We start from the raw sequence: 144,179 nt of genomic DNA, 5'->3' as shown, positions 1-144,179 counted from the left end.
AGTGGGAGCAGGCATGCCTGGGTTTCATCCGGGGACATGGCTGTCTTTCAGGTGTGCCTGCTGTCCCAGGGAGCTTGCTGGACCTGAAGTCGATGATTGAGAAGGTGACTGGAAAGCCCGCCCTGAAGTACTATGGCTTCTACGGCTGTTACTGTGGCTGGGGGGGTCATGGCACCCCCATGGATGGGACTGATTGGTGAGCCAATTGTCATAACTTCCCTTTAGGCTCCAGGCTCTGTTCCCACATGATCTCATTTAATTCAATATCAATTCTGAAATATGAGCATTTAAGCACCATTTTATAGATAAGAAAACGGGGTCTTAAAGAGGTTAACTGACTTGCCCAAGATGTATCCAGTAACTTCCAGAATCTCAGTGGCTAATGTATCAGTTGACTTACCACTACATAAAAAAAAGACCCCCAAATGTAGTCGCTTAAAACAATGACAACCATTTATTTGGCTAAGGTTCTGCCACTTGGGCAAGGCTTGGTGGGATGACTTGTCTCTGCTCCACCTGGCTTCAGCTTGGGCAGCCCCGCTGAGGCGGGGTGATCCAGTTTCTAGAAGGTTCACTCCTAAGGCTGGCAAGTTGTTGCTGCCTACTGGCTGGGAACTTAGTTGAGACTATGGGCCAGGGGCCTCAGTTCCTCTCCCTTAAGCCTCTCTAAGGCTGTATGGACTTCCCCACAGCCCGGTGACTCTTGGGTTCCCAGGGGGAGTGGTCTGGAGCTGCATGACCAGAGAGCATGGCATTTTTATGATTCAGCCTCTGAGACGCTATTGCATCACTTCTGCTGCTCTCTTGGTCTAGGCAGTCACAACGGCTTTAAGATGGAGACGGCCGAGTTTCCACTTCTTGATTGGGAAGTGGCAGTGTTCTAGAAGAACATGTGAGGTGGGAGAGATTGCTCTTTGCAAAATATAACCTGCAGGGTTACCAATTCTTATACAGCTAAACATGTATAATGAGATGGGATGTTTCCACAAGTGAAGGGCACATGGAGTGGGAGTTTACAGACCAGACAAGCAGTGACAGGAAGCTAGAATGTTCTATGCGATTATGGATTAGAGTTGAGACTTCAGTAGAAACTCCTGGCTAGCTTAGTACAGGAGCTTCCCCGGTGGCTCAACAGTAAAAGAATTCACCTGCAATGCAGGAGATGTGGGTTCAACTCCTGGGTTGGGAAGATCGCTGGAGGAGGAAATGGCAACTTACCCCAGCATTCTTGCCTGGGAAATCCCATGGCCAGAGAAGCCTGGCAGGCTACATTCCATGGAGTCTCAAAAGAGTTGGACATGACTTAGCAACTAAACATAAAATTTAATATAGATGCAGATGATTACATGTAGAAATATGTAAATATATGTGTGTATCCATGGGTCAGTACACACACACATGTGTTTTGCTCTGTCAGCTGAAAGGCCCTAAAAGAAACAATGCTCCAGAAGCAGCAAGCAACGCCCAGCGCCCACACCTGGTTCCCAAACTTTTCTCCAAGAGAGGAGCCCGGGCTTCTTGGATGGATGACCGATCCAAGGAGTTGGGCAGGAAGTATGCAAGATGGACCAGAGCTTTTTGTAGTGCCCCAAAGTAAGGAACTGCTAAGTCACTTCAGTCGTGTCCGACTCCGTGCGACCCCATAGACGGCAGCCCACCAGGCTCCCCCGTCCCCGGGATCCTCCAGGCAAGAACACTGGAGTGGGCTGCCATTTCCTTCTCCAATGCATGAAAGTGAAAAGTAAAAAGGACGTTGCTCAGTCATGTCCGACCCTCAGCCACCCCATGGACTGCAGCCTACCAGGCTCCTCCGTCCATGGGATTTTCCAGGCAGAAGTACTGGAGTGGGGTGCCATTGCCTTCTCCGAAAGTAAGGAAAGCCTTGAACAAAATAAACCTAAACCAAACCCCACATTGATGAGAGTATGTCAAAGAGCATAGGAACCAAACAAGGGCGCTCCCAGTGGCCAAAACGGGGGCAACATAGGCTGCAAAATACACCCATAACCCGTCTTGAGAAAAGCATCAGCAAAGTCCCAGTAGGAGAGCACCCTACAAAAGACTTGACTGCCATTCCTCCAAACTGTCAAGGTCATCAAAAACAAGGAAGGTGTGACAAAAATGCCATGACCAGGAGGAGCCTAAAGAGGCAGGACAACCGCGTGTGATACGGTGTCTGTACCTGATACCGGAATGCAAAAGGACATTTGGGTAAACACTGAGGAAATAAAAAAAACAAAAAACAAAACTATGGACTTCAACAATTAAGGACCCAACAGTGATACGTTATTATTTAGTTAATGCTTATTTAATCATTTGTCAATATTGGTTTGTTGGGCTTCCCTGGTGGCTCAGTAGAAAAGAGTCCGCCTGCTAACGCAGGGAACGCAGGTTCGATTCCTGGGTCGGGAAGATCCCCTGGATAAGGAAAGGGCAACCCACTCCAGTATTCTTGCCTGAGAAATCCCTCAGGCAGAGGAGCTTAGTGCTACTGTCCATGGGGTCGCAAAAGAGTTGGGTATGACTTAGTGACTAAACAACAACCAGCAAATTCATTTGTTCGCTGTAACAAATGTATTATACTCATGAAAGATGTTGATAATAGGGGAAACTAGTGTGGGGTAGAAGGGGGCATTTGGTATAATCTTCTCAATTTTTCTGTAAATCTAAAAAAACATACAGTTGTCCATGCCTATCATCCTTGAAGTTTAGTTTTTGCTCACTTAACTATGTGAATCACGTATCAATTCCAGGACCCAGGTTTCTCCTGTCTTGTGGCTCTCCCTATGGCCTCAGAGCCCTTAGCTGGGACATTTCCTTCCTGCTGAGATGGAGAGAGAGAGTGGAGGACCACAGAGTGGGAGGTTTCTATGGGTAGGTCTAGAAGTTCTGTGCATTTCCCTGGCCGACAGGCTGTCTAGTCATGTGACCACACATACCTGCAAAGGAGGCTGGGAAATGTAGTCTCCCCATGGGCCCAGGAGGAGAGAGCCAGCCTGTGAACTGGTACAAGTGTGGGGCAACCCTAATGGAAGGACTTAGCCACTATGAGATTCTTTCTTGATCAGACCTTAACCAACATGGTGGCTTCTGCTCAAGGCACAGATGCCCTTTGCTTGGGATCTGAGGCTCTTGCATCGACAGGTGCTGTTGGAAGCATGACCACTGCTACGCCCAGATGGAGACACAAGACTGTGACGTCTTGACACAGGCCTACAGATACAGGGTTGCGTGGGGCTTCATCATCTGCGGTAAGGCTGGGGCCTCCATTCGGGTCACCCGAAGAGCCTGGGTTCCTGCTGTCTCTGAGGTCAGCTGTCCCGAGAGCTCAGCCAGTCTATATCTGGGTGGGCAGAGATGGGGGCAAGAGAGGCAGGATTATTGCAGCTGTGTCTGACCTCCAAGGACAGGTTGAAGGGTCTTAGGCTCAACATGCTGTAGGAGTCAAGCGCTCTGCATATGTCCTTTTGCTTGCTGTGGGTGGGTTTAATGTCCCCATTTTACAGATGAGGAAACAGACTCAAAAAGGATTGCCAAGCACACACAGCTAGAGTTGGGATTCAAGCTCAGGTCCATCTGAGTTCAAAGTTAAATCTGGGGATGGCCTCTCCTCTCTGAGAACTGGAGTTTCTCCAGAGCCAGAGCTGTCTCCACCATCACACTGGGAACTCTGGAGGGTATCTGTGTTCTCCATCAGACTGGAGACTCCCTGAGGGCAGGAGCTGGGTCTCCCTGGGCTCAAACCTCACCCTGGGCTGCTAGTGGCTGTGCCCCTTCCATCCGATGATGCACCCTCAGCATAGAAGCTGGGATCCCTCCTCAGGCTGAGAGTAGGAAGGAGACTGGGGTGTCCACTCAGGCTAGCAGGAAATCTTGCTCCAGGGCCAGCCTGGAGTCAGTGTCACAGAGCGTCTGTTTGCTTTCTCATCCTGCATTTGGCATCCTGTTTGCAGAACACGGGTCCCGCTGCCAGCAGCAGCTCTGCGCATGCGATCAGAAATTCGTCTACTGCCTGAAAAGAAACATGAGGAGCTACAACCCTCTTTATCAATACTTTCCCAACTTCCTCTGCACCTAGTCGCCCTCAGAGAGCTCCTCCTGGGCCAGGAAGCTTGCTCCCCTCACTACAGCATGGAGCTCACCTGCTCTGTTGGGCTTCCCAGGGAGCTTCCAGGTCTGGAGTCTCAATGGTCCCACTGGGCTTGGAGGACCCCCACACCCACACTTCAGCCACCAGCGAGTCCCAGGAGAGTGACTCATGTCACTAGATCAAGAAGGCCAAGGCCTTCTTGCAAGAATACCTGCTCTGGTGCTGAAAGCTCACCCTTGACTCCAGGCCGGCCATGTGTCTCCTCATCCCTGAAGATCAGTCTCATTTCCCCAGGAGGGTGGCTTTCCTGGGATGTGTTAACTTTTCAGTTCCACAGTCACTGCCAACTTGCAGAGAATTTTTACTCAAGTAGAATCAAAAGTGACTCCCATAATTCTGCTACAGAGATATTAAATAAAATTCCTTTTCAAGACTAACAATAACCACAGATATTTCCCCCACCGTGGGGGATTGCCTGCATCTCTTTCTTGGCTGTTGGGGGCAATAGACTCAGTGTTAACCATGCTGTCCCAGAGGATAAAGGTGCAGATTAGTAACTAGAAGGCTTCCTGGGATGGGAAGGATTGGAATGAGTGCCAATCCTTCTCTGGGGTTCATATTAAGCCTCGGGGATCCTCTCGAGCCAAGCACTGGACCTCATTCTTCCTCTGGTGGGTGGGGAGAAGGTGACTGACAACCGTGCCATGGTGGGCTTCCAGCCAGAGAGCGCCTCATTTGAATGCCAGCTTGGCTTCTCCAGCTGTGTGGTTTCAGGCTCATTACTCAACCTCTCTGATTTCTGGTCTTTTTTAAAAGAAATTGTAATGTTTCTTATGATGTAAATTGGGAACCCCAAAGCTATCTTGATGCACCTGGGAATGCTGAGGTTTTCCCAGAATGCTGGAAATGCTGGGATTTCCCAGAACAAGACATTGAAAAATTAGAGTTTTTTAAAAATTTATTGTGGGTTTGACCTTTGTTGGCAAAGTGATGTCTCTGCTTTTTAATATGCTGTCTAGGTTAGTCATAGCTTTGGCAACTAGACACTGGATTCTAGTCTGACTTTGCATATATCCTGGGTGCCCTTGGGCAGGCCTCTTGACCTTCCTGATCTCAGCTTTCCAAGTGCAGGTCTGAGAGATCATTTTAATCATGGCCCCCTCCATTGGTGGGTGGTGACATGCGTTTAGACGGTTGCATCTGGCGTGTGCATGTGTGCACAGGCTTGTGCATGCGTGTGTGTGCATGCTCGTGTCAATAAAGCACAAGTCATAAAGTGCTGGTCCAGCACTTTGTGTTTCTATCCTGGGCGTGTACATGTGGGCGGACTGGGTCCAGGTGTCAGTTTTATAACACTGTACGGTTGCCGTCAAAACCATCTGAGAAACCCTTGTTCACGTGACCGCTCAGGACCCGCCTGGCTCTGAAGCTGCAGATGTCTAAGTGGCTTCCATGTCTTAGCCTTAATTATATGAAACCTCATAAACGCTTCTCCCGTGGGGCTTGATACCTGACTCCCTCATCTTCTCTTCAAATATTAGATCAGGACCAAGCTTCTTTTTTAGTACTAAACTTTCATTTTGTATTGAGGTATAGCCGATTAACAATGTGTGACAGTTTCAGGTGGACAGTGAAGGGACTCGGCTGCACATATACATGTATCCACTCTCCCCCACTGTGCGATGCAGCAGGTCCTTTTGTCTGTGGATCGCCAAGCCTGTGCTGGGATCAGTCTCTGAATGTTCAGTAACTACTCAACAAAGGAACAGGACACAAACACAGGTGTGGCACGGGGCTGGAAAACAGAAATCCAAGCCCCTGAGTTTCAGTCACGGGGAGCTAGCGTGTAAGGGCTTTGGATCAGACAGGGATGCATAGAGCAGCTTGGTGTGTTTCCTCGCCATGAGCCTTCTGAGCTATGATTTCATTCTCTAAGCCTCGGTTCTCTCAGCTGTCAAATAGCTTATAACACCTTCTCACTAGGTTGTTTTGATATCATATTTGAGGATATGATGCACTTAAATTACCTACTGCAGAGGCTGGCACTCAATCAATGGCATGTGGCATGGGAGAGGACCACTAAACCCAAGCCTAAAAGTTTTGACTCCAAACACAAGCCCTGCGGGCGGAGGTCAGTGTCTAGGGCAGAAGGTGGCCCTCTCCTCATCTTCCCAGGCTGCCTGGTGAAGCTTTTACCACAATGGATGTAGCGATCGGCAATGCTGCTGCTGTGGTGGTCCCATCTGGGGTAGCACCAGCGAGCTCTCTGGAAGGAGTAGCCACAGCTGTGGGAGAGGCAACATCCACGTGGAGCCCCGAACAAGCGGGCCCTGCAGCCCATCCAGGGGCTGTGCGTTCCTGCATGCCCAGCCTTTGACTGGGCTGTGATCTGAGCCTGGAGCACCTGTCCCCACACCCCTCCCACCCTCCAAAGTGAAACTGTTAGTCGCTCAGTCATGTCCAGCTCTGCAATCCCAGGGACTGTAGCCCACCAGGCTCCTCTGCTCATGGGATTCTCCAGTCAAGAATGCTGGAGTGGGTTGCCCTCTCCTTCTCTAGGGGATCTTCCTGACCCAGGGATCAAACCCTGGTCTTCTGCATTGCAGGCGGATTCTTTACCTTCTGAGCCACCAGGGAAGGCCTCCCATCCACCAAGGTCCAGCTCACACGCTGACTCCAAGTGACAGCTGTCCCCGCTTCCCCAGCAGAGGGCATCGTTCCTCTTCGGGGTCCCCATAGAGAACCAGTCATTTGTCTTCTTAAACATGGGTCATTAGTTCTTCAATGCATACTCATGGAGCTCCTGTTTGTGCTGGGCATGGCTGGGCCCAGGGGACACAGAGATACAACAACAACAACAACAACAAAAGCATACAAATCTCTTTCACAAGAAGCTAGGTCTAGGGAAAGAGACAAACATACAACGGAGAAACACTCCCCGTGAAGGGGTTAAACCAGGACACATCTAAGCAGGAAGGTGGTGGGCTAAGGCTTCAGGCCAGCCCCCTCCCAACAAGATTCTACTCCATCTTCACCAGGGCAAACAGAGTACGGACCCTGGACATAAAGGACCCAGACCTCGATGAGGTCACTCAGTCCACCTGCCAATACAGGGGGCCTTGTGACTCTGGCTCAGAGACCACAATTTCACACAACTGCTTCAGGGTAGGAAGGGTTAAGCATTTCATCCCAGTGGGAGAAAGCTCTGCACAGGTGAATCCCACGTCTTCTAAGGCTCCCCTAGGGACTGACAGATAGAAGGGCTGCCTCAGAATCACCTCTGGTTAAAAACACAAATCCCCAAGCTGAATCAGCACTTCTGGTCTGGGAACCAGAAATCTGTATTTATAAATCTCCTCCAGGGTGAAGCATATAGTGGTCAGGTGTGGAGACACTAGGAAGTTGTACAGGTCACAAAAGTTGAGCAAATTCTTACTTGACATACTCACATGTTATCTATGAGAATAGCTGATGTCAGCCACAGAGGCTGGGACAAGCTGTGGTCCTGATTTTATATATTTCTAAATTTGTGACAGGGCCCCCAGGTATGAAGGTATGTTCTAATGAGAACAGAATTGTGAATCACTGCCTTTGTGCCCCGAACACATGTATATCTTGTAACTCTCTCTTTTAATTTAAAAGTTTATTAATTTTTTTCGTATTTTATGGTAGGGGAGTCTCTTCCAAAGTGTTACTCACCTCTCTGCCTTTTAAACGTGTTACTTCGTTACTGGCAGAGATTCTCTCTGCCCAAGCTTTATCAGGCTCCTCTAAGTCCTTTACTGATGGGATGCTGTCCTTGGACTTTGTCCTCCAGAAGAAGAATCATAAGGCAGTTGAGTGAGAATCCCCGACCCTGGATATCTGATCAGATTTCCCATCCCCAGGTGATGTCTGATTATCCTGGGCTGCCTTCAGCAAGAATCCACGCCCCCACATCTTCCCCATGGTGTCGCCTCTTAGTCACTTTCCATCCGTTGACCCCCTCCTCTCCTTGGCCATCAGTCCCCACTTGTCCATGCTGTATTTGGACTTGACTCCAATTCTGTTCCATATATATACTCTTTTTTCCTCTACTGAAATCATTCTTGATTAAAAATCTGCTTTTCCTGCTTTGACTGCTGGCCAGCTCTGGTTTTCTTTAACAGTTATGGCCTTGAGACTCAAATAGAATCAGATTCATCGAGGAACTCCGCCCCCCCCCCCCCGCCCCCCGCAACAGACCTTTCACCTAAGACCACAGGGGGCATCTTTGAAGACTTTGTCTTCACTCCTGACTCACTGATTGGGGATCCAATCATGAGTCTGACTCCTGAGCCAGTGCTTCAGAAATACATCCACTGAAGCCCAGTAAGGACAAATTTTGGTTCCTAAGGTCCTGAGTAAGTTCCAGAAGCTTCACTGGAGCTCCGGGCACAAGGACGCTGTGTTGGAGCCTTAGGTATCTCTGTTCTTAAGTCTACAGGCATTGGTATTAACAGCATAGGAGCTTCTCAGTTGACCGAAAGCTCCCTTTTCAAACCCCTACCGATTATATGCTCTATGAATTTGGCTGTGAGTTTATTGATTGTTTACAATTTATTGAGTGTTTACAGGGAGCTGAAGCGACTGCCACTGCCCAGCATCACGAGAGAGCATCATACTATTTATACGTCGTTAGTCCAGGAAAAGATCAAAATATGGTTTCTGTTGAATGCATGTGGCATTCGCAGTACTGTGAAATAAAAAGATTATAAGTTGAACAATTGTGTGTTGGGAACCACGTGTAAAGAAACATGTCTCTAGAAGTTGTGATGTGTATTTGTAAAATGGACTAGCCTGCTGCAGCATGCGAGTATATGACAGGTCACAATTCTCCACTTTTTATAGTTTTCTCTGTAAAAGACAGGTGGCTAAAAATTGTAATAAAAAAATGACAATAAGGGGCTTCCTGGTGGCTCCGTGGTGAAGAATCTGCCTGCTGGCGCAGGAGACACAGGTTCCACCCCTGATGCAGGAGGACTTCACATTCCGAGGAGCAACTAACCCCATGCACCACAACTACTGAGCCCATGCTCTAGAGCCCAGGAGCCGCAACTACTGACCCTGCAGGCTGCACCTGCGGAAACCTGTGAGTTTACTGATTGTTTGTTCTCTCGCACCTTGCAGAGAGAAGCCCCCACTTGCCACTGCTAGAGAAAAGCTCACTCAGCAATGAAGACCTAGCACAGCCAAAAGTAAATAAATAAACAAAATTATAAAAATATGACAATAAAACTACTAAAAATAATAAGGGGAACAATGTATGCAAGGAATTAGGATATGTTTTGATAAGGAAAAATATAGAAGGTATGAAGAATGTGTTTTTCTTAAGAAAAAAAGAAAGAATAGTTTTGTCCTAAAGTAAGTCGACAAGTTGTTCCAGAATGAGAAAGAGAGAGAAAAAGAAAGGACAAAACCTAAATGGATGTAGAAAGTTGTGGGTTTGCAAAACATAGATTTTATACATGATCAAGTGAGTAAACTGAATTGATTTACTTATAGTGTTTTTTTAAACTTTGATATCAAAAGTACACTGATACAAAATTAGACTTTGGTTTTCTCTGTGTTAAAAATGACAAAGATTTCTTGGAAGAGAAGAGTGGTTTGCTCTTAATAAAAGATTGCAAAAGGTAATCTGCCTAGGAACCAATATTTTGTCTTATCAGAATAATTTCCTATAGTTTATGTTAACTTTATTATTATGTCCTAGATTATTTAAGAGACTTGGGCTTCTCATTTTAAAAAAAAGAGCTAAAGCTTTGTACATTGTTGACATCCTAGCCTTCTCAAAACCAAATACTAAATGAAATCTTCTTGTTCTCTATCTGAACTTGAGGTTTCCAAGAGGACTCTTGAAAATTCTCAAATGATTTGATCAGTCACCTTGTAAAAAGAGAAATGTTGAACATAATTTAGTTTATGTACCGTGCTAAATTTCATGGAGAGCATTGTCAAACAAGAAGGAATACTTAACCTTCCTGAGTTTATATTTGTATGGGTAAAACATTATTTCATAAGTTGTATGAAATTCCTAGAAATTTCTCAATGTCCTGACTGTGCATGATATGTTCTGATTAAATGTTATCAGTCATGATTTCAATTATTTTAAATGTTAGGTGCCACAGAAATAATAAAATTTCCTTGTCAAATAAATTTATCAACTTTTAAACAATGGCCATTTGAAGCCTCCCCCCCCCCCCCGCCTTTTTTTGGTAGTCATTTTTTTTTTATTTACTTTACAATATTGTATTGAAGCCTTTTTTAATTCTTGTTTTACTCTGATTCTTTGAAAATATTTGCAATCAGCCACAGGTCTGAATGCTTCATGATGGCATTATTTAAATAACTGAGCCCATGCAGTTGGACTAGGTCGCATAAAACTGCCAACCCAAGGTCAAGCAGAAGAATAATTAATTCAGTTCAGTTCAGTTCAGTCGGTCAGTCATGTCCAACTCTTTGCGACCCCACAGACTGCAGCATGCCAGGCTTCCCTGTCCACCACCAACTCCCAGAACTTACTCAAACTTGTGTCTATCAAGTTGGTGATGCCACCCAACCATCTCATCCTCTATCATTCCCTTCTCCTCCTGCCCTCAATCTTTCCCAGCATCAGGGTCTTTTCAAATGAGTCAGTTCTCATCAGGTGGCCAAAGTAGTGTAGTTTCAGCTTCAGCATCAGTCCTTCCAATGAACACCCAGGACTGATCTCCTATAGGATGGACTGGTTGGATCTCCTTGCAGTCCAAGGGACTCTCAAGGGTCTTCTCCAACACCACAGTTCAAAAATTATTAATTACATGGGCCTCCCATCACTTCATGGGAAATAGATGGGGAAACAGTGGAAACAGTGTCAGACTTTATTTTGGGGGGCTCCAAAATCACTGCAGATGGTGACTGCAGCCATGGAATTAAAAGATGCTTACTCTTTGGAAGAAAAGCTATGACCAACCTAGATAGCATATTGAAAAGCAGAGACATTACTTTGCCAACAAAGGTCCGTCTAATCAAGGCTATGGTTTTTCCAGTGGTCATGTATGGATGCGAGAGTTGGACTGTGAAGAAAGCTGAGCGCCGAAGAATTGATGCTTTTGAACTGTGGTGTTGGAGAAGACTCTTGAGAGTCCCTTGGACTGCAAGGAGATCCAACCAGTCCATTCTGAAGGAGATCAGCCCTGGGATTTCTTTGGAAGGAATGATGCTAAAGCTGAAACTGCAGTATTTTGGCCACCTCATGTAAAGAGTTGACTCATTGGAGAAAACTCATGCTGGAGGGATTGGGGGCAGGAGGAGAAGGGGACGACAGAGGATGAGATGGCTGGATGGCATCACTGACTCAATGGACATGAGTTTGAGTGAACTCCGGGAGCTGGTGATGGACAGGGAGGCCTGGCGTGTTGCGATTCACGGGGTCGCAAAGAGTCGGACACGACTGAGACTAAACTGAACTGAACTGAATGAACTGATGAAGGACGATTATGTTTTTTTTGTTTGGAACATTGCTAGTTCTTTAATGTTCTACTGTCCAGACATAAGAAACATTTCCCCTTGTCTCTTAAGTTATCTGTGTTTGTAACATTTTGGTAGATGATTCTTTTGTACATATGATGTTTACTTCTTATCTGAACCCTCAAAAATTCAGAAACTTCTATTGAGCATTCTTATTTCCATGGCAACATTATTTGCATACGTTCAGTAAAAATCTGTTCTCCTTGCAATAGGAAATTATTGGAAACATTGATTATATTTTCAAGACTTTGGCTGGAATGTCATATTTGGCAAGATAGGTGTAAAATCAAGGTATGATTGGACAATTTTAAGGACCTAAGGTTGATTTCATGGAAACAATGCTTACAGCATTTTCTTGCAAAAACTGTCCTGGTACTTGGCTTACAGGACTTCCAACTTTACAGATGGGTGGGAAGGTCACCTCCTGGCAGGCCCAGGAAGCTTAGGGCATCTTGGGAACATCAAGAGGAGAGAAGTTTACTCAAATCTATCGGTATTGCAAGAAAAATCTGGTGGTCCAGTTCTTGGCTTGGGAGGCTTTTAAATGTCTAAAAGTCTTACAAAAGATTCCAGCAAAACAAGCTCAAAAAGATCTGTGTGATCAATTACCATTCTTGCTGCTCTTATGTAAGCAATCATACCAAATATAATGAGACAGGACTTACTTTGTAAACAGGAATAACCTTACTGCGGTGATCTTTGATGAAAAGGGGGATGGATGCTAAAGCTGAAACTCCAGTCCTTTGGCCACCTCATGCGAAGAGTTGACTCATTGGAAAAGACTCTGATGCTGGGAGGGATTGGGGGCAGGAGGAGAAGGGGACAACAGAGGATGAGATGGCTGGATGACATCACTGACTCGATGGACGTGAGTCTGAGTGAACTCTGGCAGTTGGTGTTGGACAGGGAGGCCTGGCATGCTGCGATTCATGGGGTGGCAAAGAGTCAGATACGGCTGAGCGACTGATCTCTCTCTCTCTCTCTCTCTCTCTCTCTCTCTCTCTCTCTCTCTCTCTAATGAGGGAAAGGTAACCAAAAAGAAATGGATTTGTATTTTTCAGAGGAAAGAATATCTCATCTTTCCTTGAACAAGGCAGAGAATTGACAAAGATTTTCCATGACCAAACTTTAGTCAAGCTTCCCTGAAAACTTTTTTTGACTAGACTTCATCCTCAAAAGCAAGAATCCTTTCAAGTAGGTTTAACCAGGACCCCTCCCCTCAATATCTGATCACCCTTGAGACCTAATCAAATTCCTCATCCTCCATCATTCTTCACGTGATATCTGATCATCCTGGCCTGCCTTCAGCAGGAATCTTGTTGAGTCCATTTAGCAATCCCCCCACTTTAATTCTGATATTTTTAGTAGTTACCCATCCACACAGACACCTACCCTGCTCCCTGACTATAAATCCCCGCTTGTCCATGCTACATTCTAAACTGATTCCAGCTCTATAGGTGGCTTGTTTTACACTATTGCAATTGTTTCTGGTTAGAACCTGCTTTTTCTGCTTTAACTACTGTCCAATTCTGGTTATTCTTTAACCTTATCCTTTTCTGGAAGATTCCTGGTTATTGTGTGGATTCCTCCACACTGACCTTCTCACCATATTCAGCTGCCCTATTCCTCTTTCAGCATTACTGGTCAGGGCATAGACGTGGATTACCATGGTATTGAATGGTTTGCCTTAGAAATGAACAGAGATCATTCTGTCATTTTGGAGACTGCATCCAAGTACTGCATTTCAGACTCTTTTGTTGACTATGATGGCTACTCTATTTCTTCTAAGGGATTCTTGCCTATAGTAGATACAATGGTCATCTGAGTTAAATTCATCCATTCTAGTCCATTTTAGTTCGCTGACTCCTAAAGTGTCGAGATTCACTCTTGCCATCTCCTGTTTGACCACATCCAGTTTGCCTTGATGCCCGGACCTAACATTCCAGGTTCCTACGCAATATTGCTCTTTACAGCATTGGACCTTGCTTCCATCACCAGTCACATCCACAACTGGATATTGGTTTTGCTTTGGCTCCATCTCTTCATTCTTTCTGGAATTATTTCTCCACTGATCTCCAGTAGCATATTGGGCACCTACCGACCTGGGGAGTTCATCTTTCAATGTCCTATCTTCTTGCCTTTTCATACTGTTCATGGGGTTCTCAAGGCAGGAATACTGAAGTGGTTTGCCATTCCCTTCTCCAGTGGACGACATTTTGTCAGAACTCTCCACCATGACCCATCCATCTTGGGTGGCCCTACACAGCATGGCTCATAGTTTCATTGAGTCAGACAAGGCTATGGTCCATGTGATTAGACTGGTTCATTTTCTGTGATGGTGTCCTTTTCATTATAGAGGACTGGAATGTAAAAGTAGGATGTCAAGAAAAACCTGGAGTAACAGGCAAATTTACCCTTGGAGTACAGAATGAAGCAGGGCAAAGGCTAATAAAGTTCTGCCAAGAGAATGCACTGGTAATAGCAAACACCTTCTTCCAACAAAACAAGGGAAGACACTTGGACAGATGGTCCACCAGATGGTCAACACTGAAATCAGATTGATTATATTCTTTGCAGCCAAAGATGGAGAAGCTCTATACAGCCAGCAAAAACAAGACCTGGAGCTGACTATGGCTCATATCATGAACTCTTTATTGCCAAATTCAGACTAAAATTGAAGAAAGTAGGGAAAACCACTAGACCATTCAGGTATGACCTAAATCAAATCCCTAACGATTATACAGTAGAAGTGAGAAATACATTTAAGTGAGTAGATCTGATAGACAGAGTGCCTGATGAACTATGGATAGAGGTTCGTGACATTGTACAGGAGACAGGGAGCAAGATCATACCCAAGAAAAAGAAATGAAAAAAGCAAAATGGATGTCTGAGGAGGTCTTACAAACAGCTGTGAAAAGAAGAGAAGCGAAAAGCAAAGGAGAAAAGGAAAGATATACCCATTTGAATGCAGAGTTCCAAAGAACAGCAAGGAGAGCTAAGAAAGACTTCCTCAGTGATCAGTGCAAAGAGGAAAACAATAGAGTAGGAAAGACAAGAGATCTCTTCAAGAAAATTAGAGATACCAAGGGAACATTTCATGCAAAGATGGGCTCGATAAAGGACAGAAATGATATGGACCTAACAGTAGCAGAAGATATTAAGAAGAGGTGGCAAGAATACAGAGAATAATTGTACAAAAAAAAAAAAAAAAAAAGACTTTCACAACCCAGATAATCATGATGGTTGATCACTTACCTAGAGCCAGACATCCTGGAACGTGAAGTCAAGTGAGCCTTAGGAAGTATCACTACGGACAAAGCTAGTGAAGGTGATGGAATTCCAGTTGAGCTATTTCAAATCCTGGAAGATGATGCTGTGAAAGTGCTGCACTCAATATGCCAGCAAATTTGGAAAACTCAGCAGTGGCCCCAGGACTGGAAAAAGTAAGTTTTCATTCCAATCCGTCAGAAAGGCAATGCCAAAGAATGCATTACTACACAATTGCACTCATCTCACAGGCTAGTAAAGTAATGCTCAAAATTCTCCAAGCCAGGCTTCAGCAATACGTGAACCATGAGCTTCCAGATGTTCAATCTGGTTTTAGAAAAGGCAGAGGAACCAGAGATCAAATTGCCAACATCCACTGGATCATTGACAAAGCAAGAGAGTTCCAGAAAAATATCTATTTCTGCTTTATTGACTATGCCAAAGCCTTTGTGTGGATCACAATAAACTGTAGAAAATTCTTAAAGAGATGGGAATACCAGACCACTTGACCTGCCTCTTTAGAAACCTGTATACAGGTCAGGAAGCAATAGTTAGAACTGAACATGGAAAAACAGACTGGTTCCAAATAGGAAAAGAAGTACGTCAAGGCTGTATATTGTCACCCTGCTTATTTAGCTTATACACAGAGTACATCATGAGAAATGCTGGGCAGGATGAAGCACAAGCTGGAATCAAGATTGCCAGGAGAAATATCAATCACCTCAGATATGCAGATGACACCACTCTTATGGCAGAAAGAGAAGAAGAACTAAAGAGCTTCTTGATGAAAGTGAAAGAGGAGAGTGAAAAAGTTGGCCTAAAGCTCAACATTCAGAACACTAAGATCATTGCATCTGGTCCCATCACTTCATGGCAAATAGATGGAGAAACAGTGGAAATAGTGGCAGACTTTATTTTCTTGTCTCCAAAATCACTGCAGATGGTGACTGCAGCCATGAAATAAAAAGATGTTTACTTATTGGAAGAAAAGTTATGACCAACCTAGACAACATATTACAAAGCAGCGACATTACTTTGCCAACAAAGGTCATCTAGTCAAGGCTATGGTTTTTCTAGCAGTCTTGTATGGATGGGAGTTGGACTATAAAGAAAGCTGAGCACCGAAGAATTGATGCTTTTGTACTGTGGTGTTGGAGAAGACTCTTGAGAGTCCCTTGGACTGCAAGGAGATCCAACCAGTCCATCCTAAAGGAGATCAGTCCTGAATGTTCATTGGAAGGACTGATGTTGCAGCTGAAACTCCAATACTTTGGCCACCTGATACAAAGAACTGACTCACTGGAAAAGACCCTGATGGTGGGAAAAATTGAAAGCAGGAGGAGAAGGGGAGGACAGAGGATGAGATGGTTGGGTGGCATCACGACTCAATGGACATGAGTTTGAGTAAACTCCGGGAGTTGCTGATGGACAGGGAGGCCTGGCGTGCTGCAGTCCATGGGGTCACAAAGAGTTGGACGCGACTGAGTGACAGAACTGAACTGATTCCTCTTTCAGCAAGGAGTTTGGGAGAATGTCAGATGAATATTGTAGAAAGAAAAGTCTCATCTCAAATTCATTATTTCCAAAACAACAGATTCTGGGAATTGACAAACAACCCCTTTACCAACTCTAAGAACACCTGATTTAGAGAATCAGAAAATTGTCTGGTCCTCATGTTTAAAACTCTTCAAGTCATCATTCTAAACAGCCAATTTAATACATCTGGAATGTTGCATAATTGGTTTCCTACAAATTAAAGTGAGCTAGCTGACAGACGCTACAATTACTCAGGTTTCAAACAAACATGTTGGTTGTAAACCTTGAACCTGTTATTATCTTCCCTCAGTTCAGTTCAGTTCAGTTGCTCAGTCGTGTCCAACTCTTTGTGACCCCATGAATTGCAGCACACCAGGCCTCCCTGTCCATCACCAGCTCCCAGAGTTCACTCAGACTCATGTCCATCGAGTCAGTGATGCCATCCAGCCATCTCATCTTCTGTCCTCCCCTTTTCCTCCTGCCCCAAATCCCTCCCAGCATCAGAGTCTTTTCCAATGAGTCAACTCTTCTCATGAGGTGGCCAAAGTACTGGAGTTTCAGCTTTATCATCATTCCTTCCAAAGAAATCCCAGGGCTGATCTCCTTCAGAATGGACTGGTTGGATCTCCTTGCAGTCCAAGGGACTCTCAAGAGTCTTCTCCAACACCACAGTTCAAAAGCATCAATTCTTCGGCGCTCAGCCTTCTTCACAGTCCAACTCTCACATCCATACATGACCACAGGTAAAACCATAGCCTTGACTAGACGGGCCTTTGTTGGCAAAGTAGTGTCTCTGCTTTTGAATATGCTATCTAGGTTTCTCTTTATCTAGAGACTGTGGCACTGTCGCACTGAACAGCCAAAGTTCTGACACGTTTCAGCTTTCAGATTCCCTTTTTTTTTTTTTAATTATAATTTCTTTAAAAGACTTTTATTCTATAATGAAGTATAGTTGATTTACAACGTTGTATTAGTTTCAAGTATGCAAAGTGACTCGGTTTACATATACATATATCGATTCCTTTTCAGATTCTTTCCCCACATAGGTCATTACAGATTACTGAGTAGAGCTCCACATACTGCACAGTAGTTCCTTGTTGACCATCTGTTTTATATACAGCAGTGTGTATATACTCATCCCAAACTCCTAATTTATCTCTCTTCCCCACCTTTCCCCTTTGGTAACCATAATTTTGTTTTCTCTGTTTATGGATCTATTTCTGTTTTGTAAATAATTTCATTTATATCATTTGTTAAAGATTCCACACATAAATGATATATGATATTTGTCTTTGTCTGACATACTTCACTTAGTATGATAATCTCTAGGTTCATCCATGGTGTTGCAAATGGCATTATTCCATTCTTTTTTATGGCTGAATAATGTTCCATTGTATATATATATACCACTTCTTCTTTATCCATTCATTCTGTCTATGGGCATTTAGCCTGCTTCCATGTCTTGGCTCTTGTAAATAGTGTGAAGACTCTCTTTCTATGTAGAACATTCCAGAACCTTTTAAAAAATTGGAGTGTAATTGATTCACAATGTTGTGTTAGTTTCAGGTGTACAACAAAGTGGTTTGGTTTTATATGTGTGTGTGTGTGTGTGTGTGTACATACATATATTTTTGATTCTTTTCTAATGTAAGAAAAGAGATTGAATACAGCTCCTTGTGCTATACAGAGCATCCTTGTTGTTCCCTTTTATATACAGCAGCCTGTATCTGTTAATTCCAAAGTCCTAATTTATCCCTCCCCCGTTTGATGATGATAAGTTTGTTTTCTATATCTACAAGTCTGCTTCTGTTTTGTTATTAAGCTCATTTGTACTATATTTAAGATTCAACATGTAAGTGATATCACATAGCATTTGTCTTCCTCTGCACCCCAGACTTTTTAATATTTTATGCTTCTCAACGTGTTTTCAGATCCATGATTCAATATAGTCTCAACACATCCCATTTTACAGGGTGGGAAACTGAGAGACAGAGGGAACAGTGTCTTGCTTAAGTTAGCGGTTTCAGTGTCAACCTGCTGTCATAGGAGTGGAGAGTTACCCACTGGTGTCATCCACACACAGGCCCTGGTCCCCCAAGCCACAGTGACAACTGTCAACTGGAAAAAGAAAAAAAGCAGAACGTGAAAGTGGAGAGCTATGTTTCATTCAGTGGCCATTCAAGGACTTCAAGCCCCCAAGGCATCATCTCAAGTACCCTTGAGAAAGCAGCTCCGAGGAGGCAAGGAGGGAGCCAGGATATAAAGAGCAGGTAGTTAATACTATGACTTATTATTATTATTACTACTACTATTTATTAACAGATACTGTAATAAAACTAGATACCTCAAGTTAAGGAATCTAATCCTTTTCTTTATTTCTTCAGGCTGCACTGCATGACATGCAGGATCTTAGTGCCCTGACCAGGAATCAAACCTGAACTCCTTGCTGCAGAAGCACAGAGTCTTAACCACGGAACTGCCAGGGAATTTCCTAGCCTTTTTCTGTGTATGGGAAGATGCGAGAGCCTGGGCTTACTGAAATCATTCCTTGGATAAGCACCTCAGCCACCTGGGGCCAGTCCCCTGTGCTTTCACACCCTGAGTTTCCTCAAACTGCACCTTTGGGGGCGGGTGTAGTCTGCTGACTGCGAGATGGTAGGTGTTTTTGTTTCTTTCCTGAGTTCCCTCAGGGTCACCATCAGGGGTGGCTGCGATTGTTGATTGCTGGACATCCTTTGTTTACTGCTATGGCAGGCATCATTTTTAGTCCACACAGCCGTAAGTGAGGCATCTGAGGACAGGCCATTTCCCCATGGCCTGCTTGATCTCACCATAGGGCTCTAAGAAACTGGCCTCAGGGAGGACAAACCCTGCAGGGGAGGAAGGAAACAAGGAAATATTGAAAAAGGTGGTGCTGTTGCTGCACAACCATGACCATCACAACAGCAGCTGCTCTGTGTTTCCCAGGCCAGTCTCTGCAGGCCAGACAGGGTGCCCAGTGACTCCTGGAGGCCTCTCATTCATCCTTCACTGCTGCTGCTGCTAAGTCACTTCAGTAGTGTCCAACTCTGCGACCCCATAGACAGCAGCCCACCAGGCTCCCCCATCCCTGGGATTCTCCAGGCAAGAACACTGGAGTGGGTTGCCATTTCCTTCTCTAATGCATGAAAGTGAAAAGTGAAAAGTGAAAGTGAAGTCGCTCAGTCGCGTTTGACTCTTAGCGACCCCATGGACTGCAGCCCACCAGGCTCCTCCGTCCATGGGATTTTCCAGGCAAGAGTACTGGAGTGGGGTGCCAGTGCCTTCTTCACAGCACCTCGTAAAGACCATAATGTAACTCCCACTTTATAGGTAAAGAAACTGAATCTCAGAAGGGTTTAATGACGAAATCCCATGTCCAGGAGTCAGGAGACCCCCAGGACTGTCAACCCTTGTGTGTGGAACTGATGCTGAAGATTTGGCCTCTATGCACCAGCCTTGATTTTGAATCTCAGAGGCAGAGTTTTGGGTGACATAGAAAAGAATAGCTTTATTGCTTTGCCCCGCAAAAGGGGACACAGTAGTCTTCTGCCCTTGAAAACTGTTGTCCCAGCCTGCTCAGTTTCAGGGACCTGAGCCCACACTCTTGACTGATATGTTAGAGCATTTCTCCTGCCAACCTTTCACGTGGCACATTTTCTCTGTACAGTCAAGATGGATATACTGTTGTTCACCTTTTAAATTTTATTTTTCCATTTCTTTCTCACTTTTGTCACTTTGGTGTCAGTGGAGAATTGCAAACCAGTGTCAGTGAAGAAAAGTTTTTCCTCTGCCCTCTTAGGTTTAGTGTGTGTGTGTGTGTGTGTGTGTGTGAGCACGCACGTGCACGTGTGTACTAAGTCACTTCAGTCATGTCCGACTTTGCAACCCTATAGACTATAGCCCACAAGTCTCCTCTGTCCGTGGGATTCTCTAGGCAAGAATACTGGAGGGGGTTGCCATTCTGTTCTCCATGGGATCTTCTCAGCTACTGAGTCCAAGTTTGCTCTGCTTGCTGCATGATAGGCCAATGAATCCGAGAGATGAGGTGTCAAGGCAAGCAAGAGACTTTAACTGGGGAGCCAGCAGACCAAGAAGACGGCAGGCTAGGACTTCAAAATAACCATCTTATTGAGGTCTGGATGCCAGATTCTTTTCTATATCAGAGAGAAAGAAGTGGTGAGGAACTAAAGTCAAAAGGCAGAATAGAGAGGGAGATGCAGTGGGGAAGTAAAGTGAAAGTGTCTTCAGTCCTGTAAAACATCTCCAAGGGAATGTCCAGCCTTAAGAAGGGATGTGTTCATCTCTTCTATTCACAGGTAGGAAGGGACAAACTATCTCTCCCACAGCTGAACAAGGGCATTTTAGTTTATAGTCAAGCAGAGGGTCAGGGTCTTCCAGGCAAGCCATTGAGTATGATTATAATAATAAAAGCAAGTCAGAGAAACAGTTTTCAACATGGAGTCAGAATTGACTTCCTCCCAGCAGCAATTTCCCACTGTCAAAGTCCATTCCACAGTCTTGTGGGAAAAGGGAGTGATGACATTTCTGCTTAGTCAGATGGATCTTTCTGGAAGTGTCTGCCATCTTTGCCAGTGTTTCAAACGTTGAGATTTGTCTTCTTTTTTGTTCCTCTTTTGATAAGTGTCTATTTTACACCTTTAGACTTAGAAATATTGAACTTCAAATCCATGAGACAAGATCTCAAGTTAAGAAATTCAGTACATGTGGGAAGATGTGTTGGGGGAGGGTATAATTTCCTTGGTTCTGTCTTGCCACAGCAAAAATTTGAAGCGATGGACAGACCAGTGTTACAGCTCTGTGTTACAGCTCAATTTTATTTGGTAAGGAAAGGAAAATACATCCTTGAGGCGTGAGGGCGGGCTGACCCAAAAGGCATGAAAAGAAGCCTCCAGCTCAATTTTGGCTCTTCTTTTTATGTTTTTTTCACCTCCCTCTGAGCCTGCCCTATGTAAATTGGGCTAGCCAGGAGGGCTGTTTGTTTTACTTGAGGTCCTCACTCTGGTCCTCAGATCTTCCTTTGTTCTATTTTCAAGGGCTTTCCCTTTCTTTGTCTTTTATCCATTGCCATTCTGGACTCATTTTTCCTATTCTAACTACCTAACTTTCCCCCCTCAAGAGATGGGAGGCCTAATTCTTTGGGAATATGGATGTCAAGGTCTTTCTGGCTACTTCCTGCTGATCTGGGACAGTCAGGGGCACTGGGACTCCCCCTCTTGCTAGTCTCAAGCCTCAGAGTCCTTATAGTGGTGTCCATCTAAGGGTGAGTGATATTTTCCATGGTCACATGTAGTTTTATATATCCTTGTTGAATTGGCACTGCATGTTGTAGCTTGTTGACCTATGCAGAGACACAATGGGTTAGACAATTGATAATACATGGAGTAATCATAAGCAGCATCAATATGGTGATAACAAGGATTTGTAGGAGCATTAGCCAACTCAAAATTTCCTCTTGCCAGGAGATGGATCCCCCAAAGAGAGATTGTGGCCACCCAGAGAACTCTCCAGCTTGTTCTTTAAGGTACTGTAGAATCTGAATGTTTTTCTTGAGGACTGTGAGAGTTTTTTTTAACTTGGCTGGAGGTATTTGCCCAGAAACAACATGTCTTATTCAAGATGGCTCAAGTCCCTCTTTGTTCAGGGATCAGGAGATCTATCTCCTGCTTATTTTGGAGTACAATCCCTGCCAAGCTATGTTGGCTCTTTAGAGCTATCCTGAGAAAATTTATCCCCAGAAACTTGATTTTGGGAGTGTTCATTAGTATGGCACTCATTTGTGGTCCTGAATAGGTATCTGAGATCTCCCAGGGGCTCACAGGTGTATTGAGTGTCCTCTTCTGTTTTCTTCCATGCTTGACTCATGAGTAGTGAATCCAGGAGTCGTGTCCTGTACCTTGACTGCTGTGGGGGTAGAAAGTGTTACAGGGTAGGGGCCTTCTGTGTGGGCTGGAGTTGAGCCTTTGGGGACCCATCTTTCTAGACTTTAATTAGGACTTGAGTCCCTGGAGCATATAATGGTGGCTCTTTAGAATCTTCTGGGTCCTGGTTGACACCCCACAAGCATATATCTTGTTAGAATTTCCCAATGGCCATGGTATAAGGCCAGAGGGTCTGAGCTTCTGGATCTAGGAAGAGGTCATTGACATAAACAAAAGGTCTCCCATATAGCATCTCATAAGGGCTAAGACCAACCTGTTCTCAGGGGCAATATGGGTTCAGAGGAGAGCTATTGGTAAAGCCTCCTTCCATCCCAGGGAGGTCTCCTGGGTTATCTTTTTTATCACTGATTTTAAGAATTGGTTGGCTCTTTCTACTTTTCCTAAAGACTGAGGCTTCCAGGCACAATGGAGATAATAAGTAATGGCCAGTGCTGTAGAGACCCCTTGAGTGACTTTAAAAGTAAATGATGTCCCATTGTCACTTTGTAAAGACCTGGGCAGACCAAATTTTGGAATGATTTCATGGAACAGTTTTTGTTTTGTTTTTTTTTAAAATCACCTCCTCAGCCTTTTCAGTCTGGGTGGGAAAGCCTTCAATCTGTCCTGTGAATGTATCTATCAAAACTGGCATCTGGGTGAAGTCCATCTGCCAGTCCTCCCCTGGATAGGTCCCACATCGTTGGACAGGCTGGGCCAGCTGGGGTCTTCGAGCTCCTTGGGGGTTGTTTAATTGGCAAGTGGGACAAATTGAGACCACTTGCCTTATAGTCATTTGGAGGCCTATTCCTCTAAAGGACATTTCTAGTAATCTTTGGAGGGCCTTCTCCCCTAAATGAGTAATGGCATGTAAGGAGTTAACCAACTTCCATTGGCGGTCCCAGGCAGAAAAAGGAGTCCCTCCTTTTGGAACCACCCCATATGATTTTCTTGAAAGCCCTCACTCTTAACTTTAAGTCTCACCTTCAGTATATGAAGGAGTTTCTGGCAAATTAGTCTGTGGAACTAAGGTAGCAACCCCTATGAGATCATTGTTCTGTAATGCTGCCCTCTTAGCTGCCTGATTGGTTGCTTGGTTCCCTCGTGCCACTTCTGTGCTCCCTTTCTGGTGTCCTTTACAATAGGAGACTGAAACCTCAGCGGGCAGATGAACTGCCTCCAAGAGCCTAAGGATTTGATCACTATATTTGGTTGGAAACCCTCGGGTGGTCAAGTGGCCTCTTTCTTTCCAAATAGCAGCATGTGCATGTAGCACCAGAAAGGCATACTTGGAGTCAGTGTAAATGGCTACTCTTCTTTCTTTTCCCAGCTCTAAAGCTCAAGTCAGGGCTATGTGCTCAGTTAATTGGGCTGAAGTATCTAGTGGCAAAGATTTAGCCTCTATGGTCTCAAAATTGGAGACTACTGCATATCCGGCTCTTCTTTTTCCATTCAAGACAAAGCTGCTTCCATCAGTGTACCAGATTTCCTCAGGATTGGTCAGAGGATCTTCTGATAATCCTTATCTAGGTTTTGTCCAATGGTCCAAAGTTTCTAGGCAAGAGTGAAAGGGAAGAGAGTCCTCAGGGGTAGGCAAGAGAGTGGTAGGGTTAAGAACTTCACAATACTGACTGAATACTGAAAATCCAGGCCTGACTATACTCACAGGGGTATAGTCTGTCAGCACTACTTGATATCTGTGGATCCTTTGATCAGACATCCATAAATGGCCTCTCCCGTTCAGGAATTGTTTCACTTGGTGCTTGGTAAGAACAGTTTGCCCCCAAAAGAGAGTTTTAAAGCATCTTCTGTCTGGACTGCAATAGCTGCAAAATTTTGAAGGCAGGGAGGCCAGCCTTGGACAGGTGAAGCAAGCCTCTTGGATAAGTAAGCTACAAGCTGGGGCTCAGGTCCCAGCCTTTGAGTTAACACTCCCAAGGCTATTACTTCCTTTTCATGGACATATAGTTGGAGTGCTTTTCCTGGATCTGGCAATCTCAAGGTGGGTGCATTCTGTAGCACCCAAAATGGTACAGGTTTAGGAGGAGAAGGCTCTGGAGTAGGAGGTCAGGACAGAGTAAGTAGCCCCTGTGTCAACCAAAATATTCTTGGACCTACCTGCCACTTCCAGTTACACCCTTGGCTCCAGCCCCATGATGGTTATCTATGTCAGGTGGCCTGGCTGGAGTGGGCCACTTCAGTCTTATTGAACCATTGTGAAGAAAGGCTTGGAGCTTTTACCTTGAGGCTCTTGGGTCCCAAGGGCAGAGTGCCACCCAGTGTCCCAAATGATGGCATTTGTAGCAAGTGGTTTTAGGAGACTTGCCACAGTTTGGACACTCTTTGGCCCAATGTCCCACTGACTACAGATTAGGCATTTGCCTCATGTCTTGTTCTTCAAGGACTCGTGGTTTGCCATAGGGCTTCCCTGGAGAGTGGCCAGCATCTGGGCATGACTTGTCTCTTTCCTTCTCTCCCTTTCCTGGGCCTTGGCCTCCCTCTTCTGTTCTCTATTATAAAAGGTATTGGTGGATGTCTGGACCATCTCATCTAAAGAGGCAGCAGGGTCCTGCTGCTGTAGCTGTTGTAACTTTATCTTGATGTCTGGTGCACATTGGGGCAGGAATTTGTCCTTTAAAATCACCTGTCCCTTGTTAGAGTCTAAGTCCAGATTGGTAAACTTTTGGAGGGCCTCTTTTAGTATTTCCATAAAGGCAATGGTATTTTCACTGGACTCCTGAGTTATTGCTGAGACCAGGCACAGTCCCACAAATAATACACTTCCTTCTCTTTCCATGGGAGGACTTCCTTAGGGGTGAGTTTTTCTGAAGGCTATCCTACCCAGTACAGTTGCAACCTGAGAGCCAGGCATCCCTGGGTCAGGGTGCAGATCCCCAGGCAGGCTGAGGCATGACAGCCTCTTGGAGATCAAATCCCTGGGCAGGTCTGCCTCCCAAGAACTGAGTCCCTGGGCAGGTTGAGGCATGTTGACCTCTTGGGACCCCTGGACTGGCAGATCCCCAAGCAGGTTGAGGCATGACAACCTTGTAAGGACCAGATCCTTAGGCAGGTTGAAGCAGGTCAACCTCCTGGGACCCACAGGCTAGATTTGGTCGTCCCCAAGGTCTCCAGCTTTACCAGTGCTGGGTAGGATTAAAGGGTTGTAATCTTAATTCATTGCTGGTTTGTCCACCGTGGATGGGAATAGATGTCATGATGTAAAGCAATCCAAGTCTGTGCTCTGAGGCTGGGAACCTGGGGAAATAGCCATAAGCCTTATCCTCTTATTGCTCTGAGGGAATGTAAGCCACTGATTTCCTCCCCTAGTCCTCCATAAGAGCAGTTTAGGGTGTTTCCAATGGTAAACATCTCATTGTCATAGACCCACTTTAAGCAATAACAGAAGTAAGGACAAAAGAGCAGGTTATCTGGTCCTGTTAGGGGCATTAGGAGTATTTTAATATTATTATTATTATTATTTTATTAATATAATATTATAATATTAATATAATAATAAGTGGGATGGAGAGATGTTGCCTACATGGGGGCAGGGTCCTGGTTGCAGGAGTTAATAAGTGGCTTAAGAGCAAATTGATAAGAGGCAACAGACCAGATGTTCCATAAAAGTGGAGTGGAGATTTGATCCAGGGGTATGTTTATAACTTTAGGAGAAGGGTGGCAAGGGTTTGGGCCCGAACAGCCTGCAGGGCTAACTCCCAAAGTGGCCAACATTATCCCTGGAAGCCCAAATTGCCCTTGAAGGGATGCCACCAACAGATGGACTTCCAGCAGGCACTGCGTGCCTGTCACCCTAGTGGGTTCACTGAGAGGTGCTGTTGTTGCACGTGTTGTGGGAAACACGGAAGATGAAGGCCTGAATATCTAGAGGGATTGGATATTGTACAGAATTTCTATCCCGAAGGCCAGCTATTTTGTGGTTGTCCCTCCAGAAGATTGTAGAGGCAACATTGTGGGCCTGGACGGGGCTCAGGAAAAGAACATGAAACAGGAGGGAAGGGGGCAAGCACAACTTTTGAAAAAATTACATAGCCCGTGGGGATAACATAAACCGATTAAAATGAAGTGGGTCCAAGATGACAAGTCAAATTCATCTAAACCGTGATCCTCAATCTTCAAGCTAAATGACACACCCAGAGGTGCCAGGACAGTCCCAAGGGGCTGTCAAAAGACGGAGCAGTGGGTGGTTCCCCAATCGTTGGAATGATCCTCCCACCAGGGGAACCTTAATGATCCTCCCACTCATTAGTAAATAAAATCACCCAGCTCAGGAAAACTAACCACACCACATTCCATGGCCCCTGCACTCACCTTCTGCAATGGCCTACACCCTATGGAGTGTGTGTCTCTCTGAATCCAAACACATCTATCTCTTACTATTGCTGTGTCTCTCACTGAATTTTTTGCAATAAGACAGCAAGAGCCTGAGCTTCATTAGGTCCTAAAACCAGGCACCATGGGTTTTGACTGGGCTCAAGTCCCAGTCAGGCATGACTGAGTGACTAAGCATAGCACAGAGTCCCTGCCACCTGGGACTCAAATCTTAGGTAAGATCTAAGGTAAATCTTAGGTAAGATTTGAGTCCCAATCTTAGGTAAATGGTTTCAAACACAACTTTCAGAAATGGAAAGATGATGATCTGCCTAATCAAACAGTGGTACAGATGGTGAGAGGAGCTGAAGGACGGGAGGAGAAAGCAATGGGAAAAATATAGCTACCAAGGAATCCCCTTCATAACTTACCAGAAAATCTGCTAAGTACCTGACCTGTGCTCACAGTTTTCATTGGCCTGATCCTTGGCACAAAGAAGATTAAGGACAGAAGAACCCCCATCCACTTGGGCAACAGCTACTAGGGCACAGGAGATAGTAAAGCCTTCAAGACATCCTGGGGCACCCACTGCTGCTCGCCTGTTCACGGGGTGTTCAAGGAAACAAGGAACAAGAGGTTGCCAAGGAATTAAGATTTTGTTAGCCATATGTCATAGGGGCAAGGAGCTCCTACCCCAGTTGGAGGTCTTTTGGAATCTGAAACTGAGCCACGTGAGCTTTCTGCTGAGCTTGTTTTTGCTGCCCAGTTCCCAGCAGGCTGGGCTTCTTGTCACTTCCCCTGTACTGGTTTTTCTCCACGTTCAGCTTCCCCCACGGGCGCTTTCGCCAAGCTGGGCTTCTGCTGTGTTTGGCTTTTGCCTTGTGGGGGCCGAGCCGAGATTGTTTCAGCCAGGTTAAATCCGAGTCACGGCACCATATATGTCAGGGGAGGGTGTAATTTCCTTGGTTCTGTCTCACTGCAGCAAAAATTTGAAGCGACGGACGGGCCAGTGTTACAGCCTCCTGTAATTTCCTTGGTCACAACAAAAATTTGAAGCAATGGACGGACCAGTGTTACAGCTCAGTTTTATTTGGCAAGCAAAGGAAAATACACCCTTGCGGCGTGAGAGCGGACCGACCCAAAAGACACGAAGAGAAGCCCCAGGCTCAATGTTGGCTCCTCTTTTTCTGTGTTTTTCCTCCTCCCCCCGAGCCTGCCCTATGTAAACTGGGCTAGCCAGGAGGGCTGTGTGCTCCACCTGAGGTCTTCACTCCGATCCTCGGACCTTCCTTTGTTCTATTTTCAAGGGCTTTCCCCTTCTTTGTCTTTTATCCGCTGCCATCCTGGACTCCTTTACCCTATTCTAACTACCTAAGAGTGCAAGAGTCAGAGCTCACTAAAATGATTTCCCAATGTCTCCTGCTTTGGCAGGTATGTTCTTTACCACTAGAGCCACCTGGGAAGCCCTACGGTTGGTGTGGGTGCAGGTGTGCTATGGGAGACTACAAATTAAAACCAAGAAAGACAGATTAATAGGAGAAAAGGCACAAGCTATTTACTAGTATTTACATGCACGGAAGTTCACAGAAAAGATGTGAGGCTCAAGAGAAGTGGTTAGACTCAAGGGTACATCTATCTTTTTTGCAATGAAAAGAAGGTTTAGATTTCGAGGGACAGTAAATTATGGCAAAATGACTAGGAAATATATGAAGGAACTAATGGAAGATAAGAGCTATTTTAGTGAAGTGTGCTTATGCAGATTCATTCCAGTGCTGACGCCCCATCTTTAATGATAAGAGTTGCTTTTCTCTCCGTAGTACAAGGACGATGGGTGAAGGACACATTCCTCAAAGGGAAATTTATGTCCTACTTTTAGGCAGATAAAGGGAGGACAAAGAACTCTTCATGCATCTGTCAAGTCTCAATTGCCTTTAGCTCAAAATAACTCATGCCAAAGTGGCATATTTTGGGATGGAGTATTCTGATCCCTTTCAAGGCCACGGAGCAGGGAAGTGACAGAAGCAGCCTTCACGTTGGAGTCTCCTGGCCCCTAGCCCAGTACCTCTTCACTGCTTTCTTTTCTTGCAGTGTTTGGGTTTTTCAGGAGCAGACCCATGTTCCTCACCCTTCGTTTCCAGGACCTTCTACAGCATCACCTGGCCTGGCATTTCCTCAGGCATGGGGCTTCCTGGAGAAGAGGGTGAATAGCACTGGCTCACAGGGTGCCTGAGTCATTCCCTTTCGGTTCCTTCCCAATCCTTCAGATAACATCAAAGCCGAGGCCGTGTCAGCTTAGAGCCCGGGTGTTTTCAGCCTCCTTTAAAGTCTTGCTGTTTTGCTCAACAGCTATTGATTATGCCTCTTCTCTAACAAGAGTTTCCAGCGTATTTTTTTTTAATATATATATACTCATGTATTTATTTTTGGCTGCACCGGCTCTTTTTTGCTGCACACAGGCTTCTCTAGTTGTGGCAAGCAGGGGCTGCTCTCCAGCTGTGGTGTGAGAGCTTCTCACTGGGGTGGCTTCTCTTGTTGTGGTGTGCAGGCTCCAGGCATGTGGGCTTCAGTAGTTGCTGCCCTTGGGGTCCAGAGCACAGGCTCAGTGGTTGAGGCGCTTGGGCTTTGTTGCTGCTCTGTGGCATGTGAGGTCTTCCCCGACCAGGGACTGAGCCTGTGTCCTTTGCATCTCAAGGCAGATCCATAATTACTAGACAACTAGGGAAGCCCCACTGCCTTTATTTTTATGGTCACCTTCTGTTTATGGCACAAGATGCTCCTTTCCATTTGCCTAAGTGATGTCAGTTTCCTTCTTGAATAAATTTATTTAGATTTTTTTTTAAAAGCTTTTTTTTTTTTTTTTTACAACAAAAAGTACAGTAGGGAGTTCCCTGCTGCCCCAGTGGTTAGGACTCCACACTTTGACTGCTGAGGGCCTGGCTTCAATCCCTGGTCAGGGGACTAAGATCCCACAAGCCACATGGTGTGGCCCAAAACCTGAAAAAAATAGAGTAAAAGTGGAATATTAAACCAAACATTGGGAAGGGGATGTGTGAAAGGCTGGGGTTTGGGAAGTGTAATCCCACCCACTCCTGTCTGATGGCTGGGGCAGTGGAGGCCCATAGAACAGGGCTTAGATGGAGTTGGAGCTGGAATGCGAGTCTCCCATTTTATAGACCAGCCAGCTGTGCGAGCACAGGAGGAACACCCTTGGTATCAGTGAGCTGGTCAGCCCTGGGGTTGGCCTTGGGATAGACGCTGCCTGCTCGGGGTGTGAGGCACAGGGAATGTAGGAGGGACAGGGGACCACTGGCAGAGGAGAGGTGGAGGGGGTTCTTGGCACATGATCAGAATCTCCAGAAGCACTTGTTTTAAAAAATGCAGGTTCCTGGGCCCCGCCCCACACCTACAAAATCAGACCCTCTGAGCATGGGGCCGAGGAACCAGCATTTTAAGCAAACCTCACTTCTGCCCCCCCCCCCCCCAGGGATTCTTGTTCATCATAATGCCTTAGAACCATACTGCCTTAAGGAATGTGCCATCTGGGCTGCAGAAGGTGGCGTCAGAGTGGCTTTACTTCCCACACCCAGCCTCTGCCACTTCCTGCTGAGTGACTTGCCTCAGGCGAATTATTTAACTTATCCGAGTCTGTTTCCTCCTCTATACAATAAGGTCAAAAGAACCACCTGGCAGGGCCATGTGTAATCAGGTATAAAGGAGAAAATGTACATACAGTTCTTAGCACAAGGAAATCCAGAAAACAGCTTTTTCTCATCTCCCTTTTGGGAAGCCAGAGGATACTACAACTGATATTTTCTTCTGCTCTGTGGTTCCCAGACCTGGGATGTTTGGGGGCTGGGAGGGGCACTCTGCCATCAGCAGAGCCAGGAGCAGCGGTGGCTGCATCTCGAGGGGCAGGGACAGCCTCAGCTTCTGCTGGCCCCAGCCCAGCCCAGCCTCTGGGAGGGCTGCAAAGCCACCCACCTGGAGAATGACCTTTGACTGCACGTCCATGGCCTCTTGGGAATAATGGAGTGTTCTTGGCAGAGGATGGACAGCTGATTTCTGCAGGGAGGTGATAAACATGCCTCCTCTCTGAAAGCGTTAATCACTCAGTCAAGTCTGACTCTTTGTGACCCCATGCGCTGTAGCCCGCCAGGCTCCTCTGTCCATGGGATTCTCCAGGCAAGAATACTGGAGTGGGTAACCATTCCCTTCGCCAGGGGATCTTCCCAAAGCAGGGATTGAACCCTGGTTTCCTGCACTGCAGGCAGATTCTTTACCATCTGAGCTACCAAGGAGGCCTGCCCCATTTTCTGGGGACCCTAGAAATCTGGACACCCCATCCCTTTCACTCTGTCCCAGCCTTCTCACCAACCAGACATGCTATTCATCAGGAAAGAGATGAAAGTTTGGTTTTAAAAAAATTTCTTTTCATAGAAATCATGAACAGTCTTAAGAGGTAGGTGTTGTCACCCCGATCTGACTGATCACAAATTGAGGATCAGAGAAGTAAAACCCCTGGTCCGAGCTCACACAGCTGGGAAGTAGCCCAGTTTAGAGAAAGAAGGTGAGCTTCCCTCTCACTCCTCATTCATTCAACAGATATTTCCCATCCCCTGGCATGGTTCTGGTTGCTGGGGAAGTTGTGGTCCCTCCCTGAGTTTGTAGTGTTTATATGCTCGTGAAGCTCTGGGGTAATGCAGACTAGTGGATGAATGAGTAAGTAACGAGGAAAACTGTCAGAGAGTGTGAAGCAGAGAATGAAAATAAGGCAGGAGACAGGGAGTAAGCCAGGGTAGGGAGGTGGAGGCTTTAGGTTGGGAGAGCAGGGGTGTTTTCTCTGAGGCAGTGACTGTCAGCTGAGCTCCAGATAAGAGAAGGGGCCACTTTTGCAAAGAGCTCAAGGAAGGGCCCGCCAGGAGAAGCCCCAAGGACTTCCTGACTCTGGATGGTCCAGCTGGCCTGGGGTCTGGTCGGCTCTCAGGCTGACTTCAGCAAGGACGTCAAGGACCCCAAGTGTGAACACTACACCTCCCCTCTCAAGGGGGAGTGGCGGGGACAGGGGCCCCAGCCCCACCTGCACATCCCAATGAAAAAGAAGGAGCAAGACCCAGCTAGAAAAACAGGCAGAGACATGGGGAAGTCACCCGCCCGTCACTGCCCTGGGCCAGGCGCCCACCCCACGGAAGTAGAGTGCTACATCCAGATGCGGATTGATCCAGGTGAGGACTGGATCAGCCAACGGTGGGAAGGAGATTTGTGCAGGATAAAGTGCTCCCAATGTGGGGGCTCAAGCTGAGCACAACTCTTATTGTCAGTGTGATTATTACTCACTATACCTTCCCCCCAGGATCCTGTCTTGCTGTACCCCACCCTTCCTTCCTCATCTCTGGGTGTAGCTGTCCACCCCCCCACACCCCACCCCGAGGTACCAGGGCTGAGTCAACAACTGTTCCAGTAAAAAGTGTGGGAAGTAGGGTGAGACATGGCCCTGGAGCCTGGGTTCGAGTCCCAGCGCTGCCACTTATCAGCAAGTGACTCAGTGTCAAGTTTCAGTTTCTGCAGCTGGAAAACGCAGGTGATAACTCCAGTGTTCTGGAGGAGGTAAGAGCAGCGGGCGGTGGGCACCCCAGGTGTTCATTGTCCACCCCGCTCCACCTCTGCTGTTTCCAAGCCTGAGCCTGGAGGAAAGAGGAAGCACTGGAAGTGTCCTTCCATCCACCTCCTTCATCCTGGGGGTGGAGGACAGAAGCTGCCCATGAATCTCTCCTTTCTTTGAGTCTTTTATCCAACTCCAGTGGCTGGAAACGGACCAAGAATGAGAACTCATCGAGCAGGAAGTTCTCCTCTTACTTTGGGTACTCAGTCCTGGCTTTCCTGAGATCCCACCTACGCATCCCAAGACTTGTTCCAAAGTCCTATGTCATTACCAACCTGGGATTCATTCATTCATCCATGTGTTCATTCATTCAACAATCTATTGATAACCTACTCTGTGATCACCAGGCACCAAGACTAGGTGCTTGGCTCACAGAGGGTGCTCCAGGTAGAGTCCTCCTTCTGACCCAGCCCTAAACTAGCCCACCCAACACCATCCTATGAACAACCCCAACAGCCTTGGTTCTGGCAACTCCCACAGGGACATTGACCCTATCCCTTCTCAGTTCAGTTCAGTCGCTCAGTCGTGTCCGACTCTTTGCCACCCCATGAATCACAGCACGCCAGGCCTCCCTGTCCATCACCAGCTCCCGAGTTCACTCAGACTCACGTCCATCGAGTCAGTGATGTCATCCAGCCATCTCATCCTCTGTCGTCCCCTTCTCCTCCTGCCCCCAATCCCTCCCAGCATCAGAGTCTTTTCCAATGAGACAACTCTTCGCATGAGGTGGCCAAAGTACTGGAGTTTCAGCTTTAGCATCAGTCCTTCCAAAAAAATCCCAGGGCTGTTCTACTTCAGAATGGACTGGTTGGGTCTCCTTGCAGTCCAAGGGACTCTCAAGAGTCTTCTCCAACACCACAGTTCAAAAGCATCAATTCTTCGGCACTCAGCTTTCTTCACAGTCTAACTCTCACATCCACACATGACCACTGGAAAAATCATAGCCTGGACTAGATGAACCTTTGTTGGCAAAGTAATGTCTCTGCTTTTCAATATGCTATCTAGGTTGGTCATAACTTTCCTTCCAAGGAGTAAGCGTCTTTTAATTTCATGGCTGCAGTCACCATCTGCAGTGATTTTGGAGCCCAGAAAAATAAAGTCTGACACTGTTTCCACTGTTTCCCCATCTATTTCCCATGAAGTGATGGGACCAGATGTCATGATCTTGGTTTTCTGAATGTTGAGCTTTAAGCCAACTTTTTCACTCTCCACTTTCACTTTCATCAAGAGGCTTTTTAGTTCCTCTTCACTTTCTGCCATAAGGGTGGTGTCATCTGCATATTTGAGACTATTGATATTTCTCCCAGCAATCTTGATTCCAGCTTGTGCTTCTTCCAGTCCAGCATTTCTCATGATGTATTCTGCATAGAAGTTAAATAAGCAGGGTGACAATATACAGCCTTGACGTACTCCTTTGCCTATTTGGAACCAGTCTGTTGTCCCATGTTCAGTTCTAACTGTTGCTTCCTGACCTGCATATTGCCGGGGTCCTGCCCCGGCTGATCCAGGGTATTCGAAGCGGGGACGGTGTCAGCGACCTATTTATTTAAATATTTTATCAAAGATATACAGAGTAATAGGATGAGGATAGCTCAGTAGGAAAATTCAGTGGAGAAAAGAGGCTGAGTAGCTTGGTTTACGCGGGAGACCAATAAAACTTCAAGACAAGAAGTTTGCACCACTTACGTAGGCCGCAGGCGTCCTTCTGTTCTCCCGAGGGAGAGGAGACACTGAGGCCTCCCCAGTCGGATCTTAGAAGCCCAGGCATAATTAGTAAGCATGGCGGGTTCCGCGCTCCAGATGGAGACTCAACCAGAGTGAGAGAGAGAGCGACATGGGGAGACCAGTATTTCGAGAAACTGATCCCAATTCTTTATTTTCCATGGTCTACTTTTATACACTGAGATGTTATGCAAAAGTCACGCGGGGTCAGCAGTCCTGACTTTTATCAAAGTCAGGTGCTTCATACAAATGTATACAGAGGTCTTAGGGGTGTCACATCATCTTCTGGCCAGGGGGTCCTGCTGACAATTTATGACCCTCTCCTTGTGACAACAGTCAGTCAACCAGGACACTTATTTCTCCAGGGGCGATTATTCTTAAAACAGACACCACCCAAATAAAGTTACATTCCTATAGGGTGACGGTGTAGTGGGTTTTAGTTAAGGAAAGAATTTACTTAGCCTAAGGTCTAACGTGATTAATATCAAAGGTTAATACTTATTTCTTCTACATATTCATTAATGTGTGTAAGGGCAGGGGATGTGGAGACGTAGCAACAAACATTGGCTCAACAAATGAAAAACCCTTCACCAACACAATTTCTAATCAGCCCACTATACTTATACTTATAGTTTTCTAACTTCTCTAAAGAACCTGTTTTTAGAGGGTTTAAAGCATCTCGTGCCTCTCACAGTTGGGAGGCTGTGAGCAATCACATGTGGCCGGACGAGCCTGTCAGGCAGGCTAGAGAACCTTCAGAGGAGTTTGTAGGTTAAAACACTCTTATCACGCCCAGGAATTATTATTAACTGGAGCTCTAGGTTAACTCCTTCTCCGAAAGAGGTGGTGGGGGACAGCCCCCTGTAAAGTCAGAGATGTAGGTGAGAGCACAAAGTAGTAAAGTAGGCAGGCTCTGGTTATGGGGGTAGAAGCTCGAGGAGTTCCAGGGGGACTCCTGAGGCTCGATCCCGCCTTTGTGTATGTCGAGCCTCCTTCCTCATGACCTTTGTCATGGGCGGAGTACCTCATTCTGGCCCCCAACAGCATATAGGTTTCTCAAGAAGCAGGTCAGGTGGTCTGGTATTCCCATCTCTTTCAGAATTTTCCACGGTTTCTTGTGATCCACACAGTCAAAGGCTTTGACACAGTCAATAAAGCAGAAATAGATGTTTTTGTGGCATTCTCTTGCTTTTTTGATGATCCAGCGGATGTTGGCAATTTGATCTCTGGTTCCTCTGCCTTTTCTAAAACCAGCTTGAACATCTGGAAGTTCACGGTTCACATATTGCTGAAGCCTGGCTTGGAGAATTTTGAGCATTACTTTACTAGCATGTGAGATGAGTGCAATTGTGTGGTAGTTTGAGCATTCTTTGGCATTGCCTTTCTTTGGGATTGGAATGAAAACTGACCTTTTCCAGTCCTGTGGCCACTGCTGAGTTTTCCAAATTTGCTGGCATATTGAGTGCAGCACTTTCACAGCATCATCTTTCAGGATTTGAAATAGCTCAACTGCAATTCCATCACCTCCACTAGCTTTGTTCATAGTGATGCTTTCTAAGACCCACTTGACTTCACATTCCAGGATGTCTGGCTCTAGGTGAGTGATCACACCATCGTGATTATCTGGGTCGTGAAGATCTTTTTTGTACAGTTCTTCTGTGTATTCTTGCCACCTCTTCTTAATATCTTCTGCTTCTGTTAGGTCCATACCATTTCTGTCCTCTATCAAGCCCATCTTTGCATAAAATTTTCCCTTGGTATCTCTAATTTATTTGAAGAAATCTCTAGTCTTTCCCATTCTGTTGTTTTCCTCTATTTCTTTGCATTGATTGCTGAAGAAGGCTTTCTTATCTCTTCTTGCTATTCTTTGGAACCCTGCATTCAGATGCTTATATCTTTCCTTTTCTCCTTTGCTTTTCGCTTCTCTTCTTTTCACAGCTATTTGTAAGGCCTCCCCAGACAGCCATTTTGCTTTTTTGCATTTCTTTTCCATGGGGATGGTCTTGATCCCTGTCTCCTATACAATGTCACGAACCTCATTCCATAGTTCATCAGGACTCTATCTATCAGATCTAGGCCCTTAAATCTATTTCTCACTTCCACTGTATAATCATAAGGGATTTTATTTAGGTCATACCTGAATGGTCTAGTGGTTTTCTCCACTTTCTTCAATTTCAGTATGAATTTGGCAATAAGGAGTTCATGATCTGAGCCACAGTCAGCTCCTGGTCTTGTTTTGCTGACTGTATAGAGCTTCTCCATCTTTGGCTGCAAAGAATATAATCAATCTGATTTCAGTGTTGACCATCTGGTGATGTCCATGTGTAGAGTCTTCTCTTGTGTTGTTGGAAGAGGGCGTTTGCTATGACCAGTGCATTTTCTTGGCAAAACTCTATTAGTCTTTGCCCTGCTTCATTCCGTATTCCAAGGCCAAATTTGCCTGTTACTCCAGGTGTTTCTTGACTTCTTACTTTTGCATTCCAGTCCCCTATAATGAAAAGGACATCTTTTTTGGGTTAATTCTAAAAGATCTTGTATGTCTTCATAGAACCGTTCAACTTCAGCTTCTTATGCATTACTGGTTGGGGCATAGACTTGGATTACTGTGATATTGAATGGTTTGCCTTGGAAACGAACAGAGATCATTCTGTCATTTTTGAGATTGCATCCAAGTACTGCATTTCAGACTCTTTTGTTGACCATTATGGCTACTCCATTTCTTCTGAGGGATTCCTGCCCGCAGTAGTAGATATAATGGTCATCTAAGTTAAATTCACCCATTCCAGTCCATTTTAGTTCGCTAATTCCTAGAATGTCGACATTCACTCTTGCTATCTCTTTTTTGACCACTTCCAGTTTGCCTTGATTCATGGATCTGACATTCTAGGTTCCTATGCAATATTGCTCTTTATAGCATCGGACCTTGCTTCTATCACCAGTCACATCCACAGCTGGGTATTCTTTTTGCTTTGACTCCATCCCTTCATTCTTTCTGGAGTTATTTCTCCACTGATCTCCAGTAGTATGTCCCTTCTCAGGGGTAAATAAATCCTGAGGAATCTAAAGAAATCAGGGTAATCCCATCGTCTGGGGCCACCATGGTTTAGGTCTTGAGCAGGAGATCTGCTGGATGGTGGTTGTGGTAGGGCATATTAAAGAGACAAGGAACAGACAGCGTCTTCTCTGCTGGAGGTCTGGCTTAAGGTCTGGACAACAGCTGCTATCTTAGAGGTAGGAGGCAAGCCGCCCAGAGGGCAAAGACAGCCCAGGGAGGATGGCCAGGAAAGAAACCAGAGCTGATGACATCATCAAGTCACTAAAGGGCCACCTTCCTCCTAGACATCTTGTCACTCGTTGCTGAAACTCACTGAGTCACAGTTTGGGGCTGGAAAGCTTCCTGACTGGCGTGAATGGGAGGGGGTGCCAGGGAGCAGAGCAGGAAGAATTGCAGTGGAAGTAGCATCCTGACTCTGGGTTCTGTTGGTTGAGGGCTCTCTGGAGGTTCCTGTTCCCATTCTCAGCCTCAGGGGGCTCCATTGTAAAATGGGGATAATAACATCCTTATCTGCCAACACTGGTACTGTCACAAGGCCACAGAGTTTGCGAGCTCTGATGAGTCAGTGAAGGTACCAGCTCTTGACAATGTGTCTTGAATAGACCTCATGTGTCACAATCTAACATATACAGGTTCCATGCAGAAAGGAGAGAAGAAGTGGGTGGAAAGAGGGGGTTTCAGGTTTCAGGTTTGGTCTCTGTATAAGACCACCACCCAGGTGCCTTAGCGGTAAAGAATCTGCCTGCCAGTGCAGGAGACCCGGGTTCCATCCCTGGGTTGGGACATTCCCCTGGAGAAAAGAAATGGTAACTGACTCCAGTATGCTTGCCTGGGAAAATCCATGGACAGAGGAGCCTGGTGGGCTGCAGTCCAAGGGGTCACAAACAGTCAGACAGGACTTAGTGACTCAACAACAAGTACCAGTTAATTTCAAAAGAGAAATTACTATGTGTCAGGCATTGTGCTAAGAGCTTAACATGCATTAACCTTATTTAGTACAGTGGCCTCAACTTATTTTCTTATTTCCATATAACTTCACACACAAGGAAATCTAGCTTTTTCATATAAGCTCATAAGGCTGATCAGTAGTATAATGACATTTTTTTCTTTTGGCTGCACTTCCGTTATGACTAACCTAGACAGCATATTAAAAAGCAGAGACATTACTTTGCCAACAAAGGTCCATTTCATCAAGGCTATGGTTTTTCCAGTACTCATGTATGGATATGAGAGTTGGACTGTAAAGAAAGCTGAGTGCCGAAGAACTGATGCTTTTGAACTGTGGTGTTGGAGTAGACTCTTGAGAGTCCCTTGAACTGCAAGGAGATCCAACCAGTCCATCCTAAAGGAAATCAATGCTGAATATTCTTAGAATGACTGATGTTCAAGCTGAAACTCCAATAATTTGGCCATCTCATGTGAAGAGCTGACTCGTTGGAAAAGACCCTGATGCTGGGAAAGATTGAAGGTTGGGGAAAAAGGGGATGACAGAAGATGAGATGGTTGGATGGCATCACTGACTCAATGGACATGAGTTTGAGTAAGCTCTGGAAGTTGGTGATGGACAGGGAAGCCTGGCATGCTGCCATCCATGGGGTCGCAAAGAGTCGGACACAACTGAGCAAATCAACTGGACTGAACTGCACAGCTTTTGGGATCTTAGTTCCCCAAACAGGGATCGAACCTGGGCCCTTGGCAGTAAAGGTGCAGAGTTCTAGCCACTGGACTGCCAATAAAGACCTTGGAATCTGAACCTAGCACCCATAGTTCTTAGCCTCTACTATGCTCTCTGGCATGAGCCTCTGAGCTTCATGCAGATGGAAAACCACTCCGTCAGCTCTTTCACCGAAGTGTGTCACAGCCCAGATGGTGTGGGTGGTCCAGGTGCCCCGGCCATGTAGCTAATCCTTTATGAATGACAGGTGGGACTTCTTGTAAGAATATATTCACCATCTATCCATTCATCCAATGAAGGCAGATTCCCTAACTGCCAAGCCTGGGACGAGAATTCTTGGGCAAGGGAATGATTTATTGAGGAGAAACCTGTAGGAGAAAGAGGAAAAAAGGGCAGGCCAGGGCACAGATCCAGACATCTAGGCTGAGCCCAGGAGGAGCCCTGGGGCACGCCGTGTACGACCCAGATGGCCTTGCATCAGGCGGGGAGAGGGCGGTTATGCCCTCCACAGTGTCATTCTCCCAATGCACTGGTTAGAGGTGGGCGAGGAGAGGTGGGTGATGGGTAGGGTGGCACCCAGCAGCCTGGGGGCAATCCTCAAGAGAAGGAGGCCGAAGTGCGCACTTGGCAGCTGACCCCTGGGTTGGGGACCTGGGCCAAGAGGGGATCTGGGTGGGGCCTGAACACCACCTGCCCCCACCTCCATCTCTTCTCTGGGGGCTCTTTGATTCCAAAGCATTGACTGCACACCTATCACCTGGGGGAGCAGAGGAAGCAGAGATGAGAGTGAAGCGAACTCCACCCTCCCGGAGCTCCAGTCTGCTCAGAGCGGCCCAGACAATCACACACCACTCAAGCGGGAGCTCGACAAGGTGAAGACCCGTAAAGTGCTGAGGGAACTTGAGGGTGGGACTGAGCCCTTGGAACTGGAGAGGAATCGGCCAGAGAAGACTTCTGTAGGAAGGGGTCCTTGGACCCTGAGGAGCCTCGGGTGGGCTTAGCTACCTGGGGGACAGCAGGCCAGCGGAGCATCGCTGCAGAAGTCCAGGTTGAGCAAATGCCTGGCAGTCAGAGAGGAAAGAGTGCCCAGAAGCCCCATGGCCTGCAGACCTGGAGTCCAGGGAGCTTGGTCTAGTCCTTGCCTCAAAAAGTATTTACTGAACCCCTCTGGGTTCGGGGTACTGCTTTGGGCACCAGAGTCCAAGACAAGCATTAGCCAAGTCTGCGAGGGTCCCCAAGGCTCCAAGGGAGAGGGACACAGTGCCAGGTAGTAACGGGTCCCAGACACCCTGCCTGCAGCCCCCTGCCCCGTCCTGGATGTGCAGAGCCTTGGGGTTGTGGGTTTTATTTTTTTTTTATTTCTTTATAATTGGAGGATAATTGTTTTATAATATTGTGTTGGTTTCTGCCACACATCAGCATGAATCAGCCATAAGTACACATGTGTCCTGTGATGACTGGAGGGGTGGGATGGAGTGGGAAGCAGGACTCGGGGCCTTGGGGTTTGAAGAAGCAGAGTCCCATGGACAGAAAGATCCATATCACCCTTTACAGAGGCCACTCTGGCAGCTGCTTGGATGGTGTTTTAGGGGCAGGGGGAACCTGGAGGGGCCTGGTGAGTGGTCATGAAGGGAGAACCTGCTTGCCCCGCCCCTAGACCCTTCCCCCAGTACCCACCGCTTTGCCCCAAACACACACACCCCCTGTCGGCTCCCTGGCCTTGGTTTTTCCTAAGATCTCAATCCACCCTCGGAACAGACAGCCTGGGAGATTCAGAAGGTCCAAGAGGCAAGTGGTAGCTAGGGGTGAGGCCAAGCCCCTTCCTCTTCCAGGAGTGCTTTAAAGGCTCCAGGCGGGAGTCGGGGCTGTGGCCAGTGGTCCTGGGGGGCCTTCCCCAGAGCTCAAGATGCAGGGGGACAGGCTAGAGTCTCGCCCTCGCATCTGGACAGACGACGCAGGTGATTCTTGTAGGTGTTCAGGTTCTGCTGCAGGCAGAAGGCCAACGTCTTGTCACAGGCGCACAGCTGCTGCTCACACCAGCTCCCCTTGGTGGCTGCGAGGGAGTGAAGGAGGGCACTTAAGCGGTCTGCCCCTTCCCGTGGTAGGGTGGGTTGTCACCCCTGGAGGGGAGCTGCTGAAGGCAGCTCAGCCCTCATCCACCCTTTGGTGCCCTTCCCGGGTCCTTGGACTCTGGCTCTGTGACCTTGGGCATGGGGTGTGACCTCCCTTTGTGCCATTGGTCCTTCATTCATTCATCCGTTCAGTAAGCAACTGAGCACCTGTCCTTCGGGAGTCTTAGGAGGGAGAGGAGAACAGAATGGACACCTGAGTTCACACTCCCCTGGGGCGGGGCGGGGGTGGGCAAATGTCAGAGAAGCGTGTGGTCGTTGTTGTTCAGTGGCTCAGTCCTGTCTGACTCTTTGTGACCCCACGGATGGCAGCATGCCAGGCCTCCCTGCCCTTCACAGAAGTGAGTGCAACTGTGCTTACCCGGAAGTAAGGAACAAGGCAGGGGCTCTGAGCTGGTGACTGATGGGACTGACTGAGTGTCAAAAGCCATTTGAGCTGAGATCAGAAGAGTGAGCTGTTGCTCCTACTCTGGAAAGCCAGGGTGGAGGAGACGGATTGTTCCTGGCAGAAGGAACAGCATGTGCAAAGACTCTGAGGAAAGACAGACCATGGTGCTTCAGTTTCACCATCTGTCAAATGGGGATAAGAGAGCCGGACCTACTGCTTAGCGTGGGGACCTCTGCTCAGTATTTTGTAATAATCTATAAGGGATAAGAATCTGAAAAAGAATATGTATACACACACACACACACACATATTCAGATTAAAACAAGAAGGCAAAGCCTTTAGCACATAGTAAGTGGTCAATAAATGTTGGCCATTTCAGTTGTTGCCACTAAGTTCTCAGTTGACAGGGACAGCTGGTGATCCCATTCAGCTTCCAGCCCCGGGACTTGCTGCCTTTCTCCGTGCGTGGACCCTGCAGCTTGGTGACCTGGGTTACAGCTCAGGCTTTCTCATTTGTAGCTGTGTGACCCTGAGCAAACAGTGCACTCTAGTTTCAGTTTTCTTGTCAGTAAAATGGAGATCAGGGCTTCCCAGGTGGCTCAGAATTTGCCTGCCAAGCAGGACACATGGGTTCAAGTACTGGGTCAGGAAAATCCTCTGAGGAAGGAAATGGCAACACACTCCAGTATTTTTGCCTGGCAATTCCCATGGACAGAGGAGATGGGCTGGTCACACTTCATGGGGTTGCGAAGAGTAAGATGTGACTTAGTGACCAACAACAACAAGAAAATGATCACCAGAGTGGTGCTGCCTTCTCTCTGGGCTACTCTAAGAGCCCCGGAAGATGAAAAAATGAGCAGTAACCTCAGTAATTCAATGAAACTAAGCCATGCCGTGTGGGGCCACCCAAGATGGACAGGTCACAGTGGAGAGGTCTGACAGAATGTGGTCCCTGGAGAAGGAAATGGAAAACCACTTCAGTATTCTTGCCTTGAGAACCCCATGAACAGTATAAAAAGGCAAAAAGATAGGACACTGAAAGATGAACTCCCCAGGTCAGTAGGTGCCCAATATGCTACTGGAGATCAATGGAGAAATAACTCCAGAAAGAATGAAGGGATGGAGTCAAAGCAAAAACAACACCCATTTGTGGATGGGACTGGTGATAGAAGCAAGATTTGATGCTGTAAAGAGCAATATTGCACAGGAACCTGGAATGTTAGGTCCATGAATCAAGGCAAATTGGAAGTGGTCAAACAGGAGATGGCAAGAGTGAATGTCGACATTCTAGGAATTAGTGAACTAAAATGGACTGGAATGGGTGAATTTAACTCAGATGACAATTATGTCTACTACTGTGGGCCGGAATCCTTAGAAGAAATGGAGTAGCCATCATGGTCAACAAAAGAGTCTGAAATGCAGTACTTGGATGCAATCTCAAAAATGACAGAATGATCTCTCTTCGTTTCTAAGGGAAACCATTCAGTATCACGGTAATCCAAGTCTATGCCCCAACCAGTAAAAATGAAGAAGCTGAAGTTGAACGGTTCTATGAAGACCTATAAGACCTTCTAGAACTAACACTGAAAAAAGGTGTCCTTTTCATTAAAGGGATTGGAACACAAAAGTAGGAAGTCAAGAAACACCTGGAGTAACAGGCAAATTTGGCCTTGGAATACAGAATGAAGCAGGGCAAAGGCTAATAGAGTTCTGCCAAGAGAACACACTGGTCACAGCAAAACCCTCTTCCAACAACACAAGAGAAGACTTTACACATGGACATCACCAGATGGTCAACACTGAAATCAGATTGATTATATTCTTTGCAGCCAAAGATGGAGAAGCTCTATACAGTCAGCAAAAACAAGACTGGGAGCTGACTGTGGCTCAGATCATGAACTCCTTATTGACAAATTCAGACTGAAATTGAAGAAAGTGGAGAAAACCACTAGACCATTCAGGTATGACCTTAATCAAATCCCTTATGGCTGTACAGTGGAAGTGAGAAATAGATTTAAGGGACTAGATCTGATAGACAAAGTGCCTGATGAACTATGGATGGAGATTCGTGACACTGTACAGGAGGCAGGAATCAAGACCCATTCCCAAGAAAAAGAAATGCAAAAAAAAAGCAAAATGGCTGTCTGAGGAGCCCTTACAAATAGCTATGAAAAGAAGGGAAGCAAAAAGCAAAGGAGAAAATGCCAGGAGCCAGCACGGGAGTCCCCACCCATGATAAAGTCATGCGGGAGAGCTTTGATGGGCAAAGCGAGTCAGAGCTCAAGGCCAACCCCGACCCCCCCCTACCATCTGCCTGAGCGTCTATCCCCAAACCAGAATCTGTCTGTTTTACTATTTCACGACCTTCACCAATTCTTCTGACATTAATGGGGGGCTATCCCCAACCACCTTTCTCTGAGGAAAATTAACTTAGAACTCTAGTTAATAATTCTCCTGGGCATAATAGGAGTGTTTCAATTCAAACCCCTCTGATGACTTTCTAGCTTGCCTGACAGGTTTGTTCGGACTCCTGCAGCTTCACATGTGATTATTCACAGCCTCCCAACCACGAGAGGCATGGGAAGCTTAAGATAGTCTAAGAATGCAGAGCTTCTCAGAGAGTTAAGATTGTTAGAATAAAACTAGTAGAGGATTTCTTTGTTGAGCTAATGCTTGCTGCCAAGTTTCCCTATCCCTTACCTACTGTGTCCCTGGGAGTGTATTGATTAATATAGTTGGTGTATAGAAATGTAAGTAGTAGTTTTAATGTTTGTAACCTTGGACCCTTGAGTTAATTCTTTTCTTGTTATAGCCCACCACACTTTTGCCCTATAGGAATGCAACTTTATCTAATGCTTTCAGAGGGTGGCGCCTGACTTTAGAATAATCACCTTTAGAGAAAAAAAAGTTTTCTGAAGAAAGGGTCATAAAATGTTAACAGGCCTCCTGGCCAGAAGATGATGTAAATCACCTAAAGCTTTTGCATATAATAAGTTTTCAGAAAGAAAGCCTGGCTTCAATAAGGATCAAGGACTGCTGACCTTGCAAGACTCTACCCACCATCCCCCCTCCCTCCCCCGCCATTATCCTCTATGCACAACTTAAGGTATAAAAACTACTTTGGAAAATAAAGTGTGGGCCTTGCTCACCGAAGCTTGGTCTCCCCGTGTCATTCATTCTCTTTCCTTTTCCTTTTCAGGCTGATATTCCTTGGAGCGCAGGGGCCCTCTGCATTTATTTTCCTGACTGAGCTTCTAAGACCCACTTGAGAAGGTGCCTAAGGTGGGGCACCCTCTGCGATTCGAGAGGGTGCCTGCAGCCTACGTGAACAGAGCAAGTCCCGTGCTGGGGCTTTATTGGCTTTCTGTGTAAACCAAGGCATATCAGCCTCTTTTCTCTCCTCTATTTTCTTAACTGCAAAATTCTTTCCTTATCTCTTTCTCTACTTCTATCCTTTTCGCCAACGCCGTCCTCCCGAGGGAATCCCTGGATCCAGCCTGGGCTGGACCCCGGCAAGAAAAGGAAAGATATACCCATTTGAATGCAGAGTTCCAAAGAACAGCAAGAAGAGATAAGAAAGCCTTCCTCAGCAATCAACACAAAGAAATAGAGGAAAACAATAGAATGAGAAAGACTAGAGATCTCTTCAAGAAAATTAGAGATACCAAGGGAACCTTTCATGCAAAGATGGGCTCAATAAAGGACAGAAATGGTAGGGACCTAACAGAAGCAGAAGATATTAAGAAGAGGTGGCAAGAATACACAGAAGAACTGTACAAAAAAGATGTTCACCACCCAGATAATCACGATGGTGTGATCACTCACCCAGAGCCACACATCCGGGAATGTGAAGTCAAACGGGCCTTAGGAAGCATCACTATGAACAAAGCTAGTGGAGGTAATGGAAATAGAGTTGAGCTATTTCAAATTCTGAAAGATGATGCTGTGAAAGTGCTCCCCTCAATATACCAGCAAATTTGGGAAACACAGCAGTGGCCCCAGGACTGGAAAAGGTCACTTTTCATTCCAATTCCAAACAAAGGCAATGTTAATGAATGCTCAAACTACCTCACAATTGCACTCATCTCACATGCTAGTAAAGTAATGCTCAAAATTCTCCAAGCCAGGCTTCAGCAATACATGAACTGTGAACTTCTAGATGTTCAAGCTGGTTTTCGAAAAGGCAGAGGAACCAGCGATCAAATTGCCAACATCTGCTGGATCATCAAAAAAGCAAGAGAATGCCACAAAAACATCTACTTCTGCTTTATAGACTATGACAAAGACTTTGATTGCATGGATCATAATAAACTGTGGAAATTCTGAAAGAGATGGGAATGCCACGCCACCTGACCTGCCTCTTGAGAAACCTATATGCAGGTCAGGAAGCAAGAGTTAGAACTGGACATGAACAATAGACTGGTTCCAAATAGGAAAAGGAGTATGTCAAGGCTGTATATTGTCAACCTGCTTATTTAACTTCTATGCAGAGTACATCATGAGAAACGCTGGACGGCAGGAAGCACAAGCTGGAATCAAGATTGCCGGGAGAATTATCAATAACCTCAGATATGCAGATGGTACCACCCTTATGGCAGAAAGTGAAGGAGAACTAAAGAGCCTCTTGATGAAGGTGAAAGAGGAGAGTGAAAAAGTTGGCTTAAAGCTCAGCTATGAGAAAACTAAAATCATGGCATCCAGTCCCATCACTTCATGGGAAATAGATGGGGAAACAGTGGAAACAGTGGCTGACTTAATTTTTCTGGGCTCCCAAATCACTGCAGATGGTGATTGCAGCCATGAAATTAAAAGATGCTTACTCCTTGGAATAAAAGTTATGACCAACCTAGACAACATATTGAAAACCAGAGACATTACTTTGCCAACAAAGGTCCATCTAGTCAAGGCTGCGGTTTTTCCAGTGGTCATGTATGGATGTGAGAGTTGGACTATAAAGAAAGCTGAGCACAGAAGACTTGATGCTTTTGAACTGTGGTGTTGGAGAAGACTCTTGAGAGTCACTTGGACTGCAAGGAGATCCAACCAGTCCATCCTAAAGGAAATCAGTCCTGAATATTCATTGGAAGGACTGATGCTGAAGCTGAAACTCCAAACCGTGGCCACCTGATATGTAGAACTGACTCATTGAAAAGACCCTGATGCTGGGAAAGATTGAAGGCAGGAGGAGAAGGGGACGACAGAGGATGAGATGGTTGGATGGCATCACCCACTCAATGGACTTGAGTTTGAGTAAACTCCAGAAGTTGGTGATGGACAGTGAGGCCAGGTGTGCTGCGGTTCATAGGGTCACAAAGAGTCACACATGACTGAGTGACTGAACTGAACTGAACCTTTGTAGCCTGAGTGATTATTCAAGCATGCATCTGCAAGGCACCTTATGTCTCCTATTTTAGTTTTTGAATTAACTTTATGGAGCAGAATGCTGTTATCCTGAGTTTCCAGAGGAGGATCCTGAGGTTCAGAGAAGTTAAGCAAAGTGTTCAAGGTCACACAGCTGGTCGGTGGTGGGTCTGGGATCTAAGCTGAGGTCTGGCAGCCTTCCAGATCCTAAAGGGGTCAAAGTCCCTATGGGACCTCTCCGTACTTCTACCCCTATTGCTGCCTCTCCTTCACAGCCCAGATATTGAACTGGATATATGAGAAAAACAGAGAGGCTGAGCAGCTTGTGCTTTGTCACACAGCATACGAAAGCAATGCGTGCGATAACTCCTTTGCTCAGCCTCCTACTCCAACCCTGAGGCCCAGGCACTCACAACACTGGACTTTCCCCTGGAAAAAGGTGTAGTCGTAGTGGTCGTAGAGGTAGTCACAGTTGTGGGGTGTCAGGTAACCGTAGCAGCAGTCGTGGTCGTAGCAGCACCTGGCAGGAGAGGACAGGAGGTAGGTGAGTCCTTGGCTGACTTGAGTCTCATGTTGCCCCTGCCCCAGAGCAGAAGCTGCGTGTCCACCTCAGAAGTCAAGGCCTGCAGGGTCTAGTCTTCTTTCTAGCTAAAACTTCTCGAGTGCTTCCTGTGTACCAGGTGGAGGTTTAGTCTCTAAGGAGTGTCTGACTCTTGTGACCCCATGGACTGTAGCCCGCCAGGCTCCTCTGTCCATATGATTCTCTAGGCAAGAATACTGGAGTCGGTGGCCATTTCCTTCTCCAGGGGCTCTTCCTGAACCAGGAATCGAACCCGGGTCTCCAGCATTGCAGGAAGATTGTTTACCATCTGAACTATGAGAAAGATTCCCTCCTGTGTACCAGGCACCTGCTCTACCTAGGAATTCTCTCTTAATCCTTTTGGCCGCTCTGGGATAGAGGTACTAGCATTATTCCCATTGAACAAATGAGGAAACTGAGGCTCTGGGTGGTCAGGCCACATGCCCAGGATCATACAGCCTGTATGTGGTGGGTGAGGGTGCTGGCCTCGGGCCTGGCTGGCTCTCATCCCTCCTCTGGCAGATCCCTGGGTTGCTGTGAAAACCAATGAGATCATGGCAAAATGAAGTGGGACTTTTTCAAAAACAATGTTCAACGGCAATGGGAAGTGTTTGTGGCTCTTCTAACTAGTTTGGGGTTGAGGGTGCAAGGCAGACTTCAGAAAGTCTAGGGAACCCTCCAGAAGGGCTGGGGCTGGATCGGAGCTCAGCAGAGTTCCTAGCAGGGAAAAACATGAGAACATTCAGGTAGGACCTAAATCAAATCCCTTGTGATTATACAGTGGAGGTGATTAATAGATTCAAGGGATTAGATCTGATAGACAGAGTGTCTTGAAGAACAGCTATGGACTGAGGTTTGGAACATTATACAGGAGGTGGTAACCAAAATCATCCCAAAGAAAAAAATATGTAAGAAAGTAAAATAGTTGTCTGAGGATACCTTAGGAATAGCTGAGAAAAGCAGAAAAGCGAAAGGCAAAAGACAAAGGGAAAGATATTTCCAAATCAATGCAGAGTTCCAGAGAAGAGCACGGAGAGATAAGAAAGCCTTCCTTAGTGATCAGTGCAAAGAAATAGAGGAAAAGAGTACAATGGGAAGGACTAGAGATCTTGCCAACAAAATTGGAGACACCATGGGAATATTTCATGCAAAGATGGGCACAATAAAGGACAGAAATGGTATGGACCTAACAGAAGTGAAAGAGATTAAGAAGACGTGGCAAGAATACACAGAAGAACTATACAAAAAAGGACTTAATAACCTGGATAACCACCACAGTGTGATCACTGACCTACAGCCGGACATCCTGTTGTGTGACGTCAAGTAGGCCTTAGGAAGCTTTACTAGAAACAAAGCTATTGGAAGTGATGGAATTCCAGGTAAGCTCTTTCAAACCCTAAAAGATGATGCTGTAAAAGTACTACACTCAATAAGCCAGGGAAATTTGGAAAACAGCAGTAGCCACAGGACTGAAAAAGTTAGGTTTCATTCTGATCCCAAGGAAAGGCAATGCCAAAGAATGTTCAAACTACTGCACAATTGTGCTCGCTTCACATGCTAGCAAGGTAATGCTCAAACTCCTTCAGGCTAGGCTTCAACAGCACATGGCACCAGATGAATAAAAGGATGGAGAAGAAGCAGGAGGGGAAAAGGGAGGGGCACTGGGGAGAGGCAGAGCACGATTGGGAGGCATTACCTGTCTGTGGCATCTCTGGGTAGGCCTTGGCCACCACTTCTGCAGTAACAGCCATAGGATGAATAGAAGAAGATGGGGATCTTCCCCGTCACTTGTCTGATCATCTCGTTCAGGTCCAGTATGTCGGCCTCGGCTGGAGCCACACCTGCCAAGGAGCCCAGCCACAAGGAGAGGACGTGAGTCTCAGGGGAGTCCAGGGGGCTGCAGGCCTGGCACCTCTGCTCTGCCTGGGCCAAAGCAATGACCTTGGATAATAAAGTAACAACAAACACTACGGCTATTGGAAATATAATGACAGTTGGTAACTGATTACCAGGGATCTTTTCATGTGAAGACCTACTGACTCCTTCCTTTCCATGAGAGACTCTTTTTTTTTTTTAATCCTTTTATTTTGGTTAATTCTTGATGTAGAGAAAAGTTGCCAAGATCATATAAAGAGATCTCATACACCTCCCCATTCAGTTTCCTCTCATCATGGTATATGTATGAAAACTAAGAAGCCAGTATTGGAACCATAAATGCTGTTTTTAATGTCCATTTTAGGGATGAACACACTGAGGCTCAGTACCTTGTTCCAGGTCATGGTAGCTGGTAAACAGAGGAGCAGGATTAAAGCCCAGGGCAGTCTGGTTCTGCTCTGTCTCTGGGTCACAGTCTATAGTTGGAAGACACTCCCCCCCCCCCACCCCCGACTCCCACCACAGCCCACAGGGAATCCACACATTAAACAGTATGTGTGGGGGCTTCCCTGATGGCTCAGTGGCAAAGAATCCGCCTGCCAGTGCAGGAGACACGGGTTCAATCCCTGGTCCAGGAAGAGCCCACGTGCCGAGGAGCAGCTAAGCCCGTGCGCCACAGCTGTCGTGCCTGGGAGCCACAACTACAGAGCCCACGTGCTGCAGTTACTGAAACCTACGCCCCCAGCACCTTCCTTCCACAACAAGAGAACCCCCCGTGCTGAGAAGCCCACACACCGCTACTAGAGAGAAACCTCACCCAGCAACAGAGACCCATCACTCCCAGAAATAAATTAAATTAAATAAAATCATTTTTTAAAAAAAGCCTCTTGAAAAAACTATGCACGGCTCTTCTGGGAAGCAGCGTGATTTAGAAATCAGTTTTTCATGAATATTTTTCACTTCAGTCATAATATCTGCTGGTGAGAATTGATCATAAAGGAAATTCATTTTATTGGGAGAGAGGAATGCATTATATTGAGTTAGGAGAAATAAAATATATTAAGCCAGTGAGTTCAGGGAAGAATTTGGGAGAAACAGATGAGATGCGAAAGGGACTGGAATGTACCTGTGTGCAACCTCAGGAGATGACCAAGAACACAGATGGAGCCCAGAGTCTCAGACAGACTGGGCTGGGGAGGCCCCTTCGGGTGACCCTAGTTTTGGAAGCTCACCCCCCACCCTCAAGTAAATGGTGTTATAATGAAGCTCTCAAATAAAGTGAGTAATAAGCAGGGGAGAGCCCTAAACTAGGGAAAGCTGGGGCTGGGATGAACTCATGCAGTGGGCCAGGGGTGCCATCAGAAGCAGGGTGCTTGCCTTGTGAAGAAAGTGATAGTTACTCAGTGGTGCCCGACTCTTTGCAACCCATGGACTGTAGCCTGCTAGGCTCCTCTGTCCATGGGATGCTCCAGGAAAGAATACTGGAGTGGATAGCATTCTGTTCTCCAGGGGATCTTCCCGACCCCGGGATCGGATCTGGGTCCATTTCAGGCAGATGCTTTACTGTCTGAGCCACCAGGGCTGAAGCTAAATGTTGACTGGTAGATCTGGGACTCGCAGGTGGGTCGTGTCCCAGTGTGTGGAAGTCCACATTGCCCCTCTCGTCTGCCATGTTGGCTCTAGCTGTACAGATGTTAAAGAGAAACCTTACTAATTTTGACTGTGCTGAGGAATGGCCCCAGGCCCCTTGGAACCCCAGATTTGGTGATAAGGCCCCAGAAACAGCCCACGGCCAAGAGAGTTAATGTGCACCCAATAGGCCAGCCAGGGATCTGAATTCAGAATCTCACCTTTTTGCTGAGCCTCCATCCCCTTGTGCACCCCAAGTTTAGACCTTTCTATTCCAGCTTAGAAGTAGCCACACTAATTCACACCTGAATTCTGCAGCTGTTCCTCACCTAGCAAACAAATTCAGCTTTGATTCAGGGTGCTTTCAGTGGTCTTATTTCTTACAGTTTTACAGTGAGGTCAACCCAGTCCTTGGGAATCGAGGAGCTCAAATTGTGGTCAAGAGGGCTTCAGGACACTGACTTAGCTTAACAGTGATTCCTGCCTTGGTTGCTTTTTCCATCCTCAGCTGTTGCTTAGGAGGATGGAGCCCCTTCTCCCAAGGGTTAGTGACAGTGGCAGGGGCCATGTCACTACTAACTCATGCATGCACTTTGTGTGAAGTTACTTCTCGCTAACTGTTACTTACACTTGCTAAGGTTTTGTGTATATTTCATTAGACTCCTTCTAACAACCCAATGAAGAGGTGTTATTGTACCCACTTTACAGATGAGGATATAGAGGGGTAGGGGGACTTGGCCAAGGTCATACCACCGGAAGCTGATGGGCCAGCATCTGAATGCACGTTCATCTGTGTATTTCATCTCTACACCATATTGCCTCTTTGCATCTGAGAGATGAATTTGTGCAGCTTGATTGCAGTTTTCCTAATGGTTTTCACTGTAACCCTGCTGATGTGTTCCTCTAGGGAATTTGGGAGTCCCCAAAACAACATAAAGCACATTAAAAAATGAAGTGCAAATCCTTTCTCATATCACATATTCTGAGATGGATCAACAAGTAAAAACTCCAGTTTGCTAGCAACCAGATTTGCAACATTTGATCTGTTAAAGATCAGATGGAAACTTCACCATTTCCCAATGGACAACAGAACCCCCAGGGTCAAGGGAGCTGAAAGGGTTCTAAAAATGTAGTGGTTTATCACTAAGTCGTGTTCAACTCTTTCGACCTCATGGACTCTAGCTTGCTAGGCTCTGCTGTCCATGGGATTTCCCAGGCAAGGATACTGGAGTGGATTGCCATTTTCTTCTCCAGGGGATCTTGCCAACCCAGGGATCAAACTTCAGTCTCTTGCATTGCAGGCGGATTCTTTACTGACTAAGCCACCAGGAAAGTCCCCTAAAAGTGTGGAGAGGTGTGCATATGTAAGAAATTACTATTATCTAGTCAGAGGGACACAGGAGAGCAGATCCATTTCTGTAGTTTGTGTCCGAAGTACCACAGATGTCAGTTCAGCTGGAGCCCAGTTTCTGAACTTCTAGTTTCCCGCCTTTGCCTGCCACATAGCTTGGCCACCCACAGCTCTCTGACTGAAGCCACTGTTCCAGGGGATTGAGCCACTGACGACTCCTTGCAGGGGGCCGAATAGTGTGGGACTGGAGACTGGGGCAATGACGATCAGCACAGCAGCTCAGTTTAGGAAAGAGATACAGGGCATCCCAGCTTCCCTCCCCGCCTTCCCGGCCGTGGGTGGTGTCCCCACTTACCAGCAAAGACCAGCAGTGCGCAGAGCAGGGAGAGGCCCATGACCGCAGCACAGAGCAGTGGAGGCAGCGACTGGAAGTCCCTTGTGAGCCAGCAGCCCCTTATATCAGATGGGCCCTGCTCGCTGAGCTCACCCCCACCCTCCCAGCTTCCGCTCTGCTGGAGGTCACCCATGCTCTTTGTGTTTCCTCTTTTCTGGCAATGCGGAGTTTTATTATTTCTGTTTTCAATATCTTTAAAAAATGTTTTTGATTGCATGTTTGGCATAGAAGATTTGGAGAACTTGAACAACTAGAAGCAATTTAAAATCATTTGTGAATCCATTTATCACCATTAATTTTTTCAGTGAAATTGACATATAACATTGTGTAAATTTAAGTGTACAATATATTGATGTGATACATTTATATATCATGACCTTGTGTTAGTGCAGCAATAACTAGAATTTCTATCACATCACATAATTACAATTTCTCTTTGTGGCTGGAATAATTAAGATCTAGTCTCTAGGCAAGTTTGGTGATTATGACACAACATTGTTGTCTATATTCACTGTACTGTCTAGGACTTATTTACTACTTGTTGCAAGTTCGTACACTTATACAATACTTATCCTAGCCGCCCCCCCCGACCCCACTTTCTGTAACCACCATTTTACTCTCTATTTTAACATGTCTGTACACACACACACACACACACAAATGGAATCTTCTTTACGCACTCATCCATTGATGGGTGCTTAAGTTGTTTCCATCATTAACATTTTCGTGTCAATGTTATCCTGATTCTATTACTCTCTGTATATATATCCTTCCACACTTTTTCCTGACCAAATTAGGTAAAGATTACAGGTAGTACGTTGCAGTCTGTCTTTTCATTTACTAAAATAACTTAAACATATTTCTATGTTGTTAAGTCATCTCCTGCAGAAACATTTTGAAAGGTAGCCTTGTATGCCATTCATTTAAAGAATCCCCTATTGTTGAGAATATGGGTTATTTCCAATATCATACTATTCTAGACCACACAGCAGGACAGTGAAAAAACTCTTTGAGATGAAATCTCGTCCCTGCCCAGAATCGTTTCTATAGGGTGTACTCCTGAAGTGGGCTTGCTGAGTCAAAGCACACCTACAGTTTGAAGGCAATTGACATGTGTTGACAACTTACCCTGCAGAAGGTCTGCCCCAGTTTAAAATGGGACTCCTAATGAGGCAAATGACGTGGACCCAGCCCAACTAGGGTGGAGGTGCTGATGGCAAGACATGCTTGACATTACAAATGGGTAGTCTGCTGCAAACGCTCTACCCGTAACCCCTAAGGTTTGCCGGAGAGTCCACAAGAGCAGAAACTGAGCTTTTTTGGTACCTGTCAGATGGCTGTTCAAGAGCATAGAGCACAGGCTGACCTCTTTGCTGCCAGCTAACTGGTCTACCCAAAAAAAGTCAGGTCATGGCTGGGTGATCTCCCTCTCCCTCTTCCTTGTCTGTTTAAAATGTTATTTTCCTTTATTCCTAGACTCAGTCATTAACTGATCATCTCATACATGAAAAAGCAATCTGCATGCAAAATACTAAGCAGCAAATACATGAAGTCTCTCTGGCATAGTCTTGGGCATGCCTCCCCCGTGTGTGCTCTGTAGCCATATGCTCTTTCCCTTTATGCTCTGACCACTGTGGGACCTTCCTGTGCACTCTTCTAGGCCTGTGGTTACCCTTCTGAGCCCCAGCTTCCCCCTGAGTTGGTCTCAATCAGGCAGAAGCAAAAGTGGCCAGGACTTCTGCTGATTCCAGAGGTCTTTGCCCTAGTGGGAGAGAAGACTTGATAGACGCTGCAAAAAGTCTTCAAAATCTGCTGTCCCAGACATTCCTATAGGTCCCAGGGCACAGTTCAAAGGGAACACATTCAAACTCTAGCTTCTTCTCCTACCATCTTGGGACCCTGGGAAAGTCATTTGACCTCAAGAGCCTTGCTTTCCTCATGTGCAGAACGTGGACAATGTGGAGGCAACCGTCCCTCTCTCCTCTGATGGCCGTGGGCTTTAGAGACCACATGCACACAACACGCTGCGTGCAACACACCCGCAGAGAGAATGCCGTCATGGGGACCGCACACAGGTTATGTAGCATCACATGGAGACAAAGAGGCCGGCGTTCCAGATGCTTCCCGGGAGAAAGCTGCTCAGCTCCGTGTCTTCCATTTTCTCACATGTGAAACAGGGTGGTGAGAATGTTACGGAACCAAACTTGAGTCCACTTGCCCAGAAAAGCCAGTCTATTGACTTCAAGTCATGGTGAAGTAAAGAGCATTGTTTATTGCAGGGCACCAAGCAAGCAGTCCAGACAGCTAATGCTTAGTTCAGTTCAGTTCAGTCGCTCAGTCATGTCCAACTCTTTCTCAAAAGGCCTGAATTCCCATGGTGGCTTTCAGGGAAGGCTTTAAAGACAGGCTGAGGGGAAGGGGTTTGGGGGTGTGTGGTCAGCCTGTGGGCATTCTTATGATTGGTTGGTGATAAGAGAACTAAGGGGTCAATATCGTCAACCTTTTGGTTCCAGTCGTCTGGGGTCTATGTGCTTGTGACAGCTTACATACAGTTGACTTCTTCCATGTGGTGAAGTCTGTGAAACAGTTCATACGATTGGCTCAGAACAGCCCTTAAGGAGGAACTAAAGGTCCTCGAGTTTGCTTAATGGCTAAACTATTATTATTTTTGTCCTGCTTGACTGTTTTCTTTTGGCTTTGCATTTTTCTTACTTTTCTGATTAAATGCATTCATTGGAACTGGGGGAAGACCTAGGAGGTTAAAGTTTTTTTTCATAGGTGAGAGGCAGGTGGAAGACTCAAGTGGGGGCAGGTCTGTCCTAGGAAAGCACCATAGGGTCCAGCTTGGTTACCATAGCACCTGCTTCATAGACTTGTGGGAATTAAATGTGGTGACATGGGGACAGAGCTCCGTCAGTAGCCAGAAACCAACAAATGTGAGCTACGGTGACTCCCCCCACCATCATCTTCATCTGCACCTTCGCTGCTTAAAATGAACAGAATAAATAGATAACCTTTGCTTTTACATTGTCTAATCTGCATTAATCCTCTCTAGTCTGTCTTCTCAGTGTATTTGTTTCTCTCTAGAAATTTGATCTAGTTTTTTTTTTTTTTTTTAATATCTCCACATCCAAGGAGCAGTGGCTACACGGGTGCAGGAGGGCTGAGAGGAGCTACTCCATGTTCAAGGTCTGGAGGGGCAGTGGTGAGGAGAAACCCCTCGTCCAAGGTAAGGAGCAGCGGCTGCGCTTTGCTGGACCAGCCGTGATGAGATACCCCACATCCAAGGTAAGAGAAACCCAAGTCAGACAGTAGGTGTTGCAAGAGGGTATTAGAGGGCAGACACACTGAAACCATACTCACAGAAAACTAGTCAATCTAATCACACTAGACCACAGCCTTGTCTAACTCATTGAAACTAAGCCATGCTCGTGGGGCCATCCAAGAGTGGCGGGTCATGGTGGAGAGGTTTGACAGAATGTGGTCCACTGGAGAAGGGAATGGCAAACCACTTCAGTATTCTTGCCTTGAGAACCCCATGAACAGTATGAAAAGGCAAAATGATAGGACACTGAAAGAGGAACTCCCCAGGTCAATAGGTACTCCATAAGCTACGGGAGATCAGTGGAGAGATAACACCAGAAAGAATGAAGGGATGGAGCCAAAGCAAAAACAATACACAGTTGTGGATGTGACTGTGTAGACGCAAGGTCCAATGCTGTAAAGAGCAATATTGCATAGGAACCTGGAATGTTAGGTCCATGAACAAGGCAAATTGGAAGTGGTCCAACAGGAGATGGCAAGAGTGAAAGTCGACATTCTAGGAATCAGCAAACTAAAATGGACTGGAATGGGTGAATTTAACTCAGATGATCGTTATATGTGCTACTTCGGGCAGGAATCCCTTAGAAGAAATGGAGTAGCCATCACGGTCAACCAAAGAGTCCAAAATGCAGTACTTGGATGCAATATCAAAAACGACAGAATTATCTCTGTTCATTTCCAAGGCAAACGATTCAGTATCACAATAATCCAAGTCTATGCCCCAACCAGTAATGCTGAAGAAGCTGAAGTTGAACGGCTCTATGAAGACCTACAAGACATTTTAGAACTCACACCCAGAAAAGATGTCCTTTTCATTATAGGGGACTGGAATGCAAAAGTAGGAAGTCAAGAAACACCTGGAGTAATAGGCAAATTTGGCCTTGGGGCATGGAATGGAGCAGGCCAAAGGCTAATAGAGTTTTGCCAAAACAACACACTGGTCACCCTCTTCCAACTACACAAGAGAAGACTGTACACATGGACATCACCAGATGGTCAACACCGAAATCAGATTGATTGTATTCTTTGCAGCCATAGATGGAAAACTATACAGTCAGCAAAAACAAGACTGGGATCTTGTGGCTCGGATCATGAACTCCTTATTGCCAAATTCATACTGAAATTGAAGAAAGTAGAGAAAACCACTAGACCATTCAGGTATGACCTTAATCAAATCCCTTATGGCTATAGTGGAAGTGAGAAATAGATTTAAGGGACTATATCTGATAGATAGAGTGCCTGATGAACTATAGACTGAGGTTCGTGACTTTGTACAGGAGACAGGGATCAAGACCATTTCCATGGAAAAGAAATGCAAAAAAGCAAAATGGCTGTCTGGGGAGGCCTTACAAATAGCTGTGAAAAGAAGAGAAGCGAAAAGCAAAGGAGAAAAGGAAAGATATAAGCATCTAAATGCAGAGTTCCAAAGAATAGCAGGAAGAGATAAGAAAGCCTTCAGCGATCAATGCAAAGAAATAGAAGAAAACAACAGAATGGGCAAGACTAGAGATCTCTTCAAGAAAATTAGAGATACCAAGGGAACATTTCATGCAAAGATGGGCTCGATAAAGGACAGAAATAGTATGGACCTAACAGAAGCAGAAGATATTAAGAAGAGGTGGCAAGAATACACAGAAGAACTGTACAAAAAAGATCTTCACGACTCAGATAATCACGACGGTGTAATCACTCACCTAGAGCCAGACATCCTGGAATGTGAAGTCAAGTGGGTCTTAGAAAGCATCACTAACAAAGCTAGTGGAGGTGATGGAATTGCAGTTGAGCTATTTCAAATCCTGAAAGATGATGCTGTGAAAGTGCTGCACTCAATATGCCAGCAAACTTGGAAAACTCAGCAGTGGATACAGGACTGGAAAAGGTCAGTTTTCATTCCAATCCCAAAGAAAGGCAATGCCAAAGAATGCTCAAACTACCGCACAATTGCACTCATCTCACATGCTAGTAAAGTAATGCTCAAAATTCTCCAAGCCAGGCTTCAGCAATACGTGAACTGTGAATTTTCAGATGTTCAAGCTGGTTTTAGAAAAGGCAGAGGAACCAGAGATCAAATTGCCAACATCTGCTGGATCATGGAAAAAGCAAGAGAGTTCCAGTAAAACATCTATTTCTGCTTTATTGACTATGCCAAAGCCGTTGACTGTGTGGATCACATAAACTGTGTAAAATTCTTAAAGAGATGGGAATACCAGACCACCTGACCTGCCTCGTGAGAAACCTATATGCAGGTCAGGAAGCAACAATTAGAACTGGACATGGAACAACAGACTGGTTCCAAATAGGAAAAGGAGTACATCAAGGCTGTATCTTGTCACCCTGTTTATCTAACTTATATGCAGAGTACATCATGAGAAACAGACTGGAAGAAGTACAAGCTGAAATCAAGATTGCTGGGAGAAATATCTATAATCTCAGATATGCAGATGACACCACCCTTATGGCAGAAAGTGAAGAGGAACTAAAAAGCCTCTTGATGAAAGTGAAAGAGGAGAGTGAAAAAGTTGGCTTAAAGCTCAACACTCAGAAAATGAAGATCATGGCATCTGGTCCCATCACTTCATGGCAAATAGATGGGGAAACAGTGGAAACAGTGTCAGACTTTATTTTTGGGCTCCAAAATCACCGCAGATGGTGATTGCAGCCATGATATTAAAAGACGCTTATTCCTTGGAAGGAAAATTATGACCAACCTAGATAGCATATTGAAAAGCAGAGACATTACTTTGCCAACAAAGGTCCGTCTAGTCAAGGCTATGGTTTTTCCGGTGGTCATGTATGGATGTGAGAGTTGGACTGTGAAGAAAGCTGAGCGCCGAAGAATTGATGCTTTTGAACTGTGGTGTTGGAGAAGACTTTTGAGAGTCCCATGAACTGCAAGGAGATCCAACCAGTCCATTCTAAAGGAGATCAGCCCTGGGATTTCTTTGGAAGGAATGATGCTGAAGCTGCAACTCCAGTACTTTGGCCACCTCATGTGAAGAGTTGACTCATTGGAAAAGACTCTGATGCTGGGAGGGATTGGGGACAGGAGGAGAAGGGGACGACAGAGGATGAGATGGCTGGATGGCATCACCGACTTGATGGATGTAAGTTTGAGTGAACTCAGGAGATGGTGATGGACAGGGAGGCCTGGCGTGCTGCGATTCATAGGGTCACAAAGAGTCGGACAGGACTGAGTGACTGAACTGAACTGAACTGAACTGATGTTTCTAATTGGCTTCCTTGGTGACTCAGACAGTAACGAGTCTGCCTGCAGTGCAGGAGACCCAGGTTCAATCCCTGGGTCAGGAAGATCCCATGGAGAAGGAAATGGCAACCTGCTTCAGTATTCTTACCTGGAAAATCCCATGGACAGAGGAGCCTGATGGGCTACAGTCCATGGGTCGCAAAGAGTCAGACACGACTGAGCTACTTCCCTTTCTTTTTCTATGTTTCTAATTAACAGGCTCAAGCTTTCCTCTATTTTCTTAAACATATAGAGTATAGTGTAAGACTGTCTTAGTATGTTTATCTACTAATCCTATCATTTTTGTTCCTAAGTCTGTTTCTATTGATTTTTTTTTTTTTTTTTTATGACTTTTAGATCACCATTGCTCATCATTATAGGAAACACTCTGAGGACTTCCCTGAGGGTCCAGTGGTTAGGACTCTGAGCTTCCACTGCAGGGGGTGCTGGTTTGATCCCTGTTTGGGGAACTAAGCTCCCCCATGCTATGTCGCCAAAGAAAAGAAGAGAAAAGACTATGATAATAATAAATCTTTGTCTATTTTAAAAATGAAGTGTCTTTAAAGTAGATTTCCAGAAGTGAAATCGCTGAATCAGAAGATAGAAATGTTCTTAGAGTTCTTCCTTTTTCTGAAATTGGTTGAAATTTAGAAACTCTCTAGCTTTTGGCTCCATCAGCAGCATATAATAGATGGAACTGATCATCTCCTGAGCCTTTCCAGCAAACCTGAGTTTTCACTTCCTTGGAAACAGAGGAGACACACTTGGTGATACTGTTCGCCCATGATCCATCGAGATCTCCAGGTGGAGGATGGAAGGAAGCAGGAGAGGGCTTAGACCCTGACATGCAAATTCTATTAAGAATAGTTACCATCAGCTGGGGCCCAGCGAGGTTAGGAACCTGCCCAGAGTCATAGAGCAGCAGGTGAGTGGCAGATTTTGGGTCAGAATACAGGTCAGCCAGAGCTGCCCCTACTACATGTTGGGCACTGTTCTAAGTGGTTCACACAGAGTAAGTGCAGAGAGGCACTGCCAGGATCCCCATGATACGGATGAGTCATTGTACCCAGGGGCTACTTTCTGAGCCAACATAGATGGAGGTGGAAATGAGAAGAGCTGGCAGAGCTTGGAGTCTGCTGCCCCCAACCTCACTGCAGAGAAGGTGAACCCCCATCTCCTAAGAGACACCCCCTTTCAGCCAGTGACCAGAGTCCTTTGCTTGACTCATGTGCTAAGTCGCTTCAGTTGTGTCCAGCTCCTTGCAACCCTATGGACTGTAGCCTGCCTGGCTCCTCTGTCACCCCTTCCCATAAAGTCTCGTTTACTGAAATGGCCCCACTGCCTGGATTCCATCTGTGATGAAACCTGCCAGAGGCTGCTAGATGCAGCTCAGAATTATTATTATTGGTGCATAATGTCTGCATGGGAAGAGGAAATTGAAGGAAGCTGGGCTTACCAAGAGATGCTCACACTAAGGGAGAAAAGCAGAGAAAGTCAATACTATATGACATCACTTATATGTGGAATCTTTCAAAAAATGATATGAATGAATTTATTTACAAAATAAAAACAGACTCACAGACTAAGGGGAAAGATAGAGGAGGGATAAATTAGGAGTTCAGGATTAACAAACACACTACTATATATAAAATAATGAACAAGGACTTACTGTACAACACAGGGAATTCTACTCAATATTGTGTAATATCCTATATGAGAAAAGAATCTGAAAGAGAACAGATATATGTATATGCAGAACTGAATCTCTTTGCTGTACCTCTGAAACTAATACAATATGGTAAGTTAACCAACTACCCTCCAATACAAAATAAAAATTAAATAAAAAATATAAAGAGAAAAATAGGTTAAAAAATATGTATTTGTTTTCACTGCACAGCTTCAATTGTTGTTCATAATTTCGTAGGATATCTTACCATCTACAAACATATTGGATGACGTAGGGGACACAGGAGATGTGGGTTGGATCCTTGGTTCAGGGTTGGATCCCTATGTTGGATCCGTAAATACCTATGGCTGATTCCTGTCAAGGTTTAGCAGAAAACAAATTCTGTAAGCAAATATCCTTCATTAAAAATACAAATTAAAAAAAATAAAGAAAGAAGCTGGCTTTCTTGGGGGTCTTCTGCACTTCGTCTCTGATATGCTCTGCCAAGCGAGGAGGAGGGAGAGATTTCAAATTCCTTTGTGGGAGAGTGACCCACTTTTCTCCAGCTGCACCAAGGCAGAACTAAAGCAAGTGAGTTAAATGACCAGAAACCACTCAAATGTCTGTCTGCTGCAGAATGGTAAATTGTGTGATTATACCACACCAACAAACCACAGCTACACATAACAACAGGGAAAGCCTCACAAACATTATGCTGAACACAAAAGAGTACATGTTGTAAGAGAGATTTATATGAACTTCCAGACAGTCAAGCTAATCTGTACTTTTAGAAGTCAGGACAGTGGCTACCCATTGAAGGCCGTGGTGACTGGTGGGGTTACTAAGAGGGCTTCAGGGATGCTACCGATGGTCCTTCTCTTCTGGTATTGGTGACGTTGGTGTGTTCATATTCTGAAAATTCTTCTAGCTGTTCAGTTTTGATTTGTATATTCTTGTGTATCTTTTATATATCCATGAATGTGAGTAATGACAACGATAATGAAGATCGTGAGAGTTAAAGCAAGTGGACTCAAACTTTGGTAGGAAAGACTTGAGATAGCCTTCTGGATGATCAGAGAGCCTTCTGGTACTTCAGATATCCTTCTGGATGATCAGATATCCTTCTAGATGATCAGATATGTTTCTGGGTGACCCAGTATCCTTCCAGGTCATCCAATATCCTTCTAAGTGGTCCTTCTCTGTGTGTGTGTGTGTGTGTGTGTGTGTGTGTGCGCGCACGCACGTGCACACATGCTAGGTCACTTCAGTCATGTCTGAGTCTTTGCAACCCCATGGACTGTAGCCTGCCAGGCTCCTCTGTTCATGGGATTTTCCAGACAAAAATAGCAGAGTGGGTTGCCATGTCCTTCAACAGGGGATCCAACCCTGAACCAAGGATCGAATCCACGTCTCCTGTGTCCCCTACGTCATCCAATATGTTTGTAGATGGTAAGATCTCCTACTAAGTTATGAACAACAACTGAAGCTGTGCAGTGAAAACAAATTTCTACTTTAATATCAAGCAAATCTGGCTTCAACTTCTAGCTTGTTTATGACATTAATTACATTACTTCGTCTCTCTGAACCTCAAGTTTCCCATCTGAAACTGGGACCGACACGCACTCTTTGAGGCTTGTTGTCATGATTACAAGTAGAATGGTTGGCACACAGTTGATAGTAAACGCATGGCACCTGGTGACCCCTCCCCTCAGGAGAAAAGAGTTTAAAGTTCTGAGCTCCCCTTACACCTCAGGCCCAGAGACTCTTGCTTCTAAATGATACAGTTGGTCATAGACCAGGGAATTTCCACTTTGACTTCTCAGACAAGTGGCCACAGAATGTGATTTCAGAAGCACTCAAAACCTGCCTTCCCAGCAACTTCAATATTGTCACTGCTTGAAGGTTCTTCTTGTTTTCAGACTTGGCCTGAGTCCCTGTGACCTTCCACAAGGTCACATTACCCTGGGAAGCAGCAGAGCCTGGGTGTTCAGAAGGAGGCTTGGGGGTTAGATGGCCCAGATGTGGATCCTGACCCCCACTTGTGTTTCCTCATCTGTTAAATGGGGTGAAGGAACATGAGACTGCCCAGCTATTGGAGTTCTTGTGAGAATTCTGAGATATGGGGCTTGTACCTAGACAGCATATTAAAAAGCAGAGACATTACTTTGCCAACAAAGGTCCGTCTAGTCAAGGCTATGGTTTTTCCGGTGGTCATGTATGGATGTGAGAGTTGGACTGTGAAGAAAGCTGAGCGCCGAAGAATTGATGCTTTTGAACTGTGGTGTTGGAGAAGACTTTTGAGAGTCCCATGAACTGCAAGGAGATCTAACCAGTCCATTCTAAAGGAGATCAGCCCTGGGATTTCTTTGGAAGGAATGATGCTGAAGCTGCAACTCCAGTACTTTGGCCACCTCATGTGAAGAGTTGACTCATTGGAAAAGACTCTGATGCTGGGAGGGATTGGGGACAGGAGAAGAAGGGGACGACAGAGGATGAGATGGCTGGATGGCATCACCGACTTGATGGATGTAAGTTTGAGTGAACTCAGGAGATGGTGATGGACAGGGAGGCCTGGCGTGCTGCGATTCATAGGGTCACAAAGAGTCGGACAGGACTGAGTGACTGAACTGAACTGAACTGAACTGATGTTTCTAATTGGCTTCCTTGGTGACTCAGACAGTAACGAGTCTGCCTGCAGTGCAGGAGACCCAGGTTCAATCCCTGGGTCAGGAAGATCCCATGGAGAAGGAAATGGCAACCTGCTTCAGTATTCTTACCTGGAAAATCCCATGGACAGAGGAGCCTGATGGGCTACAGTCCATGGGTCGCAAAGAGTCAGACACGACTGAGCTACTTCCCTTTCTTTTTCTATGTTTCTAATTAACAGGCTCAAGCTTTCCTCTATTTTCTTAAACATATAGAGTATAGTGTAAGACTGTCTTAGTATGTTTATCTACTAATCCTATCATTTTTGTTCCTAAGTCTGTTTCTATTGATTTTTTTTTTTTTTTTTTATGACTTTTAGATCACCATTGCTCATCATTATAGGAAACACTCTGAGGACTTCCCTGAGGGTCCAGTGGTTAGGACTCTGAGCTTCCACTGCAGGGGGTGCTGGTTTGATCCCTGTTTGGGGAACTAAGCTCCCCCATGCTATGTCGCCAAAGAAAAGAAGAGAAAAGACTATGATAATAATAAATCTTTGTCTATTTTAAAAATGAAGTGTCTTTAAAGTAGATTTCCAGAAGTGAAATCGCTGAATCAGAAGATAGAAATGTTCTTAGAGTTCTTCCTTTTTCTGAAATTGGTTGAAATTTAGAAACTCTCTAGCTTTTGGCTCCATCAGCAGCATATAATAGATGGAACTGATCATCTCCTGAGCCTTTCCAGCAAACCTGAGTTTTCACTTCCTTGGAAACAGAGGAGACACACTTGGTGATACTGTTCGCCCATGATCCATCGAGATCTCCAGGTGGAGGATGGAAGGAAGCAGGAGAGGGCTTAGACCCTGACATGCAAATTCTATTAAGAATAGTTACCATCAGCTGGGGCCCAGCGAGGTTAGGAACCTGCCCAGAGTCATAGAGCAGCAGGTGAGTGGCAGATTTTGGGTCAGAATACAGGTCAGCCAGAGCTGCCCCTACTACATGTTGGGCACTGTTCTAAGTGGTTCACACAGAGTAAGTGCAGAGAGGCACTGCCAGGATCCCCATGATACGGATGAGTCATTGTACCCAGGGGCTACTTTCTGAGCCAACATAGATGGAGGTGGAAATGAGAAGAGCTGGCAGAGCTTGGAGTCTGCTGCCCCCAACCTCACTGCAGAGAAGGTGAACCCCCATCTCCTAAGAGACACCCCCTTTCAGCCAGTGACCAGAGTCCTTTGCTTGACTCATGTGCTAAGTCGCTTCAGTTGTGTCCAGCTCCTTGCAACCCTATGGACTGTAGCCTGCCTGGCTCCTCTGTCACCCCTTCCCATAAAGTCTCGTTTACTGAAATGGCCCCACTGCCTGGATTCCATCTGTGATGAAACCTGCCAGAGGCTGCTAGATGCAGCTCAGAATTATTATTATTGGTGCATAATGTCTGCATGGGAAGAGGAAATTGAAGGAAGCTGGGCTTACCAAGAGATGCTCACACTAAGGGAGAAAAGCAGAGAAAGTCAATACTATATGACATCACTTATATGTGGAATCTTTCAAAAAATGATATGAATGAATTTATTTACAAAATAAAAACAGACTCACAGACTAAGGGGAAAGATAGAGGAGGGATAAATTAGGAGTTCAGGATTAACAAACACACTACTATATATAAAATAATGAACAAGGACTTACTGTACAACACAGGGAATTCTACTCAATATTGTGTAATATCCTATATGAGAAAAGAATCTGAAAGAGAACAGATATATGTATATGCAGAACTGAATCTCTTTGCTGTACCTCTGAAACTAATACAATATGGTAAGTTAACCAACTACCCTCCAATACAAAATAAAAATTAAATAAAAAATATAAAGAGAAAAATAGGTTAAAAAATATGTATTTGTTTTCACTGCACAGCTTCAATTGTTGTTCATAATTTCGTAGGATATCTTACCATCTACAAACATATTGGATGACGTAGGGGACACAGGAGATGTGGGTTGGATCCTTGGTTCAGGGTTGGATCCCTATGTTGGATCCGTAAATACCTATGGCTGATTCCTGTCAAGGTTTAGCAGAAAACAAATTCTGTAAGCAAATATCCTTCATTAAAAATACAAATTAAAAAAAATAAAGAAAGAAGCTGGCTTTCTTGGGGGTCTTCTGCACTTCGTCTCTGATATGCTCTGCCAAGCGAGGAGGAGGGAGAGATTTCAAATTCCTTTGTGGGAGAGTGACCCACTTTTCTCCAGCTGCACCAAGGCAGAACTAAAGCAAGTGAGTTAAATGACCAGAAACCACTCAAATGTCTGTCTGCTGCAGAATGGTAAATTGTGTGATTATACCACACCAACAAACCACAGCTACACATAACAACAGGGAAAGCCTCACAAACATTATGCTGAACACAAAAGAGTACATGTTGTAAGAGAGATTTATATGAACTTCCAGACAGTCAAGCTAATCTGTACTTTTAGAAGTCAGGACAGTGGCTACCCATTGAAGGCCGTGGTGACTGGTGGGGTTACTAAGAGGGCTTCAGGGATGCTACCGATGGTCCTTCTCTTCTGGTATTGGTGACGTTGGTGTGTTCATATTCTGAAAATTCTTCTAGCTGTTCAGTTTTGATTTGTATATTCTTGTGTATCTTTTATATATCCATGAATGTGAGTAATGACAACGATAATGAAGATCGTGAGAGTTAAAGCAAGTGGACTCAAACTTTGGTAGGAAAGACTTGAGATAGCCTTCTGGATGATCAGAGAGCCTTCTGGTACTTCAGATATCCTTCTGGATGATCAGGTATCCTTCTGGATAATCAGATATCCTTCTAGTACTTGAGACAGCCTTCTGGATGATCAGATATCCTTCTAGATGATCAGATATGTTTCTGGGTGACCCAGTATCCTTCCAGGTCATCCAATATCCTTCTAAGTGGTCCTTCTGTGTGTGTGTGTGTGTGCGCGCACGCACGTGCACACATGCTAGGTCACTTCAGTCATGTCTGAGTCTTTGCAACCCCATGGACTGTAGCCTGCCAGGCTCCTCTGTTCATGGGATTTTCCAGACAAAAATAGCAGAGTGGGTTGCCATGTCCTTCAACAGGGGATCCAACCCTGAACCAAGGATCGAATCCACGTCTCCTGTGTCCCCTACGTCATCCAATATGTTTGTAGATGGTAAGATCTCCTACTAAGTTATGAACAACAACTGAAGCTGTGCAGTGAAAACAAATTTCTACTTTAATATCAAGCAAATCTGGCTTCAACTTCTAGCTTGTTTATGACATTAATTACATTACTTCGTCTCTCTGAACCTCAAGTTTCCCATCTGAAACTGGGACCGACACGCACTCTTTGAGGCTTGTTGTCATGATTACAAGTAGAATGGTTGGCACACAGTTGATAGTAAACGCATGGCACCTGGTGACCCCTCCCCTCAGGAGAAAAGAGTTTAAAGTTCTGAGCTCCCCTTACACCTCAGGCCCAGAGACTCTTGCTTCTAAATGATACAGTTGGTCATAGACCAGGGAATTTCCACTTTGACTTCTCAGACAAGTGGCCACAGAATGTGATTTCAGAAGCACTCAAAACCTGCCTTCCCAGCAACTTCAATATTGTCACTGCTTGAAGGTTCTTCTTGTTTTCAGACTTGGCCTGAGTCCCTGTGACCTTCCACAAGGTCACATTACCCTGGGAAGCAGCAGAGCCTGGGTGTTCAGAAGGAGGCTTGGGGGTTAGATGGCCCAGATGTGGATCCTGACCCCCACTTGTGTTTCCTCATCTGTTAAATGGGGTGAAGGAACATGAGACTGCCCAGCTATTGGAGTTCTTGTGAGAATTCTGAGATATGGGGCTTGTGCCTAGACAGCATATTAAAAAGCAGAGACATTACTTTGTCAACAGAGGTCTGTCTAGTCAAGGCTATGGTTTTTCTAGTAGTCATGTATGGATGTGAGAGTTGGACTATAAAGAAAGCTGAGTGCCAAAGAATTGATGCTTTTGAACTGTGGTGAAGGAGAAGACTCTTGAGAGTCCCTTGGACTGCAAGGAGATCCAGTGAGTCCATCCTAAAGGTGATCAATCCTGGGTGTTCATTGGAAGGACTGATGTTTAAGCTGAAACTCCAATACTTTGGCCACCTGATGCAGAGAGCTGACTCATCTGAAAAGACCCTGATGCTGGGAAAGATTGAGGGCAGGAGGAGAAGAGGACAACAGAGGATGAGATGGTTGGATGGCATCACTGACTCAATGGACACGGATTTGGGTAGACCCCTGGAATTGGTGATGGACAGGGAGGCCTGGTGTGCTGCAGTTCATGGGGTCACAAAGAGTAGGACATGACTGAGCGGCTGAACTGAACTGAACTGAACACAGTAAGTGTTCAGTAATGGTAGTTGATGTTGCTGTTATTAGTACTATCTTGTGGGAGGCAAAGACCACCTGTCCAAGAAATCTCAGAGGAACCCAGCAAATGATTGATTCAGCAGGCATTTTGTAAGCACCTACTATATGCCCCATCCCCGAGTCAGACCCACCACACTGTGTGGGGTGCAGACAAGAAGCAGTAAGATACATCCCCACCTGCTAGGAGATAGTGTCCCTGGAATGACCAGACACTTTTGAGCTGGTTGGATCCTGAGCTGTGTCACCCCGCAGTGGCCTGTCTGGTGGGTGTGGGTTGGATCCTTGCATTAATTTGCACAGGCTGATTTGTGTGGAAGTGGGCTGATCTGCCTGAAGAGTCGAGTTGGGGGGATGACCACAGACCCCAAGATATTTGTCTCATGGCTTTGGCCTGAGCACTGTGGACAGAGTCCTCAGGCACAGGCTCCAGGAAGCTCCAGGCCCAGGCTCTGGTCACTGAGGGGGCCCTGCAGGGCACAGGGAACAAAACGGTGCCAAGTCCATGCAGGACAGGGCTGGGGGCATGCCCTGCCTCTGTGCAGAGCATGGAGTGGCTCTGACACTGGAAGGTAGGGAGACCCCACTGGGCATCCACAGGCCCACAGCTTTGGGGTGCTGAGACCTCCAGGAACAGCAACAGAGGTGGGGTAGGGGAGCAGAGCAGAAGACTGTGAGAGGCCTGGAACCCCTAAGTCTGCTCTGGAGACCCCCAGAAAGAACAGCAAGATTTCATGTTGTGAGGATTTAGAATGGAGCTGACTTATGTGGACCAGACAAGAGACCAGAGGCATTTCTGGCTGTTAGTATGATTCTCCCAGGGGCCCACAACCTCTTGAGACCGGGTGGAAAGGTACTCCCAAGAGATACACCATTAGCAGTGCTTTGCCTTTTTTGTTTTTAATTTTAATTTATTGCAGTATAGTTGCTTTACAATGTTGTGTTAGCTTCTACAGCACAGCAAAGTAAAGGAGCCACATACCAATGCAGGTCCCTACCCTTGTGGACTTCCTTCCCACTCAGGTTACCCCAGAGCCTTAACTGGAGTTCACTGCACTATACACCATGTTCTCATTAGTTATCTAGTTTACGACATTGTTGCTCAGTTGCTAAGTCATGTCTGACTCGTTGTGACCTCACAGACTGTAGCCCGCCGGGCTCCTCTGTCCACGGCATTTCCCAGGCAAGAATATTGGAGTGGGTTGCCATTTCCTTCTCCAGGGGATCTTCCCATCCCGGGGATTGAACCCAACCCACATCTCCTGCATTGGCAGACAATTCTTTACCGATGAAATACCAGAATAGTACCGGTAGTACACATACCATTCACACAAGGTCTTTGATAGCACCATTTGTACCATGGGTATTATTTGTTCCATTTGCAGAAGGGGTTAGTGGAGCTCCATGGGGTCAAGTCACCTCCCAGGCAGGGCACTGACTAGACCCGGTCTCCTGTCTCAAGGCTGATTCTTTCCCAGTGGGCCTTCGACATGGGCCATCTGGACAATGGGTGGTGTTATGGGTTGAACTGTGTCTCCCCACTCCCACAAATGTATATACCCCAGTACCATGTTTGGAGATAGGGTCTTTAAAGAGGTACTTAAGTTAAAATGAGATCATTAGTGTGGGTCCTATTCTAACATGACTTGTGTCCTTTAAGAAGAGGAGATTGGGACACAGGCAGGTAGGTAGGAGACTGTTATCTGCAAGCCAATGACAAAGGCATCAGAAGGACCCAATCCTGCCTGAAATGGATCAGGACCCTCTGGTCTTTGTCCCCCCATGTCCTCTGCCTGACTTTTGTCTGTGGATAAACCTTAGCCAAAGAACAAATTTAATCAGAGAAGTGAGAACATGGAGAAACAAAGGAAAACTGTCCAAGAAGACCAAAGAATAATCATGGAGCCATTAAGCACAGTCAAGGACCTTTAGTTCCTCCTCCAGGACTATAGAGAGTATCCTGAGCCATATCCTGTGAGATGTCTCCTAGATGCTGAAACCCCAACCAGGTGGTGGTTATAAAGTGGTGGTTTAGTCACTAAGTCATGTCTGACTCTTGCGACCCCATGGGCTGTAGCCTGCCAGGCTCCTCGGTCCATGGGATTCTCCAGGCAAGAACACTGGTTGCCATTGCCTTCTGTATGCAATTTCCTTCTACCTGGTGGAGAAGTTAACTGCCTGATGACCAGACTGTAGCCTGACAAAAGCTTCCACAGTTCCAAGAATTGGCCTCAGGGAAGTGGGAACAAACTGACCCTGGAACTGAAGACCAACTATACTTGAAACAATCAAGATGATGGTCAGACCACCGATGGCCAATTTCAAAATGACTGTGAGGGCTGACTGTGCTGTTTCTGTTATGTAGCCCCCTCCTCTGTCTGTAAAAGCTCTTGCCCCTGATTGTCAGGGGCAGGGTATGCCTTTAGACGGGCATCTGCTTTCCCTGCAACCCCTCCTAGTTGCTGGCATCCAAAATAAACTTTCCTTTCCACCAGCCTTGCCTATTTATTGGCTTTTTTTGGAGCAGCGAGCAGCTGGACCCCACATCTGGTTATTTACAGTACCTTGATATCTGACTTCCAGCTTCTAGAACTGTGAGAAAACAAAATTCTCTTGTTTAAGCCACCCACCCTGTGGTGCTTTGTGATGGCAGCCCGAGCAAACTAACACAGGTGTTAGGAGAGCCCAGACATAATAATGGATGCACAGGCAGGCTTCCTGGAGGTGAGCGGCCTCTAGTCATGACCTTCTTTCTTCTTCTTGGCCCCCTTCCTCTCCCCACAATGTCAACACGTGCCAAGTCAGGAGGAGAGACTGTTCTGAGGGGCTGTACTGATCCCCAGGGTGCTGCCTGTAGCCAGACCTTCCCTGACTCCCTGAGCCACATGGCTTCCCATCTTGCTGTCTCAGTTTCCACCTCCATAAAATGGAAATAATGTCCTTTGATGCCTCCCTCCTCCAGACTCAACTGCTTACAATTAGGAATTATTTGGCTAAATAGTCATTATACACTGTTCATGGGGTTGTCAAAGCAAGAATGCTGAAGTGGTTTGCCATTTCCTTCTCCAGTGGAGCACAACTTGTCAGAACTCTCCACCATGACCGATCCATCTTGGGTGGCCCTACACAGCATGGCTCATAGTTTCATTGAGTTAGACACAGTTGTGGTCCATGTGATCAATTTGATTAGTTTTCTGTGATTGTGGTTTTCATTCTGTCTCCTCTCCAAGGGCAATAAGGAGTTCATGATCTGAGCCACAGTCAGCTCCCGGTCTTGTTTTTGCTGACTGTATAGAGCGTCTCCATCTTTGGCTGCAAAGAATATAATCAATCTGATTTCGGTGTTGACCATCTGGTGATGTCCATGTGTAGAGTCTTCTCTTGTGTTGTTAGAAGAGGGTGTTTGATATGACCAGTGTGTTCTCTTGGCAAAACTCTATTAGCCTTTGCCCTGCTCCATTCCTTGCTCCAAGGCCAAATTTGCCTGTTACTCCAGGTGTTTCCTGACTTCCTGCTTTTGCATTCCAGTCCCCTATAATGAAAAGGACATCTTTTTTGGGTGTTAGTTCTAAAAGGTCTTGTAGGTCTTCATTGAACCGTTCAACTTCAGCTTCTTCAGCGTTACTGGTCGGGGCATAGGCTTGGATTACCGTGATATTGAGTGGTTTGCCTTGGAAACGAACAGAGATCATTCTGTCGTTTTTGAGATTGCACCCAGGTACTGCATTTCAGACTCTTTTGTTGACCGCGATGGCTACTCCATTTCTTCCAAGGGATTCCTGCCCACAGTAGTAGATATAATGGTCATCTGAGTTAAATTCACCCATTCCAGTCTATTTTAGTTCACTGATTCCTAGAATGTTGACATTCACTCTTGCCATCTCCTGTTTGACCACTTCCAATTTGCCTTGTTCATGGACCTAACATTCCAGATTCCTATGCAATATGGCTCTTTACAGCATTGGACCTTGCGTCCATCACCAGTTACATCCACAACTGTGTATTGTTTTTGCTTTGGCTCCATCCCTTCATTTTTTCTGGAGTTATTCCTCCACTTATAACCAGTAGCATATTGGGTACCTAATGACCAGGGGAGTTCATCTTTCAGTGTCCTATCTTTTTGCCTTTTCATACTGTTCATGGGGTTCTCAAGGCAAGAATACTGAAGTGGTTTGCCATTCCATTCTCCAGTGGACCACATTCTGTCAGACCTCTCTACCATGACCCATCCATCTTGGGTGGCCCCACACGGCATGGCTTTGTTTCACTGAGTTAAACAAGGCTGTGGTCCGTGTGATCAGATGGGCTAGTTTTCATGATTATGGTTTCAGTGTGTCTGCCCTCTGATGTCCCCTCGTAACACCTACCATCTTAATTATGTTTCTCTTACCTTGGACGTGGGGTATCTCTTCATGGCTGCTCTAGCAAAGGGCAGCCGCTCCTCCTTACCTTGGATGAGGGGTACCTCCTCATGGCCACCCCTCCTGACCTAGAACATGGAGTAGCTCCTCTCCCACTAGACCATTCAGATATGACCTAAATCAAATCCCTAACGATTATATAGTGAAAGTGAGAAATAGATTTAAGGGACTAGATATGATAGACAGAGTGCCTGATGAACTATCAATGGAGGTTCGTGACGTTGTACAGGAGACAGGGATCAAGACCATCCCCATGGAAAAGAAATGCAAAAAAGCAAAATGGTTCTCTGAGGAGGCCTTACAAATAGCTGGGAAAAGAAGAGAAGTGAAAAGCAAAGGAGAAAAGGAAAGATATTCCCATTTGAATGCAGAGTTCCAAAGAATAGCAAAGAGAGATAAGAAAGCCTTCCTCAGCTATCAATACAAAGAAATAGAGGAAAACAACAGAATGGGAAAGACTAGAGATGTCTTCAAGAAAATTACAGATACCGAGGGAACATTTCATGCAAAGATGGGCTCAATAAAGGACAGAAATGGTATGGACCTAACAGAAGCAGAAGATATTAAGAGGAGGTGGCAACAATACACAGAAGAACTGTACAAAAAAGATGTTCACGACCCAGATAATCACAATGGTGTGATCACTCACCTAGAGCCAGATATCCTGGAATGTGAAGTCAAATGGGCCTTAGGAAACATCACTTCCTATGACAAAGCTAGTGGAGGTGATGGAATTCCAGTTGAGCTATTTCAAATCCTGAAAGATGATGCTGTGAAAGTTCTTCATTCAATATGCCAGCAAATTTGGAAACTTAGCAGTGGCCAGAGGACTGGAAAAGGTTCATATTCATTCCAATCCCAAAGAAAGGCAATGCCAAAGAATGCTCAAACTACCGCACAATTGCACTCATCTCACATGCTAGTAAAGTAATGCTCAAAATTCTCCAAGCCAGGCTTCAGCAATACATGAACGGTGATCTTCCAGATGTTCAAGCTGGTTTTTGAAAAGGCAGAGGAACCAGTGATCAAATTGCCAATATCCGCTGGATCATGGAAAAAGCAAGAGAGTTCCAGAAAAACATCTATTTCTGCTTTATTGACTATGCTAAAGCCTTTGACTGTGTGGATCACAAGAAACTGTGGAAAATTCTGAAAGAGATAGGAATACCAGACCATCTGACATGTCTCTTGAGAAACCTGTGTTCAGGTCAGGAAGCAACAGTTAGAACTGGACATGGAACGACGGACTGGTTCCAAATAGAAAACGGAGTATGTCAAGGCTGTATATTGTCACCCTGTTTATCTAACTTATATGCAGAGTACATCACGAGAAACGCTGGGCTGGAAGAAGCACAAGCTGGAATCAAGATTGCTGGGAGAAATATCAATCACCTCAGATATGTAGATGACACCACCCTTATGGCAGAAAGTGAAGAGGAACTAAAAAGCCTCTTGATGAAAGTGAAAGAGGAGACTGAAAAAGTGGGCTTAAAGCTCAATATTCAGAAAACCAAGATCATGGCCTCTGGTGCCATTGCTTCATGGCAAATAGATGGGGAAACAGTGGAAACAGTGTCAGACTTTATTTTTTGGTGCTCCAAAATCACTGCAGATGGTGATTGCAGCCAGGAAATTAAAAGACACTCCTTGGAAGGAAAGTTATGACCAATCTAGATAGCATATTGAAAAGCAGAGACACTACTTTGTCAACAAAGATCTGTCTAGTCAAGGCTATGGTTTTTCCGTGGTCATGTATGAATATTAGAGTTAGACTGTGAAAAAAGCTGAGAGCTGAAGAATTGATGCTTTTGAAGTGTGGTATTGGAGAAGACTCTTGAGAGTCCCTTGGACTGCAAGGAGATCCAACCAGTCCATTCTAAAGGAAATCAGTCCTGGGTGTTCATTGGAAGGACTGATGTTGCCACTGAAACTCCAATACTTTGACCACCTCATGCAAAGAATTGACTCATTGGAAAAGACACTAATGCTGGGAGGGATTGGGGGCAGGAGGAGAAGGGGACAACAGAGGATGAGATGGCTGGATGGCATCCCTGACTTGATGGACGTGAGTTTGCATAAACTCTGGGAGTTGGTGATGGACAGGGAGGCCTGGCGTGCTGTGATTCATGGGTGGCAAGAGTCAGACATGATTGAGCGACTGAACTAAACTGAACTGAGCCATCTTGCTGGGGCTTCTCCTTTGTCCTTGGATGTGGCGTGTCTTTTTTTGGTGGGATCCAACATTCCCTTGTCGATTTTTGTTCAGCAGTTCATTGTAATTTTGGAGTTCTCACAAGAGAAGATGAGCAATCATCCTTGTACTTGCCATCTTGATCAAGAAAAGACAGAGCCAGAGCAAAAGCAACACCCAGCTGTGGACCTGACTGGTGGTGGAAGTAAAGTCCGACGCTGTGAAGAGCAATGTTGCACAGGAACCTGGAATGTCAGGTCCATGGTTCAAAGTAAATCAGAAGTGGTCAAACAGGAGACGGCAAGAGTGAACATCAACATTCTAGGAATCAGTGAACTAAAATGCACTGGAATGGGTGAATTTAACTCAGATGACCATTATATCTACTACTGTGGGCAAGAATCCTTTAGAAGAAATGGAGTAGCCATCATAGTCAATAAAAGAGTCTGAAATGCAGTACTTGGATGCAATCTCAAAAATGACAGAATGATCTCTGTTCGTTTCCAAGGCAAACCATTCAATATCATGGTAATCCAAGTCTCTGACCCAACCAGTAATGCTGAAGAAGCTGAAATTGAATGGTTCTATGAAGACCTACATAACCTTCTAGAACTAACACCCAAAAAAGATGTCCTTTTCTTTATAGGAGACTGGAATGCAAAAGTAGGAAGTCAACAGATACCTGGAGTAACAGGCAAATTTGGCCTTGGAGTACAATATGAAGCAGGTCAAAGGCTAAGAGTATTTTGCCAAGAGAATGCACTGTTCATAGCAAACACCCTCTTCCAACAACACAAGAGAAGACTCTACACGTGGACATCACCAGATGGTCAATACCGAAATCAGATTGATTATATTCTTTGTAGTCTAAGAGAAGAAGAAGAAGGAGAAGTTCTATAGGAGAAGTTTTATACAGTCAGCAAAAATAAAATGGGAGTTGACTGTGGCTCACATCATGAACTCCTTATTGCTAGATTCAGACTTAAATTGAAGAAAGTAGGGAAAACCACTAAACCATTCAGGTATGCTGCTGCTGCTGCTGCTGCTAAGTCGCTTCAGTCATGTCCGACTCTGTGTGACCCCACAGACAGCAGCCCACCAGGCTCCCCTTCCCTGGGATTCTCCAGGCAAGAACACTGGAGTGGGTTGCCATTACCTTCTCCAATGCATGAAAGTGAAAAGTCAAAGTGAAGTCGCTCAGTCGTGTCTGACACTTAGCGACCTCATGGACTGCAGCCTACCAGGCTCCTCCGTCCATGGGATTTTCCAGGCAAGAGTACTGGAGTGGGGTGCCAAAATCAACTCCCTTACAAGTATATAGTGGAAGTGAGAAATGGATTCAAGGGATTATATCTGATAGACAGAGTTCCTGATGAACTATGGACAGAGGTTTGTGATGTTGTACAAAGAGTAGCAAGGAGAGATAAGAAAGCCATCCTCAGCGATCAATTCAAAGAAATAGAGGAAAACACTAGAATGGGAAAGACTAGAGATCTCTTCAAGAAAATTAAAGATACCAAGGGAGCTTTTCATGTAAAGATGGGCACAATAAAGGACAGAAATTGTATAGACCAAACAGAAGCAGAAGATATTAAGAGGAGGTGGCAACAATACACAGAAGAACTACACAAAAAAGATCTTCATGGCCCAGATAATCATGATGATGTGATCACTCATATAGAGCCAGATATCTTGGAATGTGAAGTCAAGTGGGCCTTAGAAAGCATCACTATGAACAAAGTTAGTGGAGGTGATGAAATTCCAGTTGAGCTATTTCAAATCCTAGAAGATGATGCTGTGAAAGCGCTGCACTCAATATGCCAGCAAATTTGGAAAACTCAGCAGTGGCCACAGGACTGGAAAAGGTCAGTTTTCATTCCAGTCCCCAAAGAAAGGCAATGCCAAAGAATGTTGAAACTATCACACAATTGCACTCATTTCACACACTAGCAAAGTAATGCTCAAAATTCTGCAAGCCAGGCTTCAAAAGTATGTGAACCATGAGCTTCCAGATGTTCAAGCTGGATTGAGAAAAGGCAGAGGAACCAGAGATCAAATTGCCAACATTCACTGGATCATTGAAAAAGCAAGGGAGTTTTAGAAAAAACATCTACTTCTGCTTTATTGACTATGCCAAAGCCTTTGACTGTGTGGATCACAACAAACTGTGGAAATTCTTCAAGAGATGGGAATACCAGACAGCCTTACTTGCCTCCTGAGAAATCTGTATGCAGGTCAAGGAGCAACAGTTAGAACTGGACATGGAACAACAGACTAGTTCCATATCAGGAAAGGAGTATGTCAAGGCTGTATATTGTCACCCTGCTATTTTAACTTCTATGCAGAGAACATCATGCGAAACACTGGGCTGGATGAAGCACAAGCTGGAATCAAGATTGCCGGGAGAAATATTAATAACATTAGATATGCAGATGACACCACCCTTATGGCAGAAAGCGAAGAACTTAAGAACCTCATGATGAAAGTGAAAGAGGCGAGTGAAAAAGTTGGCTTAAAGCTCAACATTCAGAAAACTAAGATCACGCCATCAGGTCCCAGCACTTCATGGCAAATATAGGGAAACAATGGAAACCATGACAGACTATTTTGGGGGGCCAAAATCACTGCAGATGGTGACTGCAGCCATGAAATTAAAAGACACTTACTCCTTGGAAGAAAAGTTATGACCAACCAAGACAGTATATTAAAAAGCAGAGACGTTACTTTGCCAACAAAGTATGGTTGGCAGAGCTATGTCTAGTGACTAGCTAGTCAAAGTTATGGTTTTTCCAGTGGTCATGTACGGATGTGAGAGTTGAACTATACACAAAGCTGAGCGCCGAAGAACTGATGCTTTTGAACTGTGATGTTAGAGAAGACTCTTGAGAGTGCCTTGGACTGCAAGGAAATCCAACCAGTCCATCCTAAAGAAAATCAGTCCTGAATATTCATTGGAAGGACTGATGCTGAAGCTGAAACTCCAATACTTTGACCACCTGATGTGAAGAACTGACACATTGGAAAAGACCCTGATGCTGGGAAAGATTGAAGGTGGGAAGAGAAGGGGATAAAAGAGGATGAGATGGTTGGATGGCATCACTGACTCATCAATGGACATGAGTTTGAGTAAGCTCTTGGAGTTGGTGATGGACAGGGAGGCTGGCGAGCCCCACCATGGGGTCGTAAAGAGTTGGAAACTACTGGGTGATTGGACTGAACTGCTCAGGTTTTGGGATCTTAGTTCCCCAAACAGGGATCGAACCTGGGCCCTTGGCAGAGAAGGTGCAGAGTTCTAGCCACTGGACTGCCAATAAAGACCTTGGAATCTGAACCTGGCACCCATAGTTCTAAGCCTCTACTATGCTCTATGGCATGAGCCTCTGAGCTTCACGCAGATGGAAAACCACTCGGTCAGCTCTTTCACAGATGTGTGTCACAGCCCAGATGGTGTGGGTGGCTCCAGGTGCCCCGGCCATGTAGCTAATCCTTTATGAATGACAGGTGGGACTTCTTGTAAGAATATATTCACCATCTATCCATTCATCCAATGAAGGCAGATTCCCTAACTGCCAAGCCTGGGACGAGAATTCTTGGGCAAGGGAATGATTTATTGAGGAAGTGCCTTAGGGAGAAACCTGTAGGAGAAAGAGGAAGACAGGGCAGTCCAGGGCATGGATCCAGACATCTAGGCTGATCCAGGAGGAGCCCTGGGCATGCCGTGTATGACCCAGATGGCCTTGTATCAAGCGGGGAGAGGGCGGTTATGCCCTCCACGGTATCATTCTCCCAACTCACTGGTTAGAGGTGGGCGAGGAGGGGTGGGTGATGAGCAGGGTGGCACCCAGCAGCCTGGGGCCAATCCTCAAGAGAAGGAGGCCGAAGTGCGCACTTGGCAGCTGACCCCTGGGTTGGGGACCTGGGCCAAGAGGGGATCTGGGTGGGGCCTGAACACCACCTGCCCCCACCTCCATCTCTTCTCTGGGGGCTCCTTTGATTCCAAAGCATTGACTGCACACCTATCACCTGGGGGAGCAGAGAAAGCAGAGATGAGAGTGACGTGGACTCCACCCTCCCGGAGCTCCAGTCTGCTCAGAGCGGCCCAGACAATCACACACCACTCAAGTGGGAGCTCGGCAAGGTGAAGACCCATAAAGTGCTGCGGGAGCTTGAGGGTGGGACTGAGCCCTTGGAACTGGAGAGGAATCGGCCGGAGAAGACTTCTGTAGGAAGGGGTCCTTGGACCCCGAGGAGCCTCGGGTGGGCTTAGCTACCTGGGGGACAGCAAGCCAGTGGAGCATCACTGCAGAAGTCCAGGTTGAGCAAATGCCTGGCAGTCAGAGAGGAAAGAGTGCCCAGAAGCCCCATGGCCTGCAGACCTGGAGTCCAGGGAGCTTGGTCTAGTCCTTGCCTCAAAAAGTATTTACTGAACCCCTCTGGGTTCGGGGTACTGCTTTGGGCACCAGAGTCCAAGACAAGCATTAGCCAAGTCTGCGAGGGTCCCCAAGGCTCCAAGGGAGAGGGACACAGTGCCAGGTAGTAACGGGTCCCAGACACCCTGCCTGTAGCCCCCCGCCCCGTCCTGGATGTGCAGAGCCTTGGGGTTGTGGTTTTGTTTTGTTTTGTTTTTTTTCATTTATTTCTTTATAATTGGAGGATAATTGTTTTATAATATTGTGTTGGTTTCTGCCACACATCAGCATGAATCAGCCATAAGTACACATGTGTCCTGTGATGACTGGAGGGGTGGGATGGAGTGGGAAGCAGGACTCGGGGCCTTGGGGTTTGAAGAAGCAGAGTCCCATGGACAGAAAGATCCATATCACCCTTTACAGAGGCCACTCTGGCAGCTGCTTGGATGGTGTTTTAGGGGCAGGGGGAACCTGGAGGGGCCTGGTGAGTGGTCATGAAGGGAGAACCTGCCTGCCTCGCCCCCAGGCCCTTCCCCCAGTACCCACTGCTTTGCCCCAAACACACACACCCCCTGTCGGCTCCTTGGCCTTGGTTTTTCCTAAGATCTCAATCCACCCTCGGAACAGACAGCCTGGGAGATTCAGAAGGTCCAAGAGGCAAGTGGTAGCTAGGGGTGAGGCCAAGCCCCTTCCTCTTCCAGGAGTGCTTTAAAGGCTCCAGGCAGAGGTCGGGGCTGTGGCCAGTGGTCCTGGGGGGCCTTCCCCAGAGCTCAAGATGCAGGGGGACAGGCTAGAGTCTCGCCCTCGCATCTGGACAGACGACGCAGGTGATTATTGTAGGTGTTCAGGTTCCGCTGCAGGCAGAAGGCCAACGTCTTGTCACAGGCGCACAGCTGCTGCTCACACCAGCTCCCCTTGGTGGCTGCGAGGGAGTGAAGGAGGGCACTTAAGCGGTCTGCCCCTTCCTGTGGTAGGGTGGGTCGTCGCCCCTGGAGGGGAGCTGCTGAAGGCAGCTCAGCCCTCGTCCACCTTTTGGTGCCCTTCCCGGGTCCTTGGACTCTGGCTCTGTGACCTTGGGCATGGGGTGTGACCTCCCTTTGTGCCATTGGTCCTTCGTTCATTCATCCGTTCAGTAAGCAACTGAGCACCTGTCCTTCGGGAGTCTTAGGAGGGAGAGGAGAACAGAATGGACACCCGAGTTCACACTCCCCTGGGGCGGGGCGGGGGTGGGCAAATGTCAGAGAAGCGTGTGGTCGTTGTTGTTCAGTGGCTCAGTCCTGTCTGACTCTTTGTGACCCCACGGATGGCAGCATGCCAGGCCTCCCTGCCCTTCACAGAAGTGAGTGCAACTGTGCTTACCCGGAAGTAAGGAACAAGGCAGGGGCTCTGAGCTGGTGACTGATGGGACTGACTGAGTGTCAAAAGCCATTTGAGCTGAGATCAGAAGAGTGAGCTGTTGCTCCTACTCTGGAAAGCCAGGGTGGAGGAGACGGATTGTTCCTAGCAGAAGGAACATCATGTGCCAAGACCTTGAGGAAAGACAGACCATGGTGCTTCAGTTTCACCATCTGTCAAATGGGGATAAGAGAGCCGGACCTACTGTATAGCATGGGGAACTCTGCTCAATATTTTGTAATAATCTATAAGGGATAAGAATCTGAAAAAGAATATGTATACCCACACACACACACACACACATATTCAGATTAAAATAAGAAGGCAAAGCCTTTAGCACATAGTAAGTAGTCAATAAATGTTGGCCATTTCAGTTGTTGCCACTAAGTTCTCAGTTGACAGGGAGCTGGTGATCCCATTCAGCCTCCAGCCCCGGGACTTGCTGCCTTTTTCTGTGTGTGGACCCTGGGGCTTGGTGACCTGAGTTACAACCCAGGCTACTCATTTGTAGCTGTGTGACCCTAAGGAAACAGGTCACTCTAGTTTCAGTTCTCTTGTCAGTAAAATGGAGATCAGGGCTTCCCAGGTGGCTCAGAATTTGCCTGCCAAGCAAGACACATGGGTTCAAGTATTGGGTCAGGAAAATCCTCTGAGGAAGGAAATGGCAACACACTCCAGTATTTTTGCCTGGCAATTCCCATGGACAGAGGTGATGGGCGGGTCACACTTCATGGGGTTGCGAAGAGTAAGATGTGACTTAGTGACCAACAACAACAACAAGAAAATGATCACCAGAGTGGTGCTGCCTCCTATCTGGGCTGCTCTAAGAACCCAGGAAGATGAAAAAATGAACAGTAACCTTGGTAACTCAATGAAACTAAGCCATGCCGTGTGGGGCCACCCAAGATGGACAGGTCATGGTGGAGATGTCTGACAGAATGTGGTCCCTGGAGAAGGAAATGGAAAACCACTTCAGTATTCTTGCCTTGAGAACCCCATGAACAGTATAAAAAGGCAAAAAGATAGGACACTTAAAGATGAACTCCCCAGGTCAGTAGGTGCCCAATATGCTACTGGAGATCAATGGAGAAATAACTCCAGAAAGAATGAAGGGATGGAGCCAAAGCAAAACAAAACAAAACAAAACAAAACAAACACCCATTTGTGGATGGGACTGGTGATAGAAGCAAGATTTGATGCTATAAAGAGCAATATTGCACAGGAACCTGAAATGTTAGGTCCATGAATCAAGGCAAATTGGAAGTGGTCAAACAGGAGATGGCAAGAGTGAACATTGACATTCTAGGAATCAGCGAACTAAAATGGACTGGAATGGGTGAATTTAACTCGGATGACAATTATGTCTACTATTATGGGCAGGAATCCCTTAGAAGAAATGGAGTAGCCATCATAGTCAACAAAAGAGTCTGAAATGCAGTACTTGGATGCAGTCTCAAAAATGACAGAATGATCTCTCTTTGTTTCTAAGGGAAACCATTCAATATCATGGTAATCCAAGTCTATGCCCCAACCAGTAAAAATGAAGACGCCAAAGTTGAACGGTTCTATGAAGACCTACAAGACCTTCTAGAACTAACAGTGAAAAAAGATGTCCTTTTCATTAAATGGATTGGAACGCAAAAGTAGGAAGTCAAGAAACACCTGGAGTAACAGGCAAATTTGGCCTTGGAATACAGAATGAAGCAGGGCAAAGGCTAATAGAGTTCTGCCAAGAGAACACACTGGTCACAGCAAAACCCTCTTCCAACAACACAAGAGAAGACTTTACACATGGACATCACCAGATGGTCAACACTGAAATCAGATTGATTATATTCTTTGCAGCCAAAGATGGAGAAGCTCTATACAGTCAGCAAAAACAAGACTGGGAGCTGACCGTGGCTCAGATCATGAACTTCTTATTGCCAAATTCAGACTTAAATTGAAGAAAGTGGAGAGAACCACTAGACCATTCAGGTATGACCTTAATCAAATCCCTTATGGCTGTATAGTAAAAGTGAGAAATAGATTTAAGGGACTAGATCTGATAGACAAAGTGCCTGATGAACTATGGATGGAGATTCGTGACACTGTACAGGAGGCAGGAATCAAGACCATTCCCAAGAAAAAGAAATGCAAAAAAAAAGCAAAATGGCTGTCTGAAGAGGCCTTACAAATAGCTATGAAAAGAAGGGAAGCAAAAAGCAAAGGAGAAAATGCCAGGAGCCGGAACAGGAGTCCCCACCCATGACAAGGTCATGCGGGAGAGCTTTGATGGGCAAGGCGAGTCAGAGCTCGAGGCCACCCCCCACCCCCCACCCCCATCTGCCTGAGCGTCTACCCCAAAACCAGAATCTGTCTGTTTTACTATTTCACAACTTTCACCAACTCTTCTGACATTAATGGGGGGCTATCCCCAACCACTTTTCTCTGAAGAAAATTAACTTAGAGCTCTAATTAATAATTCTCCTGGGCATAATAGGAGTGTTTCAATTCAAACCCCTCTGATGACTTTCTAGCTTGCCTGACAGGTTTGTTCGGACTCCTGCAGCTATGCATGTGATTATTCACAGCCTCCCAACCACGAGAGGCACGGGAAGCTTAAGATAGTCTAACAATGCAGAGCTTCTCAGAGAGTTAAAATTGTTAGAATAGAACTAGTAGAGGATTTCTTTGTTGAGCTAATGCTTGCTGCCAAGTTTCCATATCCCTTACCTATTGTGTCCCTAGGAGTGTATTGATTAATACAGTTGGTGTATAGAAATGTAAGTAGTAGCTTTAATGTTTGTAACCTTGGACCCTTGAGTTAATTCTTTTCTTGTTATAGCCCACCACACTTTTGCCCTATAGGAATGCAACTTTATCTAATGCTTTCAGAGGGTGGCGCCTGACTTTAGAATAATCACCTTTAGAGAAAAAAAAGTTTTCTGAAGAAAGGGTCATAAAATGTTAACAGGCCTCCTGGCCAGAAGATGATGTAAATCACCTAAAGCTTTTGCATATAAAAAGTTTTCAGAAAGAAAGCCTGGCTTCAATAAGGATCAAGGACTGCTGACCTTGCATGACTGTACCCACCGCCCCCCGCCCCCCCCCCCCATTATCCTCTATGCACAACTTAAGGTATAAAAACTACTTTGGAAAATAAAGTGTGGGCCTTGCTCACTGAAGCTTGGTCTCCCCGTGTCATTGTTTCTCTTTCCGTTTCCTTTTCCTTTTCAGGCTGATATTCCGTGGAGCGCAGGGGCCCTCTGCATTCACTTTCCTGACTGGGCTTCTAAGACCCACTCGAGAAGGTGCCTAAGGTGGAGCACCTTCTGCGATTCGAGAGGGCGCCTGCAGCCTACGTGAACAGAGCAAGTCCCGTGCTGGGGCTTTATTGACTTTCTGTGTAAACCAAAGAATATCAGCCTCTTTTCTCTCCTCTATTTTCTTAACTGCAAAATTCTTTCCTTATCTCTTTCTCTACTTCTATCCTTTTCGCCAACGCCGTCCTCCCGAGGGAATCCCTGGATCCAGCCTGGGCTGGACCCCAGCAAGAAAAGGAAAGATAAACCCATTTGAATGCAGAGTTCCAAAGAATAGCAAGGAGAGATAAGAAAGCCTTCCTCAGGCAATCAACGCAGAGAAATAGAGGAAAACAATAGAATGAGAAAGACTAGAGACCTCTTCAAGAAAATTAGAGATACCAAGGGAACCTTTCATGCAAAGATGGGCTCAATAAAGGACAGAAATGATAGGGACCTAACAGAAGCAGAAGATATTAAGAAGAGGTGGCAAGAATACACAGAAGAACTGTACAAAAAAGATCTTCACGACCCAGATAATCACGATGGTGTGATCATTCACCTAGAGCCAGACATCCTGGAATGTGAAGTCAAATGGGCCTTAGGAAGCATCACTATGAACAAAGCTAGTGGAGGTGATGGAAATCCAGTTAAGCTATTTCAAATTCTGAAAGATGATGCTATGAAAATGCTTCCCTCAATATACCAGCAAATTTGGGAAACACAGCAGTGGCCCCAGGACTGGAAAAGGTCACTTTTCATTCCAATCTCAAACAAAGGCAATGCCAAAGAATGCTCAAACTACCACACAAATGCACTCATCTCACATGCTAGTAAAGTAATGCTCAAAATTCTCCAAGCCAGGCTTCAGCAATACGTGAACTGTGAACTTCCAGATGTTCAAGCTGGTTTTCAAAAAGGCAGAGGAACCAGCGATCAAATTGCTAACATCTGCTGGATCATCAAAAAAGCAAGAGAATGCCACAAAAACATCTACTTCTGCTTTATTGACTATGACAAAGACTTTGATTGCGTGGATCATAATAAACTGTGGAAATTCTGAAAGAGATGGGAATGCCACGCCACCTGACCTGCCTCTTGAGAAACCTATATGCAGGTCAGGAAGCAAGAGTTAGAACTGGACATGAACAATGGACTGGTTCCAAATAGGAAAAGGAGTATGTCAAGGCTGTATATTGTCACCCTGCTTATTTAACTTCTATGCAGAGTACATCATGAGAAACGCTGGACGGCAGGAAGCACAAGCTGGAATCAAGATTGCCGGGAGAATTATCAATAACCTCAGATATGCAGATGGTACCACCCTTATGGCAGAAAGTGAAGGAGAACTAAAGAGCCTCTTGATGAAGGTGAAAGAGGAGAGTGAAAAAGTTGGCTTAAAGCTCAGCTATGAGAAAACTAAAATCATGGCATCCAGTCCCATCACTTCATGGGAAATAGATGGGGAAACAGTGGAAACAGTGGCTGACTTAATTTTTCTGGGCTCCCAAATCACTGCAGATGGTGATTGCAGCCATGAAATTAAAAGATGCTTACTCCTTGGAATAAAAGTCATGACCAACCTAGACAACATATTGAAAACCAGAGACATTACTTTGCCAACAAAGGTCCGTCTAGTAAAGGCTACGGTTTTTCCAGTGGTCATGTATGGATGTGAGAGTTGGACTATAAAGAAAGCTGAGCACAGAAGACTTGATGCTTTTGAACTGTGGTGTTGGAGAAGACTCTTGAGAGTCCCTTGGACTGCAAGGAGATCCAACTAGTCCATCCTAAATGAAATCAGTCCGAATATTCATTGGAAGGACTGATGCTGAAGCTGAAACTCCAAACCGTGGCCACCTGATGTGAAGAACTGACTCATTGAAAAGACCCTGATGCTGGGAAAGATTGAAGGCAGGAGGAGAAGGGGATGACAGAGGATGAGATGGTTGGATGGCATCACCCACTCAATGGACTTGAGTTTGAGTAAACTCCAGGAGTTGGTGATGGACAGCGAGGCTAGGTGTGCTTCGGTTCATGGGGTCACAAAGAGTCAGACATGACTGAGTGACTGAACTGAACTGAACCTTGGTAGGCTGAGTGATATTCAAGCACGCATCTGCAAGGCACCTTATGTCTCCTCCTATTTTAGTTTTTGAATTAACTTTATGGAGCAGAATGCTGTTATAATCCTGAGTTTCCAGAGGAGGATCCTGAGGTTCAGAGAAGTTAAGCAAAGTGTTCAAGGTCACACAGCTGGTCGGTGGTGGGTCTGGGATCTAAGCTGAGGTCTGGCAGCCTTCCAGATCCTAAAGGGGTCAAAGTCCCTATGGGACCTCTCCGTACTTCTACCCCTATTGCTGCCTCTCCTTCACAGCCCAGATATTGAACGGGATATATGAGAAAAACAGAGAGGCTGAGCAGCTTGTGCTTTGTCACACAGCATACGAAAGCAATGCGTGCGATAACTCCTTTGCTCAGCCTCCTACTCCAACCCTGAGGCCCAGGCACTCACAACACTGGACTTTCCCCTGGAAAAAGGTGTAGTCATAGTGGTCGTAGCAGTAGTCACAGTTGTGGGGTGTCAGGTAACCGTAGCAGCAGTCGTGGTCGTAGCAGCACCTGGCAGGAGAGGACAGGAGGTAGGTGAGTCCTTGGCTGACTTGAGTCTCATGTTGCCCCTGCCCCAGAGCAGAAACTGCTTGTCCACCTCGGAAGTCAAGGCCTGCAGGGTCTAGTCTTCTTTCTAGCTAAAACTTCTCGAGTGCTTCCTGTGTACCAGGTGGTGGTTTAGTCTCTAAGGAGTGTCTGACTCTTGTGACCCCATGGACTGTAGCCCGCCAGGCTCCTCTGTCCATATGATTCTCCAGGCAAGAATACTGGAGTGGGTTGCCATTTCCTTCTCCAGGGGCTCTTCCTGAACCAGGAATCGAACCCGGGTCTCCAGCATTGCAGGAAGGAAGATTCCCTCCTGTGTACCAGGCACCTGCTCTATCTAGGAATTCTCTCTTAATCCTTTTGGCCGCTCTGGGATAGAGGTACTAGCATTATCCCCATTGAACAAATGAGGAAACTGAGTCTCTGGGAGGTCAGGCCACATGCCCAGGATCATACAGCCTGTATGTGGTGGGTGAGGGTGCTGGCCTCGGGCCTGGCTGGCTCTCATCCCTCCTCTGGTAGATCCCTGGGTTGCTGTGAAAACCAATGAGATTGTGGCAAAATGAAGTGGGACTTTTTTAAAAACAATGTTCAACGGCAATGGGAAGTGTTTGTGGCTCTTCTAACTAGTTTGGGGTTGAGGGTACAAGGCAGACTTCAGAAAGTCTGGGGAACCCTCCAGAAGGGCTGGGGCTGGATTGGAGCTTAGCAGAGTTCCTAGCAGGGAAAAACATGAGAACATTCAGGTAAGACCTAAATCAAATCCCTTGTGATTATACAGTGGAGGTGATTAATAGATTCAAGGGATTAGATCTGATAGACAGAGTGTCTTGAAGAACAGCTATGGACTGAGGTTTGGAACATTATACAGGAGGTGGTAACCAAAATCATCCCAAAGAAAAAAATATGTAAGAAAGTAAAATAGTTGTCTGAGGATACCTTAGGAATAGCTGAGAAAAGCAGAAAAGCGAAAGGCAAAAGACAAAGGGAAAGATATTTCCAAATCAATGCAGAGTTCCAGAGAAGAGCACAGAGAGATAAGAAAGCCTTCCTCAGTGATCAGTGCAAAGAAATAGAGGAAAACAGTACATTGGGAAGGACTAGAGATCTTGCCAACAAAATTGGAGACACCATGGGAATATTTCATGCAAAGATGGGCACAATAAAGGACAGAAATGGTATGGACCTAACAGAAGTGAAAGAGATTAAGAAGACGTGGCAAGAATACACAGAAGAACTATACAAAAAAGGACTTAATAACCTGGATAACCACCACAGTGTGATCACTGACCTACAGCCAGACATCCTGTTGTGTGACGTCAAGCAGGCCTTAGGAAGCTTTACTAGAAACAAAGCTATTGGAAGTGATGGAATTCCAGTTGAGCTCTTTCAAACCCTAAAAGATGATGCTGTAAAAGTACTACACTCAATAAGGCAGGGAAATTTGGAAAACAGCAGTAGCCACAGGACTGAAAAAGTCAGGTTTCGTTCTGATCCCAAGGAAAGGCAATGCCGAAGAATGTTCAAACTACTGCACAATTGTGCTCGCTTCACATGCTAGCAAGGTAATGCTCAAACTCCTTCAGGCTAGGCTTCAACAGTACATGGCACCAAATGAATAAATGGATGGAGAAGCAGGAGGGGAAAGGGGAGGGTCCCTGGGGAGAGGCAGAGCACGATTGGGAGGCATTACCAGTCTGTGGCATCTCTGGGTAGGCCTTGGCCACCTTTTCCGCAGTAACAGCCATAGGATGAATAGAAGAAGATGGGGATCTTCCCTGTCACTTGTCTGATCATCTCGTTGAGGTCCAGCATGTCGGCCTCGGCTGGAGCCACACCTGCCAAGGAGCCCAGCCACAAGGAGAGGACGTGAATCTCAGGGAGTCCAGGGGGCTGCAGGCCTGGCACCTCTGCTCTGCCTGGGCCAAACCAATGACCTTGGATAATAAAGTAACAACAAACACTACGGCTATTGGAAATATAATGACAGTTGGTAACTGATTATCAGGGATCTTTTCATGTGGAGACCTACTGACTCCTTCCTTTCCATGAGAGACTCTTTTTTTTTTTTAATCCTTTTATTTTGGTTTATTCTCGATGTAGAGAAAAGTTGCCAAGATCATATAAAGAGATTTCATACACCTCCCCATTCAGTTTCCTCTCATCATGGTATATGTATGAAAACTAAGAAGCCAGTATTGGAACCATAAATGCTGTTTTTAATGTCCATTTTAGGGATGAACACACTGAGGCTCAGTACCTTGTTCCAGGTCATGGTAGCTGGTAAACAGAGGAGCAGGATTAAAGCCCAGGGCAGTCTGGTTCTGCTCTGTCTCTGGGTCACAGTCTATAGTTGGAAGACACTCCCCCCCCTACCCCCGACTCCCACCACAGCCCACAGGGAATCCACACATTAAACAGTATGTGTGGGGGCTTCCCTGGTGGCTCAGTGGTAAAGAATCCGCCTGCCAGTGCAGGAGACACGGGTTCAATCCCTGGTCCAGGAAGAGCCCACGTGCCGAGGAGCAGCTAAGCCCATGCGCCACAGCTGTCGTGCCTGGGAGCCACAACTACAGAGCCCACGGGCTGCAGTTACTGAAACCTACGCCCCCTAGAACCTTCCTTCCACAACAAGAGAACCCCCCGTGCTGAGAAGCCCACACACCGCTACTAGAGAGAAACCTCACCCAGCAACAGAGACCCATCACTCCCAGAAATAAAATAAAATAAATAAAATCATTTTTTAAAAAAGCCTCTTGAAAAAACTATGCATGGCTCTTCTGGGAAGCAGCGTGATTTAGAAATCAATGTTTTTCATGAATATTTTTCACTTCAGTCATAATATCTGCTGGTGAGAATTGATCATAAAGGAAATTCATTTTATTGGGAGAGAGGAATGCATTATATTGAGTTAGGAGAAATAAAATATATTAAGCCAGTGAGTTCAGGGAAGAATTTGGGAGAAACAGATGAGATGCGAAAGGGACTGATATGTACCTGTGTGCAACCTCAGGAGATGACCAAGAACACAGATGGAGCCCAGAGTCTCAGACAGACTGGGCTGGGGAGGCCCCTTCGGGTGACCCTAGTTTTGGAAGCTCACCCCCCACCCTCAAGTAAATGGTGTTATAAAGAAAGCTCTATACTCAAATAAAGTGAGTAATAAGCAGGGGAGAGCCCTAAACTAGGGAAAGCTGGGGCTGGGATGAACTCATGCAGTGGGCCAGGGGTGCCATCAGAAGCAGGGTGCTTGCCTTGTGAAGAAAGTGATAGTTACTCAGTGGTGCCCGACTCTTTGCAACCCATGGACTGTAGCCTGCTAGGCTCCTCTGTCCATGGGATGCTCCAGGAAAGAATACTGGAGTGGATAGCATTCTGTTCTCCAGGGGATCTTCCCGACCCCGGGATCGGATCTGGGTCCATTTCAGGCAGATGCTTTACTGTCTGAGCCACCAGGGCTGCAGCTAAACGGTGACTGGTAGAGTCTGGACTCGCAGGTGGGTCGTGCCCCAGTGTGTGGAAGTCCACATTGCCCCTCTCGTCTGCCATGTTGGCTCTAGCTGTGCAGATGTTAAGAGAAACCTACTAATTTTGACTGTGCTGAGGAACGGCCCCAGGCCCCTTGGAACCCCAGATTTGGTGATAAGGCCCCAGAAACAGCCCACGGCCAAGAGAGTTAATGTGCACCCAATAGGCCAGCCAGGGATCTGAATTCAGAATCTCACCTTTTTGCTGAACCTCCATCCCCTTGTGCACCCCAAGTTTAGACCTTTCTATTCCAGTTTAGAAGTAGCCACACTAATTCACACCTGAATTCTGCAGCTGTTTCTCGCCTAGCAAACAAATTCAGCTTTGATTCAGGGTGCTTTCAGTGGTCTTATTTCTTACAGTTTTACAGTGAGGTCAACCCAGTCCTTGGGAATCGAGGAGCTCAAATTGTGGTCAAGAGGGCTTCAGGACATTGACTTAGCTTAACAGTGATTCCTGCCTTGGTTGCTTTTTCCATCCTCAGCTGTCGCTTAGGAGGATGGAGCCCCCTCTCCCAAGGGTTAGTGACAGTGGCAGGGGCCATGTCACTACTAACTCATGCATGCACTTTGTGTGAAGTTACTTCTCGCTGTTACTTACACTTGCTAAGGTTTTGTGTATATTTCATTAGACTCCTTCTAACAACCCAATGAAGAGGTGTTATTGTACCCACTTTACAGATGAGGATATAGAGGGGTAGGGGGACTTGGCCAAGGTCATACCACCGGAAGCTGATGGGCCAGCATCTGAATGCACGTTCATCTGTGTATTTCATCTCTACACCATATTGCCTCTTTGCATCTGAGAGATGAATTTGTGCAGCTTGATTGCAGTTTTCCTAATGGTTTTCACTGTAACCCTGCTGATGTGTTCCTCTAGGGAATTTGGGAGTCCCCAAAACAACATAAAGCACATTAAAAAAATGAAGTGCAAATCCTTTCTCATATCACATATTCTGAGATGGATCAACAAGTAAAAACTCCAGTTTGCTAGCAACCAGATTTGCAACATTTGATCTGTTAAAGATCAGATGGAAACTTCACCATTTCCCAATGGACAACAGAACCCCCAGGGTCAAGGGAGCTGAAAGGGTTCTAAAAATGTAGTGGTTTATCACTAAGTCATGTTCAACTCTTTCGACCCCATGGACTCTAGCTTGCTAGGCTCTGCTGTCCATGGGATTTCCCAGGCAAGGATACTGGAGTGGATTGCCATTTTCTTCTCCAGGGGATCTTGCCAACCCAGGGATCAAACTTCAGTCTCTTGCATTGCAGGCGGATTCTTTACTGACTGAGCCACTAGGAAAGTCCCCTAAAAGTGTGGAGAGGTGTGCATACATAAGAGATTACTATTATCTAGTCAGAGGGACACAGGAGAGCAGATCCATTTCTGTAGTTTGTGTCCGAAGTACCACAGACGTCAGTTCAGCTGGAGCCCAGTTTCTGAACTTCTAGTTTCCCGCCTTTGCCTGCCACATAGCTTGGCCACCCACAGCTCTCTGACTGAAGCCACTGTTCCAGGGGATTGAGCCACTGACGACTCCTTGCAGGGGGCCGAATACTGGGGGACTGGTACCGGGGCAGTGACGATCAGCACAGCAGCTCAGTTTAGGAAAGAGATACAGGGCATCCCAGCTTCCCTCCCCGCCTTCCCGGCCGTGGGTGGTGTCCCCACTTACCAGCAAAGACCAGCAGTGCGCAGAGCAGGGAGAGGCCCATGACCGCAGCACAGAGCAGTGGAGGCAGCGACTGGAAGTCCCTTGTGAGCCAGCAGCCCCTTATATCAGATGGGCCCTGCTTGCTGAGCTCGCCCCCACCCTCCCAGCTTCAGCTCTGCCGGAGGTCACCCATGCTCTTTGTGTTTCCTCTTTTCTGGCAATGCGGAGTTTTATTATTTCTGTTTTCAATATCTTTAAAAAATGTTTTTGATTGCATGTTTGGCATAGAGGATTTGGAGAACTTGAACAACTAGAAGCAATTTAAAATCATTTGTGAATCCATTCATCACCATTAATTTTTTCTATGAAATTGACATATAACATTGTGTAAATTTAAGTGTACGATATATTGATGTGATGCATTTATATATCATGACCTTGTGTTAGTGCAGCAATAACTAGAATTTCTATCACATCACATAATTACAATTTCTCTTTGTGGCTGGAATAATTAAGATCTAGTCTCTAGGCAAGTTTGGTGATTATGACTCAACATTGTTGTCTATATTCACTGTACTGTCTAGGACTTATTTACTACTTGTTGCAAGTTCGTACACTTATACAATACTTATCCTAGCCGCCCCCCCCGACCCCACTTTCTGTAACCACCATTTTACTCTCTATTTTAACATGTCTGTACACACACACACACACACACAAATGGAATCTTCTTTACGCACTCATCCATTGATGGGTGCTTAAGTTGTTTCCATCATTAACATTTTCGTGTCAATGTTATCCTGATTCTATTACTCTCTGTATATATATCCTTTTTCCTGACCAAATTAGGTAAAGATTACAGGTAGTACGTTGCAGTCTGTCTTTTCATTTACTAAAATAACTTAAACATATTTCTATGTTGTTAAGTCATCTCCTGCAGAAACATTTTGAAAGGTAGCCTTGTATGCCATTCATTTAAAGAATCCCCTATTGTTGAGAATATGTGTTATTTCCAATATCATACTATTCTAGACCACACAGCAGGACAGTGAAAAAACTCTTTGAGATGAAATCTCGTCCCTGCCCAGAATCGTTTCTATAGGGTGTACTCCTGAAGTGGGCTTGCTGAGTGAAAGCACACCTACAGTTTGAAGGCAATTGACATGTGTTGACAACTTACCCTGCAGAAGGTCTGCCCCAGTTTAAAATGGGACTCCTAATGAGGCAAATGACGTGGACCCAGCCCAACTAGGGTGGAGGTGCTGATGGCAAGACATGCTTGACATTACAAATGGGTAGTCTGCTGCAAACGCTCTACCAGTAACCCCTAAGGTTTGCCGGAGAGTCCACGAGAGCAGAAACTGAGCTTCTTTGGTGCCTGTCAGATGGCTGTTCAAGAGCATAGAGCACAGGCTGACCTCTTTGCTGCCAGCTAACTGGTCTACCCAAAAAAAGTCAGGTCACGGCTGGGTGATCTCCCTCTCCCTCTTCCCTGTCTCTTTAAAATCTAATTTTCCTTCATTCCTAGACTCAGTCATTAACTGATCATCTCATACATGAAAAAGCAATCTGCATGCAAAATACTAAGCAGCAAATACATGAAGTCTCTCTGGCATAGTCTTGGGCATGCCTCCCCCGTGTGTGCTCTGTAGCCATATGCTCTTTCCCTTTATGCTCTGACCACTGTGGGACCTTCCTGTGCACTCTTCTAGGCCTGTGGTTACCCTTCTGAGCCCCAGCTTTCCCCTGAGTTGGTCTCAATCAGGCAGAAGCAAAAGTGGCCAGGACTTCTGCTGATTCCAGAAGTCTTTGCCCTAGTGGGAGAGAAGACTTGATAGACGCTGCAAAAAGTCTTCAAAATCTGCTGTCCCAGATGTTCCCAGAGGTCCCAGGGCACAGTTCAAAAGGAACACATTCAAACTATAGCTTCTTCTCCTACCATCTTGGGACCCTGGGCAAGTCATTTGACCTCAAGAGCCTTGCTTTCCTCATGTGCAGAACGTGGACAATGTGGAGGCAACCGTCCCTCTCTCCTCTGATGGCTGTGGGGTTTAGAGACCACATGCACACAACACGCTGCGTGCAACACACCCGCAGAGAGATGACGTTATGGTGACCACAACACAGGTTATGTAGCATCACATCTAACAAAGAGGCTGGGAACTGGGACCCAAACCCAGGCTGCCTCCCTGGCGTTCCAGATGCTTCCCGGGAGAAAGCTGCTCAGCTCCGTGTCTTCCATTTTCTCACGCGTGAAACAGGGTGGTGAGAGTGTTACGGAACCAAACTTGAGTCCACTTGCCCAGAAAAGCCAGTCTACTGACTTCAGGTCATGGTGAAGTAAAGAGCATCATTTACTGCAGGGCACCAAGCAAGCAGTCCAGACAGCTAATGCTGAGTTCAGTTCAGTTCAGTCACTCAGTCGTGTCCAACTCTTTCTCAAAAGGCCTGAATTCCCATGGTGGCTTTCAGGGAAGGCTTTAAAGACAGGCTGAGGGGAAGGGGTTTGGGGGTGTGTGGTCAGCCTGTGGGCATTCTTATGATTGGTTGGTTATAAAAGAATTAAGGGATCAATATCGTCAACAATCTGGTTCCAGCCGTCTGGGGTCTATGTGCTTGTGACAGCTTACATACAGTTGACTTCTTCCACATGGTGCAGTCTGTGAAACAGTTCATACGATTGGCTCAGAACAGCCCTTAGGAGGAACTAAAGGTCCTCGAGTTTGTTTAATGGCTAAACTTTTATTACTTTTGTCCTGTTTTCTTTTGGCTTTGCATTTTTCTTACTTTTCTGATTAAATGTATTCTTTGGAACTGGGGGAAGACCTAGGTGGTTAAAGTTTTTTTTCATAAGTGAGAGGCAGGTGGAAGACTCAAGTGGGGGCAGGTCTGTCCTGGGAAATCACCATAGGGTCCAGCTTGGTTACCATAGCACCTGCTTCATAGACTTGTGGGAATTAAATGTGGTGATATGGGGACAGAGCTCCGTCAGTAGCCAGAAACCAACAAATGTGAGCTACGGTGACTCCCCCCACCATCATCTTCATCTGCACCTTCGCTGCTTAAAATGAACAGAATAAATAGATAACCTTTGCTTTTACATTGTCTAATCTGCATTAATCCTCTCCAGTCTGTCTTCTCAGTGTTTTTGTTTTTCTCTAGAAATTTGATCTAGTTTTTTTTTTTTTTTTAATATCTCCACATCCAAGGAGCAGTGGGTACACGGGTGCAGGAGGGCTGAGAGGAGCTACTCCATGTTCAAGGTCAGGAGGGGCGGCGGTGAGGAGAAACCCCTCGTCCAAGGTAAGGAGCAGTGGCTGCACTTTGCTGGGCCAGCCGTGACGAGACACCCCACGTCCAAGGTAAGAGAAACCCAAGTCAGACAGTAGGTGTTGCAAGAGGGTATTAGAGGGCAGACACACTGAAACCATAATCACAGAAAACTAGTCAATCTAATCACACTAGACCACAGCCTTGTCTAACTCAATGAAACTAAGCCATGCTCGTGGGGCCATCCAAGAGTGGCGGGTCATGGTGGAGAGGTTTGACAGAATGTGGTCCACTGGAGAAGGGAATGGCAAACCACTTCAGTATTCTTGCCTTGAGAACCCTATGAACAGTATGAAAAGGCAAAATGATAGGACACTGAAAGAGGAACTCCCCAGGTCAATAGGTACCCCATAAGCTACTGGAGATCAGTGGAGAGATAACACCAGAAAGAATGAAGGGATGGACCCAAAGCAAAAACAATACACAGTTGTGGATGTGACTGTGTAGACGCAAGGTCCAATGCTGTAAAGAGCAATATTGCATAGGAACCTGGAATGTTAGGTCCATGAACAAGGCAAATTGGAAGTGGTCCAACAGGAGATGGCAAGAGTGAAAGTCGACATTCTAGGAATCAGCAAACTAAAATGGACTGGAATGGGTGAATTTAACTCGGATGATTGTTATATGTGCTACTTCGGGCAGGAATCCCTTAGAAGAAATGGAGTAACCATCACGGTCAACCAAAGAGTCCAAAATGCAGTACTTGGATGCAATATCAAAAACGACAGAATTATCTCTGTTCATTTCCAAGGCAAACGATTTAGTATCACAATAATCCAAGTCTATGCCCCAACCAGTAATGCTGAAGAAGCTGAACGGTTCTATGAAGACCTACAAGACCTTTTAGAACTCACACCCAAAAAAGATGTCCTTTTCATTATAGGGGACTGGAATGCAAAAGTAGGAAGTCAAGAAACACCTGGAGTAACAGGCAAATTTGGCCTTGGAATACGGAATGAAGCAGGGCAAAGGCTAATAGAGTTTTGCCAAAACAACACACTGGTCACCCTCTTCCAACAACACAAGAGAAGACTCTACACATGGACATCACCAGATCGTCAACATCGAAATCAGATTGATTGTATTCTTTGCAGCCAAAGATGGAGAAACTCTATACAGTCAGCAAAAACAAGACTGGGATCTTGTGGCTTGGATCATGAACTCCTTATTGCCAAATTCAGATGTAAATTGAAGAAAGTGGAGAAAACCACTAGACCATTCAGGTATGATCTTAATCAAATCCCTTATGGCTATAGTGGAAGTGAGAAATAGATTTAAGGGCCTAGATCTGATAGATAGAGTGCCTTATGAACTATGGACTGAGGTTCGTGACTTTGTACAGGAGACAGGGATCAAGACCATTTCCATGGAAAAGAAATGCAAAAAAGCAAAATGGCTGTCTGGGGAGGCCATATAAATAGCTGTGAAAGGAAAATAAGCAAAAAGCACAGGAGAAAAGGAAAGATATAAGCATCTAAATGCAGAGTTCCAAAGAATAGCAGGAAGAGATAAGAAAGCCTTCAGTGATCAATGCAAAGAAATAGAAGAAAACAACAGAATGGGCAAGACTAGAGATGTCTTCAAGAAAATTAGAGATACCAAGGGAACATTTCATGCAAAGATGGGCTCGATAAAGGACAGAAATAGTATGGACCTAACAGAAGCAGAAGATATTAAGAAGAGGTGGCAAGAATACACAGAAGAACTGTACAAAAAAGATCTTCATGACTCAGATAATCACAACGGTGTGATCATTCACCTAGAGCCACACATCCTGGAATGTGAAGTCAAGTGGGCCTTAGACAGTATCACTAACAAAGCTAGTGGAGGTGATGGAATTCCAGTTGAGCTATTTCAAATCCTGAAAGATGATGCTGTGAAAGTGCTGCACTCAATATGCCAGCAAACTTGGAAAACTCAGCAGTGGCCACAGGACTGGAAAAGGTCAGTTTTCATTCCAATCCCAAAGAAAGGCAATGCCAAAGAATGCTCAAACTACCGCACAATTGCACTCATCTCACATGCTAGTAAAGTAATGCTCAAAATTCTCCAAGCAAGGCTTCAGCAATACGTTAACTGTGAACTTCCAGATGTTCAAGCTGGTTTTAGAAAAGTCAGAGGAACCAGAGATCAAATTGCCAACATCTGCTGGATCATGGAAAAAGCAAGAGAGTTCCAGTAAAACATCTATTTCTGCTTTATTGACTATGCCAAAGCCTTTGACTGTGTGGATCACAAGAAACTGTGGAAAATTCTTAAAGAGATGGGAATACCAGAGCACCTGACCTGCCTCGTGAGAAACGTATATGCAGGTCAGGAAGTAACAGTTAGAACTGGACATGGAACAACAGACTGGTTCCAAATAGGAAAAGGAGTACATCAAGGCTGTATATTGTCACCCCGCTTATTTAACCTATATGCGGAGTACATCATGAGAAACAGACGGGAAGAAGCACAAGCTGGAATCAAGATTGCTGGGAGAAATATCAATAATCTCAGATATGCAGATGACACCACCCTTATGGCAGAAAGTGAAGAGGAACTAAAAAGCCTCTTGATGAAAGTGAAAGAGGAGAGTGAAAAAGTTGGCTTAAAGCTCAACATTCAGAAAAGCAAGATCATGGCATCTGGTCCCATCACTTCATGGCAAATAGATGGGGAAACAGTGGAAACAGTGCCAGACTTTATTTTCTGGGCTCTAAAATCACTGCAGATGGTGATTGCAGCCATGAAATTAAAAGATGCTTACTCCTTGGAAGGAAAGTTATGACCAACCTAGACAACATATTGAAAAGCAGAGACATTACTTTGCCAACAAAGGTCCGGCTAGTCAAGGCTATGGTTTTTCCAGTGGTCATGTATGGATGTGAGAATTGGACTGTGAAGAAAGCTGAGTGCCGAAGAATTGATGCTTTTGAACTGTGGTGTTGGAGAAGACTCTTGAGAGTCCCTTGGACTGCAAGGAGATCCATCCAGTCCATTCTAAAGGAGATCAGCCCTGGGATTTCTTTGGAAGGAATGATGTTAAAGCTGAAACTCCAGTACTTTGGCCACCTCATGTGAAGAGTTGACTCATTGGAAAAGACTCTAATGCTGGGAGGGATTGGGGGCAGGAGGAGAAGGGGACGACAGAGAATGAGATGGCTGGATGGCATCACTGACTCGATGGATGTGAGTTTGAGTGAACTCAGGAGATGGTGATGGACAGGGAGGCCTGGCATGCTGCGATTCATGGGGTCACAAAGAGTCGGACAGGACTGAGTGACTGAACTGAACTGAACTGAACTGATGTTTCTAATTGGCTTCCTTGGTGACTCAGACAGTAACGAGTCTGCCTGCAGTGCAGGAGACCCAGGTTCAATCCCTGGGTCAGGAAGATCCCATGGAGAAGGAAATGGCAACCTGCTTCAGTATTCTTACCTGGAAAATCCCATGGACAGAGGAGCCTGATGGGCTACAGTCCATGGGTCGCAAAGAGTCAGACACGACTGAGCTACTTCCCTTTCTTTTTCTATGTTTCTAATTAACAGGCTCAAGCTTTCCTCTATTTTCTTAAACATATAGAGTATAGTGTAAGACTGTCTTAGTATGTTTATCTACTAATCCTATCATTTTTGTTCCTAAGTCTGTTTCTATTGATTTTTTTTTTCATTATGACTTTTAGGTCGCCATTGCTCATCATTATAGGAAACACTCTGAGGACTTCCCTGAGGGTCAGAGTGGTTAGGACTCTGAGCTTCCACTGCAGGGGGTGCTGGTTTGATCCCTGTTTGGGGAACTAAGTTCCCCCATGCTATGTCGCCAAAGAAAAGAAGAGAAAAGACTATGATAATAATAAATCTTTGTCTATTTTAAAAAGGAAGTGTCTTTAAAATAGATTTCCAGAAGTGAAATTGCTGAATCAGAAGATAGAAATGTTCTTAGAGTTCTTCCTTCTTCTGAAATTGGTTGAAATTTAGAAACTCTCTAGCTTTTGGCTCCATCAGCAGCATATAGTAGATGGAACCAATCATCTCCTGAGCCTTTCCAGCAAACCTGAGTTTTCACTTCCTTGGAAACAGAGGAGACACACTTGGTGATACTGTTCGCCCATGATCCATCGAGATCTCCAGGTGGAGGATGGAAGGAAGCAGGAGAGGGCTTAGACCCTGACGTGCAAATTCTATTAAGAATAGTTACCATCAGCTGGGGCCCAGCGAGGTTAGGAACCTGCCCAGAGTCATACAACAGCAGGTGAGTGGCAGAATTTGAGTCAGAATACAGGTCAGCCAGAGCTGCCCCTACTATATGCTGGGCACTGTTCTAAGTGGTTCACACAGAGTAAGTGCAAAGAGGAACTGCCGGGATCCCCATGATACAGATGAGTCATTGTACCCAGGGGCTACTTTCTGAGCCAACATAGATGGAGGTGGAAATGAGAAGAGCTGGCAGAGCTTGGAGTCTGCTGCCCCCAACCTCACTGCAGAGAAGGTGAACCCCCATCTCCTAAGAGACACCCCCTTTCAGCCAGTGACCAGAGTCCTTTGCTTGACTCATGTGCTAAGTCGCTTCAGTTGTGTCCAGCTCCTTGCAACTCTATGGACTGTAACCTGCCAGGCTCCTCTGTCACCCCTTCCCATAAAGTCTCGTTTACCGAAATGGCCCCACTGCCTGGATTCCATCTGTGATGAAACCTGCCAGAGGCTGCTAGATGCAGCTCAGAATTATTATTATTGGTGCATAATGTCTGCATGGGAAGAGGAAATTGAAGGAAGCTGGGCTTACCAAGAGATGCTCACACTAAGGGAGAAAAGCAGAGAAAGTCAATACTATATGACATCACTTATATGTGGAATCTTTCAAAAAATGATACGAATGAATTTATTTACAAAATAAAAACAGACTCACAGACTAAGGGGAAAGTCAGGGGAGGGATAAATTAGGAGTTCAGGATTAACAAACACACTACTATATATAAAATAATGAACAAGGACTTACTGTACAACACAGGGAATTCTACTCAATATTGTGTAATATCCTATATGAGAAAAGAATCTGAAAGAGAACAGATATATGTATATGCAGAAGTGAATCTCTTTGCTGTACCTCTGAAACTAATACAACATGGTAAGTCAACTAACTACCTTCCAATACAAAATAAAAATTAAATTAAAAATATAAAGAGAAAAATAGGTTAAAAATATGTATTTGTTTTCACTGCACAGCTTCAATTGTTGTTCATAATTTCGTACGATATCTTACCATCTACAAACATATTGGATGACTTAGGGGACACAGGAGATGTGGGTTGGATCCTTGGTTCAGGGTTGGATCCCTATGTTGGATCCGTAAATATCTCTGGCTGATTCCTGTCGACATTTAGCAGAAAACAAATTCTGTAAGCAAATATCCTTCAATAAAAATACAAATTAAAAAAATAAAGAAAGAAGCTGGGCTTTCTTAGGGTCTTCTGCACTTCGTCTCTGATATGCTCTGCCAAGCGAGGAGGAGGGAGAGATTTCAAATTCCTTTGTGGGAGAGTGACCCACTTTTCTCCAGCTGCACCAAGGCAGAACTAAAGCAAGTGAGTTAAATGACCAGAAACCACTCAAATGTCTGTCTGCTGCAGAATGGTAAATTGTGTGATTATACCACACCAACAAACCACAGCTACACATAACAACAGGGAAAGCCTCACAAACATTATGCTGAACACAAAAGAGTACATGTTGTAAGAGAGATTTATATGAACTTCCAGACAGTCAAGCTAATCTGTACTTTTAGAAGTCAGGACAGTGGCTACCCATTGAAGGCCGTGGTGACTGGTGGGGTTACTAAGAGGGCTTCAGGGATGCTACCGATGGTCCTTCTCTTCTGGTATTGGTGACGTTGGTGTGTTCATATTCTGATAATTCTTACAGCTGTTTTGATTTGTATATTCTTGTGTATCTTTTATATATCCAATGATGTGAGTAATAACAACGATAATGAAGATCGTGAGAGTAAAAGCAAGTGGACTCAAACTTTGGTAGGAAAGACTTGAGATAGCCTTCTGGATGATCAGAGAGCCTTCTGGTACTTCAGATATCCTTCTGGATGATCAGATATCCTTCTGAATGATCAGGTATCCTTCTGGGATGATCAGATATCCTTCTAGTACTTGAGATAGCCTTCTGGATGATCAGATATCCTTCTAGTACTTGAGATAGCCTTCTGGATGATCAGATATCCTTCTAGATGATCAGATATGTTTCTGGGTGACCAAGTATCCTTCCAGGTCATCCAATATCCTTCTAAGTGGTCCTTCTGTGTGTGTGTGTGTGTGTGTGTGTGTGTGTGTGTGTGTGTGCGCGCGCATGGGCGTGCACACATGCGAGGTAACTTCAGTCATGTTTGAGTCTTTGCAACCCCATGGACTGTAGCCTGCCAGGCTCCTCTGTTCATGGGATTTTCCAGACAAAAATAGCAGAGTGGGTTGCCATGTCCTTCAACAGGGGATCCAACCCTGAACCAAGGATCGAATCCACGTCTCCTGTGTCCCCTACGTCATCCAATATGTTTGTAGATGGTAAGATCTCCTACTAAGTTATGAACAACTGAAGCTGTGCAGTGAAAACAAATTTCTACTTTAATATCAAGCAAATCTGGCTTCAACTTCTAGCTTGTTTATGACATTAATTACATTACTTCGTCTCTCTGAACCTCAAGTTTCTCATCTGAAACTGGGACCGACATGCACTCTTTGAGGCTTGTTGTCATGATTACAAGTAGAATGGCTGGCACACAGTTGATAGTAAACGCATGGCACCTGGTGACCCCTCCCCCCAGGAGAAAAGAGTTTAAAGTTCTGAGCTCCCCTTACACCTCAGGCCCAGAGACTCTTGCTTCTAAATGATACAGTTGGTCATAGACCAGGGAATTTCCGCTTTGACCTCTCAGACAAGTGGCCACAGAATGTGATTTCAGAAGCACTCAAAACCTGCCTTCCCAGCAACTTCAATATTGTCACTGCTTGAAGGTTCTTCTTGTTTTCAGACTTGGCCTGAGTCCCTGTGACCTTCCACAAGGTCACATTACCCTGGGAAGCAGCAGAGCCTGGGTGTTCAGAAGGAGGCTTCGGGGTTAGATGGCCCAGATGTGGATCCTGACCCCCACTTGTGTTTCCTCATCTGTTAAATGGGGTGAAGGAACATGAGACTGCCCAGCTATTGGAGTTCTTGTGAGAATTCTGAGATATGGGGCTTGTGCCTAGACAGCATATTAAAAAGCAGAGACATTACTTTGTCAACAGAGGTCTGTCTAGTCAAGGCTATGGTTTTTCTAGTAGTCATGTATGGATGTGAGAGTTGGACTATAAAGAAAGCTGAGTGCCAAAGAATTGATGCTTTTGAACTGTGGTGAAGGAGAAGACTCTTGAGAGTCCCTTGGACTGCAAGGAGATCCAGTGAGTCCATCCTAAAGGTGATCAATCCTGGGTGTTCATTGGAAGGATTGATGTTTAAGCCGAAACTCCAATACTTTGACCACCTGATGCAGAGAGCTGACTCATCTGAAAAGACCCTGATGCTGGGAAAGATTGAGGGCAGGAGGAGAAGAGGACAACAGAGGATGAGATGGTTGGATGGCATCACTGACTCAATGGACACGGGTTTGGGTAGACCCCTGGAGTTGGTGATGGGCAGGGAGGCCTGGTGTGCTGCGGTTCATGGAGTCACAAAGAGTCAGACACGACTGAGCGGCTGAACTGAACTGAACTGAACACAGTAAGTGTTCAGTAATGGTAGTTGATGTTGCTGTTATTAGTACTATCTTGTGGGAGGCAAAGACCACCTGTCCAAGAAATCTCAGAGGAACCCAGCAAATGATTGATTCAGCAGGCATTTTGTAAGCACCTACTATATGCCCCATCCCCGAGTCAGACCCACCACACTGTGTGGGGTGCAGACAAGAAGCAGTAAGATACATCCCCACCTGCTAGGAGATAGTGTCCCTGGAATGACCAGACACTTTTGAGCTGGTTGGATCCTGAGCTGTGTCACCCTGCAGTGGCCTGTCTGGTGGGTGTGGGTTGGATCCTTGCATTAATTTGCACAGGCTGATTTGTGTGGAAGTGGGCTGATCTGCCTGAAGAGTCGAGTTGGGGGGATGACCACAGACCCCAAGATATTTGTCTCATGGCTTTGGCCTGAGCACTGTGGACAGAGTCCTCAGGCACAGGCTCCAGGAAGCTCCAGGCCCAGGCTCTGGTCACTGAGGGGGCCCTGCAGGGCACAGGGAACAAAACGGTGCCAAGTCCATGCAGGACAGGGCTGGGGGCATGCCCTGCCTCTGTGCAGAGCATGGAGTGGCTCTGACACTGGAAGGTAGGGAGACCCCACTGGGCATCCGCAGGCCCACAGCTTTGGGGTGCTGAGACCTCCAGGAACAGCAACAGAGGTGGGGTAGGGGAGCAGAGCAGAAGACTGTGAGAGGCCTGGAACCCCTAAGTCTGCTCTGGAGACCCCCAGAAAGAACAGCAAGATTTCATGTTGTGAGGATTTAGAATGGAGCTGACTTATGTGGACCAGACAAGAGACCAGAGGCATTTCTGGCTGTTAGTATGATTCTCCCAGGGGCCCACAACCTCTTGAGACCGGGTGGAAAGGTACTCCCAAGAGATACACCATTAGCAGTGCTTTGCCTTTTTTGTTTTTAATTTTAATTTATTGCAGTATAGTTGCTTTACAATGTTGTGTTAGCTTCTACAGCACAGCAAAGTAAAGGAGCCACATACCAATGCAGGTCCCTACCCTTGTGGACTTCCTTCCCACTCAGGTTACCCCAGAGCCTTAACTGGAGTTCACTGCACTATATACCATGTTCTCATTAGTTATCTAGTTTACGACATTGTTGCTCAGTTGCTAAGTCATGTCTGACTCGTTGTGACCTCACAGACTGTAGCCCGCCGGGCTCCTCTGTCCACGGCATTTCCCAGGCAAGAATATTGGAGTGGGTTGCCATTTCCTTCTCCAGGGGATCTTCCCATCCCGGGGATTGAACCCAACCCACACCTCCTGCATTGGCAGACAATTCTTTACCGATGAAATACCAGAATAGTACCGGTAGTACACATACCATTCACACAAGGTCTTTGATAGCACCATTTGTACCATGGGTATTATTTGTTCCATTTGCAGAAGGGGTTAGTGGAGCTCCATGGGGTCAAGTCACCTCCCAGGCAGGGCACTGACTAGACCCGGTCTCCTGTCTCAAGGCTGATTCTTTCCCAGTGGGCCTTCGACATGGGCCATCTGGACAATGGGTGGTGTTATGGGTTGAACTGTGTCCCCCCACTCCCACAAATGTATATACCCCAGTACCATGTTTGGAGATAGGGTCTTTAAAGAGGTACTTAAGTTAAAATGAGATCATTAGTGTGGGTCCTATTCTAACATGACTTGTGTCCTTTAAGAAGAGGAGATTGGGACACAGGCAGGTAGGTAGGAGACTGTTATCTGCAAGCCAATGACAAAGGCATCAGAAGGACCCAATCCTGCCTGAAATGGATCAGGACCCTCTGGTCTTTGTCCCCCCATGTCCTCTGCCTGACTTTTGTCTGTGGATAAACCTTAGCCAAAGAACAAATTTAATCAGAGAAGTGAGAACATGGAGAAACAAAGGAAAACTGTCCAAGAAGACCAAAGAATAATCATGGAGCCATTAAGCACAGTCAAGGACCTTTAGTTCCTCCTCCAGGACTATAGAGAGTATCCTGAGCCATATCCTGTGAGATGTCTCCTAGATGCTGAAACCCCAACCAGGTGGTGGTTATAAAGTGGTGGTTTAGTCACTAAGTCATGTCCGACTCTTGCAACCCCATGGGCTGTAGCCTGCCAGGCTCCTCGGTCCATGGGATTCTCCAGGCAAGAACACTGGTTGCCATTACCTTCTGTATGCAATTTCCTTCTACCTGGTGGAGAAGTTAACTGCCTTATGACCAGACTGTAGCCTGACAAAAGCTTCCACAGTTCCAAGAATTGGCCTCAGGGAAGTGGGAACAAACTGACCCTGGAACTGAAGACCAACTATACTTGAAACAATCAAGATGATGGTCAGACCACCGATGGCCAATTTCAAAATGACTGTGAGGGCTGACTGTGCTGTTTCTGTTATGTAGCCCCCTCCTCTGTCTGTAAAAGCTCTTGCCCCTGATTGTCAGGGGCAGGGTATGCCTTTAGACGGGCATCTGCTTTCCCTGCAACCCCTCCTAGTTGCTGGCATCCAAAATAAACTTTCCTTTCCACCAGCCTTGCCTATTTATTGGCTTTTTTGGAGCAGCGAGCAGCTGGACCCCACATCTGGTTATTTACAGTACCTTGATATCTGACTTCCAGCTTCTAGAACTGTGAGAAAACAAAATTCTCTTGTTTAAGCCACCCACCCTGTGGTGCTTTGTGATGGCAGCCCGAGTAAACTAACACAGGTGTTAGGAGGGCCCAGACATGATAATGGATGCACAGGCAGGCTTCCTGGAGGTGAGCGGTCTCTAGTCATGACCTTCTTTCTTCTTCTTGGCCCCCTTCCTCTCCCCACAATGTCAACACGTGCCAAGTCAGGAGGAGAGACTGTTCTGAGGGGCTGTACTGGTCCCCAGGGTGCTGCCTGTAGCCAGACCTTCCCTGACTCCCTGAGCCACATGGCTTCCCATCTTGCTGTCTCAGTTTCCACCTCCATAAAATGGGAATCCTTTGATGCCTCCCTCCTCCAGAGTCAACTGCTTACAATTAGGAATTATTTGGCTAAATAGTCATTATGCACTGTTCATGGGGTTGTCAAAGCAAGAATGCTGAAGTGGTTTGCCATTTCCTTCTCCAGTGGAGCACAATTTGTCATAACTGTCCATCATGACCGATCCATCTTGGGTGGCCCTACACGGCGTGGCTCATAGTTTCATTGAGTTAGACAAGGTTGTGGTCCATGTGATCAATTTGATTAGTTTTCTGTGATTGTGGTTTTCATTTTGTCTACTCTCCAAGGGCAATAAGGAGTTCATGATATGAGCCACAGTCAGTTCCCGGTCTTGTTCTTGCTGACTGGATAGAGCTTCTCCATCTTTGGCTGCAAAGAATATAATCAGTCTGATTTCGGTGTTGACCATCTGGTGATGTCCATGTGCAGAGTCTTCTCTTGTGTTGCTGGAAGAGGGCATTTGCTATGACCAGTGTGTTCTCTTGGCAAAACTCTATTAGCCTTTGCCCTGCTCCATTCCATGCTCCAAGGCCAAATTTGCCTGTTATTCCAGGTGTTTCCTGACTTCCTGCTTTTGCATTCCAGTCCCCTATAATGAAAAGGACATCTTTTTTGGGTGTTAGTTCTAAAAGGTCTTGTATGTCTTCATAGAACCATTCAACTTCAGCTTCTTCAGCGTTACTGGTCGGGGTATAGGCTTGGATTACCGTGATATTGAATGGTTTGCCTTGGAAATGAACGGAGATCATTCTGTCGTTTTAAAGATTACATCCAAGTACTGCATTTCAGACTCTTCCTTTGACTATGATGGCTACTCCATTTCTTCTAAGGGATTCTTGCCCACAGCAGTAGATATAATGGTCATCTGAGTTAAATTCACCCATTCCAGTCCATATTAGTTCACTGACTCCTAGAATGTTGACATTCACTCTTGCCATCTCCTGTTTGACCACTTCCAACTTGCCTTGTTCATGGACCTAACATTCCAGATTCCTATGTAATATGGCTCTTTACAGCATTGGACCTTGTGTCCATCACCAGTTACATCCACAACTGTGTATTGTTTTTGCTTTGGCTCCATCCATTCATTCTTTCTGCAGTTATTTCTCCACTTATCTCCAGTAGCATATTGGGTACCTACTGACCAGGGGAGTTCATCTTTCAGTGGCCTATCTTTTTGCCTTTTCCTACTGTTCATGGGGTTCTCAAGGCAAGAATACTGAAGTGGTTTGCCATTCCCTTCTCCAGTGGACCACATTCTGTCAGACCTCTCCACCATGACCCATCCGTCTTGGGTGGCCCCACACGGCATGGCTTTGTTTCACTGAGTTAAACAAGGCTGTGGTCCGTGTGATCAGATGGGCTAGTTTTCATGATTATGGGTTCAGTGTGTCTGCCCTCTGATGTCCTCTCGTAACACCTACCATCTTAATTATGTTTCTCTTACCTTGGACGTGGGGTATCTCTTCATGGCTGCTCCAGCAAAGGGCAACCGCTCCTCCTTACCTTGGATGAGGGGTACCTCCTCATGGCCACCCCTCCTGACCTAGAACATGGAGTAGCTCCTCTCCCACTAGACCATTCAGATATGACCTAAATCAAATCCCTAACGATTATATAGTGAAAGTGAGAAATAGATTTAAGGGACTAGATCTGATAGACAGAGTGCCTAATGAACTATCAATGGAGGTTCGTGACGTTGTACAGGAGACAAGGATCAAAACCATCCCCAAGGAAAAGAAATGCAAAAAAGCAAAATGGTTCTCTGAGGAGGCCTTACAAATAGCTGGGAAAAGAAGAGAAGTGAAAAGCAAAGGAGAAAAGGAAAGATATTTCCATTTGAATGCAGGGTTCCAAAGAATAGCAAGGAGAGATAAGAAAGCTTTCCTTAGCAATCAATACAAAGAAATAGAGGAAAACAACAGAATGGGAAAGACTAGAGATCTTTTCAAGAAAATTACAGATACCAAGGGAACCTTTCATGCAAAGATGGGCTCAATAAAGGACAGAAATGGTATGGACCTAACAGAAGCAGAAGATATTAAGAAGAGGTGGCAATAATACACAGAAGAACTGTACAAAAAAGATCTTCATGACCCAGATAATCACGATGGTGTGATCACTCACCTAGAGCCAGACATCCTGGAATGTGAAGTCAAATGGGCCTTAGGAAACATCACTTCCTATGACAAAGCTAGTGGAGGTGATGGAATTCCAGTTGAGCTATTTCAAATCCTGAAAAATGATGCTGTGAAAGTTCTTCATTCAATATGCCAGCAAATTTGGAAACTCAGCAGTGGCCACAGGACTGGAAAAGGTCAGTTTTCATTCCAATCCCAAAGAAAGGCAATGCCAAAGAATGCTCAAACTACCACACAATTGCACTCATCTCACATGCTAGTAAAGTAATACTCAAAATTCTCCAAGCCAGGCTTCAGCAATACGTGGACGATGATGTTCCAGATGTTCAAGCTGGTTTTTGAAAAGGCAGAGGAACAAGCGATCAAATTGCAAACATCGATGGATCATCGAAAAAGCAAGAGAGTTCCAGAAAAACATCTATTACTGCTTTATTGACTGTGTCAAAGCCTTTGACTGTGTGGATCACAAGAAACTGTGGTAAATTCTTAAAGAGATGGGAATACCAGACCATCTGACATGTCTCTTGAGAAACCTGTGTGTAGGTGAGGAAGCAACAGTTAGAACTGGACATGGAACAACAGACTGGTTCCAAATAGAAAAAGGATTACGTCAAGGCTGTATATTGTCACCCTGTTTATCTAACTTATATGCAGAGTACATCATGAGAAACACTGGGCTGGAAGAAGCACAAGCTGGAATCAAGATTGCTGGGAGAAATATCAATCACCTCAGATATGCAGATGACACCACCCTTATGGCAGAAAGTGAAGAGGAATTAAAAAGCCTCTTGATGAAAATGAAAGTGGAGAGTGAAAAAGTTGGCTTAAGGCTCAATATTCAGAAAACCAAGATCATGGCATCTGGTGCCATTGCTTCATGGGAAATAGATGGGGAAACAGTGGAAACAGTGTCAGACTTTATTTTTTGGTGCTCCAAAATCACTGCAGATGGTGATTGCAGCCATGAAATTAAAAGATGCTTACTCCTTGGAAGGAAAGTTATGACCAAACTAGACAGCATATTGAAAAGCAGAGACATTACTTTGCCAACAAAGATCTGTCTAGTCAAGGCTATGGTTTTTCCAGTGGTCATGTATGAATGTTAGAGTTAGACTGTGAAGAAAGCTGAGTGCCGAAGTATTGATGCTTTTGAACTGTGGTTTTGGAGAAGCCTCTTGAGAGTCCCTTGGACTGCAAGGAGATCCAACCAGTCCATTCTAAAGGAAATCAGTCCTGGGTGTTCATTGGAAGGACTGATGCTAAAGCTGAAACTCCAGTACTTTGGCCACCTCATGCAAAGAGTTAACTCATTGGAAAAGACTCTGATGCTGGGACGGATTGGGGGCAGGAGGAGAAGGGGACAACAGAGGATGAGATGCCTGGATGGTATCACTGACGCGATGGATGTGAGTCTGAGTGAACTCCGGTAGTTGGTGATGGACAGGGAGGCCTGGCGTGCTGTGATTCATGGGGTGGCAAAGAGTCAGACATGATTGAGCGACTGAACAGAACTGAACTGAACCATCTTGCTGGGGCTTCTCTTTTGTCCTTGGACGTGGCGTGTCTTTTTTTGGTGGGATCCAATATTCTCTTGTCGATTTTTGTTCAGCAGCTCATTGTAATTTTGGAGTTCTCACAAGAGATGATGAGCGCACATCCTTCTACTCTACCATCTTGATCGAGACGAGCCAGAGCCAGAGCAACACCCAGTGGTGGGCGTGACTGGTGATGGAAGTGAAGCCCGACTCTGTGAAGAGCAATGTTGCACAGGAACCGGGAATGTCAGGTCCATGGTTCAAAGTAAATCGGAAGTGGTCAAACAGGAGATGGCAAGAGTAAACATCAACATTCTAGGAATCAGTGAACTAAAATGCACTGGAATGGGTGAATTTAACTCAGATGACCATTATATCTACTACTGTGGGCAAGAATCCCTTAGAAGAAATGGAGTAGCTATCATAGTCAATAGAAGAGTGTGAAATGCAGTACTTGGATGCAATCTCAAAAATGACAGAATGATCTCTGTTCATTTCCAAGGCAAACCATTCAATATCACAGTAATCCAAGTCTCTGACCCAACCAGTAATGCTGAAGAAGCTGAAATTGAATGGTTCTATGAAGACCTACATAACCTTCTAGAACTAACACCTAAAAAAGATGTCCTTTTCTTTATAGGAGACTGGAATGCAAAAGTAGGAAGTCAACAGATACCTGGAGTAACAGGCAAATTTGGCCTTGGAGTACAATATGAAGCAGGTCAAAGGCTAAGAGTATTTTGCCAAGAGAATGCACTGTTTATAGCAAACACCCTCTTCCAACAACACAAGAGACGACTCTACATGTGGACATCACCAGATGGTCAATACCGAAATCAGATTGATTATATTCTTTGTAGCCAAAGAGAAGAAGAGGAAGAAGGAGAAGTTCTATAGGAGAAGTTTTATACAGTCAGCAAAAATAAGATGGGAGTTGACTGTGGCTCACATCATGAACTCCTTATTGCTAGATTCAGACTTAAATTGAAGAAAGTAGGGAAAACCACTAGACCATTCAGGGATGCTGCTGCTGCTGCTGCTAACTCACTTCAGTCTTGTCCGACTCTGTGTGACCCCACAGACAGCAGCCCACCAGGCTCCCCATCCCTGGGATTCTCCAGGCAAGAACACTGGAGTGGGTTGCCATTACCTTCCCCAATGCATGAAAGTGAAAAGTCAAAGTGAAGTCGCTCAGTTGTGTCTGACTCTTAGCAACCTCATGGACTGCAGCCTACCAGGCTCCTCCGTCCATGGGATTTTCCAGGCAAGAGTACTGGAGTGGGGTGCCAAAACCAAATCCCTTACAAGTATATAGTGGAAATGAGAAATAGATTCAAGGGATTATATCTGATAGACAGAGTGCCTGATGAACTATGGACAGAGGTTTGTGACGTTGTACAAAGAGTAGCAAGGAGAGATAAGAAAGCCATCCTCAGCGATCAATTCAAAGAAATAGAAGAAAACACTAGAATGGGAAAGACTAGAGATCTCTTCAAGAAAATTAAAGATACCAAGGGAGCTTTTCATGTAAAGATGGGCACAATAAAGGACAGAAATTGTATAGACCAAACAGAAGCAGAAGATATTAAGAGGAGGTGGCAACAATACACAGAAGAACTACACAAAAAAGATCTTCATGGCCCAGATAATCATGACAATGTGATCACTCACATAGAGCCAGATATCTTGGAATGTGATGTCAAGTGGGCCTTAGAAAGTATCACTATGAACAAAGTTAGTGGAGGTGATGAAATTCCAGTTGAGCTATTTCAAATCCTAGAAGATGATGCTATGAAAGTGCTGCACTCAATATGCCAGCAAATTTGGAAAACTCAGCAGTGGCCACAGGACTGGAAAAGGTCAGTTTTCATTCCAGTCCCCAAAGGAAGGCAATGCCAAAGAATGTTGAAACTATCACACAATTGCACTCATTTCACACACTAGCAAAGTAATGCTCAAAATTCTGCAAGCCAGGCTTCAATAGTATGTGAACCATGAGCTTCCAGATGTTCAAGCTGGATTGAGAAAAGGCAGAGGAACCAGAGATCAAATTGCCAACATTCACTGGATCATTGAAAAAGCAAGTGAGTTTTAGAAAAAACATCTACTTCTGCTTTATTGACTATGCCAAAGCCTTTGACTGTGTGGATCACAACAAACTGTGGAAATTCTTCAAGAGATGGGAATACCAGACAGCCTTACTTGCCTCCTGAGAAATCTGTATGCAGGTCAAGGAGCAACAGTTAGAACTGGACATGGAACAACAGACTAGTTCCATATCAGGAAAGGAGTATGTCAAGGCTGTATATTGTCACCCTGCTATTTTAACTTCTATGCAGAGTACATCATGCGAAACACTGGGCTGGATGAAGCACAAGCTGGAATCAAGATTGCCGGGAGAAATATTAATAACATTAGATATGCAGATGACACCACCCTTATGGCAGAAAGCGAAGAACTTAAGAACCTCATGATGAAAGTGAAAGAGGCGAGTGAAAAAGTTGGCTTAAAGCTCAACATTCAGAAAACTAAGATCACGCCATCAGGTCCCAGCACTTCATGGCAAATATAGGGAAACAACGGAAACCATGACAGACTATTTTTTTGGGCCAAAATCACTGCAGATGGTGACTGCAGCCATGAAATTAAAAGACACTTACTCCTTGGAAGAAAAGTTATGACCAACCAAGACAGTATATTAAAAAGCAGAGACGTTACTTTGCCAACAAAGTATGGTTGGCAGAGCTATGTCTAGTGACTAGCTAGTCAAAGTTATGGTTTTTCCAGTGGTCATGTACGGATGTGAGAGTTGAACTATACACAAAGCTGAGCGCCGAAGAACTGATGCTTTTGAACTGTGATGTTAGAGAAGACTCTTGAGAGTGCCTTGGACTGCAAGGAAATCCAACCAGCCCATCCTAAAGAAAATCAGTCCTGAATATTCATTGGAAGGACTGATGCTGAAGCTGAAACTCCAATACTTTGACCACCTGATGTGAAGAACTGACACATTGGAAAAGACCCTGATGCTGGGAAAGATTGAAGGTGGGAAGAGAAGGGGATAAAAGAGGATGAGATGGTTGGATGGCATCACTGACTCATCAATGGACATGAGTTTGAGTAAGCTCTTGGAGTTGGTGATGGACAGGGAGGCTGGCGAGCCCCACCATGGGGTCATAAAGAGTTGGAAACTACTGGGTGATTGGACTGAACTGCTCAGGTTTTGGGATCTTAGTTCCCCAAACAGAGATCGAATCTGGGCCCTTGGCAGAGAAGGTGCAGAGTTCTAGCCACTGGACTGCCAATAAAGACCTTGGAATCTGAACCTGGCACCCATAGTTCTTAGCCTCTACTATGCTCTATGGCATGAGCCTCTGAGGTTCACGCAGAAGGAAAACCACTTGGTCAGCTCTTTCACAGATGTGTGTCACAGCCCGGATGGTGTGGGTGGCTCCAGGTGCCCCGGCCATGTAGCTAATCCTTTATGAATGACAGGTGGGACTTCTTGTAAGAATATATTCACCATCTATCCATTCATCCAATGAAGGCAGATTCCCTAACTGCCAAGCCTGGGATGAGAATTCTTGGGCAAGGGAATGATTTATTGAGGAAGTGCCTTAGGGAGAAACCTGTAGGAGAAAGAGGAAAACAGGGCAGCCAGGGCACAGATCCAGACGTCTAGGCTGAGCCCAGGAAGAGCCCTGGGGCACGCCGTGTACGACCCAAATGGCCTTGCATCAGGCGGGGAGAGGGCGGTTATGCCCTCCACAGTGTCATTCTCCCAACTCACTGGTTAGAGGTGGGCGAGGAGGGGTGGGTGATGAGCAGGGTGGCACCCAGCAGCCTGGGGCCAATCCTCAAGAGAAGGAGGCCGAAGTGCGCACTTGGCAGCTGACCCCTGGGTTGGGAACCTGGGCCAAGAGGGGATCTGGGTGGGGCCTGAACACCACCTGCCCCCACCTCCATCTCTTCTCTGGGGGCTCCTTTGATTCCAAAGCATTGACTGCACACCTATCACCTGGGGGAGCAGAGGAAGCAGAGATGAGAGTGACGTGGACTCCACCCTCCCGGAGCTCCAGTCTGCTCAGAGCGGCCCAGACAATCACACACCACTCAAGTGGGAGCTCGGCAAGGTGAAGACCCATAAAGTGCTGCGGGAGCTTGAGGGTGGGACTGAGCCCTTGGAACTGGAGAGGAATTCGCCAGGCAAGACTGTAGGAAGCAGCCCTTGGACCCCGAGGAGCCTCGGGTGGGCTTAGCTACCTGGGGGACAGCAGGCCAGTGGAGCGTCGCTGCAGAAGTCCAGGTTGAGCAAATGCCTGGCAGTCAGAGAGGAAAGAGTGCCCGGAAGTCCCATGGCCTGCAGACCTGGAGCCCAGGGAGCTTGGTCTAGTCCTTGCCTCGAAAAGTATTTACTGAACCCCTCTGGGCTCGGGGTACTGCTTTGGCCTCCAGAGCTGCAATGAATCCAAGACAAGCATTAGCCAAGTCTGCAAGGGTCCCCAAGGCTCCAAGGGACAGGGACACACTGCCAGGTAGTAATGGGTCCCAGACACCCTGCCTGCTGCCCCCCGCCCTGTCCTGGATGTGCAGAGCCTTGGGGTTGTGGGTTTTCTTTTTTTTTCTCATGTATTTATTTTTAATTGGAGGATAACTGTTTTGTAATATTGTGTTGGTTTCTGCCACACGTCAGCATGAATCAGCCATAGGTACACATGTGTCCTGTGATGACTGGAGGGGTGGGATGGAGGGGGAGGCAGGACTCAGGGCCTTGGGGTTTGAAGAAGCAGAGTCCCATGGACAGAAAGATCCATATCGCCCTTTACAGAGGCCACTCTGGCAGCTGCTTGGATGGTGTTTTAGGGGTGGGGGGAGCCCCGAGGGGCCTGGTGAGTGGTCATGAAGGGAGAACCTGCCCCACCCTGGCCACAGACCCTGCCCCATTGCCCACTGCTTTGGCCCAAACACACACACCCCCTGTCGGCTCCCTGGCCTTGGTTTTTCCTAAGATCTCAATCCACCCTCGGAACAGACAGCCTGGGAGATTCAGAAGGTCCAAGAGGCAAGTGGTAGCTAGGGGTGAGGCCAAGCCCCTTCCTCTTCCAGGAGTGCTTTAAAGGCTCCAGGCGGGGGTCGGGGCTGTGGCCAGTGGTCCTGGGGGGCCTTCCCCAGAGCTCAAGATGCAGGGGGACAGGCTAGAGTCTCGCCCTCGCATCTGGACAGACGACGCAGGTGATTCTTGTAGGTGTTCAGGTTCCGCTGCAGGCAGAAGGCCAACGTCTTGTCACAGGCGCACAGCTGCTGCTCACACCAGCTCCCCTTGGTGGCTGCGAGGGAGTGAAGGAGGGCACTTAAGCGGTCTGCCCCTTCCCGTGGTAGGGTGGGTCGTCGCCCCTGGAGGGGAGCTGCTGAAGGCAGCTCAGCCCTCGTCCACCCTTTGGTGCCCTTCCCGGGTCCTTGGACTCTGGCTCTGTGACCTTGGGCATGGGGTGTGACCTCCCTTTGTGCCATTGGTCCTTCGTTCATTCATCCGTTCAGTAAGCAACTGAGCACCTGTCCTTCGGGAGTCTTAGGAGGGAGAGGAGAACAGAATGGACACCTGAGTTCACACTCCCCTGGGGCGGGGCGGGGGTGGGCAAATGTCAGAGAAGCGTGTGGTCGTTGTTGTTCAGTGGCTCAGTCCTGTCTGACTCTTTGTGACCCCACGGATGCCAGCGTGCCAGGCCTCCCTGCCCTTCACAGAAGTGAGTGCAACTGTGCTTACCCGGAAGTAAGGAACAAGACAGGGGCTCTGAGCTGGTAACTGATGGGACTGACTGAGTGTCAAAAGCCATTTGAGCTGAGATCAGAAGAGTGAGCTGTTGCTCCTACTCTGGAAAGCCAGGGTGGAGGAGACGGATTGTTCCTGGCAGAAGGAACAGCATGTGCAAAGACTCTGAGGAAAGACAGACCATGGTGCTTCAGTTTCACCATCTGTCAAATGGGGATAAGAGAGCCGGACCTACTCTATAGCATGGGGAACTCTGCTCAGTATTTTGTAATAATCTATAAGGGAAAAGATTATGTATACATACATATATATATATATATATATATTCAGATTAAAATAAGAAGGCAAAGCCTTTAGCACATAGTAAGTGGTCTATAAATGTTGGCCATTTCAGTTGTTGCCACTAAGTTCTCAGTTGACAGGGACAGCTGGTGAGCCCATTCAGCTTCTAGCCCCGGGACTTGCTGCCTTTCTCCATGCGTGGACTCTGGGGCTTGGTGACCTGGGTTACAGCCCAGGCTTTCTCATTTGTAGCTGTGTGACCCTGAGCAAACAGTGCACTCTAGTTTCAGTTTTCTTGTCAGTAAAATGGAGATCAGGGCTTCCCAGGTGGCTCAGAATTTGCCTGCCAAGCAGGAGACATGGGCTCAAGTCCTGGGTCAGGAAGATCCCCGAGCAAGGAAATGGCAACACACTCCAGTATTTTTGCCTGGGAAATCCTGTGGACAGAGCAGATGGGCGGGTCACACGTCATGGGGTTGCGAAGAGTAAGATGTGATGTAGTGACCAAGAACAACAAGAAAGTGATCACCGGGGTGGTGCTGCCTCCTATCTGGGTTGCTCTTGAACCCATGATGATGAAAAAATGAACACTAACCTCAGTAGCCGGAGAATTCATCAAGCATGCATCTGCAGGGCACCTTATGTCTCCTCCTATTTTAGTTTTTGAATTAACTTTATGGAGTAGAATGCTGTTATCATCCTGAGTTTCCAGAGGAGGATCCTGAGGTTCAGAGAAGTTAAGCAAAGTGTTCAAGGTCACACAGCTGGTCAGTGGTGGGTCTGGGATCTAAGCTGAGGTCTGGCAGCCTTCCAGATCCTAAAGGGGTCAAAGTGCCTATGGGACCTCTCCATACTCCTACCCCTATTGCTGCCTCTCCTTCACAGCCCAGATATTGAACTGGATATATGAGAAAAACAGAGAGGCTGAGCAGCTTGTGCTTTGTCACACAGCATACGAAAGCAATGTGTGCGATAACTCCTTTGCTCAGCCTCCTACTCCAACCCTGAGGCCCAGGCACTCACAACACTGGACTTTCCCCTGGAAAAAGGTGTAGTCATAGTGGTCGAAGCTGATGTCACAGTTGTCAGATTTCAGGTGACGGTAGCAGCAGTCATGTTCATGGCAGCATCTGGCAGGAGAGGACAGGAGGTGGGTGAGTCCTTGGCTGACTTGAGTCTCAGGTTGCCCCTGCCTCAGAGCAGAAACTGCGTATCTGCCTCGGAAGTCAAGACCTGCCAGGGTCTAATCTTCTTTCTAGCTAAAACTTCTCGAGTGCTTCCTGTGTACCAGGTGGTGGTTTAGTCTCTAAGGCGTGTCTGACTCTTGCGAACCCATGGACCGTAGCCCGCCAGGATCTTCTGTCCATGTGATTCTCCAGGCAAGAATACTGGGGTGGGTTGCCATTTCCTTCTCCAGGGGCTCTTCCTGACCCAGGAATCGAACCCGGGTCTCCAGCATTGCAGGAAGATTGTTTACCATCTGAACTATGAGGAAGATTCCCTCCTGTGTACCAGGCACCTGCTCTACCTAGGAATTCTCTCTTAATCCTTTTGGCCGCTCTGGGATAGAGGTACTAGCATTATCCCCATTGCACAAATGAGGAAACTGAGGCTCTGGGCGGTCAGGCCACATGCCCAGGATCATACAGCCTGTATGTGGTGGGTGAGGGTGCTGGCCTCGGGCCTGGCTGGCTCTCATCCCTCCTCTGGCAGATCCCTGGGTTGCTGTGAAAACCAGTGAGATCGTGGCAAAATGAAGTGGGACTTTTTTAAAAACAATGTTCAACGGCAATGGGAAGTGTCTGTGGCTCTTCTAACTAGTTTGGGGTTGAGAGTGCAAGACAGACTTCAGAAAGTCTGAGGAACCCTCCAGAAGGGCTGGGGCTGGATCAGAGCTCAGTGGAGTTCCTAGCAGGGAAAAATATGAGAACATTCAGATAAGACCTAAATCAAATCCCTTGTGATTATACAGTGGAGGTGATTAATAGATTCAAGGGATTCGATCTGATAGACACAGTGCCTTGAAGAACAGCTATGGGCTGTGGTTCAGAACATTATACAGGAGGTGGTAACCAAAATCATCCCAAAGAAAAAGATATGTAAGAAATTAAAATAGTTGTCTGAGGATACCTTACAAATAGCTGAGAAAAGAAGAGAAGCGAAAGGCAAAAGACAAAGGGAAAGATTTTTCCAAATCAATGCAGAGTTCCAGAAAGAGCAAGGAGAGATAAGAAAGCCTTCCTCAGTGATCAGTGCAAAGAAATAGAGGAAAACAACAGAATGTGAAGGACTAGAGATCTCATCAACAAAATTGGAGACACCAGGGGAATATTGCATGCAAAGATGGGCACAGTAAAGGACAGAAATGGTAGGAACCTAACAGAAGTGAAAGAGATTAAGAAGACGTGGCAAGAATACACAGAAGAACTATACAAAAAAGGACTTAATAACCTGGATAACCACCACAGTGTGATCACTGACCTACAGCCAGACATCCTGTTGTGTGACGTCAAGTAGGCCTTAGGAAGCTTTACTAGAAACAAAGCTATTGGAAGTGATGGAATTCCAGGTAAGCTCTTTCAAACCCTAAAAGATGATGCTGTAAAAGTACTACACTCAATAAGGCAGGGAAATTTGGAAAACAGCAGTGGCCACAGGACTGAAAAAGTCAGGTTTCGTTCTGATCCCAAGGAAAGGCAATGCCGAAGAATGTTCAAACTACTGCACAATTGTGCTCGCTTCACATGCTAGCAAGGTAATGCTCAAACTCCTTCAGGCTAGGCTTCAACAGCACATGGCACCAAATGAATAAATGGATGGAGAAGAAGCAGGAGGGGAAAGGGGAGGGTCCCTGGGGAGAGGCAGAGCACGATTGGGAGGCATTACCAGTCTGTGGCATCTCTGGGTTGGCCTTGGCCACCTTTTCTGCAGTAACAGCCATAGTGTGAATAGAAGAAGATGGGGATCTTCCCCGTCACTTGTCTGATCATCTCGTTCAGGTCCAGTATGTCGGCCTCGGCTGGAGCCACACCTGCCAAGGAGCCCAGCCACAAGGAGAGGACGTGAGTCTCAGGGAGTCCAGGGGCTGCAGGCCTGGCACCTCTGCTCTGCCTGGGCCAAACCAATGACCTTGGATAATAAAGTAACAACAAACACTACGGCTATTGGAAATATAATGACAGTTGGTAACTGATTTCCGTGGATCTTTTCATGTGGAGACTTATTGACTCCTTCCTTTCCATGAGAGACTCTTTTTTTTTAATCCTTTTATTTTGGTTTATTCTCGATGTAGAGAAAAGTTGCCAAGATCATATAAAGAGATCTCATACACCTCCCCATTCAGTTTCCTCTCATCATGGTATATGTATGAAAACTAAGAAGCCAGTATTGGAACCATAAATGCTGTTTTTAATGTCCATTTTAGGGATGAACACACTGAGGCTCAGTAACTTGTTCCAGGTCATGGTAGCTGGTAAACAGAGGAGCAGGATTAAAGCCCAGGGCAGTCTGGTTCTGCTCTGTCTCTGGGTCACATTCTGTAGTAGGAAGACACTCCCCCCGCCACCCCCAACTCCCACCACAGCCCACAGGGAATCCACACATTAAACAGTATGTGTGGGGCTTCCCTGGTGGCTCAGTGGTAAAGAATCCGCCTGCCAGTGCAGGAGACACAAGTTCAATCCCTGGTCCAGGAAGAGCCCACGTGCCGAGGAGCAGCTAAGCCCGTGCACCACAGCTGTTGTGCCTGGGAGCCACAACTACAGAGCCCACGTGCTGCAGTTACTGAAACCTACGCCCCCAGCACCTTCCTTCCACAACAAGGAACCCCCTGTGCTGAGAAGCCCACACACCGCTACTAGAGAGAAACCTCACCCAGCAACGGAGACCCATCACTCCCAGAAATAAAATAAAATAAATAAAATCATTTTTTAAAAAAGCCTCTTTAAAAAACTATGCATGGCTCTTCTGGGAAGCAGCGTGATTTAGAAATCAATGTTTTTCATGAATATTTTTCACTTCAGTCATAATATCTGCTGGTGAGAATTGATCATAAAGGAAATTCATTTTGTTGGGAGAGAGGAATGCATTATATTGAGTTAGGATAAATAAAATATATTAAGCCAGTGAGTTCAGGGAAGAATTTGGGAGAAACAGATGAGATGCGAAAGGGACTGGAATGTACCTGTGTGCAACCTCAGGAGATGACCAAGAACACAGATGGAGCCCTGAGTCTCAGACAGACTGGGCTGAGGAGGCCCCTTCGGGTGACCCTAGTTTTGGAAGCTCACCCCCCACCCTCAAGTAAATGGTGTTATAATGAAGCTCTCAAATAAAGTGAGTAATAAGCAGGGGAGAGCCCTAAACTAGGGAAAGCTGGGGCTGGGATGAACTCATGCAGTGGGCCGGGGGTGCCATCAGAAGCAGGGTGCTTGCCTTGTGAAGAAAGTGATAGTTACTCAGTGGGGCCCGACTCTTTGCAACCCATGGACTGTAGCCTGCTAGGCTCCTCTGTCCATGGGATGCTCCAGGAAAGAATACTGGAGTGGATAGCATTCTGTTCTCCAGGGGATCTTCCCGACCCCGGGATCGGATCTGGGTCCATTTCAGGCAGATGCTTTACTGTCTGAGCCACCAGGGCTGCAGCTAGACAGTGACTGGTAGAGTCTGGGACTCGCAGGTGGGTCGTGTCCCAGTGTGTGGAAGTCCACATTGCCACTCTCGTCTGCCATGGTGGCTCTAGCTGTACACATGTTAAAGAGAAACCTTACTAATTTTGACTGTGCTGAGGAATGGCCCCAGCCCCCTTGGAACCCCAGATTTGGTGATAAGGCCCCAGAAACAGCCCACGGCCAAGAGAGTTAACGTGCACCCAATAAGCCAGCCAGGGATCTGAATTCAGAATCTCACCTTTTTGCTGAACCTCCATCCCCTTGTGCACCCCAAGTTTAGACCTTTCTATTCCAGTTTAGAAGTAGCCACACAAATTCACACCTGAATTCTGCAGCTGTTCCTCGCCAAGCAAACAAATTCAGCTTTGATTCGGGGTGCTTTCAGTGGTCTTATTTCTCACAGTTTTACAGTGAGGTCAACCCAGTCCTTGGGATCGAGGAGCTCAACTTGTGGTCAAGAGGGCTTCAGGACACTGACTTAGCTTAACAGTGATTCCTGCCTTGGTTGCTTTTTCCATCCTCAGCTGTCGCTTAGGAGGATGGAGCCCCTTCTCCCAAGGGTTAGCGACAGTGGCAGGGGCAATATCACTACTAACTCATGCATGCACTTTGTGTGAAGTTACTTCTCGCTAACTGTTACTTACACTTGCTAAGGTTTTGTATATATTTTCTCATTAGAGTCCTTCTAACAACCCAATGAAAAGCATGTTATTGTGCCCACTTTACAGATGAGGATATAGAGGGGTAGGGAGACTTGGCCAAGGTCATACCACCGGAAGCTGATGGGCCAGCATCTAAATGCAGGTTCATCTGTGTATTTCATCTCTATACCATATTGACTCTTTGTATCTGAGAGACGAATTTGTGCAGCTTGATTGCAGTTTTCCTAATGGTTTTCACTGTAACCCTGCTGATGTGTTCCTCTAGGGAATTTGGGAGCCCCCAAAACAACATAAAGCACATTAAAAAAATGAAGTGCAAATCCTTTCTCATATCACATATTCTGAGATGGATCAACAAGTAAAAACTCCAGTTTGCTAGCAACCAGATTTGCAACATTTGATCTGTTAAAGATCAGATGGAAACTTCACCATTTCCCAATGGACAACAGAACCCCCAGGGTCAAGGGAGCTGAAAGGGTTCTAAAAATGTAGTGGTTTATCACTAAGTCGTGTTCAATTCTTTCAACCCCATGGACTCTAGCTTCCTAGGCTCTGCTGTCCATGGGATTTCCCAGGCAAGGATACTGGAGTGGATTGCCATTTTCTTCTCCAGGGGATCTTGCCAACCCAGGGATCAAACTTCAGTCTCTTGCATTGCAGGCGGATTCTTTACTGACTGAGCCACTAGGAAAGCCCCCTAAAAGTGTGGAGAGGTGTGCATATGTAAGAGATTACTATTATCTAGTCAGAGGGACACAGGAGAGCAGATCCATTTCTGTGGTTTGTGTCCGAAGTACCACAGATGTCAGTTCAGCTGGAGCCCAGTTTCTGAACTTCTAGTTTCCCGCCTTTGCCTGCCACATAGCTTGGCCACCCACAGCTCTCTGACTGAAGCCACTGTTCCAGGGGATTGAGCCACTGACGACTCCTTGCAGGGGGCCGAATAGTGGGGGACTGGAGACTGGGGCAGTGATGATCAGCACAGCAGCTCAGTTTAGGAAAGAGATACAGGGCATCCCAGCTTCCCTCCCCACCTTCCCGGCCGTGGGTGGTGTCCCCACTTACCAGCAAAGACCAGCAGTGCGCAGAGCAGGGAGAGGCCCATGACCGCAGCACAGAGCAGTGGAGGCAGCGACTGGAAGTCCCTTGTGAGGCAGCAGCCCCTTATATCAGATGGGCCCTGCTCGCTGAGCTGGATCCCGCCCTCCCAGCTTCAGCTCTGCTGGAGGTCACCCATGCTCTTTGTGTTTCCTCTTTTCTGGCAATGCGGAATTTTATTTCTGTTTTCAATATCTTTAAAAAATGTTTTTGATTGCATGTTTGGCATAGAAGATTTGGAGAACTTGAACAACTAGAAGCAATTTAAAATCATTTGTGAATCCATTCATCACCATTAATTTTTTCAATGAAATTGACATTGTTGTAACATTGTGTAAATTTAAGTGTACAATATATTGATGTGATACATTTATATATCATGACCTTGTGTTAGTGCAGCAATAACTAGCATTTCTATCACATCACATAATTACAATTTCTCTTTGTGGCTGGAATAATTAAGATCTAGTCTCTAGGCAAGTTTGGTGATTATGACACAACATTGTTGTCTATATGCACTGTACTGTCTAGGACTTATTTACTACTTGTTGCAAGTTCGTACACTTATACAATACTTATCCTAGCCCCCCCCCCGACCCCACTTTCTGTAACCACCATTTTACTCTCTATTTTAACATGTTTGTACACACACACACATATGCACAAACGGCATCTTCTTTACGCACTCATCCATTGATGGGTGCTTAAGTTGTTTCCATCATTAACATCTTGGTGTCAATGTTATCCTGGCTCTATTACTCTCTGTATATATCTTTCCACACTGTTCCCTGACCAAATTAGGTAAACATTACAGGTAGTACGTTGTAGTCTGTCTTTTCATTTACTAAAATAACTTGAATATATTTCTATGTTGTTAAATCATCTCCTGCAGATTTTGAAAGGTAGCCTTGTATGCCATTCATTTAAAGAATCCCCTATTGTTGGGCATACGGGTTATTTCCAATATCATACTATTCTAGACCACACAGCAGGACAGTGAAAAAACTCTTTGAGATGAAATCTCGTCCCTGCCCAGAATCGTTTCTATAGGGTGTACTCCTGAAGTGGGCTTGCTGAGTCAAAGCACACCTACAATTTGAAGGCAATTGACATGTGTTGACAACTTACCCTGCAGAAGGTCTGCCCCAGTTTAAAATGGGACTCCTAATGAGGCAAATGACGTGGACCCAGCCCAACTAGGGTGGAGGTGCTGATGGCAAGACATGCTTGACATTACAAATGGGTAGTCTGCTGCAAACGCTCTACCAGTAACCCCTAAGGTTTGCCGGAGAGTCCACAAGAGCAGAAACTGAGCTTCTTTGGTGCCTGTCAGATGGCTGTTCAAGAGCATAGAGCACAGGCTGACCTCTTTGCTGCCAGCTAACTGGTCTACCCAAAAAAAGTCAGGTCAAGGCTGGGTGATCTCCCTCTCCCTCTTCCCTGTCTGTTTAAAATCTAATTTTCCTTTATTCCTAGACTCAGTCATTAACTGATCATCTCATACATGAAAAAGCAATCTGCATGCAAAATACTAAGCAGCAAATACATGAAGTCTCTCTGGCATAGTCTTGGGCATGCCTCCCCCGTGTGTGCTCTGTAGCCATATGCTCTTTCCCTTTATGCTCTGACCACTGTGGGACCTTCCTGTGCACTCTTCTAGGCCTGTGGTTACCCTTCTGAGCCCCAGCTTCCCCCTGAGTTGGTCTCAATCAGACAGAAGCAAAAGTGGCCAGGACTTCTGCTGATTCCAGAAGTCTTTGCCCTAGTGGGAGAGAAGACTTGATAGATGCTGCAAAAAGTCTTCAAAATCTGCTGTCCCAGACATTCCCATAGGTCCCAGGGCACAGTTCAAAGGGAACACATTCAAACTCTAGCTTCTTCTCCTACCATCTTGGGACCCTGGGAAAGTCATTTGACCTCAAGAGCCTTGCTTTCCTCATGTGCAGAACGTAGACAATGTGGAGGCAACCGTCCCTCTCTCCTCTGATGGCCGTGGGCTTTAGAGACCACATGCACACAACAGGTTGTGTGCAACAGACCCTCAGAGAGAATGCCGTTATGGTGACCGCACACAGATTATGTAGCATCACATGGAGACAAAGAGGCCGGCGTTCCAGATGCTTCCCGGGAGAAAGCTGCTCAGCTCCGTGTCTTCCATTTTCTCACGCGTGAAACAGGGTGGTGAGAGTGTTACGGAACCAAACTTGAGTCCACTTGCCCAGAAAAGCCAGTCTATTGACTTCAAGTCATGGTGAAGTAAAGAGCATTGTTTACTGCAGGGCACCAAGCAAGCAGTCCAGACAGCTAATGCTGAGTTCAGTTCAGTTCAGTCGCTCAGTCGTGTCCAACTCTTTCTCAAATGGCCTGAATTCCCATGGTGGCTTTCAGGGAAGGCTTTAAAGACAGGCTAAGGGGAAGGGGTTTGGGGGTGTGTGGTCAGCCTGTGGGCATTCTTATGATTGGTTGGTGATAAGAGAACTAAGGGGTCAATATCGTCAACCTTCTGGTTCCAGTCGTCTGGGGTCTATGTGTTTGTGACAGCTTACATACAGTTGACTTCTTCCACGTGGTGAAGTCTGTGAAACAGTTCATATGATTGGCTTAGAACAGCCCTTAAGGAGGAACTAAAGGTCCTCAAGTTTGCTTAATGGCTAAACTATTGTTGTTTTTGTCCTGCTTGACTGTTTTCTTTTGGCTTTGCATTTTTCTTACTTCTTGATTAAATGCATTCATTGGAACTGGGGGAAGACCTAGGAGGTTAAAGTTTTTTTTCATAGGTGAGAGGCAGGTGGAAGACTCAAGTGGGGGCAGGTGTCCTGGGAAAGCACCATAGGGTCCAGCTTGGTTACCATAGCACCTGCTTCATAGACTTGTGGGAATTAAATGTGGTGATATGGGGACAGAGCTCAGTCAGTACCCAGAAACCAACAAATGTGAGCTACGGTGACTCCCCCCACCATCATCTTCATCTGCACCTTCGCTGCTTAAAATGAACAGAATAAATAGATAACCTTTGCTTTTACATTGTCTAATCTGCATTAATCCTCTCCAGTCTGTCTTCTCAGTGTATTTGTTTCTCTCCAGAAATTTGATCCAGTTTTTTTTTTTTTTTTTAATATCTCCACATCCAAGGAGTGGTGGCTGCACGGGCACAGGAGGGCCGAGAGGAGCTACTCCACATTCAAGTTCAGGAGGGGCAGGGGTGAGGAGATACCCCTCGTCCAAGGTAAGGAGCAGTGGCTGCGCTTTGCTGGAACAACCGTGATGAGATACCCCACATTCAAGGTAAGAGAAACCCAAGTCAGACGGTAGGTGTTGCAAGAGGGCATCAGAGGGCAGACACACTGAAACCATAATCAAAGAAAACTAGTCAATCTAATCACACTAGGACCACAGCCTTGTCTAACGCAATGATACTAAGCCATGCCTCTGGGGCCACCCAAGACTGGCGGCTCATGGTGGAGAGGTCTGATAGAATGTGGTCCACTGGAGAAGGGAATGGCAAACCACTTCAGTATTCTTGCCTTGAGAACCCCATTAACAGTATGAAAAGGTAAAAAGGTAAGACACTGAAAGAGGAAATCCCCATGTCAGTAGGTGCCCAATATGCTGCTGGAGATCAGTGGAGAAATAACTCCAAAAAGAATGAAGGGATGGAGCCAAAGCAAAAACAATATCCAGTTGTGGATGGGACTGGTGATAGAAGCAAGGTCCAATGCTGTAAAGAGCAATATTGCACAGGAACCTGAAATGTTAGGTACATGAATCAAGGCAAATTGGAAGTGGTCAAATAGGAGATGGCAAGAGTGAATGCCAACATTCTAGGAATCAGCGAACTACAATAGACTGGAATGGGTGAATTTAACTCAGATGACCATTATATCTACTACTGTGGGCAGGAATCCCGTAGAAGAAATGGAGTAGCCATCATGGTCAACAAACGAGTCTGAAACGCAGTACTTGGATGCAATCTCAAACATGACAGAATGATCTCTGTTCGTTTCCAAGGCAAACCATTCAGTACCACAGTAATCCAAGCCTATGCCCCGACCAGTAACGCTGAAGAAGCTGAAGTTGAACGGTTCTATGAAGACCTACAAGACCTTTTAGAACTAACACCCAAAAAAAGGTGTTCTTTTCATTATAGGGGACTGGAATGCAAAAGTAGGAAGTCAGGAAACACCTGGAGTAACAGGCAAATTTGGCCTTGGGGCATGGAATGGAGCAGGCCAAAGGCTAATAGAGTTTTGCCAAGAGAACACACTGGTCATAGCAAACACCCTCTTCCAACAAGACAAGAGAAGACTCTATACATGGACATCCCCAGATGGTCAACACTGAAATCAGATTGATTATATTCTTTGCAGCCAAAGATGGAGAAGCTCTATACAGTCAGCAAAAACAAGACCAAGAACTGACTGTGGCTCAGATCATGAAATCCTTATTGCCAAATTCAGACTGAAATTGAAGAAAGTGGAGAAAACCACTAGACCATTCAGGTATGACCTAAATCAAATCCTTTATGATTATACAGTGGAAGTGAGAAATAGATTTAAGGGCCTAGATCTGATAGATAGAGTGCCTGATGAACTATTGACTGAGGTTTGTGACATTGCACAGGAGACAGGGATCAAGACCATCCCCATGGAAAAGAAATGCAAAAAAACAAAATGGCTGTCTGGGGAGGCCATACAAATAGCTGTGAAAAGAAGAGAATCAAAAAGCAAAGGAGAAAAGGAAAGATATAAGCATCTGAATGCAGTGTTCCAAAGAATAGCAAGAAGAGATAAGAAAGCCTTCTTCAGTGATCAATTCAAAGAAATAGAGGAAAACAACAAAATGGGAAAGAGTAGAGAATCTTCAAGAAAATTAGAGATAACAAGGGAACATTTCGTGCAAAGACGGGCTTAAAAAGGACAGAAATAATATGGACCTAACAGGAGCAGAAGATATTAAGAAGAGGTGGCAAGAATACACAGAAGAACTGTACAAAAAAGATCTTCACAACCAAGATGATCATGATGGTGTGATCACTCACCTAGAGCCAGACATCCTGGAATGTGAAGTCAAGTGGGCCTTAGAAAGCATCACTACGAACAAAGCTAGTGGAGGTGATGGAATTCCAGTTGACCTATTTCAAATCCTGAGAGATGATGCTGTGAAAGTGCTGCACTCAATATGCCAGCAAACTTGGAAAACTCAGCAGTGGACACAGGACTGGAAAAGGTCAGTTTTCATTCCAATACCAAAGAAAGGCAATGTTAAAGAATGCTCAAACTACTGCACAATTGTACTCATCTCACACGCTAGTAAAGTAATGCTCAAAATTCTCCAAGCATGGCTTCAGCAATACATGAACCCTGAACTTTCAGATGTTCAAGCTGGATTGAGACAAGGCAGAGGAACCAGAGATCAAATTGCCAACATCTGCTGGATCATTGAAAAAGCAAGAGAGTTCCAGAAAAACATCTATTTCTGCTTTATTGACTATGCCAAAGCCTTTGACTGTATGGATCACAATCAACTGTGGAAAATTCCGAAAGAGATGGGAATACCAGACCACCTGACCTGCATCTTGAGAAACGTATATGCAGGTCAGGAAGCAACAGTTAGAACTGGACATGGAATGACAGACTGGTTCCAAATAGGAAAAGGAGTACGTCAAGGCTGTATATTGTCACCTGCTTATTTAACTTCTATGCAGAGTACATCACGAGAAACGCTGGGATGGAAGAAGCACAAGCTGGAATCAAGATTGCCGGGAGAAATATCAATAACTTCAGGTATTCAGATCACAGCACTCTTATGGCAGAAAGTGAAGAGGAACTAAAAAGCCTCTTGATGAAAGTGAAAGACAAGAGTGAAAAAGTGGTCTTAAAGCTCAACATTTAGAAAACAAATATCATGGCATCTGATCCCATCACATCATGGCAAATAGATGGGGAAACAGTGGAATCAGTGTCAGACTTTATTTTGGGGGCTCCAAAATCACTGCAGATGGTGTCTGCAGCCATGAAATTAAAAGACGCTTACTCCTTGGAAGGAAAGTTATGACCAACCTAAATAGCATATTGAAAAGCAGAGACATTAATTTGCCAACAAAGGTCCATCTAGTCAAGGCTATGGTTTTTCCAGTGGTCATGTATGGATGTGAGAGTTTGACTGTGGAGAAAGCTGAGCGCCGAAGAATTGATGCTTTTGAACTGTGGTGTTGGAGAAGTCTCTTGAGAGTCCCATGAACTGCAAGGAGAACTGCAAGGAGATCCAACCAGTCCATTCTAAAGATCAGTCCTGGGTGTACTTTGGAAGGAATGATGCTAAAGCTGAAACTCCAGTAGTTTGGCCACCTCATGCGAAGAGTTGACTCATTGGACAAGACTCTGATGCTGGGAGGGTTGGGGGCAGGAGGAAAAGGGGACAACAGAGGATGAGATGGCTGGATGGCATCACCAACTCGATGGACATGACTTTGAGTGAACTCGGGAGCTGGTGATGGACAGGGAGGCCTGGCGTGCTGCGATTCATGGGGTCACAAAGAGTCGGACAGGACTGAGTGACTGAACTGAACTGAACTGAACTGATGTTTCTAATTGGCTTCCCTGGTGACTCAGACAGTAAAGAGTCTGCCTGCAGTGCAGGAGACCCAGGTTCGATCCCTGGGTCAGGAAGATCCTGTGAAGAAGGAAATGGCAACCTGCTTCAGTATTCTTACCTGGAAAATCCCATGGACAGAGGAGCCTGGTGGGCTACAGTCCATTGGATCCCAAAAAGTCAGACACGACTGAGCTACTTCCCTTTCTTTTTCTATGTTTCTAATTAACAGGCTCAAGCTTTCTCTATTTTCTTAAACATAGAGAATATAGGTGTAAGGCTGTCTTATATGTTTATCTACTAATCCTATCATTCTGTTCCCAGGTCTGTTTCTATAGATTTTTTTTTCATTATAACTTTTAGTCTCCATTGCTCATGGTTCTAGGAAAAACTTTAGGGACTTCCCTGAGGGTCCAGTGATTAGGACTCTGAGCTTCCACTACACGGGGCGCTGGTTTGATCCCTGTTTGGGGAACTAAGGTCCCCCATGCTATGTCACCAAAGAAAAGAAGAGAAAAGACTATGATAATAATAAATCTTTGTCTATTTTAAAAGGGAAGTGTCTTTAAAGTAGATTCCCAGAAGTGAAATTGCTGAATCAGAAAATAGAAATGTTCTTAGAGTTCTTCCTTTTTCTGAAATTGGTTGAAATTTAGAAACTCTCTAGCTTTTGGCTCCATCAGCAGCATATAGTAGATGGAACCAATCATCTCCTGAGCCTTTCCAGCAAACCTGAGTTTTCACTTCCTTGGAAACAGAGGAGACACACTTAGTGATACTGTTCGCCCATGATCCATCGAGGTCTCCAGGTGGAGGATGGAAGGAAGCAGGAGAGGGCTTAGACCCTGACGTGCAAATTCTATTAAGAATAGTTACCATCAGCTGGGGCCCAGCGAGGTTAGGAACCTGCCCAGAGTCATACAGCAGCAGGTGAGTGGCAGAATTTGGGTCAGAATACAGGTCAGCCAGAGCTGCCCCTACTACATGCTGGGCACTGTTCTAAGTGGTTCACACAGAGTAAGTGCAGAGAGGAACTGCCGGGATCCCCATGATACAGATGAGTCATTGTACCCAGGGGCTACTTTCTGAGCCAACATAGATGGAGGTGGAAATGAGAAGAGCTGGCAGAGCTTGGAGTCTGCTGCCCCCAAGCTCACTGCAGAGAAGGTGAACCCCCATCTCCTAAGAGACACCCCCTTTCAGCCAATGACCAGAGTCCTTTGCTTGACTCACGTGCTAAGTTGCTTCAGTTGTGTCCTGCTCCTTGCAACCCTATGGACTGTAACCTGCCCGGCTCCTCTGTCACCCCTTCCCATAAAGTCTCGTTTACTGAAATGGCCCCACTGCCTGGATTCCATCTGTGATGAAACCTGCCAGAGGCTACTAGATGCAGCTCAGAATTATTATTATTGGTGCATAATGTCTGCATGGGAAGAGGAAATTGAAAGAAGCTGGGCTTACCAAGAGATGCTCACACTAAGGGAGAAAAACAGAGAAAGTCAATACTATATGACATCACTTATATGTGGAATCTTTCAAAAAAAATGATACGAATGAATTTATTTACAAAATAAAAACAGACTCACAGACTAAGGGGAAAGTTAGGGCAGGGATAAATTAGGAGTTCAGGATTAACAAACACACTACTATATATAAAATAATGAACAAGGACTTACTGTACAACACAGGGAATTCTACTTAATATTGTGTAATATCCTATATGAGAAAAGAATCTGAAAGAGAACAGATATATGTATATGCAGAACTGAATCTCTTTGCTGTACCTCTGAAACTAACACAACATGGTAAGTCAACTAACTACCCTCCAATACAAAATAAAAATTAAATAAAAAATAAAAAGAGAAAAATAAGTTAAAAAATATGTATACCTATGGCTGATTCCTGTTGTGGTTTAGCAGAAAACAAATTCTGTAAGCAAATGTCCTTCAATAAAAATACAAATTAAAAAAATAAAGAAAGAAGCTGGGCTTTCTTGGGGTCTTCTGCACTTCATCTCTGATACACTCTGCCAAGCGAGGAGGAAGGAGAGATTTGAAATTCCTTTGTCGGAGAGTGACCCACTTTTCTCCAGCTGCACCAAGGCAGAACTAAAGCAAGTGAATTAAATGACCAGAAACCACTCAAATGTCTGTCTGCTGCAGAATGGTAAATTGTGTGATTATAACACACCAACAAACCACAGCTATACACAGCAACACGGAAAAACCTCACACACATTATGCTGAACACAAAAGAATACAGGTTGTAAGAGAGATTTATATGAACTTCCAGGCAGTCAAGCTAATCTGTACTTTTAGAAGTCAGGACAGTGGCTACCCATTGAAGGGCGTGGTGACTGGTGGGGTTACTAAGAGGGCTTCAGGGATGCTACCAATGGTCCTTCTCTTCTGGTATTGGTGATGTTGGTGTGTTCATATTCTGAAAATTCTTCCAGCTGTTTTGATTTGTATATTCTTGTGCATTGTTTATAAATCCATGAATGTGAGTAATAACAATGATAATGAAGATCGTGAGAGTAAAAGCAAGTGGACTCAAACTTTGGTAGAAGTACCTGAGATAGCCTTCTGGATGATCAGATATCCTTCTGGATAATCCAATATCTTTCTGGGTGATCAGATATGTTTCTAGGTGACCCAGTATCCTTCCAGGTGATCCAGTATCCTTCTAAGTGGTCCTTGTGTGTGTGTATGTGTGCGTGTGTGTGTGTGTGTGTGCATGTGTGCGTGTGTGTGTATGTGTGTGTGCGCGTGTGTGTATGTGTGCATGTGTGTGTGTGCGTGTGTGTGTATGTGTGCGTGCATGTGTGTATATGTGTGTGCGTGTGCGTGTGAGTATGTGTGCGTGCGTGTGTGTATATGTGTGTGTTTGTATATGTGCGTGCGTGTGTGTGTATATGTGTGTGTGTGCGTGCGTGCGTGTGTGCGTGTATGTGTGCGTGTGTGTGTATGTGTGTGTGTGCGTGTGTGTGTGTGTGTGTGCGTGTGTGTATATGTGTGTATGTGCGTGTGTGTGTGTGTATGTGTGTGAGTGTGCGTGTGTGTGTGTGCGTATGTGTGTGTGTTTGTGTGCGCGTGTGTGTATGTGTGCGTGCGTGTGTGTGTATATGTGTGTGTGTGTGTGTGTGTGTGCGCGTGCACACATGCACGTTCTAGGTCACTTCAGTCATGTCTGAGTCTTTGTGACCCCATGGACTATAGCCTGCCAGGCTCCTCTGTTCGTGGGATTTTCCAGACAAAACCACCAGACTGGGTTGCCATGTCTTTCAACAGGGGATCCAACCCTGAACCAAGGTTGGATCAAACCCGTGTCTCCTGTGTCCCCTACGTCATCCAATATGTTTGTAGATGGTAAGATATCCTACTAAATTATGAACAACAACTGAAGCTGTGCAGTGAAAACAAATTTGCTTTTGATATCAGGCAAATCTGGCTTCAAATTCTAGCTTGTTTATGACATTAATTACATTACTTCGTCTCTCTGAACCTCAAGTGTCCCACCTGAAACTGAGATCGACACGCACTCTTTGAGGCTTGTTGTCATGATTACAAGTAGAATGGTTGGCACACAGTTGATGGTACATGCATGGCACCTGGTGACCCCTCCCCCCAGGAGAAAGGAGTTTAAAGTTCTGAGCTCCCCTCACACCTCAGGCCCAGAGACTCTTGATTCTAAATGATACCAGTTGGTCATAGACCAGGGAATTTCCACTTTGGCCTCTCAGACAAGTGGCCACAGAATGTGATTTCAGAATCACTCAAAACTCCCCAGGAGAAAAGAGTTTAAAGTTCTGAGCTCCCCTTACACCTCAGGCCCAGAGACTCTTGCTTCTAAATGATACAGTTGGTCATAGACCAGGGAATTTCCACTTTGACCTCTCAGACAAGTAGCCACAGAGTGTGATTTCAGAATCACTCAAAACCCGCCTTCCCAGCAACTTCAACACTGCCATTGCTTAAAGGTTCTTCTTGTTTTCAGACTTGGCCTGAGTCCCTGTGACCTTCCTCAAGGTCACATTACCCTGGGAAGCAGCAGAGCCTGGGTGTTCAGAAGGAGGTTTGGGGGTTAGATAGCCCAGATGTGGATCCTGACCCCTACTTGTGTTTTCTCATCTGTTAAATGGGCTGAAGGAAGATGAGACAGGCCAGCTATTGGAGTTCTTGTGAGAATTCTGAGATATGGGGCTTGTACCTAGACAGCATATTAAAAGGCAGAAACATTACTTTGTCAAAAGAGGTCCATCTAGTCAAGGCTATGGTTTTCCTAATAGTCATGTATGGATGTGAGAGTTGGACTATAAAGAAAGCTGAGCACCGAAGAATTGATGCTTTTGAACTGTGGTGAAGGAGAAGACTCTTGAGAGTACCTTGGACTGCAAGGACATCCAACCAGTCCATCCCAGAGGAGATCAATCCTGGGTGTTCACTGGAAGGACTGATGTTGAAGCTGAAACTCCGATATTTTGGCCACCTGATATGAAGAACTGACTCATTTGAAAATACCCTGATGCTGGTAAAGATTGAGGGCAGGAGGAGAAGGGGACGACAGAGGATGAGATGGCTGGATGGCATCACCAACTCAATGGACATGGGTTTCAGTGAACTCCGGGAGTTGGTGATGGACAGGGAGGCCTGGTGTGCTCGGTTCATGGGGTCACAAAGAGCTGAACATGACTGAGCTGAACTGAACTGAACACAGTAAGTGTTCAGCAATGGTAGTTGATGTTGCTGGTATTAGTACTATCTTGTGGGAGGCAAAGACCACATGTCCAAGAAATCCCAGAGGAACCCAGCAAACAATTCAGCGGGCATAAGGTTTTGTTTGTGTCCTCCAGGAGTCTGTTTCCCAGCCCTGTGTAAGTTCTGGCAGCTCTATGATGGGGTTAATGGTGACCTCCTCCAAGAGGGTTTATGTCATACCCAGGTCTGCTGCACTGAGAGCCCCTACCCCTGTGGCAGGCCAATGCTGACCCATACCTCTACTGGAGACACTCAAACTCTCAAAATCAGGTCTGGTTCAGTCTCTGTGGGGTCTCCTGGTGTGTGCAAGGCATTGCTTGAGCCCTCTGTCTCTGGCAGGTATGGGGTTTGATCTTAAATGTGATTTCATCCCTCCTACTGTCTTGCTGGGCTTCTCCTTTCCCTTGGGCGTGGGGTGTCTTTTTTTGGTGGGATCCAACCTTCTCTTGTTGATGATTGTTCCACAGCAAGTTGTAATTTTGGAGTTCTCACAAGAGATGATGAGCTCACATCCTTCTACTCCGCCATCTTGATCGAGAAGAGCCAGAGCCAGAGCAAAAGCAACACCCAGCTGTGGATGTGACTGGTGGTGGAAGTAAAGCCTGATGCTGTAAAGAGCAATATTACATAGGAACCTGGAATGTTAATTCCATGAATCAAAGTAAATCAGAAGTAGTCAAACAGGAGATGGCAAGAGTGAACATCAACATTTTAGGAATCAGTGAACTAAAATGCACTGGAATGGGTGAATTTAACTCATATGACCATTATATCGACTACTGTGGGCAAGAATCCCTTAGAAGATATGGAGTAGCCATCATAGTCAATAGAAACGCAGTACTTGGGTGCAATCTCAAAAATGACAGAATGATCTCTGTTCGTTTCCAAGGCAAACCATTCAATATCACAGTAATCCAAGTCTATGATCCAACCAGTAATGCTGAAGAAGCTGAAACTGAATGGTTCTATGAAGACCTACAGAACGTTCTAGAACTAATGCCCCCAAAAGATGTCCTTTTTATTATAGGAGACTGGAATGCAAAAGTAGGAGTCAAGAAATACCTAGAGTAACAGGCAAATTTGGCCTTGGAGTATAAAATGAAGCAGGTCAAAGGCTAAGAGTATTTTGCCAAGAGAATGCACTGTTCATAGCAAACGCCCTCTTCCAACAACACAAGAGAAGACTCTACACGTGGACATCACCAGATAGTCAATACCGAAATCAGATTGATTATATTCTTTGTAGCCAAAGAGAAGAAGAAGAAGGAGAAGTTCTATAGGAGAAGATTTATACAGTCAGCAAAAAAAAAGACCGGGAGTTGACTGTGGCTCACATCATGAACTCAGTATTGCTAGATTCAGACTTAAATTGAAGAAAGTAGGGAAAACCACTAGACCATTCGGGTATGAACTAAATCAAATGCCTTACAATTAAAAGTGGAAGTGAGAAATAGATTCAAGGAATTATAACTGATAGACAGAGTGCCTGAAGAACTATGGACAGAGGTTTTTGACATTGTGCAAAGAATAGCAAGGAGAGATAAGAAAGCATTCCTCAGCAATCAATTCAAAGAAATAGAGGAAAACACTAGAATGGGAAAGATTAGAGATCTCTTCAAGAAAATTAAAGATTCCAAGGGAGCTTTTCATGTAAAGATGGACACAATAAAGGACAGAAATTGTATAGACCTAACAGAGGCAGAAGATATTAAGAGAAGGTGGCAACAATACACAGAAGAACTACACAAAGAAGATCTTCGCGACCCAGATAATCATGATGGTGTTATCACTCACATAGAGCCAGACATCCTGGAATGTGATGTCAAGTGGGCCTTAGGAAGCATCACTATGAACAAAGCTAGTGGAGGTGATGAAATTTCAGTTGAGCTATTTCAAATACGAAAAGATGATGCTATGAAAGTGTTGCACTCAATATGCCAGCAAATTTGGAAAACTCAGCAGTGGCCACAGGAATGGAAAAGGTCTGTTTTCATTCCAATCTCAAAGAAAGGCAATGCCAAAGAATGTTTGAACTACCGCACAATTTCTCTCATTACAATGCTAGCAAAGTAATGCTCAAAATTCTGCAAGCCAGGCTTCAACAGTCTGTGAACCATGAGCTTTCAGATGTTCAAGCTGGATTTAGAAAAGGCTGAGGAACAAGAGATCAAATTGCTAACATTCATTGGATCATTGGAAAAGCAAGCGAGTTCCAGAAAAAACATCTACTTCTGCTTTACTGACTACACCAAATCCTTTGGCTGTGTGAATCACAACAAACTGTGGAAATTCTTCAAGAGATGGGAATACCAGACTGCCTTACCTGCCTCCTGAAATCTGTATCCAGGTCAAGAAGCAACAGTTAGAACTGGACATGGAACAACAGACTGGTTCCATATCAGGAAAGCAGTATGTCAAGGCTGTATATTGTCACTCTGCTTATTTAACTTCTATGCAGAGTACATCATGAGAAATACCAGGCTGGATGAAGCACAAGCTGGAATCAAGATTGCCGGGAGAAATATCAATAACCTCAGATATGCAGATCACAGCACTCTTATGGCAGAAAGCGAAGAAGAACTAAAGAGCCTCTTGCTGAAAGTGAAAGAGGAGAGTGAAAAAGTTGGTTTAAAGCTCAACATTCAGAAAACTAAGATCATGGTATCTGGTCCCATACATCATGGCAAATAGATGCAGAAACAATGGAAACCGTGACAGACTATTTTTGAGAGTTCCAAAATCACTGCAGATGGTGACTGCAGCCATGAAAGTAAAAGACACTTACTCCTTGGAAGAAAAGTTATGACCAACCTAGACAACATATTAAAAAGCAGAAATGTTACTTTGCCAACAAAGTATGGTTGGTAAAGCTATGTTTTTTGACTAGCTAGTCAAAGCTATAGTTTTTCCAGTAGTCATGTATGGGATGTGAGTGTTGGACTATAAAGAAAGCTGAGCACCGAAAAATTGGTACCTTTGAACTGCAGTGTTGGAGAAGACTCTTGAGAGTCCCTTGGACAGCAAGGAGATCCAACCAATCAGTCCTAAAGGAAATCAGTCCTGAATATTCACTGGAATGACTGATGCTGAAGCTGAAACTCCAATACTTTGGTCATCTGATGCAAGGAAGTGACTCATTTGAAAAGAACCTGATGCTGGGAAAGACTGAAGTCAGGAGGAGAAGGAGAACGACAGAGGATGAGATGGTTGGATGGCATCACCAGCTTGATGGACATGCGTTTGAGCAAGCTCTGGGAGTCGGTGATGGACAGGGAAGCCTGGCATGCTGCAGTCCATGGTGTCACAGAGTCGGACATGACTGAGCAACTGAACTGAAATGAATTGAAATAGTCATTATATATGTGTGTATCTATATATTAATAAAACATTTTTGTTTCAAATAGAGAGGGAACATGTATTTCTTAATTTTTTGTTTCTTTTATTTGTTTGTTTCTTTTAAAGGCAAGTTTGCTCATGGTCTTTGCTTTAGTTGTGTCTGACTCTTTGCAACCCTGTGGACTGTAGCCCACCAGTCTCCTGTCCATGGGATTTTCCTGGCTAGAATACTGGAGTGGGTTTCCATGCCTTCTCCAGGGGATCTTCCCAACCCAGATATTGAACCCACGCCTCCTGCATTGCAGGTGCATTCTTTACTGTGGAGCCACTGGGAAAGCCCCAAAATCAACTCTCTAAAGTACAATATACACAAAATTTGGTATGGTCAGTCTTTTTAATTTGGGGCACTCTAACAGGTTTGTAACAGAATTTCATGTAATGTCAATTTTTACATCCCTAATGTATAATGATGTGGAGCATCTTTTTCTCTATGCTAGTTTATCAGTCTTCATCTTCTTTGGTGAAGAGTCTGTTCAAACGCTTTGCTTATTTTTAAAACTTGAGTGGTTTGGTTTCTTATTAAGTTTTGAGAATTCTTAACAAATTCTGGATAAAAGTCTGTTATCAGATGTGTGATATGCAAATATTTTCTTTTGCTCTATGATATATCTTTCTATTATCTTAGTATAGTCTTTAAAAGCAGAAGTTTAATTTTCATGAAGTCCAATTTATTATATTTTTTTCTCTTCTATATTGTGCTTTTAGTGTCATACCGAGAAGTCTGCCTAGTCCGATATCACAAAGACTTTCTGCTGTGATTCCTTATAAAAATGTTACAAGCTTAGGCTTTACATCTAGGCCTATGATCTGCTTTTTTTAAAAAAAATATTTTTTTTAATTTTTGGTAAAATATACAGAAGGTAACATTTGTTGTTGTTGTTCAGTTCAACGGGATAAGCTGTGTCTGACTCTTTGTGACCCCATGGACTGCAGCACCCCATGTTGGCCTGTCCTACACCATCTCCTGGAGTTTGCTCAGATTTGTGTCCATTGAGTTGGCCATGCTGTCTAGCCATCTCAACACTTGCCATCTTAATTATTTTTGAATATATGGTTTACTGGCATTAAGTACATTCACAGTGTTGTGCAACCATTACCGTCATCTAGCTGCAGAATTCCTTTCCTCTGCAAAACTGAAACTGTACCCACTAAACAAAAACTCCCAGTTTCCACCTTCCCCCAGGACCTGGCAACCACTGTTGTTCTGTCTCTATGAATCTGACTATACTAAATACCTCACATGAGTGAAATTATATAGCATATGTCCTTTTCTAAGGAGAGAAGTTTCTAATTTGGATGAACTTCCATTTGTCTCTCTCTCTCTTTTTTGGCCACTTGTGCTTTTCTTGTATCTAAGAAACCACTGCCTAACCTAAGGTCACAAAGATCTACTTCTACGTTTTCTTCTAAGAGTTTCATAGTTTTAATCCTTGCCGTTTAATCTATTATCCATTTACTTAACACATTGCCCTCAAGTTTTATCCATATAAGTTCAGTTCAGTTTAGTGGCTCAGTCGTGTCCGACTCTTTGCAACATGGACTGCAGCACGCCCGGCCTCCCTGTCCATCAGCAACACATGGAGTTCACTCAAACTCATATCCATGGAGTTGGTGATGCCATCCAACCATCTCACCCTCTGTCGTCCCCTTCTCCTCCTGCCCTCAATCTTTCCCAGCATCAGGGTCGTTTCCAATGAGTCAGTTCTTCGCATCAGGAGGCCAAAGTATTGGAGTTTCAGCCTCAGTATCAGTCCTTCCAGTGAATATTCAGGACTAATTTTCTTTAGATGGCCTGGTTGGTTCTCCTAGCAGTCCAAGGGACTCTCAAGAGTCTTCTCCAACACCACAGTTCAAAAGCATAGGTTCTTTGGTGCTCAGCTTTCTTTATGGTCCAACATTCACATCCATACATGACTACTGGAAAAACCATAGCTTTGACTACACAGACCTTTGTTGGCAAAGTAATGTCTCTGTTTTTCAATATGCTGTCTAGGTTGGTCATAACTTTTTTTCCAAGGAGCAAGCGTCTTTTAATTTCATGGCTGCAGTGAGTTTAGAGTCCAAGAAAGTAAAGTCTATCACAGCTTCCATTGTTTCCCCATCTATTTGCCATGAAGTGATGGGACCAGATGCCATAATCTTAGTTTTCTGAATGTTGAGTCTTTAGCCAGCTTTTTCACTCTCTTCTTTCACTTTCATCAAGAGGCTCTTTAGTTCCTCTTCATTTTCTGCCATAAGGGTGGTGTCATCTGCGTATCTGAGGTTACTGATATTTCTCCCGGTAATCTTGATTCCAGCTTGCGTTTCACCAAACCCAGCATTTCGCATGATGTACTTGGCATAGAAGTTAAATAAGCAGAGTGACAATATACAGTCTTGATGTGCTCCTTTCCCGACTTGGAACTAGTCTGTTGTTCCATGTCCAGTTCTAACTGTTGCTTCTTGACCTGCATACAGATTTCTTAGGAGGCAGGTCAGATGCTCTGGTATTCCCATCTCTTTCAGAATTTTCCACAGTTTGTTGTGATCCACATAGTCAAAGGCTTTGGTGTAATCAATAAAACAGAGGTGAAGGTGAAGTCGCTCAGTCATATCTGACTCTTCGTGACCCCATGGACTGCAGCCTACCAGGCTCCTCCGTCCGTGGGATTTTCCATCTGGAACTCTCTTGCTTTCTCAATGATCCAACTGCTGCTGCTGCTAAGTCACTTCAGTCATGTCCGACTCTGTGCAACCCCATAGACGGCAGCCCACTAGGCTCCTCTGTCCCTGGAACTCTCCAGGCAAGAATACTGAAGTGGGTTGCCGTTTCCTTCTCCAATGCATGAAAGTGAAATGTCAAAGTGAAGTCACTTCAGTCATTCCCGACTCTTAGCGACCCCATGGACTGCAGCCTACCAGGCTCCTCCGTCCATGGGATTTTCCAGGCAAGAGTACTGGAGTGGGGTGCCATTGCCTTCTCCACAGATGTTGGCAATTTGATCTCTGGTTCCTCTGCCTTTTCTAAATCCAGCTTTAACATCTGGAAGTTCTCCATTCCTGAGAACTTTGTTCATATGGCATATGTCAAAAATTCCTTTCTTTTTAAAGCTGAATAATATAATCCATTAAAAATAACTTTACCAAAGTATAATTTGGATACCATACCATTCATTCATTTCAAGAATATAATTATTTTGTATATTCACCGTTGTACAGCCATCACCACAATCTAATTTTAGGACATTTTCAACATGCTCCAAAGAAACCACCCCAACAGTTACTCCCCAACCTCCTCTACCGCACACTCCCTTCCCTAAGCCCTAGTGGTGGTGGTTTAGTCACTAAGTCAAGTCCAACATTAAGTAATATCCCAGGCTCCTATGTCCATGGGATTTTTCCAGCAGGAATACTGGAGTGGGTTGCCATTTCCTTCTCCAGGGGATCTTCCCGATCCAGGGATCAAAGCATAGCTCTTGCATTGCAGGCAGTCTCCTGCATCACAGGAGGATTCTTTACCACTGAGCCACCAGGGAAGCCATCTCTAAGCCATAGGCAACCGCTAATCTACTTTCTGTCTCTATAGAGTTGCCTCATCTGCAATTTCATGTAAATGAAATCATATAATATTCGACCTTTTGTGACTGGCTTCTTTCATTTAACAATGTTCTTGAGGCTCATTCGTCTTATGTATCAATATTTTATTGTTTTTAATTGTTGAATAAAACATTTGTCAAATAAGACATGAATTCAAACAATAGTTGAATAAAACATGAATAACATTCCATTGAATAGATATTCCACCTTTCATGTATCCATTCATCAACTGATGAACGTTTGTTTTTTGTTTTGTTTTTTCTACTTTTTGGTTATTATGAATAATGCTGCTATGAACATCTGTGTGCAAATTTTTGTGTGGATGTATGTTCTCATTTCTCTTAGGTACGTACCTAGGAGTGGAGTTGCTGAGTCATGTATGGTAACTCCATGTTTAACGCTTTGAGAACTGTCAAATGTTTTCCAAAGCGGCTGCACCATTTTACATTTCCATCAGCAAAATATAAACTTTCCAGCTTGTCCACGACCTCGCCAACACTTGTTACCATTTGTCATATATGTATGTATATATATATGGCCAGTATTGTCATCCTAGTGGGTGTGAAGTCGTCTCTCATTATGGTTTTGATTGTGTTTCTCTAATGACTCATGATGTTGAGCAAATTTTCTTGGGCTTATTTGTCATTGTTAATCTTCTTTAGTGAAATGTTTATTCAAATCCTTCACCTGTTTTTTTTTTTTCCCCCAAACTTTAAACTTTATTTTGTGTTAGGGTATAGCCAATTAACAATGGGGTGGTAATTTAAGGTGAACAGCCCTTTACCTATTTGTAAATTGGGCTGTTATTTTTTTGCTGACATACAGGAATTCTTTACATATTCTGGACCCAAGTCCCTTATCAGATGTATAATTTACCCATATACTGTTCTATCCTATGGGCTGTCTTTTCACTTTCTTAGGGGTATGGTTTCCAACACAGAAGTCTTTAATTTTGATGAAGTTCAATTTGTCCCTTTTTCCGGTCACTTACGCTTTTGCTGTAGTATCTAAGAAAGCACTGCCTAAACTAAGGTCACAAAGATCTACTCCTATGTTTTCTTCCAAGAGCTTTATAGTTTTAATCCTTACAGTTAAATCTATTATCCATTTTGAGTTAATTTTTGTGTATGGCATGGGAAAGGAAACCAGCTTCGCTTTTTTACACGTGGATATCTAGTTGTTTCAGCATCATTTTTCTAAGGCCTCTTTCCTTCTTGAATTGTCTTGGTACCCTTGTTGAACTATGATCCATTCTGATTAATTTTTGAATATGGTGACAAGTATGGATAAAAATTTTTGTCCTTTTTTTCTCCTCCCCCCTTTCCTTATTTTCCTCTTCTTTTTCAGATCTATTTTCAATTGTTCCACACCATTTTTGAAAATCTATTCTTCCTCCACGGAATTGCTTTTACACTTTTGTCAAAAACAAATTCTCCATAAATGTATGGGTCTAATTCTGGATCATCTATTCTATTCCATTGACTGTCTTTACACTAGTCTATACTGTGTTGATTAAAGTAACTTAATAAGCCTTAAAATTAGGTAGTATAAATCTGTCAACTCTGCTGTTTCAAAGTCAATTTGATATTCTAGGTCCTTTTCACTTCCATATGCATTTTAGGATCAGTTTGTCAGTTTCTACAAGAAAAGTGAACCAGGATTTTGATTGAGAGGACATTGACTCTATAGAGCAAATGACATCTTAATAAAATGCAGTCTTCTGATTCATAAACATGGTCTTTCTTGATTTCTCTGGGCATTGTTTCATAGTTATCTATGTACAAGGCTTCCATGAGCTTCCCTGGTGGCTCAGATGGTAAAGAATCTGCCTGCAATGCAGGGCACCTTGGTTCAATCCTTGGGTTGGGAAGATCCCCTGGAGAAGAGAATGGCTACCCATACCAGTATTTTTGCCTGGAGAATCCCATGGACAGAGGAGCCTGGTTGGCTACTGTTCGTAGGATTGCTAAGAGTTGGACACAACTGAGTGACTTTCACTTTCTTCCTTCATCTTTTCCACTATCCCTAAATATTTCATATTTTTAAATGTTACTGTTAAAGCATATTTTTCAATTCATTTTCTGGTTTTTTATTGCTAGTAAATATGAACTTAAAAGAAATTAAAAAAACATGAAATTGCAGGCATGAAATTAAAAGGCTCTTGTTCCTTGGAAGAAAAGCTATGATCAATCTGGACAGCATATTAAAAAGCACATTATTTTGCCAACAAAGTTCCGTCTAGTCAAAGCTACCCAGGGACTGAACCGAGGTCTCCCACATTGCAAGTGGATTCTTAACCAGCTGACCCACAAGGGAAGCCCAGTATCTCAGAAGATGACTGTATTTGGATAAAGGGTTTTTAACTGAGTTTATGAGATGATGCTGTGAAAGTGCTGCACTCAACATGCCAGCAAATTTGGAAAACTCAGCAGTGGACACAGGACTGGAAAAGGTCAGTTTTCATTCTGATCCCAAAGAAAGGCAATGCCAAAGAAAGTTCAAACTACCGCACAATTAGACTCATCTCACACACTAGTAAAGTAATGCTCAAAATTCTCCAAGCATGGCTTCAGCAATATGTGAACCGTGAACTTCCTGATGTTCAAGCTGGTTTTAGAAAAGGCAGAGGAACCAGAGATCAAATTGCCAACATCCGCTGGATCATGGAAAAAGCAAGAGAGTTCCAGAAAAACATCTATTTATGCTTTATTGACTATGCCAAAGCCTTTGACTGTGTGGATCACAAGAAACTGTGGACAATTCTGAAAGAGATGGGAATACCAGACCACCTGACCTGCCTCTTGAGAAACGTATATGCAGGTCAAGAAGCAACAGTTAGAACTGGACATGGAACAACAGACTGGTTTCAAATAGGAAAAGGAGTACGTCAAGGCTGTATATTGTCACCCTGCTTATTTGACTTCTATGCAGAGTACATCATGAGAAATGCTGGGCTGGAAGAAGCACACACTGGAATCAAGATTGCCGGGAGAAATATCAATAACCTCAGATATGCAGATGACACCATCCTTATGGCAGAAAGTGAAGAGGAACTAAAAAGCCTCTTGATGAAAGTGAAAGAGGAGAGTGAAAAAGTTGGCTTAAAGCTCAACATTCAGAAAACGAAGATCATGGCATCCGGTCCCATCACTTCATGGGAAATAGATGGGGAAACAGTGGAAACAGTGTCAGACTTTATTTTTGGGGGTTCCAAAATCACTGCAGATGGTGACTGCATGAAATTAAAAGATGCTTACTCCTTGGAAGGAAAGTTATGTCCAACCTAGATAGCATATTCAAAAAGCAGAGAGATTACTTTGCCAACAAAGGTCCAGCTAGTCAAGGCTAAGGTTTTTCCTGTGGTCATGTATGGATGTGAGAGTTGGACTGTGAAGAAGGCTGAGTGCTGAAGAATTGATGCTTTTGAACTGTGGTGTTGGAGAAGACTCTTGAGAGTCCCTTGGACTGCAAGGAGATCCAACCAGTCCATTCTGAAGGAGATCAGCCCTGGGATTTCTTTGGAAGGAATGATGCTAAAGCTGAAACTCCAGTACTTTGGCCACCTCATGCGAAGAGTTGTCTCATTGGAAAAGACTCTGATGCTGGGAGGGATTGGGGGCAGGAGGAGAAGGGGACGACAGAGGATGAGATGGCTGGATGGCATCACTGACTCAATGGACGTGAGTCTCAGTGAACTCTGGAAGTTGGTGATGGACAGGGAGGCCTGGCGTGCTGTGATTCATGGGGTCACAAAGAGTCGGACACAACTGAGCGACTTCACTTTCAGTTTTCACTTTCATGCATTGGAGAAGGAAATGGCAACCCACTCCAGTGTTCTTGCCTGGAGAATACCAGGGGCGGGGGAGCCTGGTGGGGTGCCGTCTATGGGGTCACACAGAGTCGGACATGACTGAAGTGACTTAGCAGCAGCAGCAGCAACATTGTAAAGAATACCACAGTCAATATTCTTTTTCATCTGCCTCTAGGAACTACTCGGGTTTGTATCTTGGTTTATAGTCTCAGAAGTGGAATTACTGGATCGACAAGTTTATTCTTGACTTTTCTGATTAAGCGCCCATGGCTGGGAGAGGAGAGAGAGGGGAAGTGCCCATCCTCCCCTCAAGGGACCAGCCCAACCGGTGGCAGCCTGTGGGAGTGTGGGATGAGAAAATGGCCCAGGACTACGCAAAGACTCCCAGGGCACCCCCGCCTGCCCTCTGCCCCAGCCATGACCTCCTTGGCATGGATCTAAGTGGCTCCCGGTTACCTGTATGTTGGCAGCTGTATCATCAGTATGGATTGGGCCTTAC

The 144,179-nt window shown here is 45.4% G+C and overlaps 3 protein-coding genes across 10 annotated transcripts in view; 1 reads left to right on the top strand and 2 right to left on the bottom strand.

The window, feature by feature from the left end:
- Positions 1-4,536, top strand: part of PLA2G5 (phospholipase A2 group V) — a 20,654-nt gene extending 16,118 nt beyond the window's left edge. For all 3 annotated transcript variants that reach the window (XM_061394645.1, XM_061394635.1, XM_061394624.1), the window contains exons 3-5: positions 52-196; positions 3,145-3,251; positions 3,954-4,536. In XM_061394645.1, coding sequence (XP_061250629.1) covers positions 52-196; positions 3,145-3,251; positions 3,954-4,078 — 377 coding nt within the window. In that variant the 3' untranslated portion in view covers positions 4,079-4,536. The remainder of the gene's footprint in view (positions 1-51; positions 197-3,144; positions 3,252-3,953) is intronic.
- Positions 4,537-39,145: 34,609 nt separating this feature from the next.
- On the bottom strand, positions 39,146-52,592 carry LOC133234269 (group IID secretory phospholipase A2-like). Of its 2 annotated transcripts, XM_061394610.1 has the most exons (4): positions 52,486-52,592; positions 48,972-49,116; positions 47,109-47,215; positions 39,146-40,870 (listed from the first exon to the last, which is right to left on the bottom strand). In XM_061394610.1, exons 1-4 carry the CDS (start codon positions 52,523-52,525, stop codon positions 40,719-40,721), a joined length of 444 nt encoding a protein of 147 aa, XP_061250594.1. In that variant the 5' UTR covers positions 52,526-52,592; the 3' UTR covers positions 39,146-40,718. The 2 variants fall into 2 exon arrangements, with proteins under 2 accessions (XP_061250594.1, XP_061250602.1); XM_061394618.1 differs by lacking the exon at positions 47,109-47,215 and having other exon boundaries at positions 40,758-40,870.
- A 26,436-nt stretch (positions 52,593-79,028) lies between these two features.
- On the bottom strand, positions 79,029-121,598 carry LOC133234253 (group IID secretory phospholipase A2-like). Of its 5 annotated transcripts, none has more exons than XM_061394578.1 (4): positions 91,376-91,484; positions 87,863-88,007; positions 86,027-86,133; positions 79,029-79,754 (listed from the first exon to the last, which is right to left on the bottom strand). In XM_061394578.1, exons 1-4 carry the CDS (start codon positions 91,413-91,415, stop codon positions 79,603-79,605), a joined length of 444 nt encoding a protein of 147 aa, XP_061250562.1. In that variant the 5' UTR covers positions 91,416-91,484; the 3' UTR covers positions 79,029-79,602. The 5 variants fall into 5 exon arrangements, 4 of the variants coding, with proteins under 4 accessions (XP_061250562.1, XP_061250551.1, XP_061250578.1 ...); XM_061394567.1 differs by lacking the exons at positions 87,863-88,007; positions 91,376-91,484 and adding exons at positions 118,006-118,150; positions 121,517-121,598 and having other exon boundaries at positions 79,040-79,754; XR_009732089.1 differs by lacking the exons at positions 79,029-79,754; positions 86,027-86,133; positions 87,863-88,007; positions 91,376-91,484 and adding exons at positions 113,678-114,394; positions 116,143-116,249; positions 118,006-118,150; positions 121,517-121,598.
- Positions 121,599-144,179: the final 22,581 nt, after the last annotated feature.

The sequence above is a fragment of the Bos javanicus genome, chromosome 2 (genome assembly GCF_032452875.1).
Source record: "Bos javanicus breed banteng chromosome 2, ARS-OSU_banteng_1.0, whole genome shotgun sequence".
Classification (NCBI taxonomy): domain Eukaryota; kingdom Metazoa; phylum Chordata; class Mammalia; order Artiodactyla; family Bovidae; genus Bos; species Bos javanicus.
Note: the sequence above shows the minus strand (reverse complement) of the source record. Positions and strands in the feature narration are given on the sequence as shown.

Excerpts from the sequence above, each read along its gene's own strand:
- LOC133234269 (XM_061394610.1), bottom strand. The coding sequence starts at position 52,525 with ATGGGCCTCTCCCTGCTCTGCGCACTGCTGGTCTTTGCTG. Across the intron at positions 49,117-52,485 it reads CGCACTGCTGGTCTTTGCTG|GTGTGGCTCCAGCCGAGGCC; the intron begins GTAAGTGGGGAC and ends GCTCCTTGGCAG. Across the intron at positions 40,871-47,108 it reads CCAGGGGAAAGTCCAGTGTT|CCACCAAGGGGAGCTGGTGT; the intron begins GTGAGTGCCTGG and ends ACTCCCTCGCAG.
- LOC133234253 (XM_061394567.1), bottom strand. The coding sequence starts at position 121,556 with ATGGGCCTCTCCCTGCTCTGCGCACTGCTGGTCTTTGCTG. Across the intron at positions 86,134-118,005 it reads CCCAGAGATGCCACAGACTG|GTGCTGCTACGACCACGACT; the intron begins GTAATGCCTCCC and ends CTCTCCTGCCAG. Across the intron at positions 79,755-86,026 it reads CCAGGGGAAAGTCCAGTGTT|CCACCAAGGGGAGCTGGTGT; the intron begins GTGAGTGCCTGG and ends ACTCCCTCGCAG.